Source organism: Abrus precatorius, unplaced genomic scaffold, assembly GCF_003935025.1.
Source record: "Abrus precatorius isolate BTA unplaced genomic scaffold, Abrus_2018 Scaffold10, whole genome shotgun sequence".
Lineage (NCBI taxonomy): Eukaryota > Viridiplantae > Streptophyta > Magnoliopsida > Fabales > Fabaceae > Abrus > Abrus precatorius.
This window is the reverse complement of record NW_020874292.1, coordinates 25,914,805-26,025,715: the sequence shown is the minus strand read 5'-3', so window position 1 is coordinate 26,025,715 and position 110,911 is coordinate 25,914,805. Positions and strand designations below refer to the sequence as shown.

Genomic DNA, 110,911 nt, shown 5'->3' with positions numbered 1-110,911 from the left:
TTTTGCACTCCTTCGTTTTTCGAAAAACAAGTTTGCAAATTACTTGCGATTGGTCTGTATGATTCAGTTTTGATTTTTAAATTTTAAAAATTAATTTTAAAATAATTTTATAAAATAATTTTTAGAAAAATAAAATAAAATAAATTTTTTTTGATAATTTAGTTTTTAAAATTATTTTTAGTTAGACTTTTGTTAATTTAAAAAAAATAGAAAAATAAAAACAAAAACACTTAAATAATAATTCTGTTTTTTAATTTTAAAAACTAGAAATAAAAATTAATTTTTAAAAATAGTTTCTAAAACTTACATTAATAAGCAAATTTTTCTATTTTTTAATTTTAATAACTAAAAACTCTATTTAAAAAGAGACAAACTCTAACTTTTTTATATTACTATATTGTTTTATGTTGTAATTATACTATTTATATTAAGATTCAATTATAAAAATAGATCTGGATCCTCTGCAGTTTTAATAGAAACTGCACCCACTCTACAATGTATTTTTGTTTAAGCAAAAATGCTTCACTTAAGCAAAAATTAAATTAACTCACTTAAATGCGATTAGTGGCTTAAACAAATGGGGAGAAGGCTTGAAAACGCGTCTAAGCGAGCCATGAGAAATTTGAAGCATGATTTGCTTAAATACGCTTTTTAGCTTAAGCGATTCTCATTTAGCTTAAGTCTTTCCAAGCACAATTAATTAAACCTAAACAAAAATAAACTAGAGAGACATGTATTTGAGTCATTCATTTCACTTAAGCGAATTAAGAATCAGTCAAGCTATTAGTGATTCACTTAAGCCGTGACAAGCAATTTTAATTAATATTAAGCAAATTTGAGGCAAAGAGCAATAGTTCCACACATACAAAATAGCTTAAGCAAAAATGAAATGGTTCAAGCGAATATGAGTAGGGCTTGAGCCAAGAAGTAAATTTCTTAGTGAATCAAGATTCATTTAAGCGATTCTGTTTACTTAAGCGAATATACCAAGAATTGTAAAAATTATGCAGACACAGACAGCATGCAAGGGGGGTCAAATACACTTGATTATATAAGTTTTTCAACTTACATCTTAAACAATAAAAGAGTTTATAAATACATATTTAGCTTAGAAACAAAAGAAATTTTGGCAATTGTATAATCAAATTTGATCAAGGATTGAAGCATTGGTATCATCAAGTTGTCCCTACAAAATAAGAAGAGACATTACAAACAAGAAAGGATCGAAAAAAAAAAAAAGAATTGGTTTGATGTAAGTAGAATAGTCTTACTCATCACTGCTTTATGTGCTTCCCAAAGCGTTATCATTCCATATTGCTTCAATCAAACTATCAGTTTAAAGAAACTAATCAATTCTTAGTTCATAAGAAATTATTGCACCAATCCATTGGAACAGTCTGCAGGACCTTCCTCTTAACCCTCCTCATTTGTACCACCTACATCACAGCCAAGACATTCACCAACACAACCATCCATGCCTAATATACCACAAACGAATCAAGTTTCATACACTATCTAAGTCATATAGAGCAACAATTGGCACCAAAAAATCGCGCTTACACTCAGCTGAACGAGTCCTTCTACAGGCCAGTCATTCTCTCATTTAATATTTTAAAATATCTAATCAATTATACAAAACATTACCTTGATTTTCTCTTTCCAGAGGTTCACTCTACATCAACATCATAGTGAGACATTTACTTTTCCATGACCCACACCACCAGAGATTTTTGCAGTAGTTGTATCATGGCCTGAAGACAACCCTATCTTTCTAGCTTAAGAAGAGACTCCACAGGATCATGTGTCATAGCCAGATGAAGGAGCCAACGAGGACATTCAAGATATTGACGAGAATGAAGGGAAAGATGTACAACAAGGTCAACACTTAGCAGAAGAAGGGGAGATGAGTCACAACCCAAGCAAAAAGAGGAGAATGTAAGAGACCCATAATTACATTTAAGATTTTATTGTAATGGATTTTAATGACTCAACATTTTCCTTCTATGTAATGGATTTAATTTTGAGTTTTTCAATGCTGAATTCTATACTTTTCATTGATGGATTTTAAAATTTATCCAAAATTGTGCCTTATATCAAAAATTTTTTTTTTTGTAAGATGTAAGTTGAAAAACTTATGTAATCAAGTGTATTTGGCCCTCCTTGCATGTTGTTTATGTCTGCATAATTTTTATAATTTCTGATATATTCGCTTAAGCAAACAAAATCGCTTAAGTGAATCTTGATTTGCTAAAAAATTTAATTATGAGCTCAAGCCCTACTCATATTTGCTTAAACTATTTCATTTTTACTTAAGCTATTTTGTATGTCTAAAACCATTGCTCTTTGCTTTAAATTCCCTTAATATTATTTAAAATCACTTATCACTGCTTAAGCGAATCACTAATAGCTTGAGCGATTCTTAATTCGTTGAAGCAAAATGAATGACTTAAATACATGCCTCTTTGGTCTATTTTTGCTTAGGTTTAATTAATTTCGCTTGAAGAGGCTTAAGCTAAATTAGAATCACTTAAGCTAAAAAGTGCGCTTAAGCAAATCATGCTTTAGGTTTCTTGTAACTCACTTAGGCGCGTTTTTAAGCCTTCTCCGCATTCGCTTAAGCCAATTACTATGCTCAAGTGAGTTAACTTAATTTTTGCTCAAATGAAAATGCACTGTAGGGTGTAGTTTCTGTCAAAACTACAAAGGATCCGAATTCTATAAAAATTCGTCGTTGTATTCTTATGAGATATTTTCAAGATTGCATGCGACTTTTAAAAATGATTACATGATTTAGTTAATGACAATTTTTTGATGCAATTGTTGTAGAAGGAATGTTTATTAGTGATAGTATTATATGCAAACATTTTCATTGAAGTGAAACTTTAGTTTTAATTAATAATTAGCACCACCAACACCTACAATCATTTATAAATTTTGTCTTGTAGTTAATTTATAAATTTGAATATTCATAAATAAACATCATGGTTTTATATATAAGATTATTTACCATTTTTATTTTTATATAAAAATAACATTTTTACTATATACATCTCCAAGTAAAGATTAAGTTACTACAAAAATAACTTTGTTTTTACTTAAATTTTGTCATGGATACTAAATTTTATCAATCAACAATTGAATCAAAAGTTTTACATAAATATCACCTTCCTCTCTTTTTTTCTTTACTATTCCTTTTCTCTTTATTTGTTTATTTTATCTCTTATTTGGGTGGTAAAAAATAAAAAAAGAAGGTTAGGTTTGAGTTTCTTCTGTCTTTGTCTCCTTTTCTTCTTACTCTACTTTTTCTCTTCTCCTTTTTATTTTATTGTTGTATACTTAAAGAATAAATAGTAAACAATTTATTGTTGTATACTTAAAGAATGAATAGTAAATAAAGTGCTGGACGTAGATGTGGTAGGTGAATTTATTATTAGAAATTTTTTACATATACAAGAATTCGAACTTGTAACCTTATTTAAACGATACTGAATTACTTATTACTCAAACTAACCTTAATTAGTTATTTATTTATATTTTAAATTATATACAAAATTTTAAATTAATAAATATTGTTATTAGTCAATTTGGTTTTATTTAGAGATTTAAACAAGATAATAAGAGAGAAAGGTAGTGTAGAATAGAAAAAGAAATATTTTTGTTAATCTTGTTTATAATATATATATTTATAATATATATAAATAAGGGTAATTTTTAAAAAAATTTATTGAGTCATGATTAAAATATATTTTAATTAAAATTTTCAATCATTGCTCTTAAAGACATTAATTAAAATTTTTTAAAAATATTATTAATATATTTTATTATAATTTTTAATGCATATTTAACATAATTTTTAATAAGAGTTTTATAATTTAATTTTTTTTAACTAGAGTTCCTCACATGATCCTATTTTAATTTGGCAAATATTGATTAGTATCCAAAAACATTGCAATAAATTTAAAAAATTGAAATTTCTATCAATATAATTTTATTGTAATTTTTAATATATCTTAATATAAATTATAATTTTTTTCATTTTTAACTTGTATTTTTAGAATATAAATATTGAGAAGTCTTTTGAATGTATATTTAATTTATTTTACAAAATTTTTTTGACATTAATAATTTATATTTGTATTTAAATTCTATCGGAACAATAATTTTTTAGCATCAAAATTAAATTAATTCAAACAATGAATCAATTATCATACGTAGCCATAGTTGAAAGTTAAAAAAAAAAAAGAAAAAAAGAAAAAAGAAAAAAGAAAAAAGAAAAAAGAAAAAAGAGAGAACTTTGTGCGTCCCAATCCACACCATCTGAAGGCGGATTAATCTGAAGGGTTCTCCCAAACCCGAAAGCAAGCACGGTGTGTGTTTCCGAGTTTGGTCCCTGTTTGGCTGACAACACAATGGTGTGTTGATCAGTTCCTCTCCATTTCATTTCATGTCTCTCCCCACCAAACGGTCCTCTTCCTCGCCGTCACCCCCTATGAAAAAGGCCAAGTCCCTCCGCACCCCTTCCGACGACGCCGTTTTGGACCCTTCCCCCATGCCTCTCGACGACGATCTCAAACCCGACCTTCCCAATGCTCGGGCCGCCAATCTCTCCCGCAAGAAAGCCACTCCTCCCCAACCCGCGAAGAAGCTCCTCATCAAGCTCCACAAAGGTTTCACAATTTTCTCGAGGGTTTTCTCCTCGATTCCCCTTCCCCCTTTTTTTCTTTTCTTTAATTTCTGCTCCATACCACACCGCTTCAAATTTCTCCTTGTTGATCTGTAATTTGATTTGCTCCTCAACTGCTTCGCTAGATTTCTCATTCCTTATACTCCCCGTTTCTTTTGTTTTGTTTTCTTACTTGATTCACTCGAGTCTTGAGTGCCAAATATTATGTGTTACTCATTTGGTGATATTAGCTATCGAGTTCCAGTTCCAACTTCCCTGGTCCTAATTCGAACCCTAAGTGCAGCTAAAATCACTTCTTAATGCAATATTATGCCTATTTTATGTTTTCCCTGGCAAATTCTGTTTTGTATGTGCTGCTACTGAATGAGCTTGTGTATGTTGTGATTGAACAAGCTCTATTATGTTGACAAATAATGATAGTTTGTCTTCTACTGATTTATATCATTCTTGTGGTTTTAGGCGTAGTTGGTGTTGGCACAGTAGTGATAGTATTGACATATTTAACATGATCATTATAAGTTGGATTACAGTTAGGGTCTTGTTGGATGTTATTTAATTTTTGGATTTTGATCACTTCCCTCTAGATTATGTGGCTGAAACTTTGCATACCTCATGTCTCTCTTATGATTATGTCGAGTGTGCTTATTTAAAAATGGCAGTTCTGCGAGTTGAATTTTTCTTATTGAAATATATTCTAGTTTCATGGTTTTGTTTTGAAAATTCATTGATAAAGCAGTATTTAGTATATGAATTGAATGACTTTAATTTTCTTTTGAAGCTAAACCAACGTTGCCCACAAATTTTGAGGAGGATACATGGGCTAAGCTAAAATCTGCTATTTGTGCTATATTTTTGAAGCAACCTAACTCTTGTGACCTGGAGAAGCTTTATCAGGTAATGGTGGTAATTTTCTACTTATTATTATTATTATTATTATTATTATTATTTTCGTAACATGGTTGAGATTTAGCTTTAGCCCTGTGAATATTTAATTGTGCATTATCTTATTTGTGTTTCATGGCAAATTCATGATATCCACAGGCTGTAAATGATCTCTGCCTTTATAAAATGGGTGGAAATCTTTATCAACGGATTGAAAAGGAGTGTGAAGCACACATATCTGCTGCACTGCAGTCTTTGGTTGGCCAAAGCCCAGATTTGGTTGTTTTTCTATCTTTAGTTGAGAGATGTTGGCAGGATCTCTGTGACCAAATGCTGATGATTCGTGGTATAGCCTTGTATCTGGATAGGACTTATGTAAAGCAAACAGCAAATGTACGGTCACTATGGGACATGGGCTTACAACTTTTCCGCAAACATCTTTCATCGTCTCCTGAAGTAGAACATAAAACTGTTACTGGTCTTCTACGAATGATTGAAAGTGAAAGGTAAATCCATTTTCTGCAATCTCAGTTTCGTAAATGATAATGACTGCCATACCTTTATATAAATGCAGGTCATGGTTTAAATGTTTCATACTCCATACTTCCATCCATGTATGCATGGGTGGGGGGAAGGTGTTTCTTCAGCTCTTCTCTCTGATTTGATTTCATTATAGTTTTTGTATTTAATGAATTGTAGACATGTTGAATATGCTTGTTAATAGTGATGCCATTGATTGTGATAATATCATTCACTAAACAAAAATTACAAATTTGAGTTTTTATTTTTATTCAAATTCAGGGCTAAACACTTATCTCTTTCTTTATATTTCTCAATCTTTTTGTTTAGAAGTGTAAGAGGTGTTGAAATAAGATTGGATGATATGATTCTGAGTTTTTTGCATTTGATTGATGAGGAAGAATATCAATCCAACATGCTTTGTTTGTGGGACCGATTATTCAAATCTGTATACAGTTTGAGGGGAGTGGCTGTTTAAATGTTCTGTCAGCAAAGTGATCTAAGATGGAAAACTACTCTTTCTGCTTTTTATTCCTGAAAGGGAGGGATGATCACTTGCATATGAAAAGGTAGAATTGGAGAGGTCTAGAGGGGTTAGAATGGGATTCTTATTATATATATGAGATTTTATATATGTAGAAGTAGTCTTTAAGTCCACAAAATAATCTGTTTCTGACTACTTTTGCCACCACCTTACTACTACTGTTGTAACTCTCTTATTATTCCTGTATAAACTCTAACACTATTTGTCACTTTTTGACCCAAAATGTTGTTGCAACTTACTCATTGGGATGCATCTTTGGACGGTAGTTGAAATCCCAATTTGAATCATAAAATCCCACTATTTTATGATTCTGGAAGCTGTGACCCATTCAAATCGTGGCTAGATAAAATTATTGTAAATTGAATTGTAAAATCCCTCAAATTGTGGATTTTCATGATTTCATTTTGATTCGGAAAATCCCTAGAAATTGCCTCCTTTGTTGAACCCTAATGTGATTGATGCCTCGTTCATTTTCTCTTATTAATCGAACCCAATCTTCCTCTAGCAGCTTTGCACCCTAACACCATTGTCAACCTCCATCCTTCCTCCTAGTGTGTGGGACCTGGTCTGCGACTAACCCAGCAGTGTGTGATTGCTCTGAGTTCAAGTGTGCTGTCTGAGACTCAATCCACTGTGACTGTTCTGAGTGAGTCTCATGCTGCTGTTCTCATTGTCCTCACATCATATCTGTTTCTGACTTCTGAGTTTGACACTATAATCTATGCATGACATTTTGAAGGAATGGATTATTTATGAAATGTTAGTTTATTCTTTATGCTTGTAGTTTTACTTTTGAAACATATATTGGAATTGGAACCATTGTTAGTACAAGGATAATTTAATGAATTAATATTGGCTAGGTTAACCTTTCCATTATACTGAAATGACCGTGACCCATTAGAAGTCTATTTTAATGGGTGACAGTGGTGGGACCTTCATCTTCCTGCAGGATTTTGGATGCTTCTTTTTCTCTAGTTCATGAGCATCATTCACAATTTTGGACGTTAAATTTTCTCTCTCACTACAGAAAAATTAGCCGGGCAGATTCCTCTGTGACGCATCTTACATTTTTCACTTTATATCATGTTTTTCAGATTAGGTGAAGCAGTGGATAGAACTCTTCTAAACCATCTTTTGAAGATGTTTACTGCTCTGGGAATTTATGCAGAAAGCTTTGAGAAGCCATTCCTTGAATGCACATCTGAATTTTATGCTGCTGAAGGAATGAAATACATGCAGCAATCAGATGTTCCAGATTACTTGAAGCATGTGGAGGTTCTTTCTTTCTCTTACCCTTTGTATTATCCTCTTGGCTTTAGTTATTTTTCCTAATTCTTTAATAAATGGAGTTTTATCTAACATAAGTCTTGGAATATTGAGTTTTATCTGACACTCTGACAACAGATAAAACTCATTTTTTTGTCATTCCTTCCCATCTCCACATTTTATACTTACTGAAGGGATGTTTTTGGGTACTCATTTTTGCAGACAAGATTGCAAGAAGAACATGACAGATGTTTGATATACTTGGATGCAAGTACTAGGAAACCATTGATAGCAACGGCAGAAAAGCAACTTCTTGAACGTCATATACCTGGCATTCTTGATAAGGTTCTGATCACTATCAACTTCTGGATTTGTTCTGGTGATTTCTTTGCTTGAAAATTTTTCCCATTGCTTCAATTTTATTTCTTGTGTTATAGGGATTCTCTATGCTTATGGATGGGAATCGTATTGAAGACCTTCAGAGAATGTACTCACTCTTTTCAAGGGTCAATGCCCTTGAGTCTCTGAAGCAGGCCCTAAGTTCATACATCAGGAGAACTGGGCAGGGAATTGTTTTGGATGAGGAGAAAGATAAAGATATGGTTTCATCCCTTCTGGAATTTAAGGCCTCTCTTGACACAACATGGGAAGAAAGTTTTTTCAAGAACGAAGCATTCTGTAACACCATTAAAGATGCATTTGAGCATCTTATCAATCTTCGGCAGGTACTTCACATTTTTCTGTTTCCATTTTCTTTTTTTTTTTGTTGATTAGTTTCCATTCTGAAATTCAATAAATATCTCAAGATTAAAAAACCCTTGTCAATCATCTGGAAATATTTCAACCTAGTGTTGCTGGCAAGAATTTTTTTGTGCTATATGATTCTGTGAAATGACCAAAAGTCCTAATTTGTGAAAATATACTGACAGTAAAGCATAGTTGAGTTTGCTTGATTTCCTCCCTTTTTAAAATTATTAAAAGCTAAATTATGATTTTAGTTCATGTTCCAACTTCCAAGTTTGTAGCTTTATGCTAACCTCAACAGCAGAAATAGATTCCTTCTGTTTAGGTTAGCCTGGCTTCTCTGAATCTCCCAACCTTGCAAGTGATCTGTTCTTATTATATCTAGAGGTGGCAAAACGGGCAGTTGGCTTGCTCTGGGCTTTGTTGGGTAGGACCATAAAAGTCTGCTGCATATTTGGGCTTTCACATGGAGGTCCATGCCTGGCCCAAACATCTTTTTTACACCCAAATAAACTGGCTTGGTCCAAACCTGAAAAAAAAAAAAACACCATATTCATTAGGTAAAAAAGGTCTAGAATTAATCCAGACTTAAAATTGAAAACCCAAGCCCTATCATTTAGTGGGCTTAAACTGGCTAGCCCTGCCCATTTATATCACTATGTAGATTTATTCCATTCCTCCCTCAAAACCTCTTCCAAGTTTTTCATTGATTCTACCATTTGGTCCCCAAGCTTTCTCAACCATCGGTTTATACATCTCATTTACCATCTAAGCCATCACAAATTGAAAAGGCTTTGCATTCATTGGTCTTGTATCCCCATCAAGCAAAAGGATAGGGTACTGGCTGGAAGACCAGCATTGAAAATTCTCCATTGTCTTTACAAGTTTACCATTTACTGAGGAAACATCTATAAGAAAGAACACCCATGTTGAATAAAACATGTCTTCTCATTATTTTATTAAGAAAAAAGTCTTAGGATTGTTATTTCATACGGTATTCATAACTCTAGAACTAATGGCTTAAACATGTATCTACAGAATGCTTTTCATAGCCATTTAACACCCACCAGGGCCTAAAGCAATCCTTGTTGCTGTAGTAATTCAATATCTCTTCTCATTATTGGCATAACATTTATCTCTTCTACCAAGTTGTTTAAACTTAAAAGTTCCATGCTGGCCATTCTGATTCGTGTTATGGAATATCTGTGACAGTTGTTGATTCATCATACTATATTTTGTCCATCAAAGAGCTTGTGAAATAGTTAAGATGTGCTTTTTGGCCCTCAGTTTAGTTCTTTAATTATTTACACTTATATTGGATTTATATTGGATTTGGCAGAACCGACCTGCAGAGTTGATTGCCAAGTTTTTGGATGAGAAACTGCGTGCAGGTAATAAGGGCACTTCAGAAGAAGAATTGGAGGGTACACTTGATAAAGTCCTGGTTTTATTCAGGTTTATTCAGGTATGCTCAATGTTTCATTGGTGGAGTAGCTAACAATTACACCTTTTTTACTGAATAATTCATTTATGCTCATGGTGTTGTCTTGCATTTCTACTGATCTCTCTCTTCCATACTGATATTGGCAAGACTACTTCACGTTTTGTTGTTAAAGGGCAAGGATGTGTTTGAGGCCTTCTATAAGAAGGATCTTGCAAAAAGACTGCTGTTAGGGAAGAGTGCTTCTATTGATGCAGAGAAATCTATGATCTCCAAGGTTAGGACTCGTCTTTCCAATTTAACTTCTGAAATAATTAGATGATTCCTCACCTATTTTTTAGTATTATTGACTGTTATCTTTCATTAATACAGTTGAAGACCGAGTGTGGCAGCCAGTTCACAAACAAACTAGAAGGAATGTTTAAGGTATACATCTTTGAATCAATTTATAACATACTGACTCAATTTTTACCTATATCTTTTTCTTGGCTTGAAATTTCACTGGGAATTTGAACCTGGTGAGTAATTTTTGGTTACATAAAACATCGTGATAATATCCATCAATTATATAATGTTTTCTCCCTATCAGTTAAGCATTTATGTCACCGACATATGAAATGACCTAGCATTTGTTTAAATATATTTTAAACATGCTGAAATGAACTAGGCTTGGTATATTTGATAGAAGTTCATATTTTGATGATGTGCTCAGGTTTTATAGTTTTGTACAACTACCATATAAGTAACAACGATTTGACAAACTTCATGAATTACCTTAATTTTTATTCATAGCCTTTTATAACAGTTTTAAAACTTTTTCTGATTCAGGACATCGAATTATCCAAAGAAATAAATGAGTCCTTCAAACAGTCATCCCAGGCTAGGACAAAACTCCCATCAGGGATTGAAATGAGTGTGCATGTCTTGACAACTGGGTAAGCACAGTGCTTTCCCTTTCTTATCTGTTATCATTGATTTTTTATGTACTTTTTTATTCCAACGAATCTAATCAGAATTATTGGATGAGCGTAGGTACTGGCCAACATATCCACCCATGGATGTTAGACTTCCTCATGAATTGAATGTTTATCAGGTTCAGCATAAGCCATGAATGAATGCTCTTTTAACTGTAGGCATCCTTGATACTTTTGAGTGACTTCCTTGACATGATCCTTTCCTTTTCTTTTTTCTTCATCCAGGACATTTTCAAAGAGTTCTATCTGAGCAAATACAGTGGAAGACGTCTGATGTGGCAAAATTCATTAGGTCACTGTGTCTTGAAAGCGGAGTTTCCTAAAGGGAAAAAGGAGTTAGCTGTCTCCCTATTTCAGGTTGGCCAAAAACCATTTATTTTATATTTCATTTTGTTGCTGTCTATCATACATTGAATACATTTTTCTATTATTAATTCTGTATGCTTGGTTGTGGTCCAGACTGTTGTTCTGATGCTATTCAATGATGCTGAGAAACTAAGCTTTCAAGATATCAAAGACTCTACTGGTATCGAGGACAAGGAATTGAGAAGGACTCTGCAATCACTTGCCTGTGGAAAAGTTCGTGTCCTACAAAAGGTGTGCTTGTAAATTGTAATCATTTGCAGAATTACCAGTTCATAATTATTTTTTGGTTTACAGCTATGGTCTCTTTTAATTACCTAATGTTGATTTCCTTTGTTGAACATGCAACAGTTGCCGAAGGGTAGAGATGTGGAGGATGATGACTCATTTGTTTTCAATGAAGGGTTTGCAGCTCCTCTTTACCGTATAAAGGTACCATGCCCAATGCTTGCTTAGGCACATTAGGAATCAGATTTAGTGAAACTTGCATTTGTGTTTTAATTGCAATTACCATAAGCCTTCCTCTAAAATTATGATTATGAGATTCTTTTGCAAACTAATTTGGTGTTGAGGAGTGCAGGTAAATGCAATTCAGTTGAAGGAGACAGTGGAGGAGAACACAAGCACCACTGAAAGAGTCTTCCAGGACCGTCAATATCAGGTCAATTTGCTTTCTCAAAAGCCCTCCTCTTTAGCTCAGAGTTCAGAGGACTAATGCCCAAAGGAACATGATGCACCTTAATTCATAAGAACCTAATATACTTGGGCACATTCTGGTTTTTAGTTTTATTTCAAAATATATCTATTTCAAATAATAAATTATTTAATTGGAGTGAACATTAAACCTCTGTGCATTACCTGATTCTCTCTTTTCTTAAAGAAAAGAAATGCAACGTTTCTTTTGTTTGTCTTTAAAATTATCAATTTTTGTTGATTATGAAAGTTTAAGGAAAAGCTCAATTTCAAATAAACTTTACAAATTGAAACAAAGTGTTGTTATATTAAGTAGAAAAGATGTCATTAGCAGATGATTTGAATTATTATGTTATTAAAATTCATAAATTTCATGGTGGAATAAATTGATATAAATATTTGATTTAGTTATGTACACAAAATTAGAAAATAATATTTTAGATATTCAAAGTTGAATGTCTAAGATTGCTGATTGCGACCAAACAAGGGAAGATGCCTTGGACAATCAAAATCATCCTGTATGTTTAGGCATCCAAGATACCTAGGTATCTTAATTGTCTTAAAATGCCTTGTTGGCACGGTTCATTGCAGGTTGATGCTGCTATTGTGAGGATCATGAAGACTAGGAAAGTGCTTAGTCACACGCTTCTTATTACTGAACTCTTCCAACAGGTGACATCATTACTACCTTTCGATTTAATTCAAATGGAATCTGAATTCCCTAGTTCCATGTCAAAATAATGTACTGGTTTGATGTTGCTTCAGCGTTGTTATACTGATAACGATCTAACTTCTCAATTACGTTATGCTTCCTTGTGTACTGATTTAAGGAAGTTATTTTTTGTCAACAGCTCAAATTTCCTATAAAACCAGCTGATTTGAAGAAAAGGATCGAAAGCCTGATTGACAGGGAGTACCTGGAGAGGGATAAGAACAACCCTCAAATATACAATTACCTGGCATAGTTTATTTTACCTCATTTCTCATTTTAAAGTTTCTTTTCTTAATTGACGTGGGAGAAGCTTGATGTTTTAATCCCCTTAAGTCATATATGTACAGTAAGAACGGATCACCCCTGCCCCCCCCCCCCCTTCTCCTCCTTTCATTTATGGACAACTGTAATTGTAAAGCATATTTTCCCCCTTGAACTTTTTTTATTTTGTTGAAAATTCAAAATTGTTCCCAAAAATGATCGAGAAATTCAAAAGAATTGGTGGTTTTACGAGGTAGGAATCTGCTCAAGGACCGAGGTGCAGGTTTTTTTCCCGCTAACTTGTACTCCTTCCTTGTCCCTTGTTACCACTTTATTCCCATGCTCCTCTACATAAATGAAAGAAAACACTACTTGGTTCAAGAAAATGTTTTGTATACTTTGCATATTTTCTTGTTGAACATAAAAAGGTTATAAATATAATTTAAGTATTGAAAAAATTCTGATAACTATACCAGATACTGTTCCACTATTTTTTTTTTCTATTCCTTGCAAGATATCAGTCATCACCCATGCCAACATTGCATTTTTCAAATAACTTTTTGCATTTTTTAAAACCATTTTGTACACTTATGTTTAGCAACATCAATGATCAAATTGAGAAGTTTCTACTGTTTTATTTACTTAATGAATGTTAACCAATACCCTTAGTGCATCAAAAGTGAAATTTTTTTTTAAGTAACAATTCATTCTTTTCATAAATTTTAATGCAGTATTAATGTGAATTTTTAAGAAACTATTTTAATTTTTTAATCACTGTTTTTAGGGGTCTTGTTAGTGAGATACTTGCTTGTTTTTGGTCATTTGTGGCCAAATTAGAGTAATTACAGAAATAACGAAGAGCTCCCTCTTTCCTGTTCAACTTAAAGGCATAGGGTTTATACAACTAGGCTTTTGGTGAGTAAGATTGATATCTCGATGATTGCCTACATTGGAATTCGTTCTTTTGTGTAACGTAGAGTACCCTACTATCTCTAGCTTTTTGAATTTTCGTTTTTTCTATTTGACATGAAAATTGCAGAAGTTGATTTGAATTGTGCACGCTGTACATGTTTTGCAAGTAGTATCTACATTGCCCGGGAGACGGATGGTTGGAAATTTTGTTTGGCATTGCATAAATCTTACGTTCTATTTTCCTATGGAAGTTAAAAGTTCCGAAAGAAAAATTCTAACAAACTTGGTTTGACGTAAAAATTATTCACTCGTCTATCATCTTGAAATATTAAAGATATATAAGTAAAAACTGTTTTTAACTAGTTATTAAATGTCAACTACTTTGAGTTATACAAGCTTGGCCTGGCTCCAATTGATTTTGATATCCTAACAAAAAAGATATTGCCCTCCCCTATTGAAAGATGCTTTTCCGCTTTACCATAAAACGGCACACAGATGAGTATATAAATATCGAATTTTTTAAATGTTGGTTTTCTAAAACTTCAAATTAGTTGGTAAGAACAGCTTTGATGTCTCAATAGTTTTATTCAGCTCAAATCCTTTAACTTATTTAATGCATTTTTGAATTCACGTTATATCAATGCAGATAAGTTTTTCAATGTGTTTCTAAACACACGGTCGTTATATCAATGCAGATAAGTTTTTCAATGTGTTTCTAAACACATTAGCATGTATTTAGAAACACGTTTTAAAAATGTGTAAACGCAGATTCAGAATAAGGTTATATCTTGTAACATGATTTCGTGCACACTTAATAGGACGTCCAATGTGATGTATATAAGTCTGTCCTAGACCAAAAAAAAAAAAAGCTGTTTCTTTAAAACTTACATTAATTGTATGTAATTTGACTTTTTCAGTTCAACAATAATTGTAGGGAAGGTGCTACCAGATATGACTACAACAGATTTTCTAAGATTAGTGACAAAAAGATGATTACAAATCTCGTCCATCTTTGAGAATCTGAATATCACACAAGGTAGTGCATACAACTAATTTGAGTTTTAGGGATTAAAAAAAAAAAAAAGCAAGTTCCGATGGGACAGCACGTAGATTCAATGAGCAATGGAAAGAGTGGGGAGCTCCACCTGTACGTGAGGTGTTCATGTGAAGATAAGGACTCAGTTTCAGCGCACACCATTCCAAACAAAAGAAGATGATTGCTGACTAAACATTCCGAGTCAAGCATTTCAATTCTCATCATTTGACCCTTTAAAAATTGTATGGAATTATATAATTTACAATAATAAACAAGAAAACATAAGCAGCCCCAATGATTGAGGTAAAATACAATCCCCACTTGAATAATAATAATAATGATGACAAATCTCCACAGCCACACTTAATTATTCAGTAACATTTACAACGCGGTTAAGATCCGCATCAAAAGCGAATACGCACACAAACCCACCAAAAAAAAGAAACTTTGAGTATAGATATTGAATACCAGGACAAAATATGAGCATTTTTCAAACGACTTTGACGGCGGAGGAAGCGGCGGCGGGGGAGGGGTCGGAGACGGTGGTGGGGTTGAGTGGGGCGCGAATAGCGGTGTCGTCGTCGGGATCGTAATCTGGGTTGAGATTGCGATCGATGGCTTCGCGTCCCTTTTCAAGACAGGGCTTGCATGCGATCTCAATGGTGATCCAACCCAGAAGCACCCCTACCACTGCTATCACCGCGCTCGTGATCGCACCCATCCCTTTCTCTTTCACCTTCACTTTCACTTTCACTCTGCTCTAAGTTTCGCTTCTTTCTGTTATGACTATGTGGGTATTATTAAGTCAAGTTTTTATTTTGGTTGTTTTATCAAGCAAAGTATAAAAAGTATGTATGTGGGTTTTGATGGGCCCAAATCCAAGATGGCATGGGGGAGAAATGGATTTTGACCGAAACTATTAAATCGACCTTTGCCTTTTTGCACTCAATTTTTGCGGAGAAATCGTTAACACTATTTCTCCTGCATTTTTATCAGTGTAAAAAATAATGGTGCTTCCAGAAAACTTCTAAACATTTATTTCCAAATTCATAGAGACTGAAAATAAACTTTCGGAATGCATGTTAATAAACGAGAATTAAGTTTCAAAAGATAACTTTTCGATCGCTTATAAACTGAGAATTTTGTGATATTTGTTCTTATTATAGTTAAAATCGTCATCAAATTTGTTGTCCATGACTAAATCATCATCAATATCCTGCATCACTTTAGTAGCTGGTCCACTCTCCTGTGCTGTGTGTAAACATGGTGAACTTATAAACACATAACAGTGTTAGATGGAGATGATGTTTTTAACTTTCAACCTTCTTCATAATATTGGATAGTACGTTGAGATGTTTTCTATTTATACACGATATACTCAATTACCCAATTGAGTACAATGTCATTCCTAAACACGAGTTATTGAAAAGTTCATATTACAATTTTTTTATTCTTATTGAACCTTTTTTTATGTGCAGGGTTTTATTGTTGTGTAGAGGTGCAAAGAGTAAGAAGTGGAGGTGCAAAGAGTAACCCAAAATAATGGCTGACCAGGTTTTCATTTGAGCTGAGTTTCAAATAATGCGTTTGTTGGACCAAAAACAGGAATAAATAACACCACTAAGAAAGTTAAAAGAAGGGATAAAAAACTAGACAAATAGCTTTATTTTGTGGAAATGCAGACACTAGTGGTTAATTACAAATACCATTCATCCATAGATTTGCAAGCCGTGGAAAACTGAAATGGCTAGGATTGGACCAATCTTGGATTTCGCCTTATATTATTATTATTAATCAATAAGTTCGTAATCTTGTCAAATTAAATTAATAGATTCTCACATTTGCAAAAAAATAAATTAAATTAATATATCCTTTTGGAAATAAGGCCCAAGCTGATAAATTAATATATCCTATATCATGTTTAGCTTCATCTTCTTTGTCATTAACAATCAAGCAAATAAATATATAGCAAAAATAATCGAGAATATATTCAACCACTCCTAACATATAAGCGACAATAGTGTATCTAATTTCAACCCCTAAACTATGACGTCAAAAAACTAAAATTGACCACCAAACTACTCATAATTCGCAATCATCACCAACCTAAACCACACGGAGAGGAAATATGTAACACTTATTCTCTTGCAGTTATATTTATTTTATTTTATTCTATTTTAAAACAAAATTTAAGTTTTGAAAAAAATAACCACACATACGAGATGGTTTGCATTAGCACGTGGAACATATCGTTCTAATCACATAAAAAGAATTGCAATATGTATATAAGAGAACTTTGGTACCCTTCTGTTAATCATTCCCCCCAATTAAAGAAAAAGGCACACTGTTGCATTCACCTTGGCCACTACACTAAAACACTATTATCCATCCTTAGAAGCAAGCACCTCACCTTTTTGTTAGATACTCTTGAATGCATTGAAAAAACGTTCTTTGTAGCATTTAACAATAACACCTCACCAACCTGAAATTTAATTTTGCGTGCATCTCACTATATTCACACTTTTGTCAACTTTCCTTGACTGACTCTGCAAGTGGAGGTGCATCACTCCCTCTTTCACTACACACCAGCTGGATCAACTTTGACCGTCAAACCCAATCACAATCAAGAGTCTTAATATCTCTCTTGACAGTGACTACTATCAAGAGAAACGTGGTGATAAGGATAGCTATTATGTCCTTTCAAATAGAGGATCAACATGGAATTGGAAAAAACTCAAATTTCAAAGAAACATAATGAGGAAATCTCAATGCAAGTACACAACTTTGGAATAAATACCAAAATTCACTTGACAGTGATATACATAAACATGTTTAAATGATGCCGAAAATTTTCAACTATGTGAAAGTCATTTTAACAATAATAAAGAATCAGAACAATAGATGAAACTCTTGTTGAAGTTTAACAGTATAATCCCACACAAATAGTTTCTAGCTAATATGTAAAATTTTATCACATGCAAAAGTCTTTCCCGTTTAACACGCATACAATTTGGTATTGACTTTTTAATTGCCTGATAATTAGTTACCAAAATGTGTTACTCGTTCATGACCAGGTACATTTTCTTTTTGCCAAGCATCGTTCATGATTAGCAAAATGGGAAAAGTCTAGATTTAAAATTTAAAAAAAAAAAAAAGAGCAACGGGAATGGAAAGGTGATAGGATAATTGCTAAAAAAAGGTACAAAACTTGAGTGCATATATTAGCTAGGGATGCCTTATCTTTAGATAATTTTGCTTTAAGATATACCAGTTTCTCAGCCATAATGAATTTTATCTCCTATTTTCTTGTTCGAATTAAGCAACCCTTAAACATAAATATTAGCTATTTAGCATACAAATCAAGTAATAGACATAAGAAACCTAACGGGAAGGTAATATGAATGGACATCCAAATTCAGAACAACATTTTGAACATTTCATTCTCGTACTATATCTATCACAACGGAATTCCAATCTCAGGACCCAGCACTTTGATCTTATTGCAGCCAAGTACAGCAACTAACACATTATCAAGGAAAAAGGCCTATACAAACAAATACTACCTTTTTATCTTTTCAAAAATTATATTCAATGTGGCTCCAGAAACAAGCACAACAAGAATTGCTGACAATAGAATCATGCAATAGAGACGTTCATCAAGGAGAAAGTATCAAGGTATAACTAACACTGCCCAAGCAACCACCAGATACTATCATTAACACAATTCAAAAACTGACTCAAGTGTTCCTTCACACAGCTATTACAACTTTTAGACATCTAATAATTATATTAATTACATTTTATTCCGAAAACATTTTTAACATAATATTACAGGATAATGAAAAACTAAGCAAACAGCACCTGAGAGCTTGAGGGAGTCAGATCGGATAAACTTTCCGGTGCAATAATTACACGCCATCGCACACTGAAGTTCCATTTTTCCCTACAACTTTGTTTTGGGTTCAGTCTAGAGATATGACCAACAGCAACCAGAAGATTTCTACCCACAACATAAATATGACAATCACAAGCATTCACAGCAAAAGGCTTGCATATTTGCTCAGGCAAAGGGGGGCCTTCAATGGTTTCCCAGGAATCAGTTTTGGGGTCATAAACCTTTAGTTTCATTCTTTCAAGCTCAGAAACAACAAACAAGTGCCCGTAAACAACAACACTTGACCCAGTCCACCCTTCTCTAAGTCCAACAGCCATATTTTCCCAGTTATTAGTTCTTGGATCATATACCTGACCTCTAGGAGAGACATAAAAGGGCCATAACCAACCTTCTGTCACCAGAAGTTTCCCATTGAGAACTGCAGCATCATAAGATGCCATATTTGTTCCCATGCTGGCAATAGGGCGCCAACTCCCATTGAAAGGATCCAACACCTCAGCAGAATCTAGCTCATAAAGATCAGTACTATTTCCTCCAGCTACATAAATCATCCCATCAATCACTCCACTGGCAAAAAAAGACCTAGCAGTAATCATCCTATTCATCACAGTCCATCTATTTTTCTGCATCTCATATTTCAACACCAAATCGAGAGGACAATCCACATCAGAAACCATACCACCACAAACAAACAGCGTGCCGTCACGTGGAATTGAAACACACCTAAAACCATGAGGACAAACCTTGTCCTTACAAGGCATTGCAGGGATAGTGTGCCAAGAAAAGTGTGTAAGGTCAAGAACCTGCCATTGGATCTTTCCAGTGCATTTATGGTAGGCAAATACAAAAAGCCAAGGATGCTTCAAACCCAATTGCTTCCTGTTGGTAAAAAACCTCTCTTTATTACCAAGTAGCATATGCCACCTCTTGCAGACAGCTCTACAAGATGAATGACTCTGAACTGGAAGACGAAGAAGACAATTGAGAGCAACATCATCAGGTAGGCCTGGTATTAAGGGTTCTTCTCTCAAAGAAAGCTCCAATTCTGGTGATGGATTTGCCAAAGAAGATTGGATCACAGCTAACCTAAACTTAGGAGATAATGTCATTTGAGGATCTCCTAGCTTGTGTACTGGTGCCTGTTGAGATGAAAATCTAACACGTTGCATCTTTGAATCTAAAATAGACACCTAAAACCCTTCAGAAACACTAAAACTATTGCCTTCGCTAATATGCAATTTCTAATTCATGTTCTATGTTCTCAAATGGATTGGAAAAATATCACACCAAATAGTAACACCCAATTTTCAATCCGGGGGGTAAGAATCTATTCCAAAGTGGCTTGAACTGATTCCCTAACCGATTTTTGTGACAAATAAAAGGAATCCCCCAAATCCCAATCCACAATAAAGAGAAGAAGCACCAATTCCTCCTCCACAATGATCTAAAAGCTTATATAGGATACAACAAAAGGAAAATTCCACTTCTTAAAATATCCAACTTTATAAAAGCATGTTAGTCATAAAAGATATTGGGACCTGTTCTCTTCATCACAAACCAATAACTTTACCACCAACTAAGATTCATCAAGGATTTTAACTTGGGAACCCCAAAAGGGCGTAACTCGCACCAACACTACAAATACCCCAATTCACGGGTACCCTAAGCAGCAAATAAAAATCTCAGCTTTAGCCGAAATTCAACTGAAGAAAGCCAAAAAAGCATGAGATTACCCAGAAATTGTGGGGATTAAGAGAAAGACAAGGCGGAATTTATGAGGGTGCTAAGACAAAACACAAAGAAACAAGGAAAAATGAAGTGGACAAAAACAAAAACTTACAAGAAGCAATGAAGTGGTAGAGAATAGGATAGGGCAGAAAAAGGGTTTAGTGGAGATGAGATTCAGGTGCAGACTTTGCTTGCTTTTTCCACACAGACACAGCACAAGATTGAAATATATTGAATAGAGAGAGAAAGAGAGGGGGACCCTTTTTTGATGAGGGAAAGATTTGATTATTGTGTGGCAAACATGACGCCAGTAGTGCAGATTCATGCAGAGAAAACCACGCGCTTTTGGGGTTACTGGTTTGACACGGAATGGAAAATGCAAATGAATTAGATGGCCGTGGCACCACGCTCCACTGTTTCAGGCTGTACCAAACCAAACCTTTTATTCTATTCATTCATCACTATCACTTGGGAAAAGCAAAACAAGATTAATCTCTACTCATCAAAAGAACAAGTGCTTCACGCGTAATTCGGGTAATCATACATCTTCTTTAAGCCCATCATTCCCCTTATTCAAACTAAATCTAAATCAATTTACAAAAAATTAACTCCCTCTTCTTTACTTACGATTAACAACGCAATAAATCAATAAAAAACCTTCTAAAAAATGTATTAGTAATATTAAATACAATATTTTTTAATAACTCTATACACTCTCATTTTTTCATATTTATAAAATTTTCTAATTATTCTGAATTCACATATATTATTATTATTTTTTATCTTATTTCAAACATAGGACAGGACCACACATGTTCGTTCATCTGTAATTCAAATATAGATATTTTTTAAGAAAATAAATACAATTGTTTTCCAATATTAAAAGTGGAAGCATTCGGCTCTAATTTAGCATAGTAAACATTTTAAAGAGAAATATCTAAAATATACTTTTTACCGCATCATTTTTTATGTTCTTAATTATTAATTAAAAATAAAAAAAATTATATAATTTGTAATAAATTTAACTAATAAATAAAAATGTATTAAAAAATATGTTATTAAATTTTTTTATTTTTAAAAAATTAGAGTGAAGTGACGATTGACTCCATAAATACACTGACATATTGTAAGACTGAGAAAAATATATAATAAATTTTTTTATTTTAGAATATTTTTATTTAATAATTTTTTAAACAATAAAATTATAAACTATTATAAATTTTTCCAATGAATTCTTACTTTTATAAACACTTTATATTTCTTATTTAAAAAAAAAATACTTTATCTTTTTTTTTTCCCCCTCCAAAATCCTCACTTCAAACACATTATTTGGATTCACTTTTTATAGGTACATATTTCAACAATTCAACCCACCATACCACACCAAAAGAACCATGAACACCTATAATATTAGCATGTCTTCTTTTCTATCGAGCAAGCGTTTCAGATTATTCATTCATAGCTTGAGTGTTTTTTTAATGAATTAATATGCTGTAAAGTTTTTATATTCGATCTGTGAATATATTTTGTCAATCGAATTAGAGATCGAATTGCTAAATTTTTCTGAGTTACTGTGAAATTGATTAAACTGATTGAATCTATGATTAATTCGGATTATAAAAATGTATACAGATCGGTCCAACATAGATGGTCTAAAAATAAACCACAGAATAATTTTTTAAAAATTAATTAATAAAAGGTTTATTTTTTTAACAGAATAAAAAATTTATTTTTAAAATATAAATAATTTTTTTATAAAAAAAGAATTTGAATAATTTAAAAATTATACATATTTTTAAAATTTTATAATTATATATGTGTGCTTTAAAAACCTACATACATGTAAACATAAAGATGAAAGAACTTGAGACAAGACTTAAGGATGAGAGTATCAACACAATTGTGTTTATTAGAATTCAAAATCAAAATCAAACTTGCACTGGTAGGACATTCGAAGTGACCTTCCATGGATGTAAATAGAAATTTTTAAGCATGGTACTAGATTGGTTTGAGTTTGGAAAAAAAATTATCTAAATTAAGAAAAATAGAATTAGTTTGGTAAGACTTGAGTAATTTTTTATTCATAAATTGAACATGTCTAGTTTGGATAATTGAGTTTATTAATTTAAAAATATTAGAGAAATTTGGTAAAAAGTTTTATTTTTAAATTAAGTGAATTTTTAATCTACTTTCTTCTCTTCCCCAACCTAAAACATTTCACCCTTCTTTAAAATTACATCCTTATATTTATGTAAACCTGTAATAATTAATACAGTTGCCTCATTGTAAAAAGTAAATAATACAACTTTTTATGTTTTATTAATAATTTAAACTTATATTTTATATTTGATTGACCTTGCGTGTAATTAATTCAATAATAAAAATTATTAAATAATATATTATCGATATTTTTTTATAAATAAATAAGTGACATTTTTAAATATCAAAATTATATGTATAGATATAAGACATATGATTTCTTTCTCGAGTCAAATTTTTCATCATCACCATTTAAGATAGTTAAATACATACATTATTTTTTTTTATACATATTTTATATATTATTTATCTTTTTTGTTATACTTATTATTGACTCTCTTTTTTATTACTCTATTCACTTTAGTTTTTTTTATTAAAAAGTAAAAATGTCAAATTTTAAAGTCGTTAAGGTGCAATTTTATTTAATTCTACCCAATTTATAACTAAACATTAGTAGAAGATTTCTCTAAATATGAAAATTATATGCATAATTAATAACAAATTGACAAGTGATTCATCTTCTAATACTGACAATCTTAACTAGATTGATTATTTTTTATATTATTTTTTTATGTATTGTAATCATATTTTTTTTTTCTTATTACTCTCTACTTTAGTTTTTATATTTGCTGCTAGATGAGAAAGTGTCAAATTTTGAAGTTATCCAATTGTAATTATTTCATTTCTAATAATTGTATTAAAATTTTCTCCAAATACAAAAATTATGCATACAAATAATGACAAGATATAATGAGAAAAACACAATTTTGTACGCTAAAGCGAGATATAAATAGACGAAAAGAGAATTTTTGAAGATATCTTAAAAGGATTAAAAAAAACATCATTTCATCATCCTTAGAGCATGAGGTGGAGAATCTACAAGTTTCTTCTTTTCTTTTAGGTGCATTGCGATTACTCTCATAACAATGAGAAGTTAATCTTCTCTTAGTTGAGATTGAATGTAGCTAACTCATTTTTATATATATTTTAAAATACATTTGTTAATATTTTTCTTTCCTATCAATGTTAGTGATTCTTTCTCATTCTTAATGCTTATTATGTTTTGACCAAATGGAACTTGATTTATAACTTAGGTTTGATTGAAAAATACTCTCTAGGTTAAAATTTGGAATGAATCACCTAATAAAGCATGTTGCTATAAATAAGATATTATTTTATTAGTTGCAATAAGCACACTATTTAATGCAAGAAACTTCTATAAATATACAAGAGATTGATATTTGTAGTAGTAACTTAGAATTTTAATGCTAAGAGATTAAACTAAGAATATCTATATTAATGCATTAATATTGATAAGAGGGTAAATATTTATCAGTATATTGAGATATTCATAGAGAGGAAGATTATGTGAAGTTCAATTCCAACATTCCTTTGCATTGATATTTAAACTTAGTCTTTATATCTTTATTTATATCTATCAAATTGAATTTTGCTTTATGTAAACAATGTTTAAACACTATACTCTTTTTTTGCATAAATTTCAATAGACTTACAAGAATAATGGTGTAAAATTATTAAATATCAAGCAAGTTCCTTTGGACTCTTACTTCCTATTACTAAAATGAAAGTTCGGTGTGCTCAACAAACCCTTAACATACATCTCGTTAGAGAGTAAAAAAAGTAAATTTTATAAGTTGACAAAATGCATAAATGAATTTATCTAATTTTAGTTATTCAATATATGATACACTGATTGAAGATTTTCCTAGAAGCAAAATTATATGCATAAATAATGGCAAGTCAATTAGTAATTTATTTACTAAGATAAAATTTTATCACTACAATAAATAATCTTGAAAGTCTAGATTTTTTATTATATTTTTATCTTTTAGACTTATCTTACACAAGTATTATTTGTTAATTACATTTTATTATTGACAGTTTCAAAGTCATCAAAGTGCACAAATAAATTTATCTAACTCCAATTGTTTTCCATTCCATACAAAAATTAAAGTTTTCTCAATATGTAAAATTTATGTACATAAATAATAAGACAAAGATTGATTGATTCATTAAGTCTTCTACCATCAATAATAGTATATATATATATAAAGGCAGAATTTTCTTATACCGGTGTAAGTTTAAAAGTTCTTACACTTAATTTGAGCTTTTCATTTAATTTAAATCTAACGAGTTATAATTTATTACTTTACTGACTATTAAATTTAAGTTAAAAGAAAAATTTAGTTATATGTAAGAGTTTTTAGACTTACACTGGTATAAAAAGTTCATTTCTCATATATATATATATATATATATATATATATATATATATTACAATAATTTTTTCTATTTTTATTATATTTATTATTGAAAATTTCAAATTTTTCAAATTGTTGGAATATGTTAATTTAGTTATTTCTCTTTCATATCTAACACATTAATATAAGTTTTTTTAAAATATAATATTATGCACATAAATAATGACAATTTGACGAGTGATTTTATTGTTAAGTTTTTTATAACTACTATTAAGAATAGTATGAAATGTCTTGATTTTTTTAATGTATTTTAACATTATTATTATTATTATTATTATTATTATTATCTTAAAATACATATCTAATATTATTTATTTATTTTTATTATTATTTTATTTTTCTTTCTAATCACTCTCTTCTTCACTTTAAAATGTATATTTTTAAAAATGTCAATGTATAAGAATAAATTTATACAATTATGGTTATTTAACATATAACTTATTAATTAAAGATTTATCTAAAAATAAAATGTATTTGCTTAAATAATAAGTGAAATAATAGTTCATTCTTTGAGTCAAGTATTCCACCGCTAAGATCAATAATCTCAAAAGTTTTAACTATTTTTATAATTTTTTAACTTATCTTACATTACATGAAAATATCTTGATTTTTTTTCATATTTTTTATGCCCATATTTTACACTATTTCTTTCTTTTGTATCATATTAATTATTTTCTTTGTTGTTGCTTTCTCTCTTCATTTTATTTTATATATCTCTTGTTAGAAAGTAAAAATGTCAATTTTTGAAGTCATTAAAGTTTATGAATGGATTTATGCAATTCTATCTTTTTTTCATATTTAATATAATATTGACGTTTTCTTTAGATATAAAAATTATGTAAAAAAATAATGACAAGCGGGGTGATTGTTTCACTGAGTTAAGACTAGCACCGCCACTTTTAATAGTCTTAAAATCTTGATTTTTTAAAAAATATTTTTATTGTTTTTCAAAACCTACAATATTTTTATTTTATTTTATCATATTTATTATTTTCTCTCTTTCCTTTTTATTGGCCTCTAAAGATATTCAAGATCAAATCAAACCATTTTCAAACTATTAAAATGATTTAAAAAAATTAAAAAAATGACCAAATAAAAAAAATAAATTTTATATTGTAATTCAGTTTGATTTTCGGTTTCAATTCTTAAAATCAAATCAAACCAAAATAATCACATTTACAATAATTTTATACTATATTTTATTTTATTTTTATATAAAGATTATTATTTTACTTAATTTTCTCACAGTGTTATATGAATATATAGTGCATCATTTTTATTTACTTTAAATTCTCATTTTTCTCAATTGAATATCTTTTTGGCTCTGAATAATTTACTTCTTTTTATATTTTTTACTTTAATAGTTATTTATTTTCTCTATTTTTAATTTTTTTAATAAACTCATTTCAATTTTTAAGCTACTACTTACTCTAAATTTAAAAATAGATTAAAATTCATATAATGATAAATTAAATTTTAAAAAATAAAATATATTAATAATAAATAAAAATTGATAAAGTTGATGAAACCATACCATATTTTGTAGTTTAGTTTGATCAATTTTAAAATTATTTTTATACCATTCAAATAATTTTTTGAGTACAAATTAAATCTAATTGAACTGGAAACACCTTTATCTCTCTCTTCATTTTAGTATGTATGCTTACACACACACATCCTAACTACTAATCTTTAAAAATAAAATAAAAAATATTATTATCATAATTTTTAATATAGTTTTAATATTTTTTATCCTTTCACTTCAATTTTTTACTTATTTTTCCTCTTCCTTTATCTTTAACCTAAAATAGTCCACCCTTTTAAAAGTTATATCTTTATAATTACATGTACCTAGAATAATATATAATTGTCTTAACATAAAAACCAGATAACACAATTTAGTATGTCTCTTTAATAATCCAGACTTATATTTTAAGATTTTGTTAACCTCAACTCTTAGGGCTGGGTTTAAACATTCACAAATAGAAAATTTTTATAAAAAAAGTACACAATCATTGTATTAAAGTTATAAAAATACAATAAATACTTTTTTTTAATAAAATTTTACTATTATTAGTTGCTTATCATCATCTCTAAAGGTTGAGTTTAACAAAACTTATATTTTATATTTGATGGGACTTGTACATAATTAGATCTATAATAAAAAAAAAAAGGTTCAAAAAGATATTAAAAAAATGTTGCTAACATCTTTAATGAAATGAATGAGTAATATCTCTGAATGCAAACATTATATGAATAAATAATAATGAGTTAATGAACAATTTCTTTGTTAAAATTTTATCATTGCCATTAATGATTGTCTTGAAAGTCTTGATTTTTTAATTTAATTTTATTTTTATATATTTTTGCCCTATCTTTCATTTTTATCACTCTCTCTGTAGTGTGTATATTTCTTGTTAAATAGTAAAAATATCAATTTTTGTAGTCATCAAGGTGTAAGAATGCTTTTATTTAATTTTAACTAATTCATATTTAAAACAATTTTAATAGTTTGATCAAAATATAAAATTTACACTCTTTGGTTTTGTTTTTGTTTTTGTTTTTAATAACATGTAAGAATTGTAAGGCATTTTGGGAATTATAGATTCTTAAACATGTTTTAAAATTTTTCTTCTTAAACTATATGTTTTCATTAAACATAATTAATTTCATACCATATATTTTTTAAGAATTTAATATTTTGTTAAAGAATGCACACATCATAAGAGATAAGATAAATTAATTGAAAAATACATTAATAATTTTACTATCCAAGCACATATATATCTGAAAAATTGATTGTAAACAAATTTTCACATATACATGTCATTTATTTAAAACAAATACAAATTTACAGATGAAGGGAAAGATTCAAATCCACTTCATATTTTTCTTTTACATAATCTATATTATTTGGAGTAAAAACACTTGCTTCATCCTGAGAGATACTTGCACCTTTAGTTTCACGCTTAGTATTTTTTGTAGAAAGAAATATTATCATATCTCTTTCATAAGAGACAGGTGGAATAAAGTTAAAGTTAGCCTTTTTTGCGAGATTGATCCAAACAAAGTTATCTTCGAGTTCACTTTTGTTGTGCTTTTTAACTCTCTCAACAATTTGCTCAATATTATAATTATAATTTTTGTTTGAACTCACAATAAGTGTTTGGGTGTCAACCACACTTAGCTCATTTGAGTTAGAAAATTTGTCAATGATAATTTTCTAGAAAGGGATTTGGGCTATTAAATAAACCAAATTCAGTCTTATGATAAAGTAGAAATGAAGGATTTGTGTTTGAATTTGAAAGCTTGTTGTCGTGATGTTTAGTTTTTTTAAGATTGTTACATAAATATTTAGAAAAGCTTTCTATAAAAAACTGTGGGCTACCAACACCAAATGAAAAGTTTACAAAAGAGCTTGCACTTGCTGTAGAGCCTATAAGATTACTAGAGGAACCCATATAAATTGAATTGTTCAAAGATTGAGTAGAGGGCATAGCCACTTTAGATTGAACAAAAGTTGCTAAGGATGCGTTGTTGTTTCTTGTAGAAGGATAATTGGGAGACATGAACAATAAGGTGTTGTCTCCTTGTCCATTGTTGTCATAATAATTCCCTGCATTTAAAATGCTTAGTTATTCAAACTATAACAAATAGAAAATTTTAAAAAAAACTATCACTTTACCTTTTATTGCAAAAGGATTGTTTCTAGTATCTCTGCAAAAGAAATTTCCTTTGGAGTATTACAACACCCAACGTTAGATTTGGTGATATCCATTAAATTGTAGGAAGGAATCACATCATTTTGATTGACTTGCTGCTTAATCTCACCTCGATGTGTCCTTTGATGTCTTTTATGAGCTTGGCAACTGCAAATTACTCTTTTACAATAAGAGTAAATATAGGCCTTTCCTTTCTTCTTATCATCTTTATCAGAAGTTAAAGAAAGATTCATAATTAAAGCAAAAACTAAAAATTTCAACATGAATTTAGTAGGATCAAAATGAATTATTTTTTGGTGAGAAAGTATATCTTCACGTGAGAAAGCATGCCAATATTTCAGCTTTATTTATACTAGTTTTAAGGAAAGATATTGATCTAGTGTGAATATTATCTTAAGAAGCTAACAAATTTTAACAAAAGTCATTTATGATAAAAAAAATATTTTAAAATATAAAGGCTTCTTATTTGAGAATAATTCTTATTATATATATATATATATATATATATATATATATATATATAAAATAGTTTATGTGCACGTATATCTATAATTATTTTAAATTCAAATTCACTATAATCTAAATCCAAGGATCAAGTTTAGATTTTTAAGTTTTGTTTAAAAGTTTAGAGAGAGGAGAAAGAAAAATAGTTGAAGGTAAGACTTTATTTAAGAGTTGGTTTTTGGGAAGAAAGAGAAAAAAAATGAAGACTTATATAATGTAACTTTTTACTTGAGAAATTTTATGAGTGAGGGAGAGTTTATAAACTTTCCTAATCATATGTTTTTAAGTTCCTCTAATTTAGAGGTTTTTGTATTAATCATCTCTCCTTCTTTTTTCTTTTCTTCCTTACCCTTCAAACATTTTTTTTCCTTCTCATTCCAAATAAAGCCTAAAAGAAGAAAAGGTAAGTGGAAGAAGAAGAATTAGCAAAAAGAAAAAAAAACACAAAACTTTATTAATTAAAAAAATTAAAAATATTAGTTTATAAGATATTTTAAAAGGTTTATATATAAAAAAAAAACTCTCATTTCATTTAAAAATTTTATATAAAGGTTTCCATCAAATAAATATTCTTTTTTCCACTTAAAATTATCTCATAAACAAAATTGTAAAATGCTAGGTTTTTGTTCTAAAGGATACTAATCCTTAGTGTTTTTTTTTTTTTTCATTTTTTATATCTCATTAGGAAAATAATTTGTCTTTTATTACATATAATTTTACTTAACTTATAAAGACTTCACTTTATATAAAAGGGGCTCAACCCTCTAAATATGTTCTTATAAGATAAAAATATAAAAATCATATGATAATTTTAAAAAGTTACATACCTTTAAAAGATTTTAAATTTTCAAAATTTTAAATATTTATATATGACTGTACAATCTAAATTTAATTATTTATATAAAATATTATATTCTTATGTACATCTCGTAGGTATGTGTAAAATTTTCTAATATTATTGCCTAAATTCATTCAATCATAATTTATTCATTTGTTAATGACCAAACTTTCTATACAAGTAATTTTTTGGATTTACAAAAAATAGAATTTTGATATGCTGTATTAAATTTATAATTAATACATACAGATTCATTTAACAATTTATTTTCAAGTTCAAAAGTAAAATTAATTTAAAAAATTTTCATTTTTGTATAACAATGACAGTATTATATTTTTATTTTTTGTAAAATATAGAGGTATTTATAGTTTAATTTTGTTCAATTTTTATTTAAAATTTTATCCAAATTGAACAAAAAAAATAACATGTAATTTAGTTTAGTTTAATTTGAAAGTAATATCAAAACCAAACTAATTCAAATTTTTATTTTATAGTTTAATTTTGGATTATTTTATTTTATTTTATTTTATTTTACTTTATAAAATGATTTTTTCATAAAATCTATATTTTTATATGATTTTTAATTTAATTGTTGAAAAAGAATAAAAAATTATAATTAAAAGGATAGAAATGTGAAAAAATGATATATTTATTTATAAAAAATAATATTCAATTGTAAGAATTGAAAATATAGAGTAAATAGAAGTGTTGTAACTTATATTTATACAATATTAAGATTATATTAAAGAAAGCAATGATTAATATTAATAAATTATAGGTGTGTTTTAATTAAGTTATAACAATGGGACCAGAAACTAAATTGAATCATAATAAAAAAAGTTTTTTTAATTTTATTAATTTTTTAATTATCAATTTAATAGTTTGAAAACAGTTTGATTTGATTGTCTAATTAGAAAAACTCTTATAATAAATTTACAACTTTATATTTTATTTAAGTAAATAAAGCACATACATTAGAAAAAAAATTAAAGCACATACAACTTGATTGTCACTCACTTTATAATAAATAAGTTTTTTCAAATATAAAGACTTTGTAACAACCTATGTAATTAATTATGACTAATATTTTCAGTCAAATTTATAAAATTTTATTATTAAAAAGTCTATTTTTTTAGGATTAAAATCACTACAATTTTATAGTAATTGAAAATAGTTATATTTTAATTTTTTGTAATTTAACTTTAAATTTAAAAAAAAATGTCAATGTTATTCATTAGTTACCTAATAATTTTAAATACAAATTTTAAAAATTTAAATAAAAAAGAGATATACAATGCATAGAGAACGGAATATGATGACATAAGAAAAATAATAAAGACGAAGAGTGGTTAGAAAAAAAAAATGTTATATTTGTCATATAAAAAAAGCAAGACGTGTAAATTCATTTTAAACTATCTAAACTTACTATAAAATTGAACCCATTCTAGTCTCTTTTAATGTGACTCTTTCATAACTTTTTAGAGTATTTCTGTAAATATATTTCTTTTTACAATTGAATCATGTGAAAGGATCATAACTATGTATTAAGATTCACCTCCAAGTACAATTAACACTAATGTATTTTTATATTTAAGTTTTAATATGCATTTATTTTTCTACCATTAAGGATTAACTCAAGTGGTAAGATTAAGTTTAATAATCAAAAGGCCTCTCAGATATTAAGATTTCAAATTTATGAAAAGTATTTTTGGAAGACGTGGAACCTTAAAAAAAAATAGACTTACACCCAAAAAGTCATAATAAATATTGTAATACATAAACATGCATGTGCATATGGAAACATATCAACTAAGAATATCCTTTCTACATAAGAATGTAACTACATACCTAAACAATAAAATCTTATCATGAATGTTAAATATTAAAATATAAAAGTTATACGATAATTTTAAAAAGTGATATAATTTTTTAAGTGATCATGTGATTTTTTTTAAAAATAATTGACCAAGGATTAAGTTTACTATTATTATAAAGTAACTACAAATATTTAATATTTAATTTGTCTTTATCTGAGTTTAAATATCAAGAAAATAAAAAAGAAGTATGTCATTCAATGTTATTCAACTGTTACTTTATAATTTTAATTATAAAATATTAAATTAAAAAAAAAAACCTTAAAGAAGGATGACAATAAAAAAAAGAAAAGAAATGAACGGTGTGTGTCAACTTGTCTTAATTTTTTATTTATATATATATATATATATTGTATAAATAAAGATTTGTTAATATTAAATATTAAATTTAGACAATAAATTTTTATAAAATACAAAATTAATTAACATAACCATTAATTTGAAAATTCTTATTATATAAACTTTATAAAATTTTATTAAAAAAACTATTAAGTATTTAATCATATTACTTTAAAAAAATATTATTCAATTATTATTCTATAATTTAAAATATAAAATATTAAATTTAATGAAAGAAAGACATATGATGCATAGATAAAGAAGGATAATGATAATAAAAAAAATAAAGATAAAAAGTTGTTAAGAAAAAAATTATATTTGATGTAAAGATAATATCAGGTTATCTCAACCTATATGTATGTACTATATGTATGTATGTGTATCAATAAAAATTCGTTAATATTAGATGTTAAATTTAAATATTTATATCATTTAATAATTTTTTATAACATTTAAAATTGACTAACCTAACTGTTGATTTGAATATTTTTATTAAATATATATCAACTTTATAAAATTTTATTAAAAAATATTAGGTATTTAATCATATTACTTTATTACAATATATAATATATTTTAAAATATAAATAAATATTAAATTTTATATAATATGATTATGAATATTTAAATCATATAAAAATTGACATGCATAATTAAGAAGATAATATAAGATTATTCAAGAGTTAGATCAACTAATTTTACATTCTATGAAAATTATTAAGTGATATAAGTGTTTAAATTTAATATTTAGTGTTAACAGAATTGATTATACAATATATACTCAGTTTAATTCAACAAATTTTCCTCGGTTTTAATAATTTTTGTTTCAGAAGAGATGTGATTTTAAAATTGTTAAGTAAAAAAAAACATGTAATACATTAAAAAATCTACTGTTTGTTTTAAATATTTTATAATAAACGAGTGCTTCTTTTAGACATGAATTATTTGCGGCAAAATATGCAATTCATCATTTGATGATTAATATTTTAAACCAAACTTATCATAAAATTTTATCTCTAAAAAGTCATTTGAAAAGTGGGTGATATAATCTTCATTTTAAAAGTCATTTATTATATTTTTGTTTCTTCTTAAGAATTGTGGTTTTAAATTTTATCTAAATTGAAATAAATCATACAATACATTAAAACTTTGTAGTTTATTCAACATAATAACACAATTCAGACCACTCACTTTGTAACTCAAGACATGAATTGTTTGTGACAACATATGCACTTCATTATTTAATGACTAATATTTTCAATTAAATTCATCATATATTTTTGTCATTAAAAAGTTTCTTTTAGGATGGGAATCACTGCAATTATATAGATATATAGTTATCTAATACTTGATTTTCAATTAAAAAGTGTTTCTTGATTTGAATTTAAATCTCGAAAAAATAAAATTAAAACATGTCATTCAATGTTATTCATTAGTTATCTAATACTTTGACTTATAAAAATATTAAAATAAATTAAAAGAGAGACATACAATGCATAGATAGTGGAGGGTGAAGAAAATGACAAATAAGAAAGATAGAAGAGTAGTTAGAAGAAAATTGAGGTTGTTTGTTGTATAAATAGTTGTGAAATTATCTTCATCTATCTAAACTTGCAACAAATTAACTAAAGAACAGGGTGAAAAGGGTGAGTTATTTTGCAAAATGAGTTACAAAAGTTAGTCTATATCATTTTAAAATGGGTTGACTAATCAACTTATCTTAAAAATAATTAAAAAAGCATCTAATAAATAAACTTGACTAATATTGATAAAAAATGATGGGTTATATGAGTCAACTTGTAAGTTGACTTAGTTAACCCACTGAACTCATCTTAAAATTGAATAAAAATAATGACGTTTGCGGGTTAAGCAAGTTTAACTTTTAAGTTAATTTTCCCCATCTAATGACAATCTAAGGCTGCATTTGATACGTTCAAATAACTTACCTAAAAGAACGGGTTACAAAATACAACTCATCCTATCATTTTTGGCAAGTTAACCTGCCTCAAGTTAATCTACCAACCATATCTTACTAGTTTGGTCATCACTAGTTTTATGCATCATATTCATATATTATAAGATTTTATCAAAGATTTTGGCCCACTCAACTGGTATTATAGGCAAAATAGTTTAATATTTTCAGTTTATTATAACTAAATAATTTTATCTTTGATGAGTTTTATTCCATTTCATTCCTCAACTTTCATCTTTTTCTTATGCTTTTATTGTTTCATTTAGGAACCCATTCTTTTATTATGAACATCTCTATTCTCTCCCTTTACCACGTTGTTAGAATGGAACAATATTATTTATCATCATTGTTGGATCTTAACTCCTTTTAAAGACATTTCTTCACACATTTACTTTTCAATATACTTGGAAAGTATTTTTAAAATTTTAAAATAAGAAGCATTAAATGTTCCAATAAAAGTAGTGTGTAAAAATTCTAAAAAACTTGTTACCAGTTAAAATCACAGATTGTAGTGAAAAACATTCATTTAACTTGGCATGTAACAACCCACAAGTCTTCTTCATTGAATTCCCAATTGTGTAAATGTCAAATGGCTTCAAAGATCTAATGTATTCAGGATCCATACTCATAGTTCACCAATGTCTTGGCACTAAAGCTTGCATGACGTGATACCCTCTTCCTGGAATAGGTTAAAATTTTTGACATGCTCCCGAGGCCTAACCATCCTAGTTTCTTCAATTCACAATGCATACCTTCATACTACTCGAGGTTATAAAGCAACACATTAGACATACAAAAAGTATAATAAATAATTTTTAAATAAAATTTAACTATTATAGATTGTTTAAATTCAACTCTAAAGTATAAGAATAACAAAATTGAAGCTTCAAAATGTCAAAATCAAATAAAACAATAGCCTTGAGATGTATCTTGTGGTGGAGAGATAATGGCTCAATTTGGATAAATTTCTCAACAAGTACTTATAAAAGTAAAAAAAAAAAAAAAGTAAAATAATAAAATTTCTTCTACAAGTTAAAATCTATTTATGTTTCTCTCTTTTTTTTTAGTTCTCTCATTTAACTTTAATAAAATTTGAAAAAATAAGTTATTTCTAATTTATGAAAATAATTTAATTCTTTCTTATATAAATTTTTTTATATAAAAACTCCTCTAAAAGTTTAACAAAACTGGGCTACCTCTGACCCCTTTTCTTTGCTTCTCCACCAAAATTGTTCTTTAGCATATTGGGCACTTTGTGTCATCCTTAAGAGAGCATCACGTACATGAGGCGGCGAGGGCAATATAAGGGAAGAATGCCAAATCTTTCTTTTGCATTTTCCCATAAATATTTTTTAAAATAATGTTACAAATATATATTTTTCCTCTATAGAGAGATGATTTCAATTCGAATGCCAAAAGTGAAAAATATATAAAACAGTAATACAATAACCCAAGGTATTGCAATGATATGTTTTTTTATATCACTAATAAACTTTTGACTAAATTTCCAACCACAAAACAATCCGATTCATCCATACAAGTGAATTCAAATTTGGCCTACAACAAGCATCTGCGATGCTCAACACCGTGTACAAATACCAAAGTGTTCAGGGCCTAACAAGATCATATAGCCCACTATATTAATGATGCAAAAGAACTAAGTGAAACTACCTCAAATTGGGTGGACAATTGTGTAAACATTTTATAAAAAAATGAAAAGGACACCCAAAATTAAATTAAAAAAAAAAGTTTAGATGATGGAGATTTGGAAGTGAAACAAAAAGAGTAAATGGAAAAAAAAGGTTCTAGCTATTTCTTTACCAGAACCATATCCTTATTGGAAGTGATTATTTGGTGAATTACTGGCAGAGCTGCTCAACTGCTGTGACAATCTGAGAAGGTTGAACTACTGTCCATTCCTCCAATGTCCCAGCATATGGTGTTGGCACATCTTGTGAGGATAAACAGATAATAGGAGCATCCAAATAGTCATTGAAATTTTCAGTAATAGCAGCTGTCAGGCTAGCACCAATTCCACCCGTGCGCATGCATTCTTCCACGATTAACACGCGGTGAGTCTTCTTCACTGAATTCCCAATTGTGTGAAGATCAAATGGTTTCAAAGATCTGATGTCAATTACTTCAGGATCATACCCTTTGTTCACCAATGTCTTGGCAGCTTGCATGACATGATATCTCATTCTGGAATAAGTTAAAATTGTGACATGTTCCCCAGGCCTAACCATCTCAGCTTCTTCAAGTGACAATACATACTCTTCATCTGGAATTCTCTCCTTCAAGTTATAAAGCAACACATGCTCAAAGAGTATCACGGGGTTCTCACTTCGGATTGCAGCTTTCATCAAGCCCTTGGCATTATAAGGGGTTGAGCAAGCCACCATTTGGATTCCAGGAATTGATTGAAAATATGACTCAAGTCGTTGTGAGTGCTCGGCCCCAAGTTGACGCCCAACTCCACCAGGGCCACGAATAACAATTGGTATTTTAAACTGGCCTCCAGATGTGTAATGAAGCATGCCACAATTGTTGGAGATCTGGTTAAATGCCAGAAGTAGAAATCCCATGTTCATACCCTCAACAATTGGTCTCAAACCAGTCATGGCAGCTCCAATGCCCATGCCTGTGAAGGAGTTCTCCGCAATAGGAGTGTCCAAAACCCTGAGGTCCCCAAACTTGGTGGCCAGGCCCTTAGTCACCTTGTAAGATCCTCCATAGTGACCTACATCTTCACCCATGACGCACACCCTTGGATCCCTGTCCATTTCTTCTTCCAAACCTTCAAGTAAGGCTTCAAAAAGGAGAAGTTCGTGCCTGAGAATGAAATGTACATCTGGTCAGTTTCATCATTTTTGGTGTCATATCATCCTATGTTTACAACCAATACAGACAATAAGAGCGCATACAACAAATGGTAAAGCATGCTTTTAGCAAGTTCAACATATCACTAATTAACTGGGGCTCAAAATTAAGTGTAAAATAAATGTCCCTTATCAACTTTTTTGGCTTTGTCACAGTTCCAAACATATTTTCTTTTTATACTAAATTTTATCAGAATCAAGAAATGGAAAAACATAAAAAAGATTGTTCTTTAACATTAAAATCAGACACCCTTAACAGCTAGCATGGCTTCCAAGCACCCTTTTGCGCGCTCCAGGCTAAACTACAAAAACAAGTATAATTACCATAACATTAAATAGCTTATGGCCTATGGGGTTTGCTTATCATTTGTGATAATAAATTATAGTTTGAAAGTGCATTCTCTGAGTAAAAGGCATATCTAGAGCCCATTTCACGAGTAAAGAACAAATATTTTATTTAAAAATAAAAACACAAGGAGAAAAACTGAAAATTTATGAAATATGATCAATAACTTGGAATGAAACTGGTGCCTAAATAAATATACAATTATTTTGAAAGTGCAAATTAAGCCAAAACTTCTTTAATGGAATTCATATCAGTCAATCAAAATTAATTAGAATATGTGATAACTGCTGTAATAGCATTAGCAAAGAGCAAGGCTCTTGCTATGGCTACACCAATTATGCTAAAAGACCAAGAGGCTCCCTCTTGCATAAGCTTGGCTTTTAGAGCCTAGGCAAGGGCCTTTGTTAGCTTATGGCACCAAATCCACTAAGTTGATGGCTACTTTGAGGCGTTCTATTCCTTCATTCTAAAGGAGGGGAAAAGATGTGAAAATCCCAGAAGGCCGCTCAGCAAAGTAGAAACCTTTAGTAATAACAATGGTAATCTGGTCTGTTAGTTTCTAAAAGGGGAATTTCCATTCTTGGATTCCCATCCAGAAGGTCACTAGTAAACTAGCGAGCGTTAGTACTGACAAGGGTAATCTGGTCAGTTGGTTTATAAAAGGGAAATTTCCACTCTTAGTTTCTCTCTATTTTGAATTTAATCAAAATGAATAACATAACCAAATCAATGAACTTCTGTTACATTTTAGAAGCTGGAGGGAAATGTCAACAAGCAGCGAGAAGTGCCTCTCACCACATAGGCTACTGGGGAGACAAGACATAGCACCTTAAGGTGCCCTATAGCTTTAACTATTTTCAAATACTAATCCACATAGAAGCTTAATTTGCTAGGTGGAGGTCAAGCATGGCATAAGTATTCATAGCCAAAACCATAGAAGATGATTTGCACAAGTAATTGTAGGAAGAAAGCAGGATCAGATAATTTGTTTTCAGTTAAATTAAATTATATAAAGAGGATAATTTACCAGCAAAAGGTGTAAACCTATCGACTTAGCTCCATCTCACATTCTAGATAATTTGTTTTCAGTTAAATTAAATTATATAAAGAGGATAATTTACCAGCAAAAGGTGTAAACATATCGACTTAGCTCCATCTCACGTTCTATACGGTGTTTTAAGACATGATTAATTTTCAAAAACTAAAATAGCAGTGTATAAGATAAACTCAACAGCAGCTGATGGCAGAAAGAAACATACCCAGTTTTTGACGATGCAGAAGTATCTGTCTTCGTCTGCAAACAATCCACAAGATTATAAGAAACACAACTACACCACTTAAACTCTATCCCATCAATCCTAAATCAAACTGCAAAAGGGGGAACGAAAAACATGGGAATGAGACAACTTACTGCAACAGCATTAGTAATCAAACTCTGAGGCTTACGAGCTCCTATGTTGAGGATCCTTGCATCAGATCTGACAACAAATATTTGTCCTTTCCTATCTGAATCATCAAAGAGAGTACACAAAATAAAAAGAAACATTTCAGACAATACTCACCCCAGGAAAAACCACACTACCCAATCAAAGGAAAAGAACATATATAAGCATTTTGAAATCCAAAATCCAAGATAACTAACACTGACACGAGTGACAAATTGGGAAGAATAAACAGGATCAAAATTAAATAAACAAACGTTTACAGGAAGATAGAATGTGAATAAGACCCACATGGGCAATGTCCAAGAACAATGACCAACCCAATTCAATGATTCAAAAAAATTATAGTTCCCTCCAATCCGCAATGCTTCCATGAGATCAGTGAATTAAAAATTAAAATTACAAAGAATGAATTTTTATTCTAAAAAAAATGAAAGATACCTGAAAGGGATGGGAAGTGGAGTTTGTTAGAGGCGGAGAATGCTGTGGGAGCTCCAAGTGCCTGGAAAAGGGTCGCCATTGAATGAATCACCGAAGAGATCGAAGTTGAGGAACCGAATGAGGAGACAGGAAGAAAGAGAGGGTTCCGATGAATAATATAAATAAGAAAAGAAGGAGAAAGAGAAGGGGCAAACACAATGCAATGGGAGAAAGACAGACACAGGGTGGCGGAGAAACTGAGGAAAAAGCTTCTAGTTTGTGTGTTTGGTTTGGGCGTGTTGCAATGCTTTTTACGTTGCTATCTTAGCGTTCAGCACTGCAGCAACTTTTTTCGCATAATTTATTTTTCCTACTACCATTTATGATGTTTCATGTAATTCTTGACTCCTTTAGAAATTAGAACCATACTAAAATGTTCATATTCTTAAAACATCTCTAACAATGCCACTTATCATATTTGCTTAACTCATAGTTAAACATCTCTAATAATTTTTACATTTTAATTTTGATATAATAAAATATATAAACAACGTATAATAGATTAAAATGTAACAAATTTATTTTAAATGGTTTTTTTTAAACAATTAAAACAAAAAGAAATACATTTAATTTATAATTTGTGAAATATGCAAAATACATATTTCTATGTGAGTCCGTAACATTAAAAAACCAATAAAGGATGTTAAAAATAAAGCCAGATGGAAGCAGCAAACTAAACACGAAACATTGTATAATCCGTCATAAACTTCAAATATCCATGACTTTTTACCATTCGAAGATTACATTCATACGCCTTACAACATAGGAGTTGACGGTCCTTATGCTTTCTTAGTGGGTGGCCTAATTGAACCCAACACTGCACACTGACAACAGTTTCAATTGTCATTTGGGACCTCATCTCATCTCATGCAGGGTAGGAAAATGTAAAAAGTACACTAGATGCAAGATGTAGTTAGTGCAGGGAATCCTGGTCCTCTCATGCTAAATCACACTATTACATGGGCTTCATCTTCAACATCCATTACCACTTTTTTTTCCCTGCTTTTTTTACTGTATCTTGAATTTTAATTTTGTCTGTGACAAAACTGATTGAGAGAAGAGGATGTGAGAATTATTAAGACACAAAATTTAAAACTTAAACACGATGAATGTCTCCTGTTAGCTCCATGCCCCAAAACCCAAGTAGATTTTACAATAAACAACCCCCAACTAATTGTGTAGCTGTATTCTGGCACGATTAATTAGATCCAAGCCCTTGACCTCGCATGTCGCATGTTTCACACAACAATAGGTTAAAATAAATTCTTCTTCGGTCAAAAATTAACATGTACTTCAAAATTTGTATATCTATAAAGTTTGTAATTATAAAAGTAATATATTATTTCATCATAAATAAAAAATTGTAAAATATTATTAACATATTTTTTTTTATAATGTGATATCCTATGATAACAATTGTGTATGAAAACATATTATATAAACAATATTTCATTGTTAGCTAATATTCTAACGTAATATTATATCAATAATATTTTCTTATTATAAATATCATAATAATAATTATTTTAATGTGTTTTATTATATAGATTTATAATACTTGTCAACAAACACATATATTAAATATTAATCATACATATTTAGGGAAATTAAAGAATAAAATTTAATATTACGTTCAATTCAATGCATAAATAATTAAGATTTGAAAAAAAGAAGAATTTTTAATGTGTCATATAAAAAAGACATATTAAAAATATTCTCATATTTAATTAACGAAGCTCACTCTCCCTTTTATTTTTAAAAATTATACTCCTTATTTTTAAAAATTAAAAAATATATTATTTTGTTTATTTTAATATATATTTTAAGATCATTATAAGTTAATCTTTTAATAATAAAAAAAATATTGACGAATGTTTATGAGTATTTTCTTTCTCAAAAAGGTAGTTTTCAAAAGTATATTATTATTAAAACATTTTTTAAACATAAGAGTGTAAAAAATTAAAAGAAAATCTCGCAAAAAATTTGACGACGGCTGATGTGGCGAAAGGACTGTTACTTTGAAGAAGAATCCGAGTGGCCAAATACTTTAGAAAATAGAAACAAAGAAAAATTAAAAATAACAATAAATCATGGAAATACTGTATCTTCTATGCTCTATCGTCTACAATTCCCTCACCTCAGTGGTTCTCTCCCTTATCCTTCCATTTCACGCGTTACTGCGGCGGTGGGGACCCTCACGCGCCGCTTCTTCAGTCTCAAGTGACGAAGCTGGGCCCATATATCTCTATGAAGGCACAGTGTGGCACCAACGCCGGCATCCCATCACCCATTCCTTCCAATATCGGGTTCGCTACGCGCTCATTGACCTCGATCGTGCCCCTCACGCGCCACACGACCATCTTTCTCCCGATGAAGCTCGCCAAATTACCGATACCAATGGACCCATGTAATTCATGTTCTTTATTTTTATTTTTTTGCTCATTGGGTTCTGACAGAGCCATGCAAAATTTCACCTTGATGTTTCAATTTTGTTTTCTGTGACTGTTAGTTTATGTTATAAAAGTTAATGTGATTTTTTTTACTCTGTTATGAAATTTTTATTTCCATGTGCTTCATGTTGATCCAATTCTGCAGTTTTCTCTTGACAATCCCTCCTAGTGTGGGGTATGAACAGAATCCTTTGAGTGTGTATTATTGCTATGCTGTTGACGGCTCTACTAGACGTTTGAAGAAATGTATTGCTGAGGTGTGTAGCAATGATTCTCCCCCTGCTTAGTTTCTGTGACTTTTCTAATTTATGCCTCATTCCTTACACGAACTGTTAGTGGGTAATCTTCGCTCTGACAACTTCATTTTACTTGCTCAAACCAATTAGAATTAGACCTAGCTTTGTGTTTTTTCCTTCATTTTGTTATTAAGGAAATGCATGAATTGTAGAAGCTTTCATTTCTTTCTAGGACTCTTTGTTGAATCAGAAGCAATCTAAGGTTTATGTGTGTGTCTGTGTGTGTTGGGGGGGGAGGGGGGGGCGCGATGCATTTGAACTTCTAATATTTGATAAATGAAGAATGTTTGTATTTTTCAAATTCTATTAATAATATCCCTAATCAGAATATTAGAAATCTAGGATTAGGAAAAGGTTGTGCAAGGGTTGAGAAGTCTTACCTATCAGACAGGTGTTTAACTCTGTTTTTTGCTCTCTGCTGACAGTACTGCTGGTTATTTATTTATTAATTTGTTTGTTTCAGGTAACGAATACACCGTGGGGTGAACGAGTATCTTTTCTTTTCAATCCGCATTCTGATCTAGTGGCCAAAGCTTTACATGTCAGTCCTTTTATGGTATGTCTTACCGGAGGAGCATTCAAAAGGAATTCATAACAGTGTGCATGGAAGTTAGTTGTTAATTAGTAATTTCCTTCCAGCATACAGTTATAACTGATGGTGTATTTCTGTTTGGTAGTTTTACATCCTTATCATTGCTTCATTTTTTTCTGTTCTTCTGTAGTTCTATTTGTGTCTAAATCCCCGTTCTGATAGCTGAGTTGATTATCAATGAATAACAATTTTTTCTGTGTGATATCATCTCTGCACTCTCGTTTTCCATATGGTGTTTTGCTTGTAAAAGTATGTAAACCATGCCTTTAGCTTTGCAGTCTTTAGGACACTTTGGCTCAAACAAACTTATTTTGTCCAGATTAAAAACAATAGTTAATCTCTCAGTTCCACTCTACCCTTGTAATTTTTTCTTCCTCTTATGGCTATTGTCAGCTTTACACTGCTCTGCAACTTTTGTTTGGTGTTCATCTCCCCAAACTGAATATTGAGTCTATTTGCACTGATATATAAATAACGAGATTATTTTTCTCTTGCTTTGTGTTTATTGAAGCATGGTAATGGGAAAACTATATGTTTGGTGACAAGAAATGAACTACTATTTTTTGACAGAGCCCTGCAAGTTATTAACCAATGTTTGATTGGTTCAAGAATCAAGAGCTTGTTCATTTTTTTGGACTCCTTGTGTTCTCCTATTCATGTGCCGAAAGCAACCTGAAATAATGCTGTCTACTGAGTTTTTGGTAGTTGCAGAAAAGGATTAAGTTATATGTCAGTCTGCTATATTCTGACATTCGGTGTTTTGTTTGTAATGTAATTGTCATATTTTTAAGGGGAAACCTCTCTTAGACATGCTATGGGGTAAAATTGAGAATAAAATTTTTATAGGGATGAACTTATATAATTTTGTAAATACTATGCTGTGAACATAAAGGGTAAACATAGCCCTGTTCATGTCAGTGGAATGAAACTGGAACTAAGTGATGGTAATAAAGATTTTGGATTAATAAATAAAATTTTCCTATATATACCATAATGTCTTCAATATATCATGGTTTGCCTTAGATGTTTATTGTACACATGATAATCACAAAAAATTTAGTTTGTTTGCATTTTATTAATTTGCATCTCCTTGAACTATTTTAGGATATGCTTGGGAGTTGGAATATCAAAGCAAATGATCCTGGAGAGAATCTTTCAATATCAATTTCAGTTCATCATCCTGAGCATGGAAACTATTTTACTGCCAGTCTGAAAGCCAAAAAGTTGTCCTCATCCTCAGAGTCAGATCATGCAGTGTTCTTTTGGTTGATGCCTCATAAAGTTGCAATATGGATATATTGGCATGTAAGCTTCATTTTCGCTATACTTTCCCTCCTACTGTGTTTTTACATGATAAGTATTAAATGCAAATATTGTCAGACTATGAGAAGTTTTCTTTGGCAAGCAATTTAAGAGGCCTGAAATTGAAAATCGCTGAAATTTTAGGTGTGATAGGAACTGAAATTTACTAAAGCCCAATTTGGGTAAACATTTAGAAAGTCCTTATAAAAAAAATTCAGTATAAAAAATGAATAAAACTTCTTTTATAAGTTATAAACATTTTATTTCTTTTACTTTTAGAGAAATTAAATGAGAAAATTTTTAAAAAAATAGGAAAACATAAGTTGTTTCTAATTTATGAGAAAAAATATATTAACTTTTTATATTAAATTTTTTCTCTTATAAGAACTTGTAGAAGTTTACCTAAACTGAGCTTAAGTAGATAAACTCTTCGTAATCAGAGGATCCCTCTATTCAGAAATCAAACATCAACTCACAAGTATGGAAAAGTTGCAGAAAACAATAAAGAGATGATTCACTTAAGCTCCCAACACCTTTCTGGTTCCTCCCTATCCCCCTCCCCTCTTTCAACATCTTTTATGTGTGCTCAAAACCATGTAGTTTTGTGAGGATATAACTAAATCATTACATGCTTGAATTAAACCAGCATGTTGTCCTTGGAACATCTCCAGTCTGTTCTAAATTTGTTTAATGTTTTTCATTGATTTTTGCTTGTACTGTGTGCAATATGTTCATCCTTCTCTATCTTGTTTTTTGCAGGCTATAAAACTGTGGTGGAAAAATGTGTGTTTTGTCCAACACCCTAAATATAACACTCCCACTTACAGGGAGGAAGCTTTGGTACGGGACAAAAAACTGCAATGTTGTGGATTGGGTGATGATAATAGACATCTGCAACAAAGAGGAAGCGATCAGGGTTGTTTAGATGAAGGAAATCCCAGAAACCGGTGGTTTAGATGGAGGGATGCTAAGTGGCCATGGTCATAGAACATATTAAACTTTTTTTTTGGTTGATTTAATGAGCATCTGTTTTCAGGTGCATGTAACAAACATTTCCAAACGGGTAATGATGATAAACTTGTAGGTTGACCTTGCATTCTGGGCTGTACTAATTATGTAATTTCAGTCTTTCACATTTACTTGTTTGGTAAGTTTCATGTAATTTTCTGAACTATTGATGTAGATGACGATCCTTATTGGTCCCAAACTAGCAACTCTTTAACGGTTCTTGCACCAAGCAATGAAGCACCCATCTATGATTCAGGGTTGGTTCTTGAGTTGATAATATTATTTTACATTTGAGGACAATGATCGAAGAGATACGTACATTTCGGCGTCTCAATCAACAGTTAGTTTTCTAAATTAATTATAGCTAAAATCAATACAGTAATAATTAAAACAGTTAATTCCATAAAAAAGTTGTCACGTGTTACATGTTATGTAGACGCATCTATAATTTCCTCGTAAAAACATGGAAGAAGAAGAGGAAGGACATGGAAAAAGATAAAACTGCGCCCAAATTCTACAATTTCTTAAGAAGTCACGTGCAATCAAATGGCCTAACTTGTAGAATTGAAAAAAAAAAAAAAAAAAGTCAAATTAGGTTGAACCAACCATGAAGGATCCGGGAACCTTGTAGCAATTCATTTCCTCTCGTTTCTAGATTTATACCTACAGATAAGACAGTTGATGAAATCTCATGGGTTGATTGAAACACCACCAAACAAGCCAATTCACATGCAAAGGGAATAGAACATGGAGGAAAGAAACAATAACACATTTTTTACACTTTTTCTAACACTTGAGATGCACCACACATTAAAAAGTAAATGGAATTTAAATGGAATTTTGGTCAATTTTACTCAATAATAATAAAAAACTATTTTTTTTTAATTTTTTGTCCGATTATTTGCATTACATCCACCAGATTTGTATGAAACGGGTGGGTTGGTAAGCTTATGCTGGCTTCCACTTGCAGATTGTTCCTACAAATCAAGGAAGGAGGCACACGTGTCTACTTTCAAAGTCACAATTTGGCATGGGCACCCATTCCTAACACGTGCCGAACGTTATGATGCCCCCAGCATGCGCGACCTTTTGATAATATGGCAAGTCGGCGTGCCCTTTAAGCCACATGTGCTTCGTGTCAATTAGCTGTTCATAATCAAGAATTAAAAGACCCAAATCACATGGTCTATAAATTTTTTAGTTAATCAATTCTGATGTTTGAAACATGTAGTTCTAAATATGAAACTACAAATCAAAGTTATTAATTAGCAACATGTTATTTAAATTGAATAACTTATTAAAAGACGTGAATTTCACATAACTTTTATCTAAAAATAGCGGAAAGTGCTGATTTTTTTCTTCTTCTAAATTTAACGTATTCTTGTGAGTAAGTAATAGAAAATAAAATATTTTTTATCAATAGAGATTAAAGTTTTAGATTTAAGTTTTTTCGTATGTAAAAAATTTTTAATAATAAATTTACTCATTACATCTAAATGCTAGATCCGAATCAAATTTAAATTAAATTAGATGTGAAATAAAAAAAAATATTTTTTCTAAAAAAGTGTTGATTCAATCTAATCTACGAATCAGATAGATTTACTTATAAGTTTGTCAATACAATAAAAATTATATATATATATATATATATAATATAAAAAATTATTAATTACATTTTAATGGCTAATATTTATTAAATTATTAATTAATATTTAAATAATTAAGTTTTTATATTAATTGTAATTTAAATTAAGAATTTGTAAATTGTCTCAATTAATAGGTGGATTAAGTGAAACAAGTAAATTTTTTTAATAATTCACGAATTAATTTTTTCTTTTAATTCAGCTTGCCAAATATTTTCTACTAATTACTATCAAATACATGTATTAATGAGTAAGAAATTGTTACAAATTAACATAAGATTTTAAGTTCAAGTCCAAATAAAATAATTATATCATATATTTTTCTTAAAAGATATTAATTTTAAATTGTTAATTAATTTATATTTAATACCGATGAAATAAATATATTAAATTAAATAAAAATTTATCAAACATTACAATGTGAAAAAAGGTAATGTTTATAACACGTAATCGAAAGTTCTATGTCATAATTGAAGTGTGTATTTATCGTATCACGTTTTTAAAAAAGGAAATTGTAGAAGAAAAAATTAGCAAATTGAATTCGTCAACATACCGTTTAGTTGTAATGTGTAAGTTGATTGAAAGTGCATGCATGTAAATTCTGTTTAGGAAACTCCATATATCTAAAGCTGGAAAATTTTATAATACCACCAAATTAAAGGCCCTTTCCTTGCTCAGTCTTTATAAACTCTACACTGTTAGATTCCAAAGGATAAAAGGTTAAAAGAGCCTCTTTGTATTTTTGTTGGGGTGTTTAAGATTACATCTTGTCCTCTGAACATAGTTAACTTGGGTTTTGAAAAACAGGTTCAACTCCATGCTTGAGCCATACTTTGACTTACCTTAATATTTATTCATTAATATTTTATTCACTTGCTAAATGTAACAAGCTTGACTTTAGATATTTTATTAAATTTTTCTCTCTCATTTTCTTGTTCTCCTATCTTCCCTTATCTCTTCCTCATCTTCCAATTATTTTTCATAAATAAAATACTGAGGAACCTTTTAATTGTGACTCTATACCAGTGATAATTTTTTATAATATATTTATATTTATATTAAAATTAAGTTGATTATTCACATACATTTCACATTTTAGATAAAACAATTAATAATACACGTCTATATCATTATATCTTACTTTTAAAAATATTTTACTTCAAATTAACTCAATCATGGTGTACTTAGTCTTAATCGCACTTAGACCCTACATTATCAAATATCTTCGGGTTTAAAGCCAAATTTAGGTCTAAAAATTTGATCCAACCATACTTTAGGACCTCGTGGAAGACAAATACAATTTATCTACCCACCAAAAAACCCTAATATTGTGAAAACTTAATGCGAATTATTCAACATCACGTTGTTGCTGTGGCAATGTCTCTCATGAGACAAAGGATATCAATTTAAAACATTGAATGTTTCAGAGTAAGTGCTTAGTAATAAACCTTGATTGTGTTTTATAGTTTAACCTTGAATGTTTCAGATTTTATGTGATCTTGCTAATATCCAAAAGGGCTGAACACAGCCTACTTCTGCTGTTTTTTCACACCGTGATTCACTGAATCGTATCTCAATATTGAATTCTGAGAATGGAATATTGAACTCGTCAGAATAGGGAAGGGTCCACAAATAATATATTTTAAAATGCAGCTTCTTATGATAGCATAACAAGTAATTTGGAGTTTGGAGTCTTAAAATGTGTATTAAATACTTTAAAAAGTAAATTTTCATCCAAATCCTATTGTTTTCTTTAAAATTACCTGTGGTTTTTCCTCTTTTTAAAAACTTCTTATTTGCATTCACTGACCAAAGTTTAAAAATAAAGTTTTGGTGGTATATTATTCTCTTTTGTGAAATAAAAAAAATATTTTATCATAAATATGGGACTATTTTTTTAATTGTAAAATATATTTTTAAGATATATATATATATATATATATAATATTATATCAATTTTTATAATTATTGTAAAAACAAAATAAAATGAAAAAAAAATGCATAAACATATTATCTTAAAATCGAGATATGAGAAGGAAGTGACAACCTTAATCATTGCCTTTGGTTTTACGATTATATTTTAATATTGGATGATCCATCAATCTTCATTTCATTTTGACAATAATTATAAGTTGCAATAAGATAAGAAATAAGCATTATGAAAATCTGAAATAAAAAAAACTAATTAATTTTAAGGGGGTATTTGATATATGATTTTTTTTTAAAAAAATTTATAAGTTTTTAAAAGTTATTAATATTTTCTAAAATATATTATGTAAATTTTTTTAAAATATTTTAAATATATCAAATATATTTTAGAATTCTTAAAAATAAATTTCCTAAAATATATAACACGAAACACTCCTCCAACTTCAAGTTGCGAATGAGTAAAAGATCACAATTGAGATCACATTTTTTTAGCAAATTCAAAATTTCCATTATGAATAATTCATGCTTTTTTCTACTTTAATTACTTTATTGTTTATCAAAGATTAATAATATATTTTTATAAATGATTTTTTTCAAAAAATAAAAAATAAAATAATTTATAAAATAAGTATCTTTACTTTTTTTTAAAAAAATAAATCAATTATAAAAAATACATTAAATATATATTTTGAAAATAATAATTTGTAGCATTTTCTATTGCAACTAATCATCCTTGGTTCCACGTGAAAACATTTAAAACTTTATTAAAACTATAATGTTAAATACGTGGCCGTCGTTGACAAATCAATAGAATATTTAACGGTTTTGATTTCACTCACGAGTATTTGAAGCGGCCACACACGAATCACAAAGTGTGTGGCGGTTTCGTGTGGGGTGGCACACACATCAACATGTGACTCAAAATCTTAAAAATCGTGGAACACATGCACAATTTCTACAACACAACAACGCTATTCGTCACTTTCTCTCTACATCCATTACCCTTTCTCCGCCGAATTTTCTTTTGTTCTTTACGTGTTCCTCAATTTCTCTCTTCCCTTTCGCATATATATATATAATATACTCTTCTCTCCATACCTTCAACGTTATCTTTGCTTTCCCTATCTCTCTCTCTCTCTCAAACTTCAAACCCTTTTGAAAAAGAAAACAAAAGATGAGGAGAAACTTCAACTTGGAACTTGCCCTTTTTCCTCTCTGCGATTCTGACCACCGCCACCAACACCACATGTAAGCAACTTTGTTTTCTTTTTCTTCTATCTCTTCTCTTGTTTCTGTTTGTGATAGAATATGTATATATATAATGAATGTATATCAACTGTCTGTCATTTTGGGATATTGATTTCTTTGTTCTTGTTCTTGTTCTTTTGTTTGTCCAATGAAGGGTTGAAGAAGCCAGGGAGAGTCCAATGCAAAATTACCTCCATCACCACCACCAGCAGGAGCAGCAACAGCCGTTGACCATTTTCTATGATGGGAAGATTTGTGTTGCAGATGTTACGGAGCTTCAGGTATATACATTTATGTTGATATTATATTTTTAACTTTTTTTCCCTTTATCGTTTTTGTGTGGCCTATGTTTTCGGGTATGCTATAGAAGTTGTAATTATTGTGTAGGTATATGTAACACCTGAAAAATTGTTATTTGTTATTGTTGATAATTTGATTCTCCGCAATGTAACGAGATACATTGAATATAGTATGGTAAGCCACAATGGACTACGGATTCCCCGTCACTCATCTAGGAAGCTATGGACGTAATTGATATTGTATTTGGTAGGTCTTCGTAAAACAGAAAGCGATATTTATTGCTACTAAGACTCAACAGATAAGAATCGGTGACTTATCACAACCACCATGAGTAGAGTAGAATATATGAGCTTTTCTAAGTTACTTTATCTTAAATAAACTAATTTAAATTTTTGTGAAAAATTAACTAAAAAAATTGGTATATGTAATTTTTAATCTAATATTTTAATTTTATTAATTTATTTATGATAAGATTATTTATCTTGTGAAATAACTTAGACAAACTCATAAACACAGACATTAGAAATTTCATGGATCAAATTAAGAGGTTAATCCAATGATAAAGGAGGTATAGTCTCGGCTTTAAGTATTTTGATTTGAATTTTAGATCAACTAGTATGAGAATTAATTTGAGTAAATTTATATTTTTGTTCTCTAAAACAATTGTTTTAAATTTTAAGAATAAATTAAGGAGACGTATATTTAAAAGGATGTAAATGAGAGGGTATTTATATGATTGTTTAAGAAGTGCCTTAATCTCAACTATTACATACAGGCTGCATCTAGTCGTATGAAACCGCGTGGTACGGATATTTTACCGGAGAGAAAAATATAAACATTTTAGAAAAGATATGGTAGTTGCCGACATGTTGGTGATAAATCAATAGAACAAAATTTACGTTTATTCAAAAAGAGAAAGGAAGCGGTAGGTGATACGTTCGAGTTTGATGTGAAACTGGATAAGTTTGGCGTTTGTAAATATCTTCGAATTTTATTTGAACCTTGTCAAGTTTCCTAGAAGCTTCTGAATTCGAATCCCTAGACTAGTTCTTTGACTTCAAAAATTGCACGCAACTAGTGTTCACCAATCAGTGTATTCTTAGTGCTTGCTTTTCTTTTTGCAAGTCGCCTTATTTATACTTTTACAATAAAGACAGAAACCAAAAGGGTCAATTTTATCTGTGCATATAGACCACTGTTTTTTTCATGTGCTATTAGGTCAACCATTTGTATTTAGAATAGGGATAAAAATGTTTTATTGGTATGAAGCAAAGAAAAATAAGTGGGTTCATGTGAATCTCATGCAGGCCAAATCCATTTTAATGCTTGCTAATAAAAGAATGGAGGAAAGAGTGAAGACACCAACTGGGTCAGCGCCATCTTCACCAACCATAAGGCATTCTCATAATCAATTGAATAGCCCTGGCCTTTCTATGAGAAGATCGTTGCAACGGTTCCTCCAAAAAAGAAGGCATCGAACCCAAGAGGCGTCGCCATACAATCACTAGGTAGATCAGTTAATTATGAAAAGGAGGAAGCATATGAAAAGTTGTTTTGTTGCCTGACGAGAGATTGTGCAGAAACAGTTCTCTTTCTTTCTTTCTTTCTTTCTTTCTTTCTTTCTTTTCTTTTGAAATCCCTTTAGGTTTACTGGATTTCTTCACACTTTTTGTTTACCTTGAATTATTATTCATCCTAAAAGTACTTTTTCACAGGTTGTAAATTCCAACATTGTAAAATTTCTTTCGATCCTTAATTTAAATTTGTTTATTAACTACTAGAGTTATTTTCATGCTAAACATCAATTTGAGCGGTCAAAATGTACAGTCAACGGGTTCAAATAAGTTGGACTTGTTTAACCCAAAATAAAAAGGAAATTGCATTTTTATTGCTCAAACCTAGTCCTATGCGGGTTATGGGTTTCTTCTAAATATATATTTTTTTTATTATTTCTTTGCTAAAAAGTCACCTCTTTTACAAAATGGACTTATAAAATATGAATTGACATGACTATTAAACTAATGTAATTTCTTGATTAATATCACATTTCTTTCTTTCTTTTATCTCGTTCATTATTTTGGTTTAAGAATTAACTATTCTTTTAACACTGAAAAATCATTAGATAAAAAGTATTTTATACAATAAAAATATACAAGCAATATTTTTTAAATAGTAGAATATAAAAAGTTGGCATTTTTAAGAAAAAAATTAATAAAAATTATATATATTAAATTTTGTGTAATTTAGATATTTGTAAGGATATTATTTAAATTTTAATATTTATTTATATATTAAAATTACTACTAAAAACAGGCTTTATAGATAATATAGACAAATTTTGTTGTCTTATGAATATTCAATTCTTTAAAAAAAATTCGTTTATAAATTTGTCTATAATATAGACGAATTTTTTTGTTTATAATTTAAAAATTAGTATAATTTTTAGAGTGGGAGTTAAAGTAGAAAAAATTCGTTTGTTCGTAAGTATAACTATTTTTACCAATTTTTTGTCTGTTTATTTATAGTTAGATTTTTTTTATAATGATCTTTGGCAGATTTATAGATACAAAAATATGTCTGTAATTAAACTCCTTAGAAATATTGTTTCATTAAACTATTTACAGACATAATCTGTGTGTAATGTGTAAAATTCATCAAAATTGTACCTACTTATTCTTCTTCCTCACTTTTCATTATTTCTTCTTTCTCTCGTCTCTTTATCTCTCTTTAGTATTATCAGTTTTTTGGCCTTAGCGAGTGGTTAAAACATCCATTTAGAAAATAATTTGTATCATTGTGTTCTTGATACGATATTCTAATTTTTAATCAGTTTAGTTTTTTAATTTTTAATGTATAATAGAGACTTAATATTTCTAAGATAGAGTTATAGGACTAAAGATTGTATGACTGTGAAATGGACATAGAGGTCCTTTTTCAAATCTGATTATTATGTTCCCGAATTTGATTATTATGTGTTGTGAGGTTGTTTGTGCTTGCGGAGATTGTATAATATGCATGTTATAGAGTTATAAAGGGATGTGCTCTATAATGGTTTAAGATTGTAATATATATGTTTTTTATGCATTGATTAATAGATTGTTATATGATATATAGATTATGTGTGAAGGAAATTAAGATTTTTATATTAAGTGTAAACCAACATAGTTAATTTTGTATTGTATAAAAAGTTATTAAAAAGTGTAAATATACAAATTTAATACTTTGTGTTGATGAATTTTAATTCATAAAATATTGCTTTTGTTAAAAAGAAAGACTTCATTTTATAAAGGGGAGAAACTAAAATTTTTTGAGTTTTGAAAAACCAATGTATGTTAAATGCCTACCAAAATAATTAGAAGTTAATATGGTAAAGGAATTAATATAATTACTGGTTTGAGACTAAATTTACATAATATAATTTCGAATATGGATGTGATTCAATATTGGAGATAGAGAATGAGAGATAGATTTGGATGATTCTCTTAAAAAAATGTCTTAACAATTTAAGACTTGATGTTGTCTTGTTTATATTATTTTTTTATTTGTTATTAGCAGATCAATCATGTAATTTTGTATTTTAACACTCTTTTTTAAGTCTAGCTAAACTTGAACTAATTATGATTTTTATTTTTATTTTTTTTCTTTAGTTTGGGCATGTAATTTTAAAATTTGGACCTTTACCTCAATTTTTTTTTTTGAGCTTCTACCTTTAAGTTTGAACCTCTTTTTATTCATCTTTCATCTTTTTTTAGATCTAAGCTCTTTTACAGTATTAGAAGTTTGGGAATACAAGCCTATCCAATATTAGTAGATATAAAATGAATTGTAAGTTTGAGTGATCTATTTGTTTAAAGTAGGATGTCTTATAAATTAACAAATCATTTTATGTATTTTATATTTAAAATAATTATCACTTTTAATTTTATGTTAATAAATAATAAGATTAGTAGTAATTTATTTAAAAATATATATACTACAAAAATCAATTTAAAAAGAGTACATAATGTTGTTTCAAACTTACGAGTACATTAATAAACACTTTTATTTAAAATATCTTATAATTTAAGATTCAAAAACTCTTGATTCCATCAATTGCGGGTTGAATCTATAAATTAGGTGAAAGTGGAATACTTCAAATTCAAGAGCCTAAGAGTTTTATATAACTCTTTCAATTAAAAAAATATATATGAATAAAGATCTAAATAATAAAAATTATTAATCTTATATAATATTTAATTTGTTACTAACTCACCTGTTCACCTTTGATATTAAATCGGTAAAAATAGTGATTCTTGATAGTTCAACGACAACTAAATTTAATAATTAAATAATTTTTATACTATATAAAATAATAAATTAACGTAAAAAATAATTTAATATTAAACCAAAAAACCCATTATATGTTCGTGTAATATTCTTTTTGAATAATCACTTGATTTATCATGTGTGCAATTAGTAGGTAGGCCGTGTTTGGTACTAACGACGACATCTTAAGTTGGGTTTAATTATCTTTAACAATACTCGTCTTGAAGTACTTGCTGCCTGGGTGTGAATTGATTTAATTTTCCATATATCCTTTTCTTGTAATAAAAAATAAATTTTCTATAACTTAATTTCAACACCGAAATGTTGATTAAATAAGTCAAACTCAATTAATTAATCATCTATTATCTTTCAGATAGAAAAAAGAAAAACAACCATACACCTACCATAAAACTATATATGTATATAAGATTGCGTAATATACAATTTGTCAATGCACTTTTAAATTTCTTAAAACTAAACCAAAAACATGTGGCTGAATAATTAACCAGAGATAATTTTATTGAATTAAGCATTATAATTTTATCAAATATTAAACACTGACAAAGCTAATAACGAATTTTAAAACATCGGCAACTGATGTTTTCTTTCACGGAGCAGTACAAAACTTATTATTAAGGTTTGTATAAAAGGTTCTTTGAGAAGGAGAGTTTTCGAACAAAGGAAGAGATAAATTTTATATTTTAAATAAATATATTTAAAATTAATATTTTTTAAATTAAAAAAATTAATTGATATATTAATATAATTTTAATATATTAATCATATATTTATTATTATAAATAATATATGATTTTTTAGTTTAAAATTAAAAAATATATCTTATTATTTCTTCTGTTCTAAAATTAGAGATAATTGCGTACTTTTAAGTACGAAAAAAAGAAAAAAAATATTCACGCAATATTTATCTATGTTTGAAATTTTTTATATAAAAAAGAATATTGATAAATTCATTGAAACCTTTCTTATTTTATATTTTTAAGTTTTTTAAATTTAAAACGTTCGTTATTAACTCATTTCTTTTTTTTTTTCTTCTTTTATCTTTTAAACTTTTTTTTTTCATCTTTCTCCAAATTCTCCAAATTTCTAACTTGTAAAAATAAGTTCATTATTTAGTTAACTAAATGTATGTTTATCTAAACTTATTTTGAGGAAATAATTATTTAATTTTATTATTTTTAAAATATAATATTAATCAATTATTTCTTTATTTTTTTAACAATTCTAAACACAAAAATTCAAATAATATTGTACAATTAAAATTAATTTAATAATTTAATTATTAAATAAAAATTATACATGTTAAATAGATATATGGTTATCTAATTATGAATTACTATAAGAATTTATTGATTTTTACAATAATTAATATAAAATATTTTACAGAGACGGTATAGCAAATTATATATATGATCGAATTTAAATCTCCCCAAAACTTAAATTGTTAGGTGAAAAGACTTACAAATAATTTTTATATCTAAACCGCTATTTGTTTATGCATGGGTTGGGTTACTGGTTATAATGTGATGTTATGTTGACTGTCATGGCCCAATGTTAGTTTTTGCGCATCATTCTAGATTTCTAGTGTGTTTATCTCTTTAAATTATGTGCTCATTAATTTTTTTTCACTTAAGTTTTTATTCTTTTATTTATTTATTAAATACTCTAAAAATTATTATTATTTATTTAAACTTTATTAGTAATTAATTAAGTTGTTTGGTATAATATTAATAAAATTTAAATAATGATATGAAACTTATAATTTTATTTCTTTTGTATTAGTAAATCTCATTTTTAAAATATAAAATCATATGAATCAATTTAAATAAATAACAGAGAAAATAAATAAAAGTAAAAATATTTTTACAATATTAAATTAAAAAATAAATAGAAAAATACAAAAAATTATTTAAATTATTTTAAATGGTCAATAATAATTTTTATTTAAATATTTATTGTATAAAAATATAATAAATAATTTTTTCTTTCAACTGTTTAATATAAACAAAATCGTAAATTACATATATATTAACAGCTTTGACACCAGTTGCTAAGTGCTAACAAACGAGCGAACGCCAAAATGGGCCATTGTAGTAATTAGAGACTCTGAAGACACGACTTTCCGTATGCGAGTCATGCGACATGGAACTATGCCCTCATATACAGTCAAAGATGGCAGCAAGGCTACGTCCAACTTTTGAACCACACCTTTTCTTCCAAAATCTCATAATTGCAGGAAATTGTTTGCCTTCAAATAGAACAATCAAACTCATTAAAATCATAATGATTTTGGAATGAATAAAAAAAAGTCAATATGTAAATATTACAAACCTTAAAAAATTATCTATATTGCACCTTGGTGATCCACTTATTCAATATTTCAACATGTTTTATGGGTATTGCGACATTTTCTAGTAATCAAAGTGATTATAGATGACATTGATGTCAGTGAAACAATTTAGCAGCACAACAGCTAGATATGAAGCATTATCATGCAACTATACTGAAATGAGATAAAACAAAAATGCAAGGATTTAACTAAAGTTCTCCCTCCAAAACAAAAATGGTCCCAAAGAATATTTCTGTGTGTTCCTTTCAGTTATTTTTGAGTGGAGGGTGACAAGTAAAATTTTTGAAGTGATAAATTTGAAATTTAATTATAAAAAAAATTATTTAAATCAGTCTATTTTAGCTGTAACTAATAAATTTTCGATGTGGTGGGGTGTGGCCTAACGGATCAATTATTGTTGAAAAAGCTGAAACTTGTGTCTCCGAAGATCTTGTAACCTGGGAGCATATCTTGTGCAGTCCTAGGTTACAAGATCTTGGAATCTGATATTTGAGACGAAGGGACAACGTATGCAGACAAGTAACATGGGGCTAACTAACTATATGATAATACATATTATCAGCATATAATGGAAGATCACATTGCTGATTAGTGATTATGTATTATTTAGCCTCTTCTGAAACATTTAATCTGACCTTTAACTTCAAATTGTCAAAGCTATTCTTCAGATAATATGTCTTGGGTTCAAATTAGTGAGGAGAAACTGTTACATTATCTAAGATCTGGTTCATATAATTCTCTGTGGATGATAGAAAGTACAATATCTCTGACTGGTGTAAAAATATGATATTATTAGTAGAAATTTGGCCCTAATTCACTCCTAAAAAAGCTAGGTAAAAGAGATTACCCAAACTTAATAAAGAGTATTTGGATTCTTCTTAGCTAACGTAAGAAATCTTAATTATTGTTGGATCTCCAACAAATTTCCTGTCTCTAAACCTTGACAATAAAAAGAAAAAATGCTGTATAGTGAAAAAAGTTTATTAGAAAACACTAGGCTACCTCAATTCATCTTGAATTCATAGCGAATGTTTTAGAAAAATGTGAATTAGACTGAGCTTGAAGTAACAGCAGAGAGAATCACGCTCATCTCATCTTCTGGTCTACTTCTTTTGCAATTAATAAGACAAATTATATGTAACTTCTTCTAGTTGCAGGATACAAGTGTACTGCTTAAGCTTTCTATCCAGACACAAAAGTTACTTCTCCTTCAACTAAATGCAAGGAAGCTCCATATTATATCAATCCATACATTTCACTTAAGAATGACATAATTAGTTATATATTAAGTATAATATGTTGAGATGTGCGAACAAAGTCTCACAGTGAGGAAGGATTAAGGACATATAAGTATGGTAGATTTCCATTAGTATGAAACCTTACTATGGTATAATTTCTCTATTAGAAGGGTAATTCTGGATAGGGTAAAGGTATTTTTCTTCTTTTCCCAACATAACACCTTATAACAAATTACTGTATGCAATCACAATATCCTAATATAACAGCCTAACGGCCGGTAACCAAGTTTGAGATCAAACACAGCTTCAGGGTGAGCTATATTATGTGGCAGTCTACTTTGGAGCTCAATACGTTTATTGTCATGTCTACTTTTGCTTACATCAATAAGAATACGTGGTCAGCACCTATTTCAAGTAAACCAAATGGATTTCCTTAAAAGAGCTAACGCCTAACAGAGAGAAAGATTAAGGAAAAGAAGTATAATAAAGTAGCAATCTCAGAATATCTGAATGTGTCCTTGGTGATTAAAGGAAAGGCAAACCCAGAATTTTAATAAAAAAATTTCTGGGAGGAAGAACAGATAAATGAGATGTCAGATAAAAGCAGAATACAGAATCCTTGAGAATGCATTTAGGCTCTCTTTCAAAGTCCACCGTTTCTCTGTCTGGTCCCTTATGAATATGTTAATTCATGAATATATTAATGAATATTCATTTAAACCATCTTTAGTATTGTTTTCCCTTGCTATTGCCTCGAACTTGGCAACATTAGTAATTTCCATATTCCCAATATTACTATGCTACCCGAAGATCTTCTTCTGAAGGTGATTTCAAAATTCATTGGTTGGATTTCCACCAAAATGAAATATTGGGTCAAGTGATACGACCAGAGGTAAATCAACATTGTGCATAAATTAACCACCTCCACAGTTGGTGTGTTATGGAGAAAAAGGGAAAATTATGATACCCCTTCGAATTCAAGATGTATTAATCTCCACCAAATGAAATGTATTTGCACAAAATTAATGTGTAAATTTGTAGTATAGAAGTGGTTCTAATTTGCCCACTCAAATTCTGGCAAGTGAACCAAAACTAGATTTTTATGATATTCGTTCTATCATAGTTCAAAGTTATGCTTTAATTTATTATATGCTTTTTGAAGATGACATGAACTGAGAAACCAGCTACATAGAAGAATGAAAATAATAGCAAAAGTTGAAAGTAAAGAACTAACCGTAGTGAATGAAAAATGAGACAGATTTACGGTGAGGGAGGTGGATAAAGGAAACCGCGGAGTGTATGGCAATTGCAAGTGATCAGACTCCAAAATTTACAAATAATGTCCCACAACTTGACCAAATAAACTGTCTTAAATGAACCTAAAAAATAAAATAAAATGATAACATATGGTAACAAATATGCCTTGTCAAAATCGGTACACCCCATTTTGTTCTATTTTTTTATAAGAAAAAAAATCTATTTTGATTAAGTTTAGGGTTAGATTGCAATATGGTTGTATTGGACGTGTAACTGGGAAGGATAGATTTGTTAATATATATAAATTCACCTTTTGAATAAGAATTTGATTGTATTCTAATATTATTACCTCAATTAGATGAAGGATCAAATAATCATATAAGTTATATTATTAATTATATTATTAGTAATTTTATATTAAATAAGAGTTTTATTGATTTAACAATTGAATTATGACTATATATTTTCTTAATTATTTATATCAAAATTTGATAAAATTAAATAATTAAAAAATTATAAGAAAATAGTTTATATATATATATATATATATATATATATATTTAATATGTTAATTTTGTAGATTAATCTAAAACTTTGGAAACATAATTTATACAATAAAATTTTTTAATTCAATATATTTTTAAATAGTATCATTATTAGTATAACTTATATTTTGATCCTTATAATAAAATTAAATTTACATATTTGTATTAATGATATGATTTTATTTATTTATTAGAGCTTATAAACATTTACTTTTATGTATTATTTAATTTTAAACATGTTTAACATATGATTTGGTGAAAAATAAAAATGTGCACAAGAACTAATCTCCCTAGTGCCTGATGGAAGAGTAGGGCCAGATATGTATTTTTCATTTATGGAGAAAATAAAAATGGATTCAAACGGATTTCTTTTAGAAAAAATGGGTGGGCAAAACCCGCCCCACCCGTTGCCATGTTTACTGAAAAGTCAATTTCGTGGTCCTTGCAGCGTGAATACATAAACTGAGAATTGGTCATAAAGATTAACGGTGTGTTTGGATTGCATGGGAGGTGTTTATTGACTTCTGGTTCAATATTGTGACACATATGGGAATCTGGTTTATTGGGCTTCTCATTTTATTTTAATATGTAGACTTTGAATTGAAATATCTGCTATGGCCGAAAATAAAATAATATATGCAGTTAGTGTATTTCCATTACTATATGGACCCAAAAAGAAAATCCCATGATCGTGCTTTTGTGGAAATTTGTAGTCAATGCTGATAACTACCTCAGTATTGCCAACTCAATTGGACCAAGTAGCATGACTCTAATACGTCTCATCAGCTTAATTTGTAGCAGCTGTGACAAAATCAAAAGTAAATACTTATTATAATTATCTCACTAGTATTAGATTTATCTGCAATGTGCCACTGTATAAGTATTTCTCTAGTAATAATTAATTTCATTAAAAAATAACTTTGATGTTTTTTACGTCAAAATAGAAGCTGTATTAGTCAGGGCCTGAGAGAATGTCCAAGGCAATGGCACCCAGATTAATTTTCGTATTATTTTAGGTAAATTGATGACCAAAATATTTTAGATAAAATAAAAAGTATAAAAAATATAACAGTACTTTTAAATTTATGGACAAAAAAATAATACTTTTTAATTTATAAAATATTTTGAAATTTTATGATAATTAAATACTTTTAGAATATCAAAATGCAACTTTATTATTTCTCTGAAAATTAAAAAACTGTATATTTTAAAAAAGATATCCTGCATCAATCTAAACATGCCCTAAGTTGAATGGACCCAGTTAAAAACAAATAAAAAAAGAATTGGCATGTATTGGTGCTCGGTTTCTCATAAATCCAAAGGCCTACACAACCAGTAATAGTCACTAGGTTCAGACAAAATTTGCATGCTTACAAGGATGACAATGACAACACCATTCCTCTCATGGTACTGGAAAACATGCATTAAGTGCTGCCTTGGTATGTTTTGAATAACGAGCAAAGACATCATCGTATCTTGCGGCTCCTCAAACAAGTTGGATACTATATACAGAGGGTGAAGTTGAGTCCCCACAAAATAAAAATAGAATAGAGGGAGAAGGAGATTGAAATACCAATTTGTTTGATTAACTTTTTTACTAACTTCATTGCAACATATTTTGAATTAATCGCCTATCATTTGGTATTGTTCTATATTTTAAGTTGCTAGGCCATGTGGTACATATGATAAAAATCTAGCATAAATTATAAATTAATTTACAAATATTATTTAAAACAAAGCTCCAGAACACATAAGTAGATGTGATAGAACAAGGGAAAATGATCTATGCACTTTTTTTTCTTTGTTCTATTCTATACTACAACTACTCATTGTGTTAAAACTTTGCAAGCTACGGGTAAAAATTGGGAATTTCTTGCAAGATTCTGTGTCTCCCTCCCTACCAAAACAAGTATTATGGTGTGCATCTTTTTTATGTTGGCAGCAACAAGGGTGCTTGCACCTTGCAGCATGCTCATTTGTATCAGAGGCCGACAGTCCTGTTTCCTGTATTCCTGCTACTCTTTCTAAAGGCTGCTACAGACAACAACAGTAGGAGATAGGACTTCGGAGTTAAGAGCTAGCTTTTCCCAAAAGATACAAAAATCAAATACAAAAGTCCAAATGTGAATATTTTAGTTTCACCATCGCATGCATATGCAGTCCTATTAATTGAGACCACTAATAATCTGCCAGTAACCATTACACTGCATGGAACTTTATATGAATAAATTTCCATTGACATCACCTACAAGAACTACCTATCAATGTAACTTTAATGTGAGTAAGTCTAAGTACCCAAATGTAGATATGAGTAAAGCATTTTATAAAGTACATTCTCAGTTTCACAAAAACAGAATAAGGAAACTAAGGATAAAATTTAAAACCAAGGTAACAAGGATGGCTAGTAAATCCAGCCATGATGAACTTGAATTTATGTTGCTTTCGTACAAAGATGGCTTAATTCCTGCTGGATCTTCTGGTGGTCCTTCAGCAAAAGGTTTTCTATTTCTGGGTCTCATGCTCAGACAAGAGGGGATATCCAAGTATGAAGACAGGTTCTTCTTGGTTGGCTGATCACTGATGCAAAGTTCACTGTTTCCTCTTACATCCAACCTTTTACCAAGCTTTCCAATGAAGTCATCAGGAAGCTGAAGAACTCCATTCAGCCTATTGTGGCTGATATTCAGTTGATCTAAGTTTGGGAGTAGGCCTAGATTTGGAGGAACTGATCCGCTGAGGCTATTGTTATCTAGGGAGAGAGCTGTGAGGTTCTTCAAGGATGAGAATGAGTTAGGTATGGAGCCAACCAATCCACACCCTGAGAAGCTCAATGATTTTAGCTTGCATAGGTTCCCTACAAAGGAGGGTATCTCTGCTTTGATGGGGTTGTCATCAATGAGTAAATATTCTAAAAGCTCCAAACTTGACAATGTTTCAGGAATAGGCCCGCTAATAAAATTATGACTCAGATCAAGCAAGACTAACCTCTTAAGCTTTCCTAAATCAGGAGGTATTTTTCCAGTAAATTTGTTTGAGCTCAAATCCATCTTCTGGAGAAGTTGAAGTTGTCCAAGAGAACAAGGCAGGTTCCCTTCAATTTCATTCCAACTGAGGTCCAAAATGGTCAAACTTTTCAAACCTCCAATTTCCTTGGGAATTTCACCACTAAAGTTATTATAACTCAGGTCAAGTTGCTCTAGACAAGCCAAACCACCGATATGTGAAGGTATGTTTCCTTGGAAGCTGTTCTGGGACAGACTCAACACTCTAAGACTTGTAACTCCACCCAAACCGGGAGGTATTTCTCCAGAGAGAGTTGGGTTAGACTGCAAAGCCAGGTGTTCCAAGGCAGAGAAAGGACCAAAGAGTGTTGTGGGAAGGGTCACTGGTGAGGCAACAAAACAGTTAAAAATTGAAAGGGTCTTCAAATAACTTAGCTTCAGCAAGGATTCAGATAAATAAGCAGAAGGTTTGCAAGGCGGGGAGAGTATATCAGGACCAATGTGGATCTTTGTGACATGAAAAAGAATAGGTGGGTCAGTGCTAACTTCACACTCAACACCAGGCCATGGAGTATCTGTACATGGTTGAGGGTGTGCTTGAGCCCACTCTGGGTCATCCACAAGAGCATCCATCACGTCAAACAACCCCAACAACTCCTCCTTTTCCATCACCATTTCTTCCCCATTTACATTGCTTCTCATTCCCATCATTTCACCAGCAAACAAAAGCAACCCAACAAGGAGAAGAGACAGAGAAGCCATTTGAGACAATGGCATTGGATGAGTAGTAGGTAGAAGCAGAAGCTGGGACAAACTCACAAAATGGAATAGCAAAATTTGTTGGTTTGGAGGGAAATGAAAAGGGCAAGATCCACTTTCTCAATATAACAAGCTTTCTGGAATTGTGTTGATGGCAAAGGAGAAGAATGTAAAGGTAACTCCAAGCATCTCATTTTCTGTGTCAGCAGTGAAGGCTGCAAAGATAAAGCCAAAGCTGTCGCCTCTGGCTTCCCAAATTTGCAATTGTGAGTATGACAGTGTTAGTTTACATGGAAAAGGGAGTGAGATGGGGAAAGACAAAGGGGTTACTATAAAAGGTAATGTGCACTTACATAACAGTTAAATGGTTAATGCATATCAATGTAGCATTGATAAGACATCACTTGGTGCCCCTGCCATGACAAAAGTAAAGTAAAGGGTGGCATGATCAACTGAGACCGATACCTACATTCTTTCTCAGCTCAATCCATCAACTTATGCAAGCCGAACCTTTTTCAGTTTTTGAAATATTCTCAAAAATAAAAAGAAAGAGAAACTTCATTGCCCAGTGCCAGTTAGCTACTATCTTCTAAACTTTTCATAGTGTACTATTATGACCCATTGCCCCCTTTGTCCTACTGAACTTAGTTTACCAATTTTATTATTTTTGTTAAAATTCTGATATAAAGTTTTGAACGTAACAAATCACAAACAGAAATAGACTACTAGGACCACTGTGTTAAGCTACTTTTTTCTCTCTCTTTTGATTCTGTTTTTCATAGCTCATATAGTCTGTTCTTTTTCTTGTTTTTACAATTCGGCACAATGATTTAAATAATATATATTTTAAAAATAATTACCAAAATAAAATAAAATAAAAAGTTATTTCCAGTCTGGGGCAAATTTTTGCCACGTAAGCACCGGTTTCGTATTTAAATTAAATGAAATCATTTTATAAATTTTTTATTTAATAGTTTTGCTCTAAATTTGGACGAAATGTATAAAATTTGAATTACCCTTTCCCGCTTAGCGACACTTGGGAATTACGTAGTTTCGTCCCTGAGTCAGACAAAAAAGTTATTTCGCGATGAAATTACGTGATTGGCCCACGTGTCGGCGAAGCTACGGACCCTGCGCCTCCCTCTTTCCTTCTCCCCTCCGTGTTTCAGTTACGCAAATCCTCCATTTTTTTCGTTCATTAAGCTGAGAGGGTCCTTTGTTATCATTTGAACGTGATTGGTGAGTGAGATTGATAATCCATTACAGAATCGTGTCTAGATCTGCTTGGTTTGCAGCGATTGAAGGTGGTTTTGACTGAAAGATTAAGGAAGTTGAGAGTACTGCATAGTTTACCGTTAACGAAGAAGAAAGATAGTCGGAGGTCTCCGGAAAAACGCCGCCGCCATCCTGACAACTTGCTGGTGTAGTGGGAGTCCTCTGTCGCTGTAAATCGCCACCTCCGACACCAGAAATCACCACATCGGAGCTGAAAATCTACCAGATTTTTCCATTTTTAATATAATTTTTTTTATGTTTTTATAAATAAAAATACTTGTAATGTAATAAAAAAATTTATTGTGACCAAAATTTTTATAGTAAAAATAATATTAAAAATAAAAATATTATAACTAAATTTATTAAATTTTTAGCCAGTAAAAAAATTAACAGAAATATTGTAATTAAAAATGTAATTGAAATAATTTTTTTTAATTTTATAAATATTAAATAATAACTATAATTTTGTAAAATTAAATATTTGTAGTAATATTTAGTATAAAAATTAAAGTTGCATGTAGAATTATTATAGTAATTTGATGTATAAATTTCAAAACAACTAAAAATTAATTTAAAAAAATTAAATACAGTAATAAATAGTTGAATAAAATTTAGAATAGGAAAATAAAAAATAATTATAAATGATAATTAGAAAATAATGTATAAAACTTATAACATAAATTTGATTTTGATTTATATTACTATAAAATTAAAGTAGACAATAATTATATTAAAATTATAGTAGTAAATATTTGACTATATAAATAATTGCAACCCAAAAATATAATTAATATTGGTTAATAATGATGAAATAATAAATTTAGTTATGTAATTTAAATTATTAGAGTAATATTAAATAACTTTGAATAAAAAGTTTTATTTATATAATTTAATTTATGCTGAAACAATAAAATTAGTTACTAATAATATAAGATTAAATTATTATTACAGTGTTACTTATGAAATGAGATTAAATTATTTTAAATAAATAATATAATTGTTAATGAAATAAGAAAAATAGTTATCTAAAATAAATATTTAAAGGCCCAAATTGGTCAACTTAGTTTTAACTCCGAGTATATGAGGTAGTACAGAGTTCACACCAGATGTTGGATGACAAGAGATGCCGCTATCTCATCATTACTTGTAAGTGTACATGACTTTACATGATTATCAGTTCCACTTGAAGGTATTGCTGTTGTTAACATACATTTATATTGTTTTGTAAGGTGATGGTCTTAAGAGAGCCCACTACTTCATGACTAATGGCCATGATTCTTTCACCTTTGACGAGATGCGTGACCTGTGTCAATCTATGCTAGTTTTGAAGAATGATTTGAACTGCATTATGGAACCTATTTCTTCATCTGAGCCTCTGATACAGAGTGGCAATACTGAGGACCCAGTAATAGATGTCGGTCTTCCTAGGATTAGTAAGGAAGGCTGCAGATTACAGCGTAGACGCATAGAGGTACAAGCGACAGACTGGTCTCTTCCACTCATACTTGAGCTTCCTGATGGAGTTTTCTACGTTCTCTCACAATTTCCTTTCCACACACAGCCTCTTATTGCAGCTACATATTTCACTCCTTTCAAGCCACCCAACATCCAATGACCCCTCTATCACCATTCATCAGTACAGACTGTTATATCCTATGCCCATCACCATTTATTACTCCGCCTCCATATGATGCAGGTATCCTTCAGTCACCACAAGCACCAGCCATTGCGGTTGATACTGGGACCTCATATGATACCTCATACAGTCATGGAATAGATTTGAATGCTGACTTTGAAGCAGTCTTAGATGTTCAACCTCTAGAGGTGCGTCGTAACTCACATCGTGAAGCCAGAGATAGGCCTAGGGAGTGCATCTTTACCCCACATCAACTCCACCAGCCGCACGAAGATAGAGATTGACATCCTTTAGGCACTAGTGATACACAATATTTATGTAATATATGAGCGTCCTGCGTTATATTAACTTGTGTAGCTTTTTGTGATGTTTTATGAACATATTTGAACATGATAAACATATTGAACTATATGAGTTATATTGCTAAATCATATTACTTAATAAGTTTTACTTCCAAGAAAATGTTTAAAACACCAAATAACATAAAACGATATGTTTACATTACATCTTTCAGTCATTCCTATCATTAGGTTGCACAGAAGTACATTGACGTACATTATGACCAATTTGACGACAATTACTACATCTGTGTCTACTTTTTGACTCAACTCAATCCATTTTATTCCTAATTCGAGTTGATTTTGGTCTTCCCTTACCTCTGATTCTCGATTCATCAGGCACTAGCTTCCACTTATTGTTTTGGAGAACATTACCATCATTTCCTAAGGGGGACCACTGTGATGAATATGCATTGACAATATTTTGTACCAAGTAAACATCATCAACATATTGGCAAAAGTCAATACTTACTGATGCATAGGCAACAATCACATGTGAGCATGGAAATTGATATGCCTGAAATCTTCCACATTCACAGTATTTTCTATATAGAACAACAGTCCATTTGTTACCACCTCTTTGCGTGATAGGATTAAAGGCATTTTCAACCTTAAACTTAGTCCTTGCTATATCATATCCTCTCACTTGATGGGAAGATGCATCCTCTTGATTTTTTTGCACTTTTACCTCAGTTTAGAACTAAACCTCTTACCACCATTAAGGTCGTTCATTGCATCCTCTCCACGCTTCACAAAATATTCAATCATTCGTCCGTATGTGCATTTGATTAGAGCGGTTATAGGTAAGTTTCTTGCCCCTTTCAAAACCTTGTTCACAGCCTCAAATAAATTCGTGGTCATATGTCCATAACGGCCTTCATCGTTGTCATGACTCAAAGCCCACTTTTCCTTTAATATGTTATCAATCCATCTCTGTATTTTTTGTGATTCAGTGCAAAATCTTCTCAACTTCTCTTCAAATACAATCTTTGAAGGTATATATACGACAATGTACGTGACTTGATAATTAAAATAAATATAAAGTAAGAGGAAGCCAAATATGAATTAAATCATATTACCTAATTTTGTTAGTTGTTTCTTCAATTCAATGTTCTTGAATCTTTGATTGAAATTGCGGGTAATATGACGAATATAATAAACATGATATGCATTAGAAGGTTGTCATTCAATATGTGGGTTTGAAACAACACTTTTGATGCTTTAATACCCATCATATATTAAACATATTCCTGTCTTTGTTGTTATATGCACATGAATCATTACCAAAAAATTATTCTCACACTGACAGAGTCTCTCCTTCAATAATTGCAAATGCAAGTGGTAGGACACAATTATTTTCATCTTGTGTTGTTGCAATCAACAAGGTGTGACGATACTTACCATACAAAAATGTTCCATCTACCTGAACAATAGATTTGCAACAATTGAATGCTTCCTTACATTGATGAAAACGATCAAAATAATCACTCAAATAGTCTAAATCTGTTATCCTCTTGATGCCCAACAACAAATGGTTTCGTTTCAATCTTATAAACAGATCCTAGAGTATGAAACTGCATGTACTCTAACCACCTTGGCAATGTAGCATATGATTCATCCCAATTACCAAATATTCTAACAATCGCCTTTTGTTTCGCCTTCCATGCTTTTTTGTATGAAATTTTATATCCAAATTGACTTGTCATCCTTTCTTGAATTAGACTTATAGGCAATGATGGTTCAAGATTAACCATACCTACAAAAAACACAACAAAAGAACTAAGTACGTTTATTGAGAAAAGGTTTCACGAAAACAAATATTATACAAAACTTACCAATTATGCATGAACAAATCAAATCTGAATTTAGTTTGGTATAATCTTGAGATATTGAAGGGTTGAGACATGTATGCTTACCCTCACACCTTGTTATTTTTCACTTTATTGAATTTTTAAGCAATGATGCTCTTATTCTCCATGGCCAACCATTGTTATAGTTTAAACACCTCACATGCAACTTTGTTAGTTTTGACTCAACAACAAAATAATTCTAATGTATCCTCATTGCACGTTGTTTTAAAGCATTTTTCACTTCATCTTTCGAGTCAAATAATGAACCCACACATAACGGATCTCCAATAACCCATGAAATATCTTCACTAATTTCTTCATCTGGGTGGTCCAAATTAATATAATTGTAGTGTGAACTTACATTCCAAAAAGGTATTTCACCTACAACTACATATTGAGATAAATTATTCATCATTAAAATAAAATAAATAACATAATCAATATACTCTTTAAATGTTACCTCCAACATTTTTTTTTTTAAATTTAAGTTTGAATCAAAATCACCATTGACGTCTGTTAGAGATGGCAATGGGTAGGGTATGGGTAGGGTACTATAGTACCCATCCCCATACCCGCATTTTAAAAAAATACCCGTACCCAGCCCCATACCCGCATGGGTAGTACTTTTAGTCCCCGTACCCGTACCCTCTGGGTACCCGCATACCCATACCCGCCCCTATTACCCGCGTATGTCTAAGAAAAAAAAGCAGTTATAAAAAAAATATGCTTATATAATTTTACCGAACAAAGTTTAAGTATAAATACAAAATAAATATTCAAAGATCATAAGTGTTAAGTGTATCTTAAGACATCAATTTTCTAAACTAAAGTACTTAAAAATCAAACAAAATTACACACATAATCTTCAAGATCTTGTAAAACAACCAACTCCTAAACTTTTATATTCCTGTATTGTCACTCTGCAAGACCTAAAAAAATAGCATTAGTTAATTATTTATTATAAAGTCAAAATAGTATAGTTAGGCTATTTTACCTCTTCATCAGAATCAGACTCTCCAAATGACTGTAAATGTTTATCTTTCAAGTTTACATATTGCTTTGGTCCAGTAATACCAATAGAAACTAAAACATACAAGTACATAATAAGAAAATCAATAATTAAGCTATCAAATTAAAATTAACAAAAATATTTAATTAAATAAATATATTAATAGAGTATTCAATACCTTCATTTTCATGTTTCAGCCAACTTTGTGCGCACATGAGTGCTTCTAAAGTATCTTCATGGAGTCGAGAACGATGAGGACTCAACAATCTACCTCATGTGCTAAAAGTAGACTCTGAAGCAACGGTTGAAATTGGGATGGCCAAAATATCCTTGGCAATTTTTTGCAATATTGGATATTTGATCCCATTTGATTTCCACCACCCAAGGATATCAAAACTAGCACTTCTAGGCAATACCTTCTCTTCCAAGTAGATATCCAAATCAGACTTTGATTGCATATCATTTGTATCTTTAACAAATGAATCATAATCACTTAAAAAATTGTTAACATTAAGTATATCCAAATTTATTTCCGTCTCATTAGACTTTTCAGTTGAACTTTCTACTATTCCCATGGCTTTAGCTTAATAATCTTCAAACAACAAGTAGCATAATTTTTTCACATTGTTAATTTGAAAAGAAGATGAACTTCCATAGAGCTTGGGAAAGAAGTACTCTAACAACTTTAATTTATATCTTGGATCCAAAAAAATGGCAATTCCCATGATTTCATGTATAACAGACCAATATTTCTCAAATTTGGTTACCATTTTTGTAGCCATATTTCTAATAGCCTCAATTGAACAAATTTGCCATTATTGCAGAGATAACTTTATTTTACAAACCAATGGGAAGAAAATATTTGTTGTAGGATATTGTGTCCTAGAAAACATCTCAGTCACACGATTAAAGACTTCCAACCTACTACAAATTTCTTTAGCAATTTCCCAGTCATTTGTTGTAGGGATACATGTATACATATGCTCTCTTGTTTTCAAACAAATAAAAACATCTTTATAAGCCAATGCAACAACAAGCATGTGATAAGTAGAATTCCATCTTGTTTTACAATCAAGTACAAGTTTCCTTGTAATGGAAACTTTGATTTGACGTGCTGCTTCTTTAAAGGTTTGTTCTCTTTTAGGTGTAGCTGTCCAAAAAGCAACACTACTTCTAACCTTCTCTATACCATCTCCAAGAATATTTAAACCATCTTGAGCAATTAAATTGAGAATATGTGCACAACACCTCATATGAAACAATTGACCATCAAGCATAAGAGAAGAACAATCAAGTTTGTTTAGTAACAAACCAACAAGAGAATCATTTGTACTACAATTATCCAAAGTGATGGTAGATAACTTTCTATCAATATTCCAATCTAGCATGCATTCAACTAATACTTTAGACAGAGCTTCTGCTGTATGTGGACATTCCACATATACAAACCTATTAATGTAAAAATAAATTATATACATATATAAAAAATTGAAATAATGCAAATAATTACTAAATGAATATATCATATAATGATCACAAAAATTATACCTCAATATGCGACTTTGCATATCCCAATCATCAGTAATGTAATGAGCTGTGATAGCCATAAACCCTTTCTTTTGATTGCTAGTTGTCCACATGTCTGTTGTTAAAGCAATTTTACTTCCAATCTTCTCTAAGAGTCCCATAGTCTTCAACTTTTCATTCAGATATATTTTGATAATGTCACCTTTTATTGTGTTCCGACTAGGAACCTTGAATAAAGGTTGGAGGCCTTCAGAATATGCTCTAAACCCCAAATGGTCTACTATAGAAAGCGGATACTCATGAATTATTATCATAGAAGCAAGATCTCTTCTAGATTGTTCTGGATCAAAGTGATAATTACTCAAATAAGTGGATGATCCGTCTACTTTCTTTTGTTCTCTCAATAAGATTGATTGTCTTATATCCTTATATGACCTCCTCTTACAAGTTTGAAAGTGTTTATGCAAATGATTTGTTCCATCTGATCTTCTACCTGTCAGTTGCTTGTTACAATAATTGCATATAGCTTTTTCTTCCCCATTAATAATTTTTTTCTTAAAGTGATTCCATACAATCGACATCTATCATCTCCATCCACCTTTTTTTTTCATCATGAGTTGCATCACAATCATCTCCATCCACCGAAATAGGAAGTGTATCAGACTGGGATTGAGATTGATCTCTAATATCAGAACTGTCACTCGATCCAGAATCATTAAGTGTACTTTTAGGAACATTTTCAGGTTGTGTGGGAGTAATGAAAATAATTGGAGAAGAGCTACTTTCAGATTCCTTTGAAGGAGTTATTTCACGTACATTTTCCATTTGTTATTACCTATATAAAAGCAAGAACTTAAATAAAAAATTTTATTTAACCCAAGTCAATATAATATCACATAATTTTAATCACTAAATTTCTAAACATTTTGTATGTTTCATATAGAAATAATTTTTTTTAAAAAATTAATCGCATATCAACTATATAATAATTAAATTGTATTAGTCTAGTTAAACGATATAAAATAGTAAATAAATTTTTCTATTAAAAATATGAAAAAAAATTATTTTTATGGTTTACTTTATTGATAAATATATTTTTATGTTAATCTTATAAAATAAATTTAATTAGATAGATTTTTATATATTTAAATATGCATTTTTTTATTTGAGTAACATAAATATTTATATTAAATTTCTCAACCTTTTATTTTGCATAGAAATTTTTTTGAAAATATAGTATTATAAAATAAAATAAATATGACCTATAAAAGAAGTCTGAACTGAGAAAAAATATAAGACATGAAATTATATAAAATAAATAGTAAAATCTTTATCTTGACCAAAATTTTACAAAAGCATCCACAAAAACTTTCTAAAATATAAAAGTAGGTTAGATTCTTGTTTTCTTAAATTATTAGTTCCTCCATTATAAGTAAAAAATTATTCAAACTATAATATATGAAATTAGAACAATAAAAAATAATTAGAAATATCAATAATAATTATAATAGAGTTTTAAGCTTACTTGTTGAAGACTTGCAAAATTTGTTGTACTTGATCTCTGAATTCTATAAGAAGTGATGGTGAGATCTTTCTGTAAGTTACACTCCTAAAGCACAACTCTCGATAGGCAAATTGTGGAGCAACTCATATAATTATATAATTATCAATGATTATAAAAGAGACCTAGCCTTGAGTAACATAAAGTATTAACCCTAATTCCTTCCCATTATGGGCTTTTGGGTTAAGGCCTCCCTCACATAAGTAGCATAATAATAATAATAATAATAATAATAATAATAATAGTATATGCGGGTATGGGGCGGGGTGGGTACTTAGGTACCCATACCCGCCCCCATCCCCATGGAAATTTGCGGGTATTTCCCCATACCCATACCCATACCCGTGTAGCGGGTAAATACCCTACCCGTTGAGGGTAGATTTTGCGGGTACCCATCGGGTACTTTACCCATTGCCATCCCTAACGTCTGTATCTGACGAGCTATCTAACAGAATATGTCCTTCATCAATATCATCATCATCATTATCATCATCCTCATTATTGACTTCTTCATCTTCCTCTTCATAGCTGTATAAATCTCTACATCCTTTAAAATACATACACTTATTTAATATGTATTGTCATTAAAAATAAATTAAAATTAAGGAAGAACAATATAATTTATACCTTCTATAACATTTATATTCTCCATTTTCATGAGGTTAGGCGGTGATATTGATAAGCTTAAGTATAACATATTTGACCTAACTCTTGAACTCTCACCAAATGCAATATCCACATATAATTCAATAACAGTTGTAATATTTTGTTGTTGATACGCACTAATCATACAATCAATGTCTTCATCATTACATATATCCAATGCATTGTATTGTTTAGCGCTTGAATCAACCGTAAACCGACAAATAATTCTAGATATGACATGATTATTACTAAGATTTAATTTATCATGAATTTTTTTCTTTAAATTCATAAAACTTATTCCTCTTTTTATCTTTATCATTTTTTTGTTACCTTCAAATGTCACACATTTGTTTCCAACAACAATTTTTTCATTCCAATATACAATAATAATAATCTCACTCATCCTGCATTTATTTAAAAAAAAACATATCAATAAAAATTTACAATTATAATTATTTATATAAATAATAAAAATAAATTATTATTAACACATACAAACATACTATTATTTTTCACATCATTTTATATTACAAAAAATGTAATGTTTTTTCAACATATATAAAATAAATATTCTCACCAAATATAACATCATCTTTCTTATTAAACAAGTTAATATCAAATATCTACTTACTTCTATAGTTTATTTAACAATATTTAAAAAATTAATTCTTGTTTTTAACATACACAAAAAATATTTATTAAATATTTATACATTTTAACTACCTCTATTATTTTAAATAATTAAAAAATTTCCATTTTAATAATTTATTAATAACAATTTCTAAAAAAATATTTAAAATTGACTAACCTTAAATTTTTTTCCAATCTTTAAAAGTGCAGCAATATTTCCCAGCAATGTTTCCCTTCTTCTTTCAATGTGCTATCGTGAGTTCTGCACTACCATTTTATACTTCATTTGTGTGATAAAAGAGGGCAGCGAAAGGGAGTTGACCAGCGAGTAATAATAGTTTCGTCTCAAATATGGGTGAAACCACATGCATTTCGTCTCATATGTGGATGAAATCAACAAGATGCACACATGTGTCCACATCCTAAAGTTTTGTCCTCTTTTAAGATGAATTACATAAATGTTGACATATGGTGGTGGTTTCGTCTCTCATTGATGTGAAATCATTGACACGTGTCATCTTCTTAAGTGTTTCGCCTTTCTTTTAGACGAAATGATTAATTTTAAAAAAAATAATTTTATCTGATTTGAATACGAAATTGCTGCTTACGTGGCAAAAATTTGCCCCAAGAAATAACTTTTTATTTTATTTTAGTAATTATTTTTTAAATTAATATTATTTAAATCATTTACCCTTACAATTCCAATTCTCTATACAGCAAATACTCACTTTAAAACTAGAATTGATAAATTCTTTCTCAATAAATTATGTGATTTACATAATCTCATGCATCAAGTATCTCACATAACATCCTTATTATTTATTATTTTTGTATATTTTTTATTGTTCTCAAGTACTAGTTTTCAAGTTAGTCAATTCCAATCTAAATAAGTTTTGAATTTTGACACTTCATATCAAATTAATAAACATAAACATGTTTAAATAATTTATTTTCTTAATTCACTCCTTAATATTAATTTTTCAAATATTATTTTATATAATAAAATAGAATCTTAATCATAGACAACAAAGACATTTCTCATTATATGTTCTTTAAGACGTGTGATTTCTCTATTATTTAACAGCAATAATATTTCTATCTCTAGTACGACTAATATTTCTGTTAGTTTGGGCTTCAATAAACGGGTAACTAATGCATTAAGGCCCAAGAGCAAGGGAAGGGAAGATAATTGGGATTTGATTCCCCGTTTCAGAATATTTGATTTCATTGTGACTCATGTAGGATACTAGGATTCTTCTCTATGCACTCAATCATATAAATACGATATTTGTTTGTACTTTGTAGTATGTAGAATGTAGAGCTTATTATTTGCAATGTTGAATCGTTGATATAAAAGTTCTCAAAAGACAACATCATGAGGAACCCAATTCAGGAAGTCATGGTAAACAAATTGGGACTTTGCAGCAAAGAAACACTAGGTAACTTGAGAGTTGCATGAAGGAAACAAAAATTACCATAACATACGAAGATGGAGATTACTCCAAAATTTACCAATATGCACAACTACTCAGATGAAGTAACAGAAGAAGTAATTCGATTCAATTCATGTAGCTAAAATATTGAGAATGCTCGAGATCATTTTTTGGAACTTAATAATCAACTTCTAGTCAATAGTTTTCTGAATATGTGGTTTTGTTTTTCATAGAAAAATGAAAATGAATAAAAAAAATCATACATTTCCATCGACAATTATTTTAGGATTTTTGCTGCCATTGATTCTCACTCATAAAACTTGGGATGCTTGATATTTGCCTCGAATTAAAGCTTCATTTGATAAAGCTGGATTATGAAAATAGTTTCTAATTTTTATAAGTTATTTTCAATTATTTTAATAAATTTGTTAATATATTTTATCAGAGTGATTTTTTTAAAATAATATCAAATTTATGATTAACTTAATGGCATAAACATTCAGGTAAAAAGAACTTATTGAAAATTAAGTTTCTAAATGCACCCTATAATTTGTGGCAAAAAATTTTATAATTAATTATTTAAATTGAATTTATTTAGTAAGTTAACTGTATAAATAATTGAAATTGTTAAATGACTAAAAAATTTAAAATTATTTAATATAAATATAATTATTTAAAAAGTTAAGTGTAAAAAAAATATTAATAGTTAACTTTCAAGAAGTCAAATATTACTTAAAATAATTTGTTATAAGTTAGTTTTCAAAAGTTTGTAAGTTATTTTTATTCTTAATTTACCAAATACCGCTACTATCTTGATTAAAAGAAAAAAGAAAAAGGAAGAAGTTATAAACATCTATGTAAATTACAAGCTTGTGTTACGAAACCCACTATAAGATTTTTATTTTTTTTAAAAGGCAAAGCTTTGTCAAATAGAGATGAAAATAAATCAGATAACTCATTGGGGTCCAATCTATATCCCCATAAATAAAATGAAGTTTATTTATTAAATATATTAAATTTTTAATAAAATATTTTTAATTAAAAACCCAAATTTAAGTTGTTCAAGAAACTTTTAAGATCACTAATTTATATATAAATTAGGCTTATTATCTTATTTTAAATTAATATGTTAATCTAATACAAAAAATATTTTTAACTAAATTTTTAGGTTTGGCCAATCCAAATAAAATAAAATAAAATAGTAAGGCGTGCCTTAAATAATGCTTACGATGTTTCTTTTAAAATTTGCAACGAATTTTTCAAAATTTAAAAGATTTTTTTTGCTAATCAAAATTTTAAAAGATTTAGACATAACTAAATTTTCAAATTTAATATCTGAATATATTAACACTAAACATAAAAAGTATAACAAGATTAAATGTAACGGGTTTTTCCTTATAACTCATTAATTCTTGTCTCTTTTATCTTTTTATTTCTTTTTTTATTTGTTTTATCATATTATTCATTGCCTGATTTTTCTTTATATTTGTTTAATTGTTCTCACTCTCAAAGTTGAGAAAATCGTTTTTCAAAAAGAAATAATGAAAACTTGGCAAGCCTTATACACGCATTCATATATGAGTGGTCCACCTGCATGGCTCACTTGCAAAGTGGTCCATGCTAAACTTCACCTCCATGCACTTCCATTCTAAAGAAAAGAAAAGAAAATGGGTATTATCATTTGACTAGTAGAGATTACAATGAAGTGCGAAAGATCATGCATGTGGCACAGACAATTCCAAAACAGAAATAAAGAGGTGGGATCAATAAGATGAATCCAGGGCTCTGGGGTACACATTCCCCCGGCAAGTGTTACAGCATTTTTGCGCAAATCATGCACACTACATGCCACTAGGCATACAAAGCATTAACAACACTCTTTCAATATTAATTGAAAAAAACTTGACTATGGCTGATATTTCATGGCCGATTTACGCACTCGTCATTTTCATTCGAATATCCCGATCGAGAATGTTCTTTACAAGCAGGTTATTGAGTTGAAGGACGAGTTTTTACCATTCATTTTGTAAATATAGATTTAACCTAATATGATTTTATGTTGGTTATCTCCAATTATTTTAATTAATTATTCTAGTTACATCGATCATTAATTTGTTTTATAAAATATAAGATTGTTGCCCGGTGCATGAGCCTTCAGTTTGGTAAGTAGTGATCAGTAATCTTGGTTAGAGATCCATTCAAGGCCATCATATATGCATGTAATCATATTTATGCTTCTTAGCATGGAAGTGATCCAATATCTTACGCAATTTCGTGAGATTATAATTTGGGGTTGTTAATTTTAGGGGTTAAGTTTACATTTAATGACAACCTGTGACTGGAGTTAAACTCACAAAGCCTTTCAATACATACTCAACTCAATAATTTTGTTGATGAAGATAAAAGTAGTTTATTGGAGATGAGAAATTAACGTTTATAGGATATCAATAAACAAGATTATCAATGTAATGGCAAAGAGACAATGATAATAAGATTAACTAAATAAAATGGAAAGTTTGCAGTAACAAAGAGCCCCATTTAATGAATATCTTTTCTCTAAAATGAGAGAAATAATGTACTCTGAATAATAAGATATACTAATAACTATTAATTAAAACATCAATAGTTAAATTCTCATTAATTTTAGAGTTTATCATACGTGTACTTTTTTTTGGTTTAAGTGTTTTTTAAAATTCCTTTTTTTCATAATGTATATAAATAATTTATTTTTAAACAAACAATTAAATTATTTTTTATTTAGTTATAATTATGAAAAATTACTTCTTTTCATTAAAAAACTAAAACAAATAGATTTTGTTGAGTTGGATCCAAGGAGGTAATGCTCCTAATCATAAGTTATTATGGATATTTTTTTTACAAAAAATTAGTAACGGAATAAATTTTATGTTAAAAGTACGTATAAAAAATCTTTTAAACTAAAAAAAAACACCTATACATAATGGATATTTATCTAACTGAAAAAAAAATCTATTTGCTTTATTCGACTAATTCTTTAAAGGTAAGATTTATAGAAATAATAGCAAAAAAAATAATAAAATATGAAACCTTTATAATAACATGATACAATTAAAAAATTATATTTATTAAAACATATCTAATAAACTAAATACATTATATTATTTTATCTTAGTTGCTAGTAACCTAAGCTCCCTCCATTTCTCTCACAGAATAATATGTATATTAAAGGATATAATAAACCTATAAAATATAATTATCAAACTATGTTAATTAAATACAATTTTAAGAAATTTAATTAATTTAACTTATGAGATTTTGAGTAAAATATACGAATTTGAGGATTTTAGGAAGAAAAGAGATTAACAACAGGAAAAAAACTTATAAAATTACAATTACACTTAATTTAAATTAAATAAATTAAAAATATAATTAAGTATAAATTTTTTAAAAATAAATCAATAATCCATATTATATATATATAAAGTATAAGCAAAAAGTGATTTATATACATTCAAGGATCTTATTAAATGAGATTGACTTGTCAAGAGTATATGTTCCTACGTTTTATTTATGATTCGTGATGGAAAAGCTATTAGGATTGACATCACATATATTTATATGAAGGCTAAGTCATCTCTCCACTCCTCTTGCAAGTGTTTTATCTATTAAAAGTTACATTTTAACAAAAGATGATAAAGATAAGAACAATTTTAAATTCAAACTCGCACTACTACTACTAATAAGTTATTCAAAAATAATTTTTGCAAAAATGATTCTCTTTTCTAATAATAATATAAAATTGAACTTAACATGTCCGTATTATTACTATAACTTGTTTCTTAAATTTCTTACTCTATTGAACTTATTAATGAATATTATGTACTGCTAACGTAGTTGATGAATAAGAATGAGAATAGAATGGGCTTTCTTGATGTATTAGAGAGTGGATGAGATGGGAATGGGTTCAGGGAGGCAGGGGGAAATGATCAAAGATATGTATGTGTAGCTGTATTGAATTGCTCATTATTTAGTGTCCTACGCATAATTATATATACACACTCATAATGGTCTTACATGAATTTACGAGAGAAAAAAAAAAGAAAAGAAAAGAAGAAGAAACAGATTACGACAATTTCATAAATGGTTGATTGTTGTAAAGCCTTAAGATGCCACCATCAGTGTATTTTAAGGATCACAATAGTGTGCAAGAAACTTAATGGTATCTATAATTAATGAGTCAACGGGTACTTACACATACTACCTCCATTACACTTGTGTTTTAGTTAAATAAAATGTTCTTTTAATGCATATTTTTTTCTACAAACTAAAAAAATAAATGTCATTTTAATTAAAATTAATTATAAAAATAATAAAATATAATCGTTAGTTAAAATTATAAACCTAGTTAACTTATAACTAAAAAAATTTAAATATTCATGAATCGTTTTATAAAAAACACATACATAGGGTAAAGTGAATATACCAATTCATACCTGTAATTTTTTATGACAATTATCGAAATTCATTTAATGGGTAAATTTTTTTACCCACTCATTAAAAATAAATTTTGTGGATGAAATTATCATTTCAAAATTTCCAGAATCTTTGATGTAGTCAAAAACAAAATGAATTTAGTTCTGAGCAGAGCTCAAGCTCGAAACCGTGCTTGATTTCCCCTTTCCTAACTAGCTAATCAATTTGCAAGCCTGTTCAAGGCAAACATGAAAACGAAATCTTTCTTAAAATCATTTTTAATTAAATTTCAAACACAAAATTAATTGTGAATCAGATCTAATTAAATTCATTTTTTTTTAATAATTTCAATATTCTTCGATTTAAAAATTATATGTTGATGAATTTGAACAGAAGTTCATAATTTAGATGTTAGAGACAAAACCATAATCATATGGCCTCCTTTTGAGTGATATAATAGAGTAAACATCAACGAAACAGACGAAACCCCGTCTTAATCTGCCTGTCTTTGGAGTGTTCCTCCAGTTACTACAAAACTCTATTAAACATATTTTTATAATTAATGCTCAATCTTTAAGATGATTTGATCACGCAAGAAAGATATAATTGACCAATTCTAAAATGACAACGCTTTTCCCAATGTTGTATCCCACGAATTCTTGTTCCCTAACATTGTCATATTTAATTAAATCAATATATACGACTAAGTTCATCACTCAATTTCAGAAGATCCAGTGTTTTGCAAAATCAGGCCCAAATTAAACTAAAAAAATTGGTAACAACAAACTCTCCAATATTCTTCTTCATCACTTTTTTATTATTCGTTAAAATATTAAAAATTATAAAATTATTGATTAAATTTATCAAATTAGAGTTAGATTTACCAAATTTTATAATTTTTAATTAATAATAATAAATATATTTTTGGTTCTCATATTTTTATAAATTTTTTTTTAATCCTTTAAAGAAATTTTTATAATCCATGTTCTTTAATAAAATTTTATTTTTAATCCTTAATATTGATCTAGTTTATTAAGATACTATCACGTGTTAGTTTTTAGTTTGACTAAAACAAAAAATTTAAAAGTAGAAATTAATAAAAATTCATTAAAACATAAGGATTAAAAATATGTTTAATCCTATAAAATATGTTAAATTTTAACGTATTTTACTAAGCAAAAGTATGGCGAAAGCATTAAGCCTGTATGCCACAAATCCATCAACTTTAATTACCATGAATTTTGGATTTAAATTTTAAAATATATGTACCACACAATCTGAAGTCACTATCTCGTTATTAGCTCTAACTATATTTAAACTTCTTCTTTTTTGTCAAAATATTAAACTTCAAAAAAAAAAAATTGTCTGAAATTAAACTCAATTGAAATTAGGGTGTTTGCCACACGCGATAAATGAAACCCTGTTGGGACCCAAAGCCCAGGAGCTGCTCAAGGAGGAATTGCCACTTGTGAGGCATTTTAAGGTTCCATGCTACATGTGTTAAACTTTGAATCTTACACAAACCAAAATAGTTGTTGGAAAGGACCCACAAAGACCATTATATTGCCCAAAACTAGCAAGAGTTACGCAGACTTTTGTAAATGATTGCTTGGCTTTTGGTTTTTGTTTATTTGTCATAATTCAAAAATCCTGCGGATAAAGATACACCTAGCTAGACAGCATCTATAACTAGTCATCTTATTTATCATTCATAGGAATCTTAAAATTTCGTTTCATCGCACAAGTGTCTATAAGCAGCTCATCAAATTCACACACGTTTAGACATTTGGTTCAATCATATATTAGTTTCACTTTCAGCACGACTAGCTACTATACGTACTACAAAATCATAGCGTTGATCGTTTCTTAGGGAGTATTTCTATTTTCTTTTTGAACGGAAAATTGGGTTGAATATTGGATAATTATTTTCTTACTAAGACAGATTAAATATGAATGGAAAGTTCGTGAGCTAATTCAATCCTTATTAATTCCAGAAGTTATCCACATAACTAAATGGAGGATGCCATCCACCAAATGTTAGAAGATATTGAAGTTTGGTTTTCATCTCGCTCTACCTGTAATCTTTGGATTTGCATATAAATTTACACATAAAAATTGTCATATTATGTAAATTTGAATAACAATAGAAAACAAAAAGTATCATAGAGAATTGTATAACTGACAAATTAATATAGATATGAAATGAAAGAATAATGAAATCCAAAACTATACGCTCATCAATCTTTTCCATGTATACATTCTAGAGAATTCTTCAAGCTTTATATTTCCATATGATTAGGTATAGGGTATAGTCATCATAAAGGATTCTGTTTATTCTAACGTTAAAAAAGGGATAAATTAATAAAACCCATACAATCATAATGAAACAAGCAAGAAGCAACTTAATATCAACTCAACTAATATAAATAACTTTTCGGCTTGCCGTATGAAGTTTGGGTTTGATGCTTTGTTGGCATATGAATGTGTTTGAGGAATTAATAAATTAATTATTTATCAAATATACCTGATAATCATTAGAGCTGAATGAAGACTTAATTTGCGGACACTTTGCTATGCGCTTGAACAATGCCAACCTATCATGACGTTTACGATATTTTGACTTCCCCTTGTTTCCTTTCTTTTCATTTTCATGCACAATAGTTTTTAATTTGCATAGCTATCATGTAAAATAATTGAGAGAAAACTGAGCCGAAAGAAAACCAAAAACTAGAGACCAAAAGGTATCCTGTCCATTTTGATATAGTTAAACTCATATTTTTTTTATATATATTTTATAGATATCATGCCAATTGTACCTATAATTTTTCTTCTCTTGTGATATAGTTGAATTATGATATTCATCTCCGTGAATTTAGTGCGTATATTTGTCTGCTTAACATAACTAAAATTATTAAGATAGTTGCATATGTGGCATATCATGTTTATGTTGTTTTGTAAAAGAAATTCCAACAAATACTGATGAAGCCAAGATTCAACTCAAACACATCATAAGGTTTAAATTATTCATAAAATTAGCTGGCACATTTTTGTTCATATTTTATATGATCATTGTTCAAAGGATCAAGAAGAAAGAAAACCTGCCACGAGAGAGAGGCAAGGGTATTTTTGTACTTGTACGGGATTAATCATTTGATACTCAATCATCTATCAAACACATATATAAACTCTACACGACTCATTTGGAACTCCCACCAAATCTCAATTTTATAAACACACTCTAATAAGCCTCACCACAAGCTTTACACTCCTGTCACTTCTCTAGCCTCTAGCATGGCCAAACCACCCTATCTAGAGGAAGATTACATGAAATACTACAAACCAAAAGATCATCATACCCATAAAGCAACGAGCCTATCTTTCTTTGCCTCTATCTTCTTCCTTTTCATCTACGTATGTGTCTTCTATACCTTCAACCTATCTCCCTATGCTCTCTTAAACAACAACGTCTTTTGGTTTTTCATGTCCAACACTCTCATCCTCATCATTGCTGCTGACTATGGAGCATTCTCTTCGTCCAAACAGAAACAAGATTTCTATCAAGAGTATGTAAAGCATAGTCAAGCAATAGCGAGAAACTATGTCCACAAAGATGATGAACAAGTTGATAAACAATGCATTGATCCCAAACAAGAGTTGGGTGCTGAGTTGTCAGAGGAGAAGAAAGAATCTATCTCTGATCAGAGTAGTGATCAGAATATCCCTGAACGTGTACTTGAAATTGTGGCAATAAATCAACCTAAGAAACCTAGTAAGAGCTCCAATGGAAAAAGGTCCACACTTCACTTGCAAGTAGATGATGGATATAAAGAAGAATTTAAGGAGAACGCAATCCCTGCAAGAATTTACCGGCGAAGTAAATCTGATAGACACAATAGAGCCAAGCATGTCGTGAATGAGGAGCAGATGAACAAGGTGCAAAGATCAGAGACTATGAAGGTTTCTGCTAATGTAGAGGAAGAAAATGAGTTTTCTACTATGTCAAATGAGGAACTTAATAGGAGGGTAGAGGAGTTTATTCAGAAATTCAATAGGCAGATTAGACTTCAGGCAACAAGAAATGCTTATCAAATTTAGAAGGGTTACAAAGTGTTAGAATCTACAGATTATACAAAAAATTTTGCTGTCTTTGTACCTTTCGTACGTGTTTAAAATGTTGCATTTTGCTACAGAATGACCAAGTCTTAAGCCTTCCTCGTGGTATAATCTATATTTCTGTTTTCTATTTATTTGTATCATATACACCTTTACTTTCTTCTCTTCATTGTTATTTTTACCTATTAGATATGACCAAAAAAAAAGTATCTAGATAAATTTTTAGAGAAGTTTTTATGGAAAAAATTATCATAAAAAGTAAATAAATTTTTTTCACAAGTTAAAAATAATTTATTTTTTAAAATTTTAAAGAAATTAAACAAAATGTTTTTTAGATCTTTTAAAAAAATAAAAAAGAATAAGTTGTTTCTAATTTATAAAAAAATATTTATTTTTTATATTAATTTGTTTTCGTATAAAAATTTCTTTAAAATTTTTACTCTAAATGTACCGTTATTTAGTTGAAAAATGGAGAACTAAAGTAATAACTTTTTATTTACAGATATATAATCGAGACCACAAATATTTGTTCTTAATTAAACACAGCTGCGACAAATCAACAATATTAATATATAATATACTCAGAAATTATTGTTAGTTAAAAGTGTTGTGGGCCATTAACTATATTAGGCGTACATCTTTATTGTTCATTCATGTAAAAGGTGAAAGCAATGGATGACTTAATTGTGTAAGGTCTTGTACATCATGATGCGATCCATACTTACTGTGTAGGGAGAGCTTTAATTAGGATTTGTTAGAAAGAAAATGATTGTTGCACGTCTTATTTTGGGCGTGAAATAGATAGATAAAAAAAGAAAAAATAGAAAGAGAATTAAAAAAATAAAAGATTTAACCAAAAAATAAGATAAAAATGTTAAAAAATAAATATAAAAACTATTATTAAAATTACCTTTATAATAATGTTTGGTGTCAAAAAAAGGCTATCATTGCAACTTTGTTAGCTCTGGAATATTCTTGCACTAAAGAATGTGATATATACTAAAGGTTAAAAATTGGGTTTATCTTTGTTTAGATCTTTTTGTTTGACAAAAATTAAACAATAATATAAATATTATGAATTTATATTAATATACAATACACCCTCTATTAATAAATAATAATAATTTTTATTAAATAAAAATGATGACAAAGGTAATCTTAATTTATGTATTTTTTTTCATTAATATATGATTTTTCTTATACATTAAGAGTAATTATTTTTTTTAAAAAAAAATTCATACATATAAATTTCAATCTTCATTATAGAATTATGTGTGTAAGAGACTCTAGTTACTTTCACTCAAACCAACACAATTAATAAAGAATCAGTTTTGATTTGTAATAAAAAATTTACTAAAGAAGAAATTTAAAATTTAAGACATACAAACTCAAGTTTAATCATTCTAAATGCATCCACTTTGCCTGACAGTACTTGTTAGAACAGTATGAATTTCTCTACAAAATGATGAGAAATCATTCTTTAATGTTTTTTTTTTAATTGTAGTGAGAAAAAGAGTAAATAAATGCAATTTGATAGAACTAGGAGTTCTTGAACATTATTTCACGTGGAAAGGCATAGTCTAATATCCTTAATTTCTTAATTTAATTTTAGGTAAAAGAAAATTTTTATAACAAGATATGGAAAATAAAATAAAGTTCTTATACATATAATATGAAAATGTAAAAATTAAAATTTCTTTTGCATGATTCAATTTACGAAAAATGCAAAGATATTCAGAATAAAAGAAAATATATATATATATATATATATATATATGTTACAATTTGCTATATTTAAAATTATGTTTCAATAGTAAAGAATATATATATATATATATATATATATATATATACTAAATTTTATTCATGTATAAAAGTTTAATATTTACAAATCACTACTAAAAATACATCATAACTTAAATTTACATAATTACAATATTAATAAAATAATCTAAATCCTAACGAGTACTCTATATCCACACAAAAAGTATTAATGATACGATATTAGACATCATCTAATGAGAATTAAAGAAGATCCATTGAAGATAAAATCTTAAAGGCATTGAAAAAGTTTCAAGGACCAATGATAAGGATAAAGACAGAGAAGATAAAGAGAGACTTAGAGAGCCCAATTTGGTGTTAGAAGAGTCCAAAATGGTCAATTATATATGCTTAGAAAACTTGTACTCCAATGTGCTCCATAAGGATTTAATTGCTATGTTTAGTTTATTTATTTTAATATTAGTCATTACTTATTTTGAATTTTTATTTAGGATAAAATCTTGTTATTTTATTTAGTTTATTTAAATTTGAGCTTGTTGCTACATGAAGCCCGTTAGGATTGTGTTTATGTTGGTTCATGAGCGTTAGACATATATATGCTATTGTATACACACTTTTAATTAGTTTTGAATATAATTTGAGATTGAACACTCTTGTGAGAGTGTGTGACTCTAGGTTCTTGAGTGAGTCAATTTTCTTTGATTTTATCAAGAGGCTAAGACTTTTGTGGCGATCGTTCCTTGGCTTATCAATTTTACGATTGTGGCGCCATTTTCCACCTTTATTCTATTTTCACTTTTATTAATTTTCTTCTTGTTTTAATTCCTATTTGTGCCCGAATAATTTTGATTTTGTTGTGTGAAATTCAATTCAAGATCGTTTAATTCGGCAATATAGATTGTAATTGTCATCAATTGGTATAAAAAACTTTGGTTAAAATTAGATGAAAAGGTAATGTTCATGATTATTGTTCACCTAGTATTGTTCATCGCACATTGTTCACGTAACGCTCATTGAAAAAAAAGATAAAAAAATATTATAAGAAAAGAGAAAAAAATTACAACACACAAAAGTGAGTTTTTGACGTATTTCTTGCAATTTCAATTTGTTTTTGCTTGGTTTATCATTGATTCCATACCAAAAAAAATTTGGTTGTTATTTAACGTTACATAATTTTTTTTAAATTTTCTATTTTTGTCTTATTTACATTTTATTTTTTAGTGTGCTAATTTCTTGGTTAGTCTTTTTTTATTATTATATTGTTAGCTTTCTTAGTTTTTTTTTAGAGTTTTCTTTTATTGACTTCACTTATTTCTTGTTAATTGATTGTCTCTTAGTTTTGGTTGATTGTGTGGATTGAAAGTTGACTTCCTTAAGAACTCTTGAGAACACTTGAGGGAAAAAAAAGCAAGAAAAAAATCCTTACACAAGAGCCAATTTAGAATGAAACACGAGTGAACATCTACTGAGTGAAAATAAAGATTTGAAAGAATGTTTGAAAGCTAAAATGAAGTAATAAAGAATATTCAAGAGACTTTGACAAATAATGTAAAAAAGCGGTCACGTGATCGTTCTCTACATGCCCATGGAGATTCTAGTAATTTTTCAAGAGAAAGAAAAAATATAAAAGATGATGAAGAGAGTTCTTTACATGCCCATGGAGATTCTAGAAAATTTTCAAGAGAAAGAAGAAATATAAAAGATGATGAAGAGAAGATGTATGATAGAAGGAGAGATAATAGAGAAAGGAGGAATGAAAGGAGGAGAAGAGAAGAAGATAGAAGAGTAAGAGAAAATGAAAGGATTAGTGGAGTTAAAATAAAGATTCCTAGTTTTCATGGAAGGAATGATGTTGAAGCATACTTAGAGTAAGAATTGAAAATAGAGTAAGTATTCTCATGCCATAATTATAATGAAGTAAAGAAAGTAAAGGTGGCTTCTCTAGAGTTTCATGACTATGCTTTGATGTAATGAGATCAAATTCAAAGGGAGCGAAGGAGATATGACGAGCAGCCTATAAATACATGGATTGAAATGAAGAATTTAATGCGTAGGAGACTTGTTCCTATATACTATAATAGAGAGCTTAATACAAAACTTCAAGGCTTGAGGAAAAGTGTAAAAAGTGTTGATGACTATTACAAAGAAATGGAAGTTGTCATGACAAGAGCTAATGTATTTAAAGAAAGAGAAGTAACAATGACTTATTTTTTGAATGGGTTGAACTATGACATTCATGACATAGTGAAATTTCATCCCTATGTAGAACTTGAAGATTTGGTTCACCAAGCTATTAAAGTATAAAGACAACTGAAGAGAAAGGGGACTTTGAGAAAAAGTGTTTCTTCTTATAACTCAAAAGGATGGAAGGAAGAAATAAAGAAGGAGGAAACATCAATTAAGGATACAGTTGTCTAAAATGGTAAATTTTCTTCTAAAATTTCTTTTAATTCTATTAATACTTCTATTTCTCTTACTTATCAGCATAGAGTAATCAAATGTTTCAAATGTCTTAGAAAAGGCCATATCACATCCTAATGTCCAAATAAGAAAACTATGATTTTGAAAGAGAATGGTAAAATCTCAACTGCAAGTTCATCTCAATCATCACATGCTTCAAGTGAAGAAGATAGTGAGTTTGAAGCTTTATGCTACAAGGAAGATTTGTTTATGTTAAGGCGTCTCTTAGATAGTTTAGCGAAGGAGGATGACACTACACAAGAAAATATTTTTCATTCAAGATGTTTGGTACTTGGAAATGTTTGTTCTCTTATTATTGATGGTGGTAGTTGTATCAATGCTAAATCCTAATTAGCACTCTATATCCACACACAAAGTACTAATGATATGATATTAGACATCATCCCCAAACTAATTATTTATCTCTGCCAATTCTTCTAATGTCAAGTCCTCATCATATTGATCTTCATTGTCAGCAATAATCTCTGTGCTAGCCACATGCTCTCGAGTGAACGTGATTAGTCTTTCCATATGATCATAGTCGTGGTAAGTGTACATTTAGTTTACCGCATCTGGCGTTCAAACCATCTATAGATTATACCACTAATAAGGTAATCGAAAGGAATCTTATACTCTTGTCATTTCCAAGGTAAAAATATCTCCAGACCCACTAATACTATCAACCACAAATTTACATTAACATATCCACTATTACTCTCTAAATACATAATTAAGTGTACTATTTACAAATCATTCAAATAACATAATGGGTTTTTGTGGGTCGGTCATCCTATTTTTCTAAAAATATTAATAGAATGAGTTTTATTTTCATCACTAAAAACAAATATATAGTAATTCAAAACACATGTACTTAAGTCGCATAATTAATAAATTTCTTTCTCAATTAAGCATTTCATTTTGCACTGTGGTCATAATTATTAGTTGCTTCTAATATTTCATGAGGTCTTACACCGATAGGTGAATAATCACCAGTTAGCCCTTGCACACAGATACAACGTATACAATATAAGGTCTTTTTAACAATGGTATAATCATGAATGTTAATAAGGAAATAAGTGTGAGGTCATATGATACATTCGTTCTCAAATAGATTATGTACACTCAGGCAAATGTCATTCACGACAATCAAAATCTCATTTAAACATATATTTACAAATAAGAAAATACACCATCTTACTCTCATGAGTACAAAATATCTATTATGTTTTAATGATGGGATGAAGCTCTCCTTACCTTAATGAGAAGATTCGAAAGAAAATTTGTGTAGAATATCATTCAAGGAATTAAGTTCTTCCTAAATATCACAAGAGAGAACACTTTTGAGAAAATAGAAAATTGAGATAATAGAACAGAGGCTAAAGAATTGAGCTCCAAAAAATATACTTAGATTCTTGTAGAAGGATAATTTGGAGACATGAACCATGAGATGTTGTCTTCTTGGCCATTATTATCATAACAATTACTTGCATTTAACATATTAAGTGATTCAAATTACAACAATCAGTAAATTAAAAAAAAATATCACTTTAACTTTCATTGCATAAGGATTATTTATAGTATATATATATAAAAAAATTCATTGGTGCATTCCAACATTCAACATTAGATTTGGTGATATTGATTAAATTGTTGAAAGAAATCATATCATTTTGATTAACATGCTGCTTAATCTCATCTTAATGTGTTTTTTGATGTTTTCCGAAAACTTGACAATTGCAAACTACTCTTTCACAACAAGAGCAAACATATCCCTTTTTTTTCTAAAGAAAGATTCATATTTAAAGTGAAAACTAAAAATTTCAACATAGATTGAGTATGGTCAAAATAAATTATCTTAAATGAAAAAGTATGCATATAGTTCAACTTTATTTATAATTGTTTCAAAAAATAATATAGATCCAAAGAGACTACTATCTTAAGAAACTAACAAATTTTAATAAAAATCATTTATAATAAAAATTAAATTAAATTTTTAAACAAAAAAATTCTTATCCAAGAATTATATATATATATATATATATATATATATATATATATATATATATATATAATACGTAGATATGTGTAAAATCACTTTTCAATCTGGTATCTACTGGAATCTAAACTAAATCAATTAAATCTAGATTTTTAAGTTTTATTTAAAAATTTGAAAAAAAAAAGAAAGAAAATAGTTGAGGGGTAAGACCAAAGAGAAGAAAAATAAAAGAATGAAAATTAATTAAAAAAACTTTAAAACATAAGTTTATAAGATTTGTTTAAATGTTTATAAAAGAAAATTCTTCATACATTTAAAAGCTTTTAAATAATAGTTACAATTAAATAAATCTTTCTCTTTTTTTTTTCTTCTCCTCTTAAAATTATCTCATAATCAAAATCTTAAAATACAAGGTTGTTACCCTTAAGAGGATAATAATCTGTATTTTTTTTACTTTTTATATTTTATTAAATGAATAATTTGCCTTTATTAAAAAATATTTTATTTTACTTATTTTATAATTATAAAGACTTCACTATGTATAAGGTCAACCTTCTAGATACCTTGATCTCATTTTAACAAGGTTACAATATAAAAGTCATATAATAATTTGAAAAAGTGATCTTCTCCAAAAGTAATTTTCCTAAAAAAATTCTTTCCTTAATCTATATATACTTACGATAATTAATGCTTATATATGTTAAAGAATTTTTTGTCATTCAAATTCATTATAATGTAAAACATAACGGAGGTTAGGTCAAGTAGCAAGTGGTTCAGTATCGCTTAAGTAAAGTCTTGAATTTAAATTTTTGTGAATGTAAAAAGTCTGCAGTAGTAAATTCACGAAGTTTTTACTAATATAATATAAAAATAAAATAAAATTACCTGAATGGACCGGTGCTCACAAAATTTACAGAATTAGACCGAATTACTGTAGCAATAATTGGGTAGCCAGAATTCGGTCCCTGGGCCACCGAATTCTGGAAGTTGAATTTTGATTTTTTTTCAATTTTTTAAATATTTTTATATAAATAAATAAATTTAATTATTTAAATTATATTTATACATTTACATTCTATTATGCGAAAATAAATAAAAATAAAAATAATATTTATTTTACATGTTTATTAATTTTTTTTTTACAAAATTATGATAATAAATAATATTTTTATTTTTGTTATCATATTATTTAACATAATTTTAATTTTTGTAAAACAATATTAATATTATATTCTGAAATTATATTTTTGTTTATTTAATATTATTTAAAAAAATTACAATAATAATTAAATTAATTTTAAATTTATATTTAATAAAAATTACAATAATAATTTATTTAATTTTATATTGTTGTAAAATAAATAAAACTATGAAATAATAATAATAAGGTTATTTATTTAATTTGAGATTTAATCTTTATTAAAATTTATACATAATTATTTATTTAAAAAATATGTTATTAATATTAATAAACATTATTAAATAATATTATGTATATATATATATATAATATTTAATATAAATTACTAATACTAAAATTTATAAGTTGCAATAACATTCATAAAATTAAAAATTACATGAAGAAAATTATATTATTCTAATATTTATGTTTATATATTGATATTATGTTAATCTGTGTGACCGATTTTGTGAATTCCTTGAGAAAGTCGACTTTTGAGAGCGGTTAGAAACGAACCGCTCTCCAAAGTCTACTTCTAAGAGCGGTCAATTTTGAACCGCTATCCAAAGTTGAAATCTAAGAGCGATCCACTTTGAACCGCTCTCTAAAGTCGAATTCTAAGCGCGGTTCAATTTGAACCGCTCTCCAAAGTCATACACGCATGAAGTGGAATGAGTTGATCTGGAGGATTTGGAGAGCGGTTCAAAACCAACCGCTCTCAGAAGTGAACTCATTAAAAGTAATTTACAAAATTGAGGGAATGTATTTGTCACACAAATTAACGTAATATAAATATTTATTTTCACACAATATAAAAATAAAAATATAATTCAAATAATAAATTTTATTTTATTATTTAAAACTATTTTTATTATTAAATTTGACAATATATAATTATTATATAAACATAAATATTAGATAATATTTTTTTATTATATAAAAACAAAAATGCAAATTATGTATGGAATTTGGTGAGATTTTTACATAAATAATATTAAAAAAATAAAAATTATAATAATAATTGAATAATTTTAAATTTGTATTTGATAAAAATTACAATAATAATTTATTTAATTTTATATTTTTATAAAATAAAAAAAGTATTAAATAATAATATTATTATTTATTTAATTTGAGATATTAATCTTTATTAAAATTTATATATAATTATTTATTTAAAAATATTTTATTAATATTAATAAACATTATTAAATAATATTATGTAGATATATATATAATAATAATATATTTAATATAAATTACTAATACTAAAATTTATAAGTTGTAATGACATTCATAAAATTAAAAATTACATGAAGAAAATTTTAAAGTAATAACAACAACATAAATTAATGACGAGAAGTAGAAGCTTGAGTAATGTTTGGACATGTCTTCCTTGTGTGACTAGGGGTGTGACAATAAGAACAATTTTTTTACCGACTTTGTTGTTCTCTAATATCCATCTCTATCCTTATCCTACTAGACTTGGGTCGACCCTTTGAAGTTCTTTTCAGTTCTGGATTTGGACACAAAGTTGGGCCCGTGTAAGTTGGCCAATAGTCTTCATGTCTAAGTTCTCCAAACTGACCTTCGTATACCTTAGAAACTTGTTGTAAGGTATATATGGGAGATATGTATATGTCAAAGTTGTGGTGTGCGTATAAGCATGAAGCAAGTACATGCGAGCATGCGATGTGAACTTTTTGAAATTTGCCACAATCACACCACATTTCATCTAACCATACTGTAAATCTTCCTACGGGTCGAATTTCTGTCGGATGTTGCATTTCTTCGACTAAAAATCTAGTGCTTGTTCTGTCAAAGGTGATAACTCTATGAGTGTTTGCGTTTGACTGTGCATCTTGAATTGCTTTAGTTGCAACCTCCGAGTACATATGTCCAGCATTAATCATTGCATTTACTTCTCTGCCTCTGTCAATGAAGAACTTATTGCAACGGGTGTATGTTGCCAGGACCATGGAGCAAATTGGCAAGTTTCTGGTTTTCTTCAAGACCGAATTGATTGACTCCGCTAGATTTGTTGTCATGTGTCCCCAACGTCGTCCATTGTCCCATGCCAGTATCCATTTTTCCCTTGGGATGTTATCCAACCATTGTGCAGCTTCAGGATTATTATCTTTTACTATGTTGTAATAGTAAAAGAATCTCGGTTCAGTCATCCCATATGCTGGAAACAAGATTACAAAAAAAATTAATATAACTAGCTAAGCAATTGTATAAAATATTAATGAGAATATAAAGTACGTAAAAAATTAAAATTACCCATATTGACGACATCTTTCTTCAGTGCAGCGTTTTTTAATCGTCATATGAAGTTTTGTGCAATATGTCTAATGCAATAGACATGGACAGAATTGTTTTCTGTCCAACTACTTCCATTTTTGGAGTATGCACTTCTTATGGCCTCGTGACGATCCGAAATGAGGCACAACCCCTCTTGCGGAGTTACGTACCTCCTTAAGTTTTTCAAAAAAAAAGAACCATGCATTGCTAGTTTCACCTTCTACCACAGCAAAGGCAATGGGGATTATGTTGTTGCGGCCGTCTTGCGCAACTGCCACTAATAAAGTCCCTTTGTATTTGCCATACAAAAATGTTCTATCCACTTAAACAATTGGTTTGCAGAAGGCAAAACCATCAATGCATGGCTTGAAGGTCCAAAATAACCTCTTGAAGAACACATTCCCCTTGTCAAGCAAGCCACCCTTGTATGCTGGTTGTGTACTCAATTTCCAGATGAAGCCTGGAATATACAGTTGTATTGCAAGCAACTGTCTAGGTAACTTATGGTATGACTCCTCCCAATTTCTGAAGATATTTTCAATGGCATGTTGTTTCCCTAACCATCCCTTCCTATAGCTGATTGTGTAACCCATTGTGGACTTTATATGGGCTAAGATTGTTGTGATGGGTGTGGATTGATCACTCTGTATTATTTCACGAATCCCATGAGAAATCATTCGTGATCCCAAGTTGTTATGATCCTGTGAAATGAGTGGGGAAGCACATGTGTGGCACCCATCAAGCTTCATTATTTCCCAGTATTGCTCTTTGGTGCGCAATATTGCGCGAGATCTCCAAGAACAGTCGTTGTGAACACATTTCACGACAAGCCTAGTTGTGCTTGACATCTTCACCTTGTAAGTGCAATGATTGACAATGTGAAATCTATTTATGGCATCTTGCACTTGTTCTTTTGTTAGGAAGCGCTGGCCAACAAATAGTGTTCCAGGTGGATACACTACCATTTCACGTTCAAGTACATGGCCAAACTCAGAGTCATGTTCTTGTATTTGACTGGAAAAGTCTAAAAAATGTGGAGGTAGGTTGTATAATGGTAATGGTTGTGATGGTGGAATATTTGGAAGTGGGAGGGAGTCTTCTTCATCATCCTGCTGTTGAGATAGGATTTCATTTTCGTCCTCGTTAAAAGGATCAAATACTTCGTTTGGGAGACCCACAACAGCATGTTCTTCAATGGGAGTTTCTTCAAGAGGCTGAGAGGGTTGGGTTTGCTCAAATGGTTGTGAGGGTATTTCATTAAGGTCTATGAATTGACCAGTTAAAAGTTGTGTGTAGGACTGAAGGTCGGAATTCATATCATATGTTGGAAAAGATGGATTTATGGTTTCGTAAGTTTGGTAAGGTGAAGATGAAGGCGAAAGTTGTGGTGGCTGTGTTTCGTTTGTAGCAAATGTAACATATAATTCTATACCTGATTGAAGTTGATTTGAATCGTGGATGTTGAACAATGCCTCAACGTCTTCATCATCATTTAACTCAACACATGTGTAGTTACTAACTCCTGGGCCAAGTCTAATTGGGTAGCGAAAATGTATGGTTGTCACCCTTTCATTTTCATCTTGGTTGAGTTTTGTGTGGATGATTTTCTTGAGCCTTTGTAGAGTCACTCCTCTCTTTAGATGTACCAATTTAGCTGATGATGAGGTGAACGTGACTCCTTCATAAGGACATTGGTTAATGGCACCATCAGAGTGAACAATGACATAGATTGAAGACATTTTTAGAAGGAAAAGGTTCACAAGAACAAGGAACAAGCTGAGAAGGTTGAATGAATAAAATGAACATGAATATGTCTATTTATAATGGTAACATTGGATTCTCAGTCATTCAATGCTTCACCATGTTTTATGAGTGAGAGTGACTTATCAGGTCACGCAGACCAAGACATAGTAACTTCTCAGGTCACGCAGACCAATAAATAGTGACTTCTGAGGTCACGCAGACCAAGAGATAGTGACTTCTCAGGTCACGCAGACCAGTAGATAATGACTTCTGAGGTCACGCAGACCAATAGATAGTGACTTCTGAGGTCACGCAGACCAAGAGATAGTGACTTCTCAGGTCACGCAAACCAAGAGATAGTGACTTCTCAGTCACGCAGACCAAGAGATAGTGACTTCTCAAGATTCTAAGGCTACTCTCTCATACCGAAGTTTGTCTATAAATATGTTCATCCAAGGGCACATGTTTTCATTCAAACTTGCGTCCATCTTTGTTCTTCGTTTCTCTTTATCTTTGATCTCATTACTAAATATGTTGCTCTGGAAGCAAAACGAACACAGGTCCGCCTTTATTGGAAGAACGGTAAGTTTTATACATTACCATTATGTAAATCAATATTCTACATACAATGTTACTAATTTATTAATAACTGCAGGAAACTGAAAACATGATTTCATTTTTCTGTCATTCAATGCCAGAACCCAGTCCTCTAATTGTACCCATACTTGAACAACTTGGTTTTGCTGGGGTTGCAAAATTAAGGCATCTTAAGGTGGATCACGCATTGATAACAGCTTTGGTCGAGAGGTGGAGACCTGAAACTCACACATTTCATTTTCCAAAAGGGGAGTGCACCATAACCCTGGAAGATGTTGCACTACAACTCGGGCTAAGAGTTGATGGTTTACCAGTCATTGCTCCAACAATGTTTGACTGGGAGGAAATGTGTGACAAATATCTCGGTATCGTACCAGTCAAGGGAGAGTCACTAATTGGCTCTATGGTAAAACTGAAGTGACTGAGAGACAACATGTTGCCATTACAAGAGGAATCATCTGAAGAAGAAGTTCACACTCATTGTAGGGCTTACATACTAGGTTTAATTGGAGGTGTTCTGATGCCTGACAAAACAGGCAACAAAGTAAGTCTTATGTATTTAGCTTTATTAACTAATCTTAGAAGAACAAGACGATATAGTTGGGGTTCTGCTTGCTTAGCTATGTTGTACAGGAAAATGTGTAGAGCCACGGAAGTTGGTAGCAAAACAATGGGTGGTTGCTCATCACTCTTAATGTCCTGGGCATGGTATCGCATGCCATATATTGCGCCAATTTCTAGTAATTTACCAACATACCCTCTCGTGTGCAGATGGAGTGGGGGTAGAATACTCAACTTTCGAAATAAACCTCACAATGATGTTGTGGGGTACAGATTAATGTTTGATCACATTCAAGCTAATCAGGTAACTCTTCATATTTATTTTCTTATCTTTTATACATCATCTTAAGTAACAAAGTTAATTTTATTTGTAGTTTTTATGGGCGCCATATCAAGACTTACAAACATCAATACCCATGGAAGCATATAGAGATGTCCAATTGTGGACTTCATGTACTGCCATCCTTTATTTTGCAATTGTTGAATGGCACCAAACAGATAGAGTCAAATTACAGTTTTGTCTCTTCCAAGAAGTCCTTTCTCCACCGAATAATTTGAATGACCTCCACAAAATTGACATGAGAGGAAGACAGGATGAAAATTAGGTTACAAGACATGCTCAATGGATCGAGATATGGAACAACAGACGTGAGCTGATAATAACGGGTCATCCAATGCAAGGCCCATTGTGTCACACACAAGAATACATAGAATGGTACATTGCCAATTCCATCTATTTTCTATCTGTGCCACCACTACTACAAGATCCAAGGAGGAGTGACCAACAATTAAGGACTACCAACACATTTGAAATCGGTACAACTTCCACACCGTCGTACCACGAGATTGCATCAATTTCTCTGAACATTACACCAGAAGCAAACATTATTAATACAAGATGTCTGCAACAACATCGGAGAATTTGTTTACAAACTTATTTGGAGTTGATTTTACAACTCCATCTTCAGCACAAACTTACATGCAGTCTCTTTACCAACCGGATTTTGCTAATGAATCTGGTAATTCATCAAATGCATTCCAACAAGTACACCTTCATGATGATCCAAATCCTCCACAAGTTCATCTTAAAATTCCAGAGCAACAACCACAACGACGAAACCTACCACGTCACAGACGTCGCCCTCGTTGTGGAACTGGCCACCATTACGGAGATAGTTAATTATTAATGTTGTTATGAATTTGTTATCATCTTTGTTAATGCACTTTGTCTTCATCAATGTTACCTTAATAATATGAAACCGTTAAAATATTTGTCTCAAGTATAAATAATTAACTTATAATTTAATATTTTATTTACTTTTTAAAAAAAAAAATTTCTCAAATAAAATTTATTTAAAATTATAATCATAAAGTTTTAGAGTTTAGGGTATTAAAAATTATAATATTAAATAATGTCATTTTCAAACAAAATTAAAGTATTAAAAATTATAATATTAAATAATGTCATTTTTTAAAAAAACTAATTTAATTTACGTGAATGTCAGAAGGCATCTTTATTGGTTGGGAGGAGACAAAGCTCGTTTGGAAGTATGTGAGATGGCTTGAATGAGAAGAGAATCTAATGTTGAGCGTGACTGACTAGTCACTATCTATTGGTTGGGAGGAGAGAATTGTGTCATGGAGAGGTCAAAATCACTCGTAAGATGTGATATGGCATTGAATGACGAGGAATCCAATGTGCCATTATAAATAGTCATATTCGTGTTCATGTTCTTCATTCGGGATACTGTTTATTATGATGGATCATGCGTCAAAGTGTCATTAACTTTACATCATGAATCTATGACACTGCGTCAGTGTGTCAAATTGTCATTAACTTTACGTCAGGGTGTTAGGAATCAATTGCTTTATGTCAGTGTGTCAGAGTGTCATTAACTTTACGTCAGGAATCAATGACACTGCGTCAGTATGTCAAATTGTCATTGACTTTACGTTACCAAAGTTAATCTCAACCATTGAACACATTATAAACGATCCTGACCATCCTTTTTTTTTCAAGCACCTACTTTACAAATTGTCTATAAAAGACATATCATGTAGTTAACAAACACCACACATTCATTACAAAATATAACATTAACATCCAAAACTTTAGATGGAGGACTTCGGTATAACAAACATCGACAATTTCACAAATTCTCATCTAGCTGTTACGTTTGCAAATGGCCAGATTACCCATAATCACGAAGGTGTGAGCTTTCAGTGTTCATCTCCAAAATTATTTACGATCCCACATGAGTGCACATTCGTGGAGCTGAAACAAAGAATTTGTAATGCTTTAGGCATTGATCATAACACCCAGTTCACTAACTTGTACTATCGGAAACCAAATCACAGTGGTGAGGGTTTAGTTATATTTGAAGCTTTTTCTATTTTAACTGATGTTCATGTGGCGCAGATGCTTTCCTGGAAATCCAATTTTCCAGTCTCTTTAATCATTGAAATTTATGTCATCTATCAAAGATCAACAGAACAAATTATGACGCTTTTAAACCCTCCAGCCCCAAGCTCTTCATCAAACCCTCAATTCATCACTTCTAGTAAAGCTATAATATATTTTGGGAGACCTATCCAGTATGCCACTATCATGAACTGTCCACATGGTTATGGCCTTATGTTTAAATGTCTTCACCCAATAAGAATGATCATCCAACACAGCTGGACTTTCAATCAATTGTTTCAAGAGGTAAGTGAGGTACTGGATTATGGAGACAGGAAACAAATTACAATAATCAATTATAGACGACTGATCCGGGTCATCAACCAAAAACTCGTCTATGATTGCATAGAAATAAAAAATGATTCTGATGTGCAACAGATGATCGCACGATGGAAAAAAATATTTGAACTTCATTCAAGCATTCAACGTACACATAACTGGTCAAAGATTGAATTGTTTGTAGAAACAAAAGACGGACGACCCCCAACACTTGAAGAAAGACTTCGTGATTGGCATGACAGTAAGTATATTGACCATCATGGAGAGAAAAAATATGCAATAGAAGATCTTTTTTAATTTTTAACCAATTAAATGTGTATTTTGTATTTTCTTTTCTGTTTCCATGTCTGTTTCATTTTATTTTAATTATGAAAGTTTCATTTAGTTGTTGTTTATTTTCTTTTATTTAATTTTTTATCTATAAATTCGTTTCATATTATCTAACAAAAATAATCTTAATGATTTCATTTAATTAATTTTGCATACAATAAATTAAAAAACAAAGATATTATCATAAATCAAATTATTTTATTTTTATTAATATCATTTTACAAACTAATTTATTAATTTTTAAAAAATTTAATATTTTATTTTCATTAAATATAATTTTATTATTTAATTTATTAATAACTTTTATATTAATATATATATTAATTAAATAAATATTATTAAAATAAATAAAAACATGTTGAGATAAATATTATTAGTTAGGTAAATAAATATTAAAATGGGTGATTGAGATAAATAAAAAAAAATTATTCAAAATAATATTATCATATTAATATTCATAAATCATATTAAAATGACTTTGGAGAGCGGTTCAAACTGGACCGCTCTTAGAAGTCTACTTTGGAGAGCGGTTCTTATTTAACCGCTCTTAGAAGTCATTTTTGGAGAGCGATTCTTATTTAACCGCTCTCATAAGTCCACTTTGGAGAGCGGTTCGTATTTAACCGCTCTCAGAAGTCGCCTTTCTCGCAGCTGGGAATCTACTGTACGGATACAAATTTGAAGACCAGAATTCGACTTTCAGGGAGTCGAATTCTGTACGTAAATAGTAATTCGGTCTACTTTGGTAAATATTTTTGTGACAGGTCTATTTCAGTATTTTTATTTTTTTAATATATTATTTTGGTTAAAAATTCATAAATTCACTCCCCACATCTAGACGTGCAACTCAAGTCGAATTCGAATTAAATCAGATAAAAAAAATATTTCATTATAACATAAACTAAAATATAGAATATATAGGCATTGTATTTATTATAATAATAATAATAATAAAGAAAATATAATTTTTAAATGCAAATATAATACAAAAACAAAACAAATATATTACTAGTGCAGTTTGGTTCGATTTTAACAATAAAAATTAAAAATTGAACCAAATGACAATATAAAATGTAATTTTTTTGGTTTGACTATTTTTTATTTTTATATCAATTTAGTAGTTTAAAAATAATTTAGTTCAATTTTTAACAAAACATACAATTTGGTTGCTACCTGCTCACCCACTTTGTAATAAATAAGTGCTTCTTCTAGCCTTGAAGAATTTGTAGCAACATATGCAATTCATCATTTAGTGGCTAATACTTTTAACCAAATTTATCATTTAAATCAATTTTTTTAGAAAAATTAAAATAATAAAGATAAAAAAGTAGTTAAAAATATATATTATTTAATGTCATTATATGACAATTTAAAATATAAAAGAATGCTAAAATTAAATGGAAGAGACTCACGGTACATTATTTGATGGAAAGGGGTGAAAAAGAAAATAAAAATAAAAGAATGATTAAAAAAACCCTTCAAGTATTTAATTTATTTTAGTATTATATATAAGAACTATAATTCTTTTGAAAGCTTTAAATAAGTTTAAATATATATTTTATCTTTATATTATAGTAATTTTTATATTCTTTTTAAATTCTTTTTGAGTCTTTATTGTAATTTAAGCTATATTTGATAAAACAAATTAAAAATTGTAAATTTTTAGTTGTAAAATTAGTTGAAAGTTTATAACTGTATAAGTTATATATAATGGATAAAAAAAATAAAAATTAAATAAAATAATAATAAAATTAATATATTAGAAGTTAATTGTGTGAATAATAAATTATTTTAAAAAAAATGAAAAATATAAATATAAAAATATTGGTAGCTAATTTTTAAATTTTAAATATTTCTTTAGATAGTTTTTGAAAAGTTAGTTTCAAAAAGTTAGAAATTTTTTATTTTGTATTTACTGCGGGTAAGTGTTAGGATTGAATAAAAAATTAAGTTATACAAGTCTAATTTATAACTAATGTTATGTTAATTTTTAAAAATTAGATTCACGTTAAATTGATTTTTTTATTAAATATATTTGTATAACTAATTTAATGTTCTTAAATTACTTTTTAAAACTAATTTTTTTTTATTATTCACTCAAATCCATATAGGTACTCTCCTATGTCTTAACTTATTAGACCTTTGCAATATAAAATTTTTAATAATTATTTTTTATGATTAATATTTTTTATTAATCTTAATTATTATAATTAAGATTAAAATTTTAAAATAATATTTTTTAAAATATAATTATTATATTAAAAATATAAAAATATAACAAAAATTTTTAAATTCATTACTATTATTATTTTTATATTTAAATTTATTTATTTAAATTTTTTAAAATATTATAACATAATAATTTTATTATTATTTTATTTTTAAAAAATATTATTAATTTATATTTTTATATGTTTCAATTTAAACTTTCATCCTCACTCTATTTATTAAAAATAAGTTAAAATAAATAATAAATATTTTATAATTTTTTTTATAAAATATAATATAGTTAATAAATATTACAATTTTTTTAAAACATACTAATTCAATGCAATAATGCAATACAACAATTAATTTTACTTTAAAAAGTAAATTTACAAATATATTAAAAATTAATTTTACCTTAAAAATTAAATTTAAAAAAATTAAAACTAATTTAACTTATACTAGATTTAAAACTAATCTAACAGAAAGTATTGAATTTTAAAATAATTTCAACAAAAACCAAATTTTAAACCATATTTAAACTAAATTCAAATTTTAAAATTACTTTTTAATTAATTTAAAAAAATATAATTCATATAACTAGTTTATGTGGTCAATAAACAATAAAAAGTAGAATATATGCAAATATTTATTAGTTTAATAAATATAAATGTAAACAAAATTATATTATTAATAGATTAAAATATATACAAATATAATTTTATATTAATTATTATAAAATTTAAATTTTTTTAACTATAATTATTCAATAATAATATAAAAATATTTATAATATATTTTACTGAATTTAAAACTAGTTCTAAAGCAAATCTATATTTTAAGCTGATTTGAAAAAAACTAAAATAAATTAATTTAAAATTTAATTCATATAATTAGATTTAAAATGAATATAGATTAATTTTGTAAAATTCAATCAATATACTCTTAACTAATGTGTAACTTCTAACTGTAAAGCTAATTAAAAGCTTATAGTTATATTAATTATCTTATGAAATTAAATTATGTAAAAAAAATTAACTGATTTATGTTAAATGATTTAAAATAATATATTTTAACACATTATTTTAATAAAAATGATATTATTGATAAACAATAATTTAATTAATTTTTATAATTATTAACTTTAACATATTATATCAATAAAGATTTTATAAATTGATTTAAGTAATTTATTTTTATAGTTTATATCTTTATTTTAAAAATATTATTTATTTACTTAATTTATTTTTATTTAATAATATATACTATTAATTATTGATAGAAAAATGATGAAAAAAAGGGAAAGAGACGATAGTACAAATGAAAAAAATTAAATGATAATAAAAATAGTGTCCTAAAATTTCAACTGTGTGAAGGATAATTTATTTTTATTTTTAAAAATGAAGAGGAAAAATATACTAAAAATATTAGTAGTTATTTTTTAAAATTTAAATATTTATAAATTTTAAAATAATGTCCATTTATTAAATAGATTTATTAGTTTATTGATATAAAATTTTAAATAAGTTACAAATTATATTTATTAAATATAGTCAAAGTCTATTAAAATATGGTCGAATGATAATTTTAGTAAAATTATATTAATTAAAATGATTAAAAATAATAATTTACTAAAATATAAAAATTAAAATTATATAAAGAGACTAAAAGCAAACAAATATTAAAATTAAAATATATTTAAGACCTTTAATTAATTATTTATCTTTCGACATAGATAATAGTGTTTCACGTTGTGTTAAAGAAAGAAATTCGAAAGTGGTTGAAGCCCCTTAATTTTTAGTGGTTAGAGAGCCTGAGAAAACTAACTGCAACGAAGAAAAAAACCAATGTAAGGAATAGTTTTCCGTGACATTATCCTGTGTCTTTTATTTAGCTAAGATCATGGCACTTTGTTCTCTCCAAAACAAGTTCTCTTCTCTGTTACCATTGCCAACTACTCCCTCTTCAACGAAGATCTTTTCCTCTGTCACTAGGCGTCGAGCCATAGTCTTTGGTTCCAGCCTTGTAGTGCCCTCCTTGTTCAATCTGCCAAATCTCAATTCAACACCACTTGCACCTGCACGACAGCTACAATATGATGATGAGCTGCAGCAAGAAGAAGACCACGTTGTGCATCTCTTTCAGGTCGCTTTTATTTTATTATTATTATATAAGTCACACCCCTTTTCTCTAATTTTGATTATATATCATTGCTTTAGTTTAAAGTTGAACTGAAACCGGATATAAATTTAAAAGGTGCTTGCTTTTCTTCGTGTGTACTAAAATTTTGGAAATTGGGTTTCTGGGTTTTGATTCATTCGAGCCTAGATTATCTGCTTTTTTTTATTTTTCTTATGTTTCGTCTTTATACATTGCCAAGTTGACTGTAAAATATAAGAAAATCATTACGTGGTTTAGAAGTTGCAATGCACTCGGGGGGCATACTTTCTTAGAATTGCTTTTCTATGTGTTTCATTTATTTGACTTAAGAACTATGCCGTGTGAGAAAACTAGTAACACACTCTTGGGTAAATGTTCATGATATGTGAGTTCAGTATCACTCTATCAAATAATGGTTTTTGTTCTTTTTCTATTATCAGGTCTTTCTTACCAGTGCTCTAAGATTATTCTTTAAGGAATCAATAAATAATAAGTTTGTCTTGAATATCATATTAGAAGGCAATGAAAATCACCGAAGTGAGTGCCTTTTGACATTTTTTTTTAAACAAAAGGTTTCTACTTTTAATTTCATAATTACTGCCTAAGGACACTGGTTAATATTTTCCTTAACTACTGCCTAAAGACACTGCCTAATTACGTGGGATTATAACAGGAAACTGCACCCTCGGTCGTTTTCATTAAAGACCTTGAATTGACTAAAGTTCCCAAGACCTCTTCTAACGAAGTCATGCTAAACGAGGATGAAGATGCAAAACTAGAAGGCACCGGTTCAGGCTTCATTTGGGATAAATTTGGCCACATTGTAAGAAAAGCTGAATCAGAAAGGGGAATTTGTTCTCCCCACCTAGATTTTGATTCTACTTGTTTATTTTATTTTACAGTTGAATGGTGGATTTTATTTTATTTTTAGATTTATGAGAGTGGTTAGCTGATAGGACAAATTAAAATTATTATGTGCAAGATGTTTTAAATGCAAGGCTTGTATACATAATTTGACAAGATATCTTGCTGAGTTGTGGACTCTCCCATGCTATAGATATTGTCTTTGATAGCACAGGTCGAGAACTTTTGAAAGTAATTGTTTATTTTTTGCTGGTGGACAGGTTACCAATTACCATGTTGTTGCTAAACTGGCTACTGATACAAGTGGTTTACAACGTTGTAAGGTTTTTCTCTGATGCTGTTATTTCCATCAAATTTCTTATTTTAGACCGTAATTCTGTTTTCTGTATCTTCCTTCATTTAGTTTACAAGCATTTACCTGTCTACAGGTGTTCCTAGTTGATGCCAAAGGTAATAGCTTTTACAGGGAAGGGAAGATAGTTGGGTTTGATCCAGCATATGATCTAGCTGTTCTGAAGGTATACATAATAAATTCCAATCCTTTTCTTTTTCTCTGTTTTTTCCTCCCCTTTTCGTTATTCAATCCATTACAATGATGTCCTCATATTTGATGCTTAGACACCATTACTTTTTCTTCTAAAGCTGTTGTCTGCCATAATGGATTTTGTAGTCAAGTTCAACAAGTTATTTTGCTAATTAAGCCTGTCAATATTTTAATAATAAGGCCATATGAGACCATCAATCTTAAATTTGCTAGTCCAAAGTTTCTCTCAAGCATGTTGATATTGTATAACAAACAATGGTGTAGACATCAATATTTTCCTTCTAAGGTTCTAAAAATTTTAAAATAAATGATGTTCATGACACTGAAAGGCCTTGTAAATGGATATTTGTCTGGAACTAAAATGTAGACAGATTTGATTTATGGTTTATAAGAGGGAAAGAAAAACTCAAGACTTAAGATATGGAAACCAACTTCTAAGACTTAAGATATCTTGTTGGCTTGCTATGATAGTAATATGAATGTAAAATTAGGAGGCCACAAGATAACCTGACCATCTTAGGAGGCCACAGGATCTACTATTCTGTAAATTTTCTGAATCTTATGATTTTATGAGAATGACAACAAATCATCTATTTGTCTGGGACAAAAATAAGATTTTCTAGTGACTGGTAATATAGCTAATCCCCATTTCATGTCAATTAATATGTCGCATAATAGAGGGCAGTGCAGTCCCCTAGTTGTAAAGAAAATTTTCATTGCACTTCCTTTCATACAAAATACAACTAATAAAGGTAATCTAAGTTACATTTAACTTCTGCGTTTTTTCCTTTTCTTGGTATACCACTATCAGAAATGCTCAACACTTGTTGTATTTTCAGGTTGATGTTGATGGATACGTAATAAAGCCTGTGCTACTTGGTCAATCTAGCAATTTACATGTTGGGCAGAGTTGCTTTGCGATTGGGAATCCTTATGGATTTGAGAACACTCTCACAACAGGGGTAATCTTTTTAATTAATTTGTATCAAGCTTGGTAGTATTTAATGAAAAAGCCCCTCAATCAGCTATGAACATCTGATCACGCAAAAAGGATGAAAAATCGTGGATGGAATTTCTAGAAATTATTTATATGCTATCCTATTTAAATATTTTATCGTATTGAGTTGTAGTTTCCCAGATAGAACAAATCTGTTGGGTCCTTCAGAATAATCCCTCATTGAACAGACAATCGTAACCATTATGAACCACCTAAACTTAGGTCAATTCGTTGGACTGGGTTGGGTACAGGCCTAGGTTCATGTCCTAATAGTAAGAAGTAACTTCTGATACACCAAATATTTCTATCTATCTATATAATGTAATTTGATCATTCTGTATTGTCTGAGGTAAATTATGCAGGTGGTCAGTGGTTTAGGCCGCGAGATACCTTCACCAAATGGAAGGGCCATTAGAGGAGCCATTCAAACTGATGCAGCAATTAATGCAGGTATGCTATACCTTGTATTTTCCAAAAAACATGCATTCTCATAGCACTATGTAGTTATATGATCTTATGGGTGCACGGATATGAACAGGAAATTCAGGTGGACCATTGATTGACTCGTATGGCCATGTTATTGGAGTAAACACAGCAACCTTCACTATGAAAGGTAATAAGATGCTCTTCCTCGTCCTTTTGTTGTTAGTATCCTTCCATCATAACATTATTCTATGAAAGTGGGTAATTCGAGACTCGTCCTTATCTGAATTTTAGTCAGTAAATGCTTTGTCTTACTGATACTTCCTTTGCATCATTCTCGTTGCAAAACTCGGTTGTACATCATATCTATTTTGAAGTCATTCAGACACAAGAAGCTGCAAACACAATTCAAATTTAAAAAACTGAGATGGCCTTTTTGCTTTGTAGCATCTTCCCTCCATTGAAAAGGGTGGTGAGTAAGGTCACGTACTCACAGATTCATCACAAATTCAATTTTTCACCTTATATTTGACATGGGCTTCGGCTCAATCTATAATGCGTATCAAGGAGTCATAATGTTTCTCTAAGAACGATGATCTATTGCTGGCAATACATTAACTTTCAATCACTTTTTCCTAAAAAATAAATACAATTATTGCTCATTTTACTTTCACAGTTTCACCCGCATCGTCATATAAAATCATATTTCAATCCGAAAGTTATATAACTTGGAAAATTAAAATAAATTCATGTTTAAGTGTCTGTCAATCCAAACACTGATAGATTATTAACTTCCATGAATGATTTTTGCTCTGATACATTTCAGGGACTGGAGTGTCGTCAGGTGTTAACTTCGCAGTTCCCATCGACACAGTTATCAGAACTGTACCATACCTCATTGTCTATGGAACACCTTATAGTAATAGGTTTTGATTACGCGTGCTTCAATTTTTTGTGTAAAATTTTATATTAACTCTGAAAATCACTTTAATTTAAAGTTGTACATGAAATACCACACCATGTCTATTCTAAAGAAGAAAGGTAGATCCAATGCAGCATCTCAATAAGACACAATACAGCATGATATTTAAAGGAGGAACAAAGCAATAGTTAATGTGAGTAACATAACGTGAACTAATTTTTGGTTGCTAAAGAGAGGGAACGAAACCCTAAGCCTTAAGGCGGTGAGGTTTGGCGAAGGGAAAGGAGAGAGAGTTGTTCATGGATAGAGCAATCGACGTGACAAGAGGTGCGGCAAGAAGAAGGAATGAGAATGAGGCCAAGGCATCTCTGTTCCATCGGAGAAGGCGAAGATTGGCGAGTGCTGCGGTACTCGATGGCGTCCTGAAGAATGATGTTACCTTGCTTGTCGATGCAGTAGAAGGAGCCCAAGAAGAACCTTCCGTCTTTGATTCCCACAAGCATTCGCCGAAATAGAAGCTTCCTCACCTGATTCACTGCACCACAATCATCCGAGTTCACTGCTTCAGTCGGAACGGGTTGATCCATCGATGTATGTTTTGTCTTCTTCTTCTTCAACTTGCTCGCTTCGGTAGCTGCTCTGTTTCACTGCCCTAAGTCCCCTAATAAAGTAACCATAATACAAAAATAATTAATACGGGCAAATTTATTATAATATTATAAATTAAAAAATAATTTATTATTTTATAGCAAATCTGAAACAATTTCTCAATCTGAAATTTTTTTGTCACGTGGATCAAATTTTCGCCAAACGGCTGGAGAAAGTATTAATTTTTGAATTTTTAAATATCTATTTCGCCACAAAAAAAACGAAACATGACTTCTTAGAGCGGTTAATTTAAAATCGTTCTCATAAGTCTATTTTAGAGAGCGGTTCCATTTGAACCGCTCTCAGAAGTGAATATTAGAGAGCGGTCTTCCGGAACCGCTCTCTTAGATTTAAAATGAACGGTTGGAGAGATTTTGATACACGTGCCAACATCTGAGATGATTCGCCCTGCTACTGGCGAAAGTTTATTAAAGATTAGTAAAAAAGAATTTAAAATTTAAATAGTTATTTATTTATTTATATATAGATTAATATGTTTTTAGAAAAAATGAAATGTGATATAGTTAATTAAAATATAAAATTATAATTAATTGTTAAGAAGATAGGTTAAATTAAGATTTATAAAATTTGTTTACAGGAATTATTATAAATATTTATTAAAATACAGAATAATAAAAATTGAATTAAATAAAATAATTATATAAAACTAAATATTTTAGTTTGATTGTAATAAATAATTTTTACACTTATATTGAAGTAAAATTTTAAAATTGTATTTATATAAAATTTATGTAGATTTAATTTAGAAATATAAAAAAATAAAAATGTAATTTAATTTTAGGTAGTAAGTAGAGTTTTGTATTTAAATAAAATTTGTATGTAAATAATAATATTTTTTACTTTAAAAAACGTAATAGTATTTATATAATTATAAATTAAATGTAACTTATGTAGATTTAAATTGGAAATATGAAAATATTAAAATGAGTTTTGAACCGCTCTCTAAAATAGACTACTAACCGCTCTCTAAAATAGACTTATGAGAGATTGGTGAAAATAGATATTGAAAAATTTAAAAATTATTACTTTCGCCAGTCGTTTGGTGAAAATTTGATCCACGTAGCAAAAAAATCCCAAATTAAAAAATTGTTTCAGATTTGCTATAAAATAATAAATTATTTTTTAATTTACAATATTATAATAAATTTGCCTAATGTTCATCATTGTAACCTTTTTTTCTTTTTGATTTTTCATCGTAACTTTAAATATAATATAATACACTCGCAAGCATTTTCTTGATCTGAACATTTAATTTTATTTTAAATATCAAATTAAAAATATATACTCACGGATAAATTATATTTTTAAATTTCTATAATTATAAATTTAATTTTGATTAAAATAATTTATGACAGTGATTTTCGTTTTACTTAGTGATTTTTTTGCTATATGAGTATTATTATTATTAACTTAAAATTAAATTTTTAAATGAGTATGATATAAAATTATTTTTAAATTCTTTAGCAAAAAAAAATTATTTTTAAATTCTAAAATTTATAAAATCAATTATTTTATTATTGATTATAAATTTTTTATATTAAATAAGATTAAATCAAAGAGATAAATTTTTAAAATAGGAAATAAATTATAAAAAATTAAAATTAAATTTTAAAAGTTGAATGCGCAGTGTAAAAGAAATCACATGATGAGAAAAAATATATACTTATTAGGAATATATTTTCATTTAAAATCATTAAAATATTCTGACGTAACAATGAATACATAAAAGATAGATTTTGAACCCCAAAAAATTGGTCCAGTAGTGCGAGATAGAGTTTCATACTTGACCGATAGGAAGTTTGAAATTTCACTCGTCTATTTAGAATGAGATAATATAGTTTGTTTTTCTTCATTATAATAAGGTACAATCACTTCTCCTAAAAGAATAGATTTTATTTTTATTTTTAAATATATTAATATGTTAAAAATATCTATTATTGCCTTTAATATATTTCTTATAAATGATTTAAAATACTTCTATAATTTGGTGCATGTTTCGGTGTCCCTGATGTTTAGAAAGTATTTGTCTTTCACAGGGGTACAGACATGTAATAATAACTTGATTTATGCTCCTTAAATTTTAAAATTATAATGCCAACTTGTAAAGTAGTGTTCTTGGATTTTAATTATGA

At 29.2% G+C, this 110,911-nt stretch overlaps 10 protein-coding genes across 12 annotated transcripts; 5 read left to right on the top strand and 5 right to left on the bottom strand.

The window, feature by feature from the left end:
* Positions 1-4,272: 4,272 nt before the first annotated feature.
* LOC113862558 (cullin-4) lies at positions 4,273-13,548 on the top strand. Its single transcript, XM_027495641.1, has 17 exons — positions 4,273-4,667; positions 5,463-5,578; positions 5,726-6,072; positions 7,724-7,904; positions 8,118-8,240; positions 8,333-8,620; positions 9,979-10,104; positions 10,256-10,357; positions 10,453-10,506; positions 10,909-11,015; positions 11,113-11,173; positions 11,280-11,411; positions 11,514-11,651; positions 11,769-11,849; positions 11,998-12,078; positions 12,702-12,782; positions 12,962-13,548. The coding sequence occupies exons 1-17, from the start codon at positions 4,445-4,447 to the stop codon at positions 13,073-13,075; spliced, it is 2,355 nt and encodes a 784-aa protein (XP_027351442.1). The 5' UTR covers positions 4,273-4,444; the 3' UTR covers positions 13,076-13,548.
* A 1,775-nt stretch (positions 13,549-15,323) lies between these two features.
* On the bottom strand, positions 15,324-15,809 carry LOC113853093 (outer envelope membrane protein 7). The gene has a single exon (XM_027483544.1). The coding sequence runs from the start codon at positions 15,750-15,752 to the stop codon at positions 15,522-15,524; it is 231 nt and encodes a 76-aa protein (XP_027339345.1). The 5' UTR covers positions 15,753-15,809; the 3' UTR covers positions 15,324-15,521.
* Positions 15,810-17,267: 1,458 nt separating this feature from the next.
* On the bottom strand, positions 17,268-20,900 carry LOC113874246 (F-box/kelch-repeat protein At1g30090). Its single transcript, XM_027512480.1, has 2 exons — positions 18,893-20,900; positions 17,268-17,685 (listed from the first exon to the last, which is right to left on the bottom strand). Exons 1-2 carry the CDS (start codon positions 20,093-20,095, stop codon positions 17,626-17,628), a joined length of 1,263 nt encoding a protein of 420 aa, XP_027368281.1. The 5' UTR covers positions 20,096-20,900; the 3' UTR covers positions 17,268-17,625.
* Positions 20,901-35,946: 15,046 nt separating this feature from the next.
* LOC113874253 (pyruvate dehydrogenase E1 component subunit beta-2, chloroplastic) lies at positions 35,947-39,812 on the bottom strand. Of its 2 annotated transcripts, XM_027512488.1 has the most exons (4): positions 39,553-39,812; positions 39,081-39,175; positions 38,929-38,963; positions 35,947-37,276 (listed from the first exon to the last, which is right to left on the bottom strand). In XM_027512488.1, the coding sequence occupies exons 1-4, from the start codon at positions 39,629-39,631 to the stop codon at positions 36,304-36,306; spliced, it is 1,182 nt and encodes a 393-aa protein (XP_027368289.1). In that variant the 5' UTR covers positions 39,632-39,812; the 3' UTR covers positions 35,947-36,303. The 2 variants fall into 2 exon arrangements, with proteins under 2 accessions (XP_027368289.1, XP_027368296.1); XM_027512495.1 differs by lacking the exons at positions 38,929-38,963; positions 39,081-39,175; positions 39,553-39,812 and adding an exon at positions 38,791-38,857 and having other exon boundaries at positions 36,242-37,276.
* Positions 39,813-41,633: 1,821 nt separating this feature from the next.
* Positions 41,634-45,510, top strand: LOC113852661. The gene is made up of 5 exons (XM_027482995.1): positions 41,634-41,998; positions 42,187-42,298; positions 42,801-42,893; positions 44,034-44,234; positions 44,991-45,510. Exons 1-5 carry the CDS (start codon positions 41,682-41,684, stop codon positions 45,216-45,218), a joined length of 951 nt encoding a protein of 316 aa, XP_027338796.1. The 5' UTR covers positions 41,634-41,681; the 3' UTR covers positions 45,219-45,510.
* Positions 45,511-49,985: 4,475 nt separating this feature from the next.
* LOC113853109 (protein TIFY 5A-like) lies at positions 49,986-51,867 on the top strand. Its single transcript, XM_027483563.1, has 3 exons — positions 49,986-50,059; positions 50,214-50,340; positions 51,667-51,867. Exons 1-3 carry the CDS (start codon positions 49,986-49,988, stop codon positions 51,865-51,867), a joined length of 402 nt encoding a protein of 133 aa, XP_027339364.1.
* A 9,513-nt stretch (positions 51,868-61,380) lies between these two features.
* Positions 61,381-63,836, bottom strand: LOC113852133 (receptor like protein 29-like). Its single transcript, XM_027482381.1, has 3 exons — positions 62,457-63,836; positions 62,033-62,106; positions 61,381-61,507 (listed from the first exon to the last, which is right to left on the bottom strand). Exons 1-3 carry the CDS (start codon positions 63,834-63,836, stop codon positions 61,381-61,383), a joined length of 1,581 nt encoding a protein of 526 aa, XP_027338182.1.
* Positions 63,837-83,480: 19,644 nt separating this feature from the next.
* LOC113852132 lies at positions 83,481-84,284 on the top strand. Its single transcript, XM_027482379.1, has one exon. The coding sequence runs from the start codon at positions 83,481-83,483 to the stop codon at positions 84,282-84,284; it is 804 nt and encodes a 267-aa protein (XP_027338180.1).
* Positions 84,285-103,981: 19,697 nt separating this feature from the next.
* LOC113847238 (protease Do-like 5, chloroplastic) lies at positions 103,982-108,238 on the top strand. Of its 2 annotated transcripts, XM_027476219.1 has the most exons (8): positions 103,982-104,345; positions 105,034-105,183; positions 105,485-105,547; positions 105,653-105,742; positions 106,608-106,730; positions 107,128-107,215; positions 107,304-107,378; positions 108,015-108,238. In XM_027476219.1, the coding sequence occupies exons 1-8, from the start codon at positions 104,103-104,105 to the stop codon at positions 108,119-108,121; spliced, it is 939 nt and encodes a 312-aa protein (XP_027332020.1). In that variant the 5' UTR covers positions 103,982-104,102; the 3' UTR covers positions 108,122-108,238. The 2 variants fall into 2 exon arrangements, with proteins under 2 accessions (XP_027332020.1, XP_027332028.1); XM_027476227.1 differs by lacking the exon at positions 107,304-107,378.
* LOC113847251 lies at positions 108,153-108,757 on the bottom strand. The gene has a single exon (XM_027476238.1). The coding sequence runs from the start codon at positions 108,695-108,697 to the stop codon at positions 108,365-108,367; it is 333 nt and encodes a 110-aa protein (XP_027332039.1). The 5' UTR covers positions 108,698-108,757; the 3' UTR covers positions 108,153-108,364.
* Between the last annotated feature and the right edge of the window lie 2,154 nt (positions 108,758-110,911).

What these genes read in the sequence shown, in the direction of transcription:
- LOC113862558 (XM_027495641.1), top strand. Translation starts at nt 4,445, where the DNA reads ATGTCTCTCCCCACCAAACGGTCCTCTTCCTCGCCGTCACCCCCTATG. An exon ending in ACCTGGAGAAGCTTTATCAG is followed by an intron (nt 5,579 to 5,725) that starts GTAATGGTGGTA and finishes TGATATCCACAG; the next exon opens with GCTGTAAATGATCTCTGCCT. An exon ending in ATCTTATCAATCTTCGGCAG is followed by an intron (nt 8,621 to 9,978) that starts GTACTTCACATT and finishes TGGATTTGGCAG; the next exon opens with AACCGACCTGCAGAGTTGAT.
- LOC113853093 (XM_027483544.1), bottom strand. Translation starts at nt 15,752, where the DNA reads ATGGGTGCGATCACGAGCGCGGTGATAGCAGTGGTAGGGGTGCTTCTG.
- LOC113874246 (XM_027512480.1), bottom strand. Translation starts at nt 20,095, where the DNA reads ATGCAACGTGTTAGATTTTCATCTCAACAGGCACCAGTACACAAGCTA. An exon ending in TGACTCCCTCAAGCTCTCAG is followed by an intron (nt 17,686 to 18,892) that starts GTGCTGTTTGCT and finishes TCTTGATAGTAG; the next exon opens with TCACTGTCAAGAGAGATATT.
- LOC113874253 (XM_027512488.1), bottom strand. Translation starts at nt 39,631, where the DNA reads ATGGCGACCCTTTTCCAGGCACTTGGAGCTCCCACAGCATTCTCCGCC. An exon ending in CCACTTCCCATCCCTTTCAG is followed by an intron (nt 39,176 to 39,552) that starts GTATCTTTCATT and finishes TTGATGATTCAG; the next exon opens with ATAGGAAAGGACAAATATTT. An exon ending in TCTGCATCGTCAAAAACTGG is followed by an intron (nt 37,277 to 38,928) that starts GTATGTTTCTTT and finishes TTTCATTCTCAG; the next exon opens with GCACGAACTTCTCCTTTTTG.
- LOC113852661 (XM_027482995.1), top strand. Translation starts at nt 41,682, where the DNA reads ATGGAAATACTGTATCTTCTATGCTCTATCGTCTACAATTCCCTCACC. An exon ending in TACATGTCAGTCCTTTTATG is followed by an intron (nt 42,894 to 44,033) that starts GTATGTCTTACC and finishes GAACTATTTTAG; the next exon opens with GATATGCTTGGGAGTTGGAA. An exon ending in CAATATGGATATATTGGCAT is followed by an intron (nt 44,235 to 44,990) that starts GTAAGCTTCATT and finishes TGTTTTTTGCAG; the next exon opens with GCTATAAAACTGTGGTGGAA.
- LOC113853109 (XM_027483563.1), top strand. Translation starts at nt 49,986, where the DNA reads ATGAGGAGAAACTTCAACTTGGAACTTGCCCTTTTTCCTCTCTGCGAT. An exon ending in CACCGCCACCAACACCACAT is followed by an intron (nt 50,060 to 50,213) that starts GTAAGCAACTTT and finishes TGTCCAATGAAG; the next exon opens with GGTTGAAGAAGCCAGGGAGA. An exon ending in CAGATGTTACGGAGCTTCAG is followed by an intron (nt 50,341 to 51,666) that starts GTATATACATTT and finishes AATCTCATGCAG; the next exon opens with GCCAAATCCATTTTAATGCT.
- LOC113852133 (XM_027482381.1), bottom strand. Translation starts at nt 63,836, where the DNA reads ATGGCTTCTCTGTCTCTTCTCCTTGTTGGGTTGCTTTTGTTTGCTGGT. An exon ending in TAGCCATCCTTGTTACCTTG is followed by an intron (nt 62,107 to 62,456) that starts GTTTTAAATTTT and finishes TGTTGTCTGTAG; the next exon opens with CAGCCTTTAGAAAGAGTAGC. An exon ending in ACAAATGAGCATGCTGCAAG is followed by an intron (nt 61,508 to 62,032) that starts GTGCAAGCACCC and finishes AAACATACCAAG; the next exon opens with GCAGCACTTAATGCATGTTT.
- LOC113852132 (XM_027482379.1), top strand. Translation starts at nt 83,481, where the DNA reads ATGGCCAAACCACCCTATCTAGAGGAAGATTACATGAAATACTACAAA.
- LOC113847238 (XM_027476219.1), top strand. Translation starts at nt 104,103, where the DNA reads ATGGCACTTTGTTCTCTCCAAAACAAGTTCTCTTCTCTGTTACCATTG. An exon ending in ATGATCTAGCTGTTCTGAAG is followed by an intron (nt 105,743 to 106,607) that starts GTATACATAATA and finishes TTGTATTTTCAG; the next exon opens with GTTGATGTTGATGGATACGT. An exon ending in TGATGCAGCAATTAATGCAG is followed by an intron (nt 107,216 to 107,303) that starts GTATGCTATACC and finishes GGATATGAACAG; the next exon opens with GAAATTCAGGTGGACCATTG.
- LOC113847251 (XM_027476238.1), bottom strand. Translation starts at nt 108,697, where the DNA reads ATGGATCAACCCGTTCCGACTGAAGCAGTGAACTCGGATGATTGTGGT.